General features: G+C 46.8%; 7 protein-coding genes, 1 long non-coding RNA gene and 1 other non-coding gene across 23 annotated transcripts in view; 6 read left to right on the top strand and 3 right to left on the bottom strand.

Moving 5' to 3' along the window:
- Positions 1-4732: 4732 nt before the first annotated feature.
- On the top strand, positions 4733-12250 carry PSMB5 (proteasome 20S subunit beta 5). The gene is made up of 3 exons (XM_059372901.1): positions 4733-4976; positions 5712-6018; positions 11743-12250. The coding sequence occupies exons 1-3, from the start codon at positions 4779-4781 to the stop codon at positions 12027-12029; spliced, it is 792 nt and encodes a 263-aa protein (XP_059228884.1). The 5' UTR covers positions 4733-4778; the 3' UTR covers positions 12030-12250.
- Positions 12251-24449: 12199 nt separating this feature from the next.
- C13H14orf93 (chromosome 13 C14orf93 homolog) lies at positions 24450-47826 on the top strand. 5 transcript variants are annotated; one of them, XM_059372896.1, is made up of 8 exons: positions 24450-24590; positions 25717-25801; positions 37329-38261; positions 40761-41081; positions 44914-44975; positions 45191-45294; positions 46406-46518; positions 46783-47826. In XM_059372896.1, the coding sequence occupies exons 3-8, from the start codon at positions 37662-37664 to the stop codon at positions 47200-47202; spliced, it is 1620 nt and encodes a 539-aa protein (XP_059228879.1). In that variant the 5' UTR covers positions 24450-24590; positions 25717-25801; positions 37329-37661; the 3' UTR covers positions 47203-47826. The 5 variants fall into 5 exon arrangements, with proteins under 5 accessions (XP_059228879.1, XP_059228878.1, XP_059228883.1 ...); XM_059372895.1 differs by lacking the exons at positions 24450-24590; positions 25717-25801 and adding an exon at positions 25256-25345 and having other exon boundaries at positions 37211-38261; XM_059372899.1 differs by lacking the exons at positions 24450-24590; positions 25717-25801 and adding an exon at positions 25281-25345.
- Positions 47827-51077: 3251 nt separating this feature from the next.
- Positions 51078-61618, top strand: AJUBA (ajuba LIM protein). Its single transcript, XM_059372894.1, has 8 exons — positions 51078-52455; positions 55816-55917; positions 57601-57668; positions 57800-57862; positions 58560-58690; positions 58774-58825; positions 59560-59628; positions 60074-61618. Exons 1-8 carry the CDS (start codon positions 51420-51422, stop codon positions 60197-60199), a joined length of 1647 nt encoding a protein of 548 aa, XP_059228877.1. The 5' UTR covers positions 51078-51419; the 3' UTR covers positions 60200-61618.
- An 11193-nt stretch (positions 61619-72811) lies between these two features.
- Positions 72812-82504, top strand: HAUS4 (HAUS augmin like complex subunit 4). Of its 3 annotated transcripts, none has more exons than XM_059372892.1 (10): positions 72812-73077; positions 74786-74871; positions 76603-76745; positions 76836-76967; positions 77440-77574; positions 79103-79199; positions 80177-80322; positions 80463-80593; positions 81812-81880; positions 82025-82504. In XM_059372892.1, exons 2-10 carry the CDS (start codon positions 74817-74819, stop codon positions 82206-82208), a joined length of 1092 nt encoding a protein of 363 aa, XP_059228875.1. In that variant the 5' UTR covers positions 72812-73077; positions 74786-74816; the 3' UTR covers positions 82209-82504. The 3 variants fall into 3 exon arrangements, with proteins under 3 accessions (XP_059228875.1, XP_059228876.1, XP_059228874.1); XM_059372891.1 differs by having other exon boundaries at positions 72813-73023; XM_059372893.1 differs by lacking the exon at positions 76836-76967 and having other exon boundaries at positions 72812-73023.
- Positions 82505-88236: 5732 nt separating this feature from the next.
- LOC131998751 (uncharacterized) lies at positions 88237-101038 on the bottom strand. Of its 4 annotated transcripts, none has more exons than XR_009398848.1 (6): positions 100891-101038; positions 98659-98692; positions 98429-98529; positions 97911-98152; positions 93121-93268; positions 88237-90128 (listed from the first exon to the last, which is right to left on the bottom strand). It is a non-coding gene; the product is annotated as an uncharacterized LOC131998751 (long non-coding RNA). The 4 variants fall into 4 exon arrangements; XR_009398849.1 differs by lacking the exon at positions 88237-90128 and adding an exon at positions 92522-92605 and having other exon boundaries at positions 98632-98692; XR_009398847.1 differs by lacking the exon at positions 88237-90128 and adding an exon at positions 92522-92605.
- Positions 100870-100942, bottom strand: TRNAR-ACG (transfer RNA arginine (anticodon ACG)). The gene has a single exon. It is a non-coding gene; the product is annotated as a tRNA-Arg (tRNA).
- Positions 101039-101269: 231 nt separating the features above from the next.
- Positions 101270-110015, top strand: PRMT5 (protein arginine methyltransferase 5). 4 transcript variants are annotated; one of them, XM_059372886.1, is made up of 17 exons: positions 101270-101415; positions 102097-102215; positions 102520-102605; positions 102780-102914; positions 103315-103427; positions 103574-103623; positions 104876-105039; positions 105516-105677; positions 105849-105926; positions 106019-106077; positions 106162-106284; positions 106366-106541; positions 107328-107437; positions 107692-107785; positions 107953-108069; positions 108280-108344; positions 109486-110015. In XM_059372886.1, exons 1-17 carry the CDS (start codon positions 101306-101308, stop codon positions 109636-109638), a joined length of 1914 nt encoding a protein of 637 aa, XP_059228869.1. In that variant the 5' UTR covers positions 101270-101305; the 3' UTR covers positions 109639-110015. The 4 variants fall into 4 exon arrangements, with proteins under 4 accessions (XP_059228869.1, XP_059228871.1, XP_059228872.1 ...); XM_059372888.1 differs by lacking the exon at positions 102097-102215 and having other exon boundaries at positions 101291-101327; XM_059372889.1 differs by lacking the exon at positions 102097-102215 and having other exon boundaries at positions 101325-101415.
- Positions 110016-111437: 1422 nt separating this feature from the next.
- Positions 111438-123889, top strand: RBM23 (RNA binding motif protein 23). 2 transcript variants are annotated; one of them, XM_059372885.1, is made up of 14 exons: positions 111438-111624; positions 117483-117558; positions 118148-118257; positions 118693-118740; positions 118871-119044; positions 119298-119351; positions 119508-119625; positions 119723-119875; positions 119961-120098; positions 120483-120548; positions 122036-122231; positions 122322-122444; positions 122536-122620; positions 122703-123889. In XM_059372885.1, exons 2-14 carry the CDS (start codon positions 117493-117495, stop codon positions 122704-122706), a joined length of 1335 nt encoding a protein of 444 aa, XP_059228868.1. In that variant the 5' UTR covers positions 111438-111624; positions 117483-117492; the 3' UTR covers positions 122707-123889. The 2 variants fall into 2 exon arrangements, with proteins under 2 accessions (XP_059228868.1, XP_059228867.1); XM_059372884.1 differs by lacking the exons at positions 111438-111624; positions 122703-123889 and having other exon boundaries at positions 122536-122624.
- Positions 123890-132848: 8959 nt separating this feature from the next.
- Positions 132849-138247, bottom strand: part of REM2 (RRAD and GEM like GTPase 2) — a 9093-nt gene continuing 3694 nt past the window's right edge. The window contains exons 1-5 of one of the 2 annotated variants that reach the window (XM_059372883.1): positions 137725-138247; positions 136090-136431; positions 135797-135870; positions 134682-134889; positions 132849-134291 (exon numbers count right to left, since the gene is read on the bottom strand). The exon at positions 137725-138247 is cut by the window's right edge and continues 3694 nt beyond it. In XM_059372883.1, coding sequence (XP_059228866.1) covers positions 133999-134291; positions 134682-134889; positions 135797-135870; positions 136090-136431; positions 137725-137827 — 1020 coding nt within the window. In that variant the 5' untranslated portion in view covers positions 137828-138247 and the 3' untranslated portion in view covers positions 132849-133998. Of the gene's footprint in view, positions 134295-134681; positions 134890-135796; positions 135871-136089; positions 136432-137724 lie in introns of both variants that reach the window. The other variant, XM_059372882.1, reaches the window with a different exon arrangement.

Raw genomic sequence — 138247 nt, 5'->3', positions numbered from 1 at the left:
GGCCTTTGACATCAGGTTCCCTCTTCAGGGGTTTGAGACCAGGGAACTCTAATGCTCAGCTCACACTTTGACTTTCTAGTCAGGAGAAAAGGAAATGGACGGAGAGCAGGGCAAAAGAGAAAAGTGCAAGAGAGTCTTTATGAGGGGGAGGGGTGCTCAAATACCTTCTAGAAAGGCAGGGTACAGAGGGACCTGGGTGAGAGGAAACTAGAACGTGGAGTTCCCTTTCTCCTTTGTTTCGAAGGTGCATATGAACTTCCATCTGCATGAAGACCGCATTCCTGACAGTTTCTAGCAGTATAGCTTCTCTGTTGTGGGATACTTCTGAGAATGTAGCTGAAAGTATCTAATGGCCTTCCCTCTCCCGGTCCCCCTTCGCCCAGTAGTTTACAATAGTGGGAGAGTTGTTTGTAGTTCCAAGGCAAAACAAACTGACCTTGTCCCCATTAGGCTGAGTCTAAGTCTTAGGGGTGGGCAAGGTATAGGACTGCTGGCCCTTCAGAAAGACGAAGTAGACTGGGGCAGAGTGACAAGCCTTAACTACTTCCAGCACCATCTGGAGTATATTTTACTAAAGCCTGCAGCTCAAAGGGGTGCTGTGAAAATGGGCTTAGTCAAAGAAACAGACCCACACACAAGGGAAAGAGCCTGGAGCCCCCCCAGATACCATGATGGTGGGGCTGTAGAGTCAGTACTAAAGGCAAGTGCAAACATGTCATGGGAGGACTGGAGAAACCAGGAGGTCACACTAAAGTCCAACCAGTCTTTCTCCTTTCTTTTGCACAAGACCACATGGGACTCTTACTGGAGAGGTAGGTATATGTCTCCTGTTTTTAAAGACTAAGCCTTAGATGTTGTATATATGGATGGATTGTCACCTCCTTAAGTCAAGCCATTCTCAAGTCAGATGTAGACAGTTGAATGGCCTTCTAATTTGCCACCCTCTAGTCTCCCCTCTAATCTTACCCTTCACACTGACATGTTTTCCTAACATGTCTTCTCTACTAAGAAATCTTGAAGGACTACAAGATCAAACCCAAACCACCTTCTCCTCATCAGGCTGGCATTTAAGGCCCACGATGGTCCCATCCTGATCTATCCACCACAACCTCTTTCATACCGTTCCTAACACATCTCACACCTCCCCTTCATCTACTTTTTTCATCTATTTTTTTCAAGATTTTTTTTTTAACATTATTTATTTATTTATTTGAGAGAGAGAGAGAGGGAGAGAGAGAGTAAGTGAGCATGAGTTGGGAGGGCAGAGAGAGATGGAGAAACAGACTCTCCCCTGTACAGGGAGCCCTATTTGGTTCTTCCTCCCAGGACCTAGGGTCATGACCCAAGCTGAAAGCAGCTATTCAACTGACTGAGCCACCCACGTGCCCAAGATTTTTTTTTTAAAGATTTTATTTATTTATTTGACAGACAGAGATCATAAGTAGGCAGAGAGGCTGGCAGAGAGAGAGGAGGAAGCAGGCTCCCCACTGAGCAGAGAGCCTGATGTGGGGCTCGATCCCAGAACCCTGGGATCATGACCCAAGCTGAAGGCAGAGGGCTTAACCCACCGAGCCACCCAGGCACTCCAAGATGTTTTTTAAAAAATACATATTTTTAAAATTTATTTGTTTATTTTGACAGAGAGAGACACAGTGACAGAGGGAACACAAGGAGGGGGAGTTGGAGAGGGAAAAGCAGGCTTCCTGCCCAGCAGGGAGACTGATACGGGGCTCGATCCCAGGACCCTGGGACCATATCCTGAGCCGAAGGCAGATGCTTAATGACTAAGCCTAAGGTTTTATTTTTAAGTAATCTCTACACCCACTGTGGGGTTCGGAATTAGCCCCAAGGACAAGAATCACATTCTGTTGACTGAACCAGACAGGTGACCCTCTCCTTCATCTATCTGAATCCTATCCTTCAAAGCCTGGCTTGAGTATCTTCTGTTTTGAAAATCCTTCTCAGGTGTGGTCTGAGAGAGGTGAGGCTGTTGGTTTGAGGAGCAATGGGATCCCCACAGTATTTAGGGAAATGAATCTACACTTCCTTAGCATGCCTTCCTGGTCTCCTCACATCACCCCAAGCTATATTGATCTCTCTCACCTCTGAACTACAACACTTATCATTTTTTTTCTCCCCCAAACCTTTTTTATTGAGATAACATTGACACATGACATTATGTAAGTTTAAGGTGTGCAGTGTGATGATTTGATACAGGCACATATTGCAAAATGTTTACCACAATAAGGTTAATGAACACATCCCTCACTTTATATAATTAACCATTTTTGTGGTGGTGGTGAGAACATTTAAAGTCTGCTTTCTTGGGGCACTTGGTTGGCTCAGTCATTAAGTGTCTGCCTTTGGCTCAGGTCCTGATCCCAGGGTCCTGAGATCAAGGCCCACATCGGGCTTCCTGCTCCTCAGGAAGCTTCTCCCTCTCCACTCCCCCTGCTGTGTTCCCTCTCTCACTGTGTCTCTCTCTGTTAAATAAATAAAATCTTTAAAAATAAAATCAAATCTATTCTCTTAGCAACTTTCAACTACGGAATACAATTTAGCATCATTAACTATAATCCTAATGCTGTACATTAGATTCCCAGAACTTCTTAAACTGGAAATGTATATTTACCCTTCGAACAATATCTCCCCGTTTCCCCTACTCCACAGCCCCTGGTAACTACCAACCCACTCTCTGTTCATATGGAGTTTGGCTTTGTTAGTTTCCACATATAAGTGAGAGCATACAGTATTTGTCTTTCTCTGCCTGACATGTATCTCTCTATATAGATACAGATAGAGATACTGACAGGTGATATACATATATCTCTATCTATCTATCTAAGAACTAATACAAAGTAAGTTGAGAATAGATTATGGAACGCCTTGAATGCCATACCGAGGAGCTGAATCTTAGAGAACATTTTTAAGCAGGCAAGAGATAAGATTAAGAGGGCGTTTTAGGAAAATTAATCTGGTACTGTGCAAAATGAATTAGAGAGTACAATTTGGGCCCAGAAAATCAGAAGAATATTTCAGTAATTCAGTAGTGAGGAAATAAGAAGCCAAAAGGTGGTATCAGTTGCAATGAAAAAACAACAACAACAACCAAAAAACACATGAGAAGCATTGTAGAGGAAGAATCAACAGGACTTGGCAACTTATGGAATGTGATGGAAAGGAAGGGGAGTTGTCAAAGATGGCCAGGGCTTCAGGCCTCTGCGACTGGAAGAACATTGTTACCATTCTCTCCTGTATTCACTTGGCAAGCATTTACTAAGCATAGAGTGGACGCAGAGATGAACAGTAGAGAAATACCTGTCTTTAGAAACTCGCAGTCAAGTACACTTACAACCAATCACTTTAAAATGTGAAAGTGTCTTAAGAGAGGTACAAATGCTATTAGTGACAGTGTGAACAAACCACAGGGGAGAGTCAGGAAGAGGACAAGCTGCATCGCAGGGGGGACGGCAAAATAATACCTGCTCTATAAACGGAGGCACTCCGAATTTTCCACACCATCCAAGTGTGAGACGCAGAAAAAGATCTTCTGCTTCATTACATTCTGATGGTTGGGCTTGGAAAGGGTTGCCAAATTTCAGCATTAAAAATACAACATATGCAGAGTCAGAGTCTGCTGGGGAAGAGGAGGGGCTGGGTTGGGCATCAGAAGAAAGGGGAATTTAGATATTGATGGATGTTGCTGCTGGAATCCAACAAGGAAGGCCAGACACTGACTTCATAGAACCATAAAGCAGGAGGCAGCATTTCATACATTTGCCCGCTTCCTTGTTTGTTATGGGTCCCCAAAGGGTTGAAAAATGAAGGTGGGTGGAGAGATGGAGAGACAATGATAAATACCACATTCCTGTATTAATAAAGAGCTTGTCTTAGCAAGCCTAAGTTGGAGAACCTCTTGGTACATTTTTACTGATTGTCAGCCTTCCTCCAGGCTCTGAGATGGTAAATGACTATTGACTCAGTTATTCGGAGCTGAATTGAGAATCTAGTTTGTGGATTAACTGGGTCCCATACGTTTCCTTCTTTATTCTTCTGCCTTTTAGGCAATACATTACTTAGAATTTCCACCACAGGGTGGGAGTAAAGAGAATATTAAATCTTAAAAACTGGTTATGTTACAGAAGTTGGGTAGTGTGGCGATTAATGCTATCAAACAACAAGAGGTATAGCACTTTTATTTTGTTGCAATTTTTACCACAAACTACTGGGGGTTAACTAACTTCACAGGAAAATGCCTCAGAATACATCATTATTTTACCCAGTGTTACCGGGTGCCCTTAAACAAAATGGCAACTTCAGTTGCGTTAACAGGATGCTAAAGCCGCCCAGATGTAAAGTATTGCTTAGACACCTGGCAGGACGGGGACGACTTAGTATTAAAGGTTCTGAAAGGATTTCAACTAGTCACGCCCTTCTCAAAGATGGCCGGCCTCACTTCTTCTACGCAACAAGGGCGTTTCTGATCGCTTCCTATGGATTGGAGGTGAATTTAATCCGGTATTGCTTGCCTGACAAAAGTAAAGATGACAACAACATCCTTTTAAAATTTAGAGGAATTTAAGGCATTTATTTTTATCCCCTCGGCGAAAACAGTCCCTGGCATCGGGTTCTTGTTTTTTGGAGGCGTGGTTGCCAGTAGTTAAAATGGCTTCTCCCTGGGATAGCTTTAATAGGAAGTGAAGCTGTGACGGCGAGGCGTTGCCCGGCTGCTCTTTAGTAGGCCTTCTGGCAGCGAGTTTCTTGTGCCCTTACTAGACATGGCGCTGGCCAGCGTGTTGGAGAGGCCGCTACCGGTGAACGGGCTCGGGTATTTTGGACTCGGGGGTCGTGCGGATCTGCTGGACCTGGGTCCAGGGAGTCCCAGCGATGGGCTGACCCTGGCCGCGCCCAACTGGGGTGTCGCGGAGGAGCCAAGAATCGAAATGCTTCATGGAACCACCACCCTGGCCTTCAAGGTGCGGACCCAACCGCCGCGCCGCGCTGAGACCCGCGCGCCCGCGCCCTTACCGACCTTCCCGGCCTTCCGGCCGGACCGGAGCCCGTGGGGGCCGCGGGGGCCGCGACCACCGAGCCTAGTGGGAGCCTCGGGCCTGTCCTCCCGACCCCGGTGGTTTCGCTGTTTCATTGACCTGAGAGGCTTCGGTTCTCGCTCTAGCCGTAGGACCGTGGGGCTGAGGTTAAGGGGGAGAAGAAACCCGAGGCCGCTTTGGTTGATTCCTAGGCAACCCTATGACTCCGGTTCAGGAAAGGGAAGGCCTCAAAGCAATGAATATTGGTAGAGGAAAGGATGTTTAACCATTAACTAAAGGTTTTTAAAAACTGGGTCCCCATTAGGCAGGGGTAACTGAAAAGCGATGAGGGAAAGAATTGTGGGAGGGAACACTGTAGCGGGAGCTAGACAACTGGAATTCTTGATCCAGCTTTACAATAACTAGGTGTACGATCTTGGGCAAGTCATTGGATCTCTTGAACTCGTTTCCTGATCTATAAAATGAAATTGAAGTTAATACCGGTTATACCATGTCGTGGGATCTTGTGAAGCTTAGTTGATACCAATATGTGGAAAGCATTTTGTGAAGTGTGAAAGGATAGAGAAAGATATTCTGGTTTTCTACTGATGCAAAAAGAAATGTGGAGATGTTTCTGTGGTCTGATGTGGTCTGCTTTGTGTTTTCCTCTGATCTTAACAGTTTCAACATGGAGTCATTGTTGCAGCGGACTCTCGGGCCACAGCTGGTGCCTATATAGCCTCCCAGACAGTAAAGAAGGTGATAGAGATCAATCCCTACCTGCTGGGCACCATGGCTGGGGGCGCAGCGGATTGCAGCTTCTGGGAGCGGCTGTTGGCTCGGCAATGTCGAATATATGAGCTTCGAAACAAGGAACGCATCTCGGTAGCAGCTGCCTCCAAGCTGCTTGCCAACATGGTGTATCAGTATAAAGGCATGGGGCTGTCCATGGGCACCATGATCTGTGGCTGGGATAAGAGAGGCCCTGGTGAGTTAAGCTGCAAGCACTTGGTTCTTGGGCTGGCACTACAGAGAGGAGGGGTTGGATGAACAGGTGAATGAAAGGGCTTTGAGTAGGCGCTGGGGATGTGTTGATTAGGTTCTCCACCCTTTCTTCTCTTTGTTCAAGGAAGGCACTACTGTGTAGGAGAGGGCATGGAGTTAGACTAGCTGTGTCATTGACCACCCCATGTGACCTTACTTTGGCTGCTCATTTTCCCAGTCAGTTTCATCATCTGTTTTGTTAGTTAAAGGAGGTAATACATGTAAAGCATGTCTGGCACATAATGTTTCTCCTTCTCTCTCCCATTAAATGGTAAGACCTACAAAGAGTGTATTTGAGAATTAAATTGGATAATAGACATAAAAACTCCAGTCAGTGCTTTCTAATAAAAATATGATGTGAACCACACATGTAATTTAAAATTGTCTTATGGAGGGGCACCTGGCTGGCTCCATCAGTGGAGTATGTAATTTATCTCAGGGTGGTGAGTTCAAGTTCCACGTTGGGTGTAGAGTTTACTTAATAATAATAATAATAATAATAATAACTTTTTAAAAGATTTTATTTATTTGAGAGAGCGAGTGAGCTTGAGCAGGGAAGGAGTAGGAGAGGGAGAAGCAGACTCCCCGCTGAGGAGTGAGCCAGGTGCAGGGCTCAGATCCCTGAACTCCAGGATCATGACCTGAGCCAGAGGCAGATGCTCGACTGAGCCACCCAGGTGCCCCAATAACAATTTTTTAGAATTGTCTAATGGATATATTTAAGAAGTAAAAAGATGGGGACATTGAAATGATTCGTTTAATCCAGAACATCTAAAGTAATATCATTTGGCATGTGCATTAGCCCCATTTCAAGTGCTCAATGCCACATGTTGCTAGTGGCCATTGTCCTGGACAGTGAAACTCTAATAGGAAGTTAGTCATTTCTCTTCTTTTTTCCTTTAGGGAGTCTTTGGCCTAGAAGGGGCCTTTAGGGCTGATCCTTTCCTTGCTTGATAAAATCATCCTAGGTCCTATTCTGTCATCTCTTAAAATAAATTCCTTAGCCTTTTTCTGTTTTTAGTATATAGAAACCTTGCCAGGAAGTTCAGCCTTGCATCTGATGTCAGTTCCTTTTAAACCAGTTTTTTTGTTTTTTTTTTTTTAAGTTTTCATTTAAGTATCCATTTAAATAATCTCTATACCCAGCGTGGGGCTCAAACTCACCACCCTGAGATCGAGAGTCGCACGCACACTCCACACAGACTGAGCCTGCCCGGCACCTCAGCTTTTTGACCAGTTTCGGATGTCTCTTTATCAAGCTGGAATACAGCTAGTTACTTTCTGTATAATTTTCCCCCTCCATGCTTGAGTAGTTTATTCTTCCCTTTTGTTTATGCTTCATTCATTCACCTGTTTACTGAGTGCCTAGTTTTTTTCTGTCGAACAACTGCAGGATACCCAGCACTTTTCCACTTGGTTTAGAAGCTCTCGGTTCACTGTTCAGTGGAGGGTGAATAAGAAGATTAAAAAAGGGGATGTAAGAGAGGAGCATGGCTTGTTACTTTGGAAATTGAGATGCTTTTTTGGGAAAAGTGTGAAAGAACAGCTCCATACATTTTTTGTGTGGCCCAGGGAAGCATTTTGGAACTGTTGCTTCGTACCCTTAGCTACTGGGTCTGTTCCAGGGGACGGAAGCCGTGTTTGAGAGTACAGATGCTGGCTAGCAATGAGAACCTGAGAAGCTAGAGCATAACCTAAATCATGCCTTCACAAGAACCCTTCCCTACAGCATGTCTCATCCTGCCTCAAAAAGCAGATGACTGAAAAATGATTACAGATTACTTAACACGAGGCTAAATTAGATGAATGCCATTGTAAGGAGAACCGGTATGGTGCTGAGGGAGTTTTGAGGAAAAGGATTATTTCTGATGGGAGGACACAGGATGACTTCATTGATAAGTGACAGTCGAATAGGATGTGCAAGTGAGAGAAGGGAAGCATGGTGGAAAAGGGGGGTGGATGAAGCATGCGGTTTGGGAGGAGTAACTGAAAGCCCAGTTTGTTTGTTTGTTTTAAATATTTATTTATTTGAGAGAGAGAGGGAATGTGCACACAAGCAGGGGGTGGCAGGCAGAGGGAGAGGGTAAAGCAGGCTCCCTGCTGAGCACAGAGCCTGATGCAGGGTTTGATCCAGAAACCCTGGGATCATGACCTGGACTGAAGGCGGACGTTTAACTGACTGAGCCACCCAGGCACCCCCAAAAGCCCAGTTTAATCAGAACTAAGGTTGTGTGAAGAGGAGTAGTGATCCATAGAGCTGGAGAGCTAAACAGGAATCATGTAGTGAGCCCACTAGGCAAGGTAGTGGCCCTGGGACTGAGGAGGGACTAGTTTGGGGTAGACATTGGAATCCTTGAACCTGAAGACTGGTGAGCATTTGGTTCTCAACTGGGTTGCATTAGAATCACCTAGAGAACTTAAAACACAAGTCCCATACTTGTTCTCCACCCCAGACCAACTGGAAAAGAATACCTGTTGTAAGTCCTGGGCATCTTTTTAAAAAGCTTCTTAGATGAATCTGATACACAGTGAGAGATTGGAACCACTGGAACAGAAAAATAACGATCCTATTGGCAGGCAGAACTTGAGAACATGGGAGGCAGTGTGGGCTGGTGGAGCAGTAGAGAGAGATGAGTTTGGTTGGTAATGGAGAACCACTGAAAATATTTGAGGATAGGAAGTCTGAATCTGAACTTGGTGACAAAGGCATCCTGTTGGAAGATCCAGCAGGTAGTTGGAATTGATAAACATTTTATTAAAATCTTTGTCTAAATTTTCATCTGTAGTAAATACTAGCTAACTTCTTCATAAAGTGCCAAATAGTAAATAATGTAGGACTGCAAGCCATATGGTCTTTGTTTCAACTACCTAACTCTCCTGCTTTAGCATAAAAGCAGTCATAGACAATATGTACACAAATGGGTATGGCCGTGTCCCCATAAAACTTTGTTTACAGAAACGGGCAGGTGGCCTGGCCAACCCCTGATCTATACCAGCATCGTCCAATGGAAATAAAGTGTGAGCCATATATGTAATTTTAAATTTTATAGTAGCCACATTTTCTAAATTAAAGATAAAGAGAAATTAACTTTAATGATATATTGTATTTTGGAGTGCCTAGGTGATGCAGTCAGTTAGGTGTCCCACTCTTGGTTTCAGCTGTGATCTCAGGGTCGCACTCAGCCTGGAGTTGGCTTCGGATTCTCTCTCCCTCTCCCTCTGACCCTCCACCTTGTGTGCATACACATTCTCTCTCAAACAAATCTTTTTTTTTTTTAAGATTTTATTTATTGGGGTGCCTGGGTGGCTCATGGGTTAAAGCCTCTGCCTTCGGCTCAGGTCATGGTCCTGGAGTCCTTGGATTGAGCCCTGCATCGGGCTTTCTATTCAGCGGGGAGCCTGCTTCCCCCTCTCTCTCTCTGCCTGCCTCTCTGCCTGCTTGTGATCTGTCAAATAAATAAAATCTTTTAAAAAAAAAAAAAGATTTTATCTATTTATTTGACGGAAAGAGGGACCAAGCAGGGGGAGTGGCAGAGGAAGAAGCAGGCTTCCCACAGAGCAGGTAGCCCTATGTGGGCCTTGATCCCAGGACCCTGGGATCATGACTGAGCCAAAGGCAGATGCTTAACGACTGAGTCACCCAGGTGCCCCTAAAATAAATAAATCTTAATAGTATATATTTTATTTTATAGATCCAAAATGTTAGCACTTCAGCATGTAGTGCCAGCTTCATTTCACATGCTCAGTGGTCACACACGGCTAGTGGCTCCCATATTGGACAGTGCAGGTCTTTGCGATATAATTTGGAACTCTAGGCTCTCTTCTACTGTGCGGTATATGTCTTGTTCCCCAGATAGTCTAAACTTTTGAGGACTAGGGTTGTTTTTTTTTCTTTGTAAGTGTTGTTTTGTTTTGTTTTGTTTTTTGTTTAAGTTTTTATTTGTTTATTTGACAGAGACACACAGCAAGAGGGGGAACACACAGGCAAGGGGAGAGGGAGAGGGAGAAGCAGGCTTCCCAGTGAGCAAGGAGCCAGATGTGGAGCTCAATCCCAGGACCTTGGGATCATGACCTGAGCTGAAGGCAGATGCTTAATGACTGAGCCACTCAGGCGCCCTGTTTTCTTTTTTAAAAGATTTTATTTATTTGAGAGAGAACACCCCTAGCACCCAAGGGCTAGAACTGTTTTAAACATTATCTCCACAGTGCTGACATTCTGTGCTTGAAACCTAAGTCATGGGGCTCCTGGGTGGCTCAGTCGGTTGCATTAGCCCTGTATCAGGCTCCTTGCTCCTCAAGAAGCCTGTTTCTCCCTCTGTGTCTCCTGCTCTCCCTGCTTGTGCTTGTGGGGTCTCTCTCTCTCTCTCAAATAAATAAAAGTAAAACCTTAAAAAAAAGAAAACCGGGGCACCTGGGTGGCTCAGTGGGTTAAAGCCTCTGCTTTCGGCTCAGGTCATGATCCCAGGGTCCGGGGATCAAGCCCCGCATCGGCGCTCTGCTCAGCGGGGAGCCTGCTTCCTCCTCTCTCTGCCTGCCTCTCTGCCTACTTGTGACCTCCGTCTCTCAAATAAATAAACAAAATCTTTAAAAAGGGTGGGGGGGCCTGGGTGGCTCAGTGGGTTAAGCCGCTGCCTTCAGCTCGGGTCATGATCACAGAGTCCTGGGATCGCATGGGCGCTCTGCTCAGCGGGGAGCCTGCTTCCTCCTCTCTCTGCCTGCCTCTCTGCCTACTTGTGACCTCCGTCTCTCAAATAAATAAACAAAATCTTTAAAAAGGGTGGGGGGGCCTGGGTGGCTCAGTGGGTTAAGCCGCTGCCTTCAGCTCGGGTCATGATCACAGAGTCCTGGGATCGAGCCCCGCGTCGGGCTCTCCGCTCAGCCGGGAGCCTGCTTCCTTCTCTCTATCTGCCTGCCTGTCTCCCTGCTTCTGATCTCTCTTCTGTCAAATAAATAAATAAAATCTTAAAAAAAAAAAGAAAGAAAGAAAAGGAAACCTAAGTCATTTGGATTATACTTGTTTTTTGGTTATGCAGTGAGGATAGTAAAGCAGTAATAATGTGAGGTAGAATCCAGGAATCTTAATATTTAATTTTATTCCTTCAGCTATTATTTTTAATAGATTTTTATTTATTTATTTGACAGAGCACAAGCAAGGGGAGTAGCAGGCAGAGGGAGAGGGAGAAGACAGCTCCCCATTGAGCAGGGATCCCAATGCAGGGCTCAGTCCCAGGACCCTGGAATCATGACCTGAGCTGAAGGCAGGTGCTTAACTGACTGAGCCACCCAGGCGCCCCCAGCTATTATTTTTTTTCAAGTAATTTTGTAGAAATATATTTGCTTTCTTTATTTTTTTTTTAAGATTTTATTTACTTACTTGACAGAGACACAGCGAGAGAGGGAACACAAGCAGAGGGAGTGGGAGAGGGAGGCTTCCTGCCGAGCAGGGAGCCTGATGCGGGGCTGGATCCCAGGGCCTTGGGATCATGACCTGAGCCAAAGGCAGACGCTTAAAGGCTGAGCCACGCAGGCACCCCCAAAGTATTATTTTCTTGTATATCTGTTGGTCTCCCCTGGGTTTCATGAGGGATAGAGAACTTTTCTTGGAGAATGAATTAGATGTCAAAAGAGATGGTCATTTTTTTCCTGCTAACCTCACCTCTCTTTCCAGGCCTCTACTATGTGGACAGTGAAGGAAACCGGATCTCGGGGGCCACCTTCTCTGTAGGTTCTGGCTCTGTGTATGCTTATGGGGTCATGGATCGGGGTTACTCCTATGACCTAGAGGTGGAACAGGCCTATGATCTGGCCCGTCGAGCCATCTACCAAGCCACCTACAGAGATGCCTACTCGGGAGGCGCAGTCAACCTCTACCATGTCCGGGAGGATGGCTGGATCCGAGTCTCCAGTGACAGTGTGGCTGATCTGCATGACAAATATAGTGGCTCTACCCCCTGAAGGAGGGTGGATGTGGCTGCTTGCATTTCTTGGGGGAAACTGTTGCTGGCAATGTGGGTACAGCTCCCCATCCTCTAGTGGAGGGGTCCTCAATTGTACTGATAATTTTTTTAAGCTCTGGTGGCATTGACCTCTATGTGTTACTAGTTGTTAATGACCTGCTGCAGAGGTGATTATTTGTTTTACTTTCTTGGATGTTAACATTACACTACTCGACCTCAGCCTGTGTTGTGTCTTTTGTCCATGCTGTCCCTCCTCCAAGCACTTTTCAGCCAAAATAGCCAGGACGGTGGGAGGGCACCGACTGTAATTACAGGAAACAGTGGTGTGAAGACATTGTCTAGTGAATACATTAGCATCCCTACTCATGAAGCTAATAACAAAGGAGATGGAGAGAGAGGCAGGGAGGAGGGAGAGACTTCCCGATTCTGTTTGCAAAGAGATGAAAAGTTGATGAGGTGGAAAGATGCACAGGGCTCTGTGAGGAAGAGCTGCACAGGGAAAGGCTCTCATCCTGCTGTGGGGGAGGGGAAGCCAGTGCTACCCGCAGAGCAGAAAGGTGAAGAGGGTGAATCTTGAATCTTAAACCAACTGGGAAGGGAAGGTTTGTTTGGACCTTGAGAAAAGAGGACAAAGAGGTGAGTGTGAAAGTGGTAGTGACCACAAGCTTGGTGATCCTTGTCCTTTTGGCCATCCCGTGTACACAGGTGGGGGACAGAGCGGTTGATGGTGGGCTTACAGTCTCCTGAACAGGAAGCGGCTCAAAACTGTCACTGGCACATGTGGGTGGGGAGGAGACCCTGCTGAGAGCAGAGCAATGGCTGATTTATCACACCCCGCACTGAGGGGGTTCCCAAGCTAATGGTGGCAGCAGATGGTAAGGCCTTCTGTTTAAGAGAAGCCATAAGCATAGGGGAGGTTGATGGGAGAAACCTTTGAAAAAACGGGAGAGGAGGGTATGAACAGTACCGCTTTGGTTTTGGTGAGTAAGAAGGGAGAAGGTGGCTGGTGAGGGTGACAGCCCAGCCTCATATCTTGAGAAATCGAGGGGTAAGGGCCCCTCTCGCCTGTGGTGCGGATACTTTCCCTTCCCCCTCAGCCTTGTGCAGTCGCGTATTGATTGATGAGGGCTGTCCGCCAGGAACTGATCGAGGCTTGTTAATTGCATTTGTCAAATGCAGGGAAATTGGGAATTAGTGAGATCCGAGCAGGGAGTTTGGAAAACAAATGACTCTGGTGCCTGAGGAGATTCATTTTGCTGAAAAGTGCCTCTGGAGCCCCCGGAGCCTGGGAGCCGCTAATGCTAGCCGGGAACTGGGCCCCCTCTACGTTAGAGGCAGCTGGGAGGTTAGCTGTGTGAGAGCCCCAAGTACAGACATCCTCTCCTTCAGGATGCTGGTTGGTAGACCTTTGTCACAAATCAGAGCCCTAGGGGCACCTGGCTGGCTCAGTGGGTGAAGCATGCGACTCTCCATCTTGGGATCATGTGTTTGAGCCCCACGTTGAGCATAAAGTTTACTTAAAAAAAGTCAGAACCTTGGGTTGCTGGGGGGAGGGGGTTGGGGAGAAGGGGGTGGGATTATGGACATTGGGGAGGGTATGTGCTTTGGTGAGTGCTGTGAAGTGTGTAAACCTGGTGATTCACAGACCTGTACCCCTGGGGATAAAAATAAATGTTTATAAAAAATAAAAAATTTAAAAAATCACTATATTGTATACCTGAAACTAATATAATACTGTCTGATAATTACACTGGAATTAAAATTAAAAAATAGAAGTGCAAAAAAGTCAGAACCTTAAAAAAAAAAAAAGAAAAGAACTCTTAGGAGAAATTCTAACACCTGAGAGAAATCAAATCAGGTTGAAATAAGAGTTGGGGGGGTCAAGAGCCTCTACCCCTGAGCCCCCTCCCCCTTGGGGCCCCAGCCCACAGTGCCACCTCCCTGCCTCCACACCTTTATATATATACATGCTCCCTGGTACTTCTTGGAACCCGAAGGAACACAATTTGACAGTTACTGCCCTGGGACATAACCTTGAGGGTGGAAAGAGAGTTGAAGAGTGGAATTCTTGTCCGTGAATGAGCCTAGGACTCCCTGGCCTGTGAAAGAAAATTAAGTCTGGAGATAAGAGATGGTCTTGAAGCAGTGCTCCCCTAGCCCAGTTTCTGTCTCAACGGCCTGCTTTGGCAGTGGTCTGGCTGTGTAATGTAAGCACCCATTCTGCACTGGCTGAGGCCTTATGTTCAGGCAAGAAAATGCACAGCCATCCGTCCCATGTTCTGTTCTGCACGTGCCCATTTCTCTCCCTCCTGGATCTTGGATAAAAGGAAGAATGAATGGAAGAGATGGAATTGTGGTAGGTGTTCTGGAGAGAAAGTAGAGCAGGGGTAGAAGAAACTACAAGCGTCTAGGCCCAGTCATGTCCAGCCTGGGCAGTCGTGGCTTCTTGCTGCTGCATGCTGGCAGGAAACTGGCTTGGCAGGGATGTTGTATGTCTCCACTGCGTGGGGATGATGGATGCCTCACAGCGCTGGAGAGATTCTGTCGAGTGGAGTGGACCAGTTCGGGGACTCCCATCAGATTCATTTCCCAGTGCAGTCCTCTTGACAAAGGATGATGGAAAAGAAATTGCCTTAAATAGCTGGAAGATTAATTTCTCTCGGCAGTTCCCAGGCGTCCATGGGACAGGGCTCTTTAAGTGATGTCTGACAATTTCTCCTCCTTCTACAGATAGCTCAGTGACACCAAAATCTGACTCCTCAGGGTAGGTAATGGGACTAATCTGATTAAATAGAGCAAACACTCCTCCAGGTCTGGGTCTCATGCTTTCTCTAGCTAGCAGGGAATGCATGGGCTTGAAGGCAGATGAGAGGGCTTTGTGGGGGTCGGTAGAATGTTCAGGAGGGAGAGGGAAAAGATAGGCGAGGACAAGGGGGAGGGGGAGGAAGGGCACAGTGAAAGGAAATCAGGGACCAGAGCATAATAGTTACTGAGTGTTCCCTCTTTAGGCAAAACCAGAAGGTCAATGTCTCTTGATATCCTCCTCAGCTCGCAAATGAGAAAACTGTCAAAGCCGTTTGGGAGTGGAAGGTTACATCCTTTGAGGGAAAATAAAACAACTGATTTATTCTGGTCCATGGATTCCATGTGGTCTGTTAGGGGAGAGGAGTAAGAAGTGGGATGAAAAGGGAGTAAGGTTAAGAAAAAAAAAAATGTGGAGGGGAAAGGTGGGGGGGAGCAGTTCCCTTGTGTCAGATGGTGTGGAGGATGATTGGGTGAGTGAAGGATTTACATGAGCGTATCTAATCTGGTGAGTACAGTTAGGGGTTTTGATATTGTTGCTTGTGTGTGTTTTGCTAGAAGAGCCCCTCCTTCCAGGGCCAGAGCAGGAGAGGAGGTCCTCTGAAACTGACCCTCAGCAGTGACCTCAGGATATGATTAAGTGCTTTATGATTAAAATATGCATATATTGCAAACAAGCAACTCTGCCATTTTTTTAATGTTTGTTTCTTGTTTGTTTTCAAAATCCTGGTTTCCCTTCAGGAAGCCAGAATCACATCAGGAAAGCTTTAATTAGAGCAGGCAAGGGGAGAGAGCACACACAGCAACAGAACTACCGCAATAAGCAGCTGCCTGTTGCCCCCTCCCTCCTGACCCTGGCAGGCCCTCCTTCCCCGCCCTCTCCCTCCAGTCCGCGCACAGTCCACATTCCTGCGGTGCTCCCCAGGCCTAGCCTCTGAGCCAAGTTCTGGCTTCCAGGGGCTATGCCGCACTGAAGCATTTCAATAAAAACCATTTCTATAATGTCCTGTTCGCAGTTGTTAGTGGGTCAGGCAGAAGAAATTCTACCCACGTCAGCTTCTTGGGTTTATTTAACCCAACTTTTTTCTCCCTGAAGCTTTTGCCTCTGAGTGAGGTGCCAAACCTAACTTGGGATTTAACCCTTGATAATCCAGACTCTGCGGTCCTCAGCCACGAATATCCTCCCTAGTTTATTTGAGGGGAAATAAGAGTATGGGTTCTGGGGTGCCTGGGTGGCTCAGTGGGTTAAAGCCTCTGCCTTCGGCTCAGGTCATGATCCCAGGGAGCCTGCTTCCTCCTCTCTCTCTCTCTGCCTGCCTCTCTGCCTACTTGTGATCTCTGTCTGTCAAATAATAAAATAAAATCTTTTGGAAAAAAAAAAAAGAGTATGGGTTCTACGTCTTCTGATGCCTCCCTTTCCAGCCCCCACCCCATCTGCTCAGGCTGCCTGCCCCTTTTCTCTATGCTCCCTCAGCTCAATTCTGTTTTCTCTCTGCTCTCTCACTTTGTAAAAAAAAATTCCCTTTTCTTGCCTCCCCAGAATTTAAATAAAAACCAATCAATCAATAAACCAAGTGCTGCGGTGGACTTTAATGTAAAGAGAAAAGGTTATCACTAGCTGCGGGGTACCCAAAGCGTTCATACTGCAGAGGGAAACCCAGATGGAACGAGAGAGAACGGGAGCTAGAGAGAAGCAGACACATGAGAGAAGCAGGAAGGCAAGTCCCCTGCAGCAAGTGTGAGAGTGAGCGCAGTGGCCAGCCTGGCAGGAAGGATGGCAGGAGACAGCGATGGGCAGAGCAGCACCGTGGGGAGCGGGGGAGGGAGGGAAAGGAGACTCCAAAGGACAGTGATGGAGAGAGAGTGGGCAGAGAAACAGGGAGGAAGGAAGCGGCTAGAAGCTAATGCACAATGAAACATGTCCCCCTGGAGACAGATAATTTCTCCAGCCATACATAATGACCACGTGCCCCTCTGTGTGTTGCTCTGTACTGTCACAGTCGCTTATGTTCCTCGAGAATCTCTCCATGTCTGCCCTGCTTCTGCGAGGTTGGGAAGAAGATTTGAGCCCTCAGAAGCACCTTCTCAACCCAGCCAGGCCAAAGACAGGAAAGAACTCTGTTTCACAAGAGGAACTGGGTCACAGATTCAGTCCCTTTTACCTTTTTTCTTTTAGGTTCCTGAAGAGAACCTCTCTTGCCCCTTTCCATAACCCCTGGCCACACCCATCACACATACATAACTCATCCCATTTGTTTTTCTCTAATGCCCACAGGTCAGAGCCAAGGCTGTTCAAATGGAGAGAGAAAGGACACAAACTCCCAGAAAGACCAGAATAGCGGGTGCTCCCAAGGAGGGGATGTGTGCAGACCAGAAGGGACCAAAGTCAAGGGGCTATTTTTGCAACTACTGCAGCTCTTTTCCCAGCTTAGCCTCACTGCCACCGTTGTCCCAAGGACATCATATGTCGGAAGCTTCCCCATGCATACAGAGTTTCACACCATACATAGGCTCTCCTGGCATGGTCGCTCATCTGCAGCGGGGATGTGGAGGGAAGCCAGTGAGTGCCAGGGTACTGTGGGGGGGCTCATAATCAGCCTGTGTCTCTTGAGTCCTGAGGCTGTACCCCCAGCTTAATCTCTGGAAAAGAGAGCAGTGGAGCATTTTAACCCAGAACAACAGATGAAGCATAGTCCCACAGGAGCCCCCGAAGAAGCAAAATGTACAGAAGGGTGGCTCAGCCTTGAGTCAATAGAGCCTCAGTGTGGTCCGTAGGTAGGGATAGCAGAGTTCCCCAAACTCATCTAAACAGTCTAAGGCACGTGGCATATTGGAGAGCGTCTCTGTTAGGGTCTCTGGTTACTTTGTGATCTATCTTCCTTTTCAGTCAAACATTTACTATACTGTACTTTTTGTTTGTTCCCCTATGTCTAGCACAGTGCAGGCTACTCAGTAGAGATAAGATAATACATGTATTTTAATGAGTAAATGAATGACTAGATTTCACTCTGTGTCCTTATGTCAATGATGCTTTCTTACCCTTCTCAGAACTGTGACTCCCTATAATTGTTGAATTTCAAGATGCTGTTTTCTGCTTTTGTTTGTTTTTAAAAGATTTTATTTATATGTTTGTCAGAGAGGGAGAGAGCACTTGCAGGGGGAGAGGCAGGCAGAGGGAGAAGCAGGCTCCCCACTAAGCAAGGAGCCTGATGCGGGACTCGATCCCATATGACTTGAGCCAAAAGCAGACGCACAGACACTTAACTGAAAGAACCGTCCAGGCATCCCTGCTCATTTGTTGTTGTTGTTGTTGTTGTTTGCTGTTTGCTGTTCTTAAACATACTTTGAAACATATACTAATTTTTTTTAAAGATTTTTAAATTTTATTTGACAGAGAAAGAGATCACAAGTAGGCAGAGAGGCAGGCAGAGAGAGAGGGGGAAGCAGGGTCCCTGCTGAGCAGACATCCCAATGTGGGGCTGGATCCCAGGACCCTGAGATCATGACCTGAGCCGAAGGCAGAGGCTTAACCCCCTGAGCCACCCAGATGCCCCCATATATTAATTTTTTTAAAAGATCTTATTTACTTGAGAGAGGGGGGGAGGGGCAGAAGATGAGGGAGAGAGAGAATCTCAAAGCAGACCCCAGGCTGAGCTCAGAACTGACTTGGAGCCCCATGGACTCCATCTCATGACTCATGAGATCATAACCTGAGCCAAAACCAAGAGTCCAATGCCTAACCGACTAAGCCACCCAGATACCCCTAATTTTTTTTTAATTAAGACAAAATTACTTGCATTGAGGAGTTTTTAAAAAATGTTATGCCACCCCCTCCTTATAAATGCAGACAACTAGGTGTCATAAAAAGCAGTTTTTATTCTATTTTTAAGTAATCCCTACACCCCACATGGGGCTTGAACTCACAACCCCTAGGTCAAGAGGCGCATGCTCTGCTGACCAAGTCAACCAGGAGCCCCAGAAAAAGCAGGTTTAAGGAGCAGTCATGCCATTCCCACTTTGCCCAGATTCTGCTCTGCGGTCCTGCTGTCTTTCCCTTCTAATGATAACATTAGTCTCATTGAGAATTGAGTTCCCAGAGGAGCTCTGTAGGGTATTTCTCTTAGCATCTCTCTTTTGTTTTGTTTTCTGTTAGATCAATGGGCAGAGGCTTAGTCAATACTCAAGTCTGGATATCAGGTGCGTGAGTGAGTTGGTCTTTACAAGGGAAGGACTAATCAATGGTTCATGTACCACCAGCCCTTGCACCTTAAAAACAAAAGCCACTTTTCTTTGGGTTTTGGTCTTTTTCACAATCTAGAATTGTTGCCACTTGTTCTTCTTCCACCTGTCTGTTTAAAAACATTCTTTGACTTTCTAGGTGGTCTTGATTTACATGCTCTTTTGATTTTCTGAAGCATTGTAACAAAGTCTAAAATAATTCAGGGAATGCCAGAGTCCATGAGACCATTTCCTTGTCTCAAGTAAGGGCTGAGTCTAAATATCTAAAGTGAAAACATGATCTATTTTTTTTTATTATTTTTTAAATTTTGAAATGTTTCAAAACCAGAAAAGTTTCAGCTTTTTGAGACTGGTACAACAAATACCCATATGCCCTTCATATAGGTTTGCTAATTGATATCATTTTGCCACATGTACATTATTTCTAATGTATATATCTATTTATTTGTTAATATATATCTTACCTAATTATTTGAAAGTTAAGAGATCATGACATTTTACCCCTAAATGTGTCTCCTAAGAACTAAGATATTCTTTTGTGAAACCACAATAGCACACCAAGAAGTTTAACAATGATATAGTCATATTATCTTGATATCTCGCCCATATTCAGATTCCTCATTTGTCCACATAGTGCCCAGAATAGTTTTCTTGTTTCCTGATTCAGAAGTCGATCAAGGCTCACACATCACATTTAATTGTCATATTTTTTTAGTTTAGTTTAGAACAGGCTCCCAGGTTTGCATGTGTATCTCTTATGACATTTAAACTTTGAAGAATCCAGGCCATCATCTGTCATGTGCAGCCCAGATTTGTCTGATTGTTTGCTCATGATTAGAATCAGGTTAAACATTCTTAGCAAGAATATTATCTAGGTGATATTGTATATTCCCCATTGTACTGTACCAGGAGGCACAGGTCAGTTTGTTATGTTACCGTTGATGTGAAGTTTTTCTGATAGACTTCTCTGCTGTAAAGGCATGTCTGTCCTTTGTAATTAATTAGTAAACTAATAATTAGTAGAGTGCTCATTTGAGATCATGTGAGTATCCTGTTCTCTGACAGTCTTGCACCCAGTGGATTTAGCAACCATTGATTATCCTTCCTGAAACCATTTTTGCACTGGTGGTTGCCAAAGGCTGGTTTTCCAATTCCTGTCATTTCTTCTACATACATTAGCTGGCATTTATCCTTCTTCTCCTCCTCCTCCTCCTCTTCTTTCTCATTCTCCTACATTTTCACACTTATCTATATTTAATTTTTGTTTGCATTTTAATTGTTTTGATAGTATTGCTTTTTGCTAGCCTTTAAGAAAGACTTGCCAGCTATTTTTTTTAAGATTTTATTTATTTATTTGACAGACAGAGAGATCACAAGTAGGCAGAGTGGCAGGCAGAGAGAGGCGGAAGCAGGCTCCCTGCAGAGCAGAGAACCCGACTTGTGGCTCGATCCCAGGACTGGTGGACCACGACCCAAGCCGAAGGCAGAGGTCCTGAGCCACCCAGGCACCCTGACTTCCCAACTATTTATACAATTTCCTTTGCATTTAATTATCAGTCCGATTCAGATATTTTTTTCCTTTATAATCTAATCTGCCTTGGAGTGCCTGTGTGGCTCGGTGGGTTGATCATCTGCCTTCAGCTCAGGTCATGATTCCAGAGTCCTGGGATAGAGCCCCCGGAGCCCCATGTTGGGGCTACCTGCTTGGCAGGGAGCCTGTTCTCCCTCTTCTCTCTGCTCCTCCCCCTGCTCTTGCTCTCTCCCTCCCTCCCTCTCTCACTCTCTCAAATAAAAAATAAAATCTTAAAAAAAAAAAAATCTAATCTGCCTTCATATCTGCTACAGCATAAACTCCTTTACTTGCTATTCCTTGAATACTGTTCGCTGCTTGCCTGTCATCCTTCTCTTTTCCTTTGCATTATCTTCCACCTTTCTATAACCTCTTTCATCTCTTCAAACCTCCACTCTTTCAGACAGTTCCCTCTCCAGTGCCTCTGAGGACATACTCCCAACTGACTCTGGGATTTCCTTCCACTACTGTTCCATAATGCTCTCGGGTGTGTTAATGAACGACGGTTGGAAGCAGCTCCCCGGCCTCACTCCAGGGAAAGTTAGATTTCACTATATGGGGAGCCTCCCATGGGATCTCACTGAACAGAAATAGCTTAAAATGAAGAGATCTTCTTGATTCGAAGCCAAATGAGCAGCTTTTCCTCAATCAACAAGTCATCTATAAAGTTTAACATTTGAAATCTCCAAAGTTTTGGAGTTCAAAATTTTAATTTTTTTAGGTTGAAAAAGGTGCATTTTTCTTTCTATTCTCATTATCTAATAGCACAAAAATGCTTTGCTCCAACTTTCTACCAAAGGTTCCTCTATGGCCATAGGGGGAGAAAAGAAAATTAAAATGAAATGGCTTTTTCAACTTAATTCTGGCCTTTGTATAAATGGACTCATAATTTAAAATGTGTCCCAGGAGGGGTGACGGGGTGACTCTTGGTTAAGCGGCCAAGTCTTGATTTCAGCTCAGGTCATGACCTCAGGGTCAAGAGATCTAGCCTTGGCTTGGGTTCCCCGCTGGGCATGGAGTCTGTTTAGGATTTTCTCTCTCCCTCTCCCTCGGCCCCTCCCTCCCCGCTCCATACTCTGCCTCTCTCTAAAATAAAACAATAAAGGGACGCCTGGGTGGCTCAGTTGGTTGGGCAGCTGCCTTTGGCTCAGGTCATGGTCCCAGCGTCCTGGGATCAAGTCCCACATCGGGCTCCTTGCTCCGCAGGGAGCCTGCTTCTCCCTCTGACTCTGCCTTCCACTCTGTCTGCCTGTGCTCGCTCTCACTCGTGCTCTCTCTCTGACAAATAAATAAATAAATAAAATCTTAAAAAAAAAATAAAATAAAACAATAAAATAAAATAAAATATACCCAGGAGACATTGGTGGAGTGGGGGGTGGTATGAACATTCTATTGATCCTCAGAGGGAAGACAGCTTATCTTTCATGGACTCAAAACAAGAGACCAAAAGAGAGTTAACACAGAAAGAGTGGACTTTAATTTTGGCGGAGACTAATGATTGCTCAAGAGCACAGGTGCTGAAGTCAGGAGGCCTGGATTCAAGATCTGACTCCACCATTTAGTGAGCTCCATGACCTTGAGGTAAATCACCTTCAGTCTCTAAGTCTGTTTTCTCATCAGTAAAAGTGACAGTATAATAGTATAATAGTACTTATCTCATAGAACTGATTAAATGAAGGGTGGCTTGGTGCCTCGGTCATTAAGCGTCTGCCTTCCACTCTGGTCATGATCCCAGGGTCCTAGGATCGAGCCCCAAATCAGGTTCCCTGCTTGGCAGGAAGACTGCTTCTCCCTCTCTCACTCCCCCTGCTTGTGTTCCCTCTCTTGCTGTCTCTCTCTCAGTCAAATAAATAAATAAAATCTTAAAAAAAAAAAAAAGAAGAAGAAGAAGAACTGATTAAATGAAAGAGAGCCTGGCACCACGTAAAACTTCAATAAATGTCAATTATAATAATTGTCATTAGTAATTCTATTTTTCCTTCATCTTAACATTTTGAAAATGGCCACCTGTATGTTTGCAGATATAAGATGTTATACCTTTTTTTTTAAGATTTTTTTTAAGATTTTATTTATTTGACAGAGATCACAAGTAGGCAGGGAGGCAGGCAGAGAGAGAGAGAGGAAGGGAAGCAGGCTCCCTGCTAAGCAGAGAGCCTGATGCGGGGCTCTATCCCAGGACCCTGAGATCATGACCTGAGCCAAAGGCAAAGCCAAAAACCCAAAATCTTTAAAAAACAAAAAAATAAAAGCTATGCAGTGGAGACAGAGAGGCATAATGATTAAGAACTCGGGCTATTGGGGCACCTGGGTGGCTCAGTCGGTTAAGCGGCTGCCTTCCGCTTGGGTCATGGTTTCAGGGTCCTGGGATCAAGCCCCTCATCAGGCTCTCTGCTCAGCGGGGAATCTGCTTCTCCCTCTCCTTCTGCCTGCTGCTCTGCCTACTTGTACTCTATCTGTCAAATAAATAAATAAAATCTTTAAAAAAAAATTAAAAAAAAAAAAAAAAAGAACCTGGGCTATGGAACTAGATTTACTGGGTTCGAATCTCAGGTCTACCTCTTATACCTGTATAACCTTAGTCACTTATTACAGATGGCCCCTGACTTAGTATTTTTTTTTAATTAATTTATTGGTCAGAGACAAAGAGAGAGGGAACACAAGCAGGGAGACTGACAGGTAGAGGGAGAAGCAGGATCCCTGCTGAGCAAGGAGAGATATATATACCAGTATACCCTGGGATCATGACATGATACAAAGACAGATGCTTAACTGACTGAGCCACCCAGGTGTCCTCCCTGACTTAGGACTTTTTTTACTTTACACTGGTGTTAAAGTGATACAAATTTTGTAGAAACCATACTTGGAGTTTTGAATTTGGCTCTTGTCTGGGGCTAGTGATAAGCAGTAGGATACTCTCTCATGATGCTGGGCAGAGGCAGTGAGCCACAGCTCCCAGGCAGCCACGCTATCGCAAAGATAAACAACCAATACACTTACAACCATTCTGTTTTTCACTTTTGGTACAGTGTTCAATAAATTCCATGAGATAGTCAACTCCTTATTATAAGATGGGCTTGTGTTAGATGATATTGCCCAACTATAGGCTAATGTAAGCGTTCCAGGCAATTTTAAGGTATAAAGCTCAGGTTAGGTGTATTAAAATCACTTCCAACTTAATGTTTTCAACTTAGGTTCATCGGGAAGTAACCCCACTGTAGGTTGAGAAAGATCTCTATACCTCTCTGTACTTGAGTCTCGAATATAAAATGGGGATAGGTGTGCCTGGCTGGCTCAGTGGGTACAGCATGCAACTTCTAATCTCAGCATCATGAGTTCAAGACCCCTGTTGGGAGTGGAGCTTACTCAAAATAAAACAAAATAAGAGAGAAAGATACATCATGAAGTGGGGGGAAACATAATATCCTCCCCATCACTGAGGAGATTAAATAAATTAATATTTGTGAAGTGTTCAGAACAACTCTTGCACAGTAAGTGCCCATGAACCATTACTGGAGAAGGCACATTCTTGTTGTGGGGTCTGAGTTTCAAAAATTGTGTCTTAGTCTAGAAAAAAATTCACTCATTTAATTATAAATGATTTTTTTCCCAGTGCTTACCAAATGTCTACAGTTATGCTAGCTGCTGAAGTAAGAATCAAACAACAACAAAAACAACCAGTTCCTGAATGGAAAAAGAAGTTTAAGATACCATCTCTAATCTCAGACAGCTTACTAGTGTGAAATCACTCAAGTATGTGAAACAATCAAGGTTAAGGGCTGCTAACCCGAGAAAGCCTGAGGTTGATGCCGACAGGAGAGAAGGAAGTGGCCTGCGCTGACTGAAATAGCTGAAGAATGGGTAAAAACTGACTAGTCAGAGAAGAGGAAACAGGCATTATTCCACGCAGACAGGAGCACTTGAGCAAAGGAATAATTCGGGGTTGAAAAGGTGAGGACAGTGGGAACCAAGAAGGAACAAGGGTGTGGGGCCAGAGTGCGGGCGGTTTAACGTTCAAGTACAGGCCACAAGGTCCTCATGCAAGAGGTAAAGGGGAGCCATTTTAGGTTCCTGGGAATGCTATTTTAGCCAGCTGAGAAAAACTGGAGACTCAGGCTGAGCAAAAGCAACGCCAAAGTCTATTTTGTCCTTCACCTTGCTTGAAATGTTCCTTCCCTTAAAGGTGGGAGTGTCAAGCGACAGACACGACCCAGGGACGTTCTACCTGGAAATCAGCCGACGCACCAAGTCCTTGATGCCTAATTCCAGTCTGGAATTTTACTGACTAGCTAGCTAACCAAGTTTAGCAAATTGTCAGAAGGAGCTTGCTCACTGAACTGTTATTCGTATTGATGCGGGGGGGGGGGGGGGGGGGGGGGTCTCGTTTCACTGAGAAAGGACGATGGGAAAGGGTGAGGAGGGAGAGAAAGTGAAAGGAAAGCGACAGAGGTGGGGAAGGGGATAGATGAGAACCCACGGCGAGGGTCCAGCCGGGTGGGCGTCGGGGTCGGGGGTCGCGGGGCCCTCAGGGGCCCCCTGGGAACCCGGCCTCGGGCGCGGCGCGTGTGCTCGCGGGCGGGGCGCCCCCGCGGCCGCCCGCGGCCAATCCGGGAGGGCGTCGGGGGAGGGGCGGGGCTTGCCGGCTCCGGCGCCGCGAGTCCTCCTTTTTGCACACACACGAATACAAAGAGCCATACGACCTTCGGGTATCCTTTTTCCATTTTTTTCCCCCTCCTTAATCTTGTGTGTGTTTTCAAAATTTTTAAAAATAGAGATCTGTGGCAGTGCTGGGGTGCGGAAACTGTTGCTAAGGGGAATTTGTGCTTTCCCCCGTTTCTTTTTCTGTCTCTCTTCCTCTTTCTTTTTTCCTGGTCAAGGTTTTAAATATACCAAGAAGTTGAGAAGCAGGATGACCGTGTACAACTATTTACAGCCAAATTTATAGTTTTTTTCTTTTTGTTTTCACAGTTTAAGAACTGGTAAATTTTTGTGGTTGAGGTATTTAAGAAATTTAGCTGCTTGGGGAGTATAGATTTTTTTTTCTTTTTTTCTTTTTCTTTTTTCTTTTTTTTTTTAGGCGGGGTGAAGGGATAATGTATATTTCTGCCACGGGCAACGTCGAAAGAAGCGGAGAATTGAGACTCCCTCACAAAGCTGTTTGCGTGCGTTTTACACACCCTCCTCCAGAACCAAAACCAAGTGGCTTGAATGTGGCAATTGTCCAAGGCCAATAGGTTAAAATGTTTGGATATTATAATTGAGACACTCACCTCCCCGGGGAGGTGGGCAAAGCCCTTCTTACAAATGTGTCTTACATTTTCATGAAGACATTGTGTGCGTGTGTGTGTTTGTGTGTGTTTTGAAGCAATTGATTTTATAAAGATTTATCTTGGGGTTTTGTGCTTTGTGTATATGTACAGTATGTGTATATGTGCCATATCAGATTTTGTTTTCGAAAGAGATTACCTTTGATTTTATGTGTGCAAAGTAGCCCTTATTAGGCTGTGATTTTTTTTTTCTGTTGTGTTCCCAAATGTGATCCAAATAGGATTTCGTGTGCAAATTAGAGCTTAGAAAATCCTATGCTCAGCATACTTAGGCACTTTCATTTTATGTGCATTTACTGTATTTTTCTCCTCCTCTTTTAAAGTACCAGATTAGTGAATAATTGAATAATTCCCAGGGAGTATATAGTCCATGTGGCAAATAAGGGTAGGCAATTTATTGAATCTGTGGTTCGAAGCCTTCTTTAGTGACTGTTTTGCCTTAAGTGGTTTTGCTTTTTATTGTCTCACGTTCTTAAATGTACAGCTGTGTATATTTTGGCCTTTATGTGTGGTTTGGTTGGTGTGTTCAGAAGGGACGTTCTCTCTTGGCTTTTTGACAAAATGGTCGTTTATAGGTTGGGATTTGTTCGAAAAGCTCCACAGCTGGCAAAGTGTCAGGAAAATAATCCAGTCAAGTCCAGATCTCAAAAACCATTCATGGTGGTTGTGATGGGAGAGGGGCAAAGAGGAGGCAAAGGCAAATAATATATAGGAGGGGGATAAGAAATGCATTGTGGTTATCGTGTTGCATTTTTGGATTGAGTAGCCTTCTCCCCAGGTCTAAGAGTCACAGAGAAAAGGGTAAGAAGAGGAGGACAGAACAAGCTCAGAGCAAAGCCTCCTGTTACATGAGCCTTCGTCTCAGGAGCCTTCATCTCACTTCATTCTGTTACTAAGCCACTGTCTCCTATGAGGAGTCATAGGGAAAATATATTCAAATCTGTATTCACAGATTGGAGCGAAAGCATAGGAAGTATATAGGATGATGAGGGAGAAACTGGAATGTCACCAGTGAAGCAGCAATCAGGATATTTAAAAGAATCTACCGTAGAGTTCAAATTTAATTACATCAAAGCTTCTGTAGGAGGATGGAAATACATTTCCATTCCTCAGCCAGAGCCCTACTCAGTTTCGGGTAGGATTTAGGGCGCCTAAACAACAGCTTTAGAATTACTTGTCCCAGGTCTTGAAATTCATTATAATGAAAGTGGCCCTCTGTGGGCTCTCTGGGCTTCTCCCTTGTACTGGGTGTTATTTTTATTTCCTAACAATGCAAGCCAGATCAGTACTTAATAAATACTGTCTCAAATGTGGATCATTCCACAAGTTTAGACCTGCATGCAAATCTCTGAAATCTAGTCAGATTCCAATGACTCTTTTGGTGGCAGCAGTGCTGGGAATTTTTAATGGAGTTTTGTTCTCATTCTTTTCCACATCACTGCAGGTCATCACTTTTTAGCTTCCCGGGAGAGAGAGCTTGTCCCAGAGAGGTACACAACCCAAGCTTCTGACTTGCTATTTGATTTTTACTAGGAACCTAGGCTCATGCCTGGTGTCCTTGCATTGAGTCCCACGAATGTATCGTTGGCTTGGCCTTCCTACCAAAGCACAGCTAAACTCGGTTGACTGGGAATCCCTGGGCTCCTAGTGATGAAAACTTTGAACTAAGGGGAACTTCCCACTTTTGCTAGTGGTATCTGAAAGATCCGTAACCAAGGCCGACAGGAATTAAAATCCTTCCATCACCAAATGTATGAAGCCTGTTAGTAGCACTGAATTTATAATCGTGTACACGCAGCTTTCTAAGCAGCGACGAACAAACCCAAGTAAACAAAACAAAACAAGCCAAAGATGGCGCCTCATGGCCTTGAGAAAGCTTCGCAGTCGTGTCCCTCCCTGAAGTGGCCCCTCCTTTCCCTGGCTCGTTGAGTGATTGTGGATTGCAGCCAATAACCTCCCCGGCCCTGCTTCCCCCGTCGTCCAGTCGCCAATCACCGGGAGCCAGAGGACAGGCTGGGCGGTGCCTCCCCGCGAGCGCGCGCTGGCGGGGTACACGGGCCGGCGCCGCAGTCTGCCTCAGCCGGGCCGCGCGTTCGTGTAGGCGCCGCTGAGTCAGCTGGAGCCGCGGCGCGGGGCACACGAGGTGGAACACCGGCAGTGACGGAACACCTGTAGGGCTGCCAGAGCCGGGCCGCAGCGGAAAGTTCCCGGTGGCTCTCCGCCCAAGTCCGCAGAGCTTTTGCGGCCACGAGTCTACCCACGGTGACCCGGCGAGATCCCCGATCGGGCCACGGGGCTGTTTGCTCCTACACCCCTTTCCCCGGAACCCCCAGGCCACTCTGCGGTGAGGCTCAAAGGCGAGTCGCCCTCACCCGTGCGGCCTGACCCGAGGGCAGTGCTCGAGCTCTGTTCTCCCAGTGTCGGAAATGGTTCTGCTGTCCCCGGTGCCCACCTGTCATCTCTGACTAATATTTAATCCACTAACATTTACCGAGGGCTCGCAGGGCGCATGATGTGGCTTTAGGAGCTAGCTTTTCATTTTTCAGTTGATCCAGAAATTCAGGACTTGTCCTTTGTGTCAGACACATTTCTACGGAAATCTTAAACCGAGAATTTTAATTTTAGCCAGTTGCATTTTTAACACATGTAAATAAAAAAGACTGTGGCGCTAGGCTAAAAACTCTTAAACCACTCTACAAGTATACTTGGAATCTTTGGATTAGGGGAAGCCTTTTCTTAGAATCTTATTCTCCCCTTAGGTCTACATCTCTCTGTCTTTTTTAACCTCTGAAAATTAGGTTCTAGACTTTCTCTGCAAAACAGTAGATGGGTCGATCTTTCAAAATGTAGTAAAGTAATATTTTATGGTATTTGCTTTCTTGCTCTGGTGTGATGAAAGGGCTCTTTTTTGATAGGAACAGGTGAGCCGTATTGCACCTCCAAGTGGAGGAGCTGGGCTGACCAGCACTTTGGAGCTTTGAGTGGCCATTTTCCTTTTATTTCTTAAAATGAAAATTACGGTATGAATTGCTGTGCTTTGGTAATCACATTTAAGGAAGTCCACCGCTAGCCTGACCCTGAATGAGTCAAGGGCCCATTACAAAGACATACATCATCAGAGTGATACCATATCATACACATCTATTAAAGAGTGAGGAAACTTTTATTTTTCATAGTTTGGAGGTGAACTCAGTCATGCAGAAAATTCAAACTCAGAATGGGTTGAAAGCAAGCAAGGGAGCTGCCACGAGGATGATATATTTAGTTCTACCACAAATACATGTGACTGGGGAGGAAAGAGGTAGTTAAGATTATGGACACTCTCACCCTGAACTGTCTAAAGAAGATGGGTTTTCTTTCTTTTTTATCTAAATATTTATGAAGAAAATACCAAAATTATTGGAAAGTACATTTTCTGGGCCCCTTTCACATGTGTTAAAATTAAACCAACACTGAATGAACCCCAAACATGTATTTTATGCAAACTTTAGTTTGCCAGCTGCCATCACTTTGTGTTGGCAACTCATCAAAAGAGTAAAGATCTTTTTCTTAAAACTCAATTCTAAAAGTTGATAGCATTTTGCAAAAGACTTGTATATTATTCTGTGGTGGTCAACCTTAGTTTATTCCTTTTCTTTTTTCCTTTCTGGAATGAAAATATGAATTCTTGGCTTGCAAATAAATTAGCAGTCTGAGTTGCAAAAGTTGACTGTATTAAAATGTTTGAGAATGATGGTTTAGACACTGCCCACATAATTTACTATAGTTAACCATTGGTTTGCCAAACAGTGCATGAATGGCTTCATGTGTTATTGAATTAAAGTTATACATTTTGAGAACTAAAATAAAGATATCAGAATAAAGTTTATGTACCTTAATAATATTGACAGTGTTAAATGGGCTCTAGAACCATAAGCCAGTGCTGGAAAAAAGCAAGAATAATTAATTATGTTAGTTTGGAAGCATTAGGAAAGGATTTAACAGGTTTGTAACAACAGATAATGCTGTACTGTTTATAGTAAAGTTCTATTATCAATTTGGATTATTCATACTGAGGAAAATCTGCCTCTAAGTAAAAAGAGAGTCTTAATACTGTATCTCTTTGTCTTCCTCTCTCCACCTCAATGAATCTTTGCTCTGTATTCATTTTTCTTCTCTGTAGTTTTAGGGAAAAGTTACTCTTCCTTCCTTCTCACATTGGGAGGATCCTTCCTAGAAGAAAACTAATTCTTTTCTAATATCTTCATCTTTTACTTTCTCACAGCCGCCTTCTTTTTAAGTCTTGTTGTCCTTCTTTTCGTTTCATTTTTTAAAGTTTTTATGTATTTGACAGACAGAGGTCACAAGGAGGCAGAGAGGCGGGCAGAGAGAGAAGATGGGAAGCAGGCTTCCTGCCGAGCAGAGAGCCCAGTGCGGGGCTCAATCCCAGGACCCTGAGATTATGACCTGAGCTGAAGGCAGAGGATTAACCACCTGAGCCACCCAAGCGCCCCCATTTTATTTTATTTTTAAAAGATTTTATTTATTTATAGAGAGGCGGGCAGAGAGAATGGGGGGGAAGCAGGCTCCTTGCTGAGCAGAGCCCAATGCTGGGCTCAATCCCAGGATTCTGAGATCTAAGCTGAAGGCAGAGAGGCTTAACCCACTGAGCCACCCAGGCGCCCCATTTTATTTATTTTTCTTTACTTTTCTTTCTTTCTTTCTTTCTTTTTTTTTTTAAGTAGGCTGCACACCCAACCTGGGGCTCGAATTCACAACCCTGAGATCAAGAGTCATATGCTGTACTGACAGGCAGCCAGGTACCGTTGGTAGTTCTATTCTTAATTTATTGAGGAACCTCCATACAGTTTTCCAGAGTGGCTGCACCAATTTGCATTCCTAACAACAGTGCACAGAGTTCCTTTTCCTCCACATCTTCACCAGCACTTGTTGTTTCTTGTGTTTTTTATAGTCATTCTGAGGGGTGTGAGATGATACCTCATTGTGGTTTTGATTTGCATTTCCCTGATGAGTGATGTTGAGCATCTTTCCATGTGTCTTTTGGCTATCCGTCTGACTGTCTTCTTTGGAGAAATGTCTCTTCACGTCTTCTGCCATATTTAAATTAGATTATTTGGTTTTTTTTGTGTTGAGTTATATAACTTCTTTAATTTTGGGTACCTTTATTGAATATGTCATGTGCAAATATCTTCTGTCATTCAGTAGGTTGTCTGAGTTTTGTTGACTGTTTCCTTTGCTGTGCAGAAGTTTTTTGTTTTGATGTAGTCCTGTTATTGTTTGTTTTTGGGGGGAGGGGAGGCAAGGGGAAAGAAAAAAAATTTTTTTAAAGATTTTATTTATTTATTTGACAGAGAGACAGCACGCATGAGAGGGGAGAAGGTCAGAGGGAGAAGCAGACTCCTCGCTGAGCAGGGAGCCCGATGCGGGACTCTATCCAGGGACTCTGGGATCATGACCTGAGCTGAACGCAGTTGCTTAACCAACTTAGCCAGCCAGGTGCTCCGAAAGAGAGAATTTTAAGCAGGGTCTACACCCAGTGCAAAGCCTGACCTGGGGTTCTGTCTCACCACCCTGAGATCAAGGCTTGAGCCAAGCCACTTAACGGACGGAGCCACTCAGGCACTCCCCAATAGTTTATTGTTGTTTTTGTTTCCCTTGCCTCAGGAGATATATCTAGAAAAACGTTGCTGTGGTTAATGGCACAGAAATCACTGACCTTTTTCTTTCTGCTTTGTAAATAGTGAAGTTCTAGAGCCTCTTCTGACTTCCTTTTTATTTCCTTCCTTCCTTTCATAACTAAACTCTAGAAAACTTAATTTCATGTCTTGTTTGCATTTTCTGTCCATCAATTTTTCTTTCACCTACTGCTTTGTATTACTTTCACTGAAAAATTACCGCTCTGGTCATGACCAATGACCATCACAGACAAATAAAATGTATCTCCTTAATTTTCATCCTCTTTAGTCATTCTGCTGCACCTGTCACAGTTGATTAGATCCACATTCTTGAAATTCTTTCTGCATTGGCTTTCATAACACTTTTTCTCTCACCTCACTGACCATTCTTCTCTTTTAATGAAGCCTCTTGCACAGGTTGGCTTTAAGCGCTGTCTTTGGCCTTTACATTTCACACTTTATCTTTACTCTGTGGAGAATGCATTCACTCTCAGGTTCAACTACCACCCTCCAGCTAAAGATTCTAAATCTGCATTCCAGCCGTGACCTTCCTTGTGGTTTTTCGTTTGTTTTGTTTTGTTTTCGGTCCTAGTCAGTTGCTGGTAGGACATCCATTTAAAGATGTTGCTATCAGTTTGAAATTTAACTTGTCAAGTAAATACACATCTGGGGTGCCTTGCTAGCTCAGTTGATAGAACATGTGACTCTTGATCTCGGGGTGGTGAGTTTGAGTACCAAGTTGGGCGTAGAGCTCACTAAAAAAATAATAAATACATACATACATATATACACACACATCTTTTCTAACATGATGGTGCCTCCTCTCAATGTCTTCATTTCTTTCTTTATTTTTTTTTAAGGTTTATGTAAGAGAGAGTATGTGCGCATGTACACACGTCAGCGGGTTGGCAGGGTGGGAGGCAGCGGGAGAGGAGAGACTCTCAGGCAAGATTCTTTGAGCACAGAACCTGATGTGGGGGTGATCCCACAACCCAAATCATGACCTGAGCCAAAACTAAGACTGGGATGCCCAACCAATTGAGCCACCTCAACATTTTCATTTCTGTCATTCTGTTATTGGTACCATCTGCTGACCCTCAGGTTGATCTTGAAGTTGTCTTTGCCAGTATTTCTGTGCCCCGCATTTATTAAGTAAAAAAATATTGGGTGCCTGGGTGGCTCAGTTGGTTGGGCAACTGCCTTCAGCTCAGGTCATGATCCTGGAGTCCTGGGATCCAGTCCCGCATCGGGCTCCCAGCTCCACAGGGAGTCTGCTTCTCCCTCTGACCTTCTTCCCTCTCCTGCTCTCTCTCACGGTCTCTCTCTCAAATAAATAAATGGAATCTTTAAAAAAAAATTATCAGGTTTTCTGTCAGAATGTTGAACCTTCATATCCACAACCCTCATTCTCAACTCACTTCCGGTTTGAAGAGTCTCCTAATACTATCTAACCCTTCCACTTTAGGTGTCTAAGACAAGGGTCAGCAAATTGCCATCCATAGGCTAAGTCTGGCCTGCCGTCTGTTTTTGTATGGCCCATGACCTAAGAATGGCTTTTATATTTTTTAATGTAAGTGTTAAATATAATATCTTATGACATTTCTGTGTTTATAAATAGATTTTATTAGAACACAGTCATTGTTTATGTCTTGTCATGTTTATGTATTATCCATGGCTGCATTGTGCCACAATGGCAGAGTTAAGTAGTTATGACAGCAACCACATGACTTGCAAAGCCAAAATCACTCTGTCTGGTCCTTTATAGGAAATAGTTTTCTCACCCCTACTCTTGGAGTTTCCTTAACATGGCTTTCAGAGTCCTGTGTCAGCTTTCCATACCTTTGCTCTGACCTCACACACATACAGCGTAAATTCCTATAATGTTTGTTTTTCCTCTCATCTCTCACGTCTTCCCACCCTACCAGTTCCTTTTATACATTGTCCAAGGCTTGGTTGGAGGTTCTTCTTCTGTAAGACCCCTTTCTCATATGATTCGTTTTGTTGATCTCTCCAGTATTTTGAACTGTCTCCTCAAGAATTTTTGTCTGCACCCATATTTTTAGGCACTTGTGTATATTCTGTTTTGTTTCTTAGACATTCCATTCTCACATATGCTGTAAGCTTTTTGCATTCTCACATATGCTGTAAGCTTTTTCATTTTGCATGTAGGGACTTTGTCTTCCCTTCATTTGAGTATTTGGTGGTGGCAATCCATTTTGGTGACTCATCCTTCAGCATGGCCTTGCATAGAGAATTTTTAGAAACTTTTTTTTTTTCAACTTGTTTTTCTGTAATAGGGATGTATGTAGTTAATGAAATGTGTGTGTTTTGTTTTTAATCCAACTTATCCAGCATTTAGATTGTTATCTGGTTAGGAAATATTATAATGTGAAATATTCCTTCATTACTTGCTGGCTTTCCTTTCTTTCCTTGTCCTTTCATTTCAGTGTCTTAGAGCTTAAGGAAATACAGGAGCCAGGAAAATTAAGTCATCAGGAATGTCCACAGAAACCGAGTAAGGGTTGTTTGAATACCCATTGTGCTATAGTGCACTGTACTGAGTTTATATAGACACCAATTATTGCTCTGAATGTGACATTCTAAAATAGACATAGTTAGGGGCACCTGAGTGGCTCAGTCAGTTAAGCGTCTGACTCTTGATTTTAGCTTAGGTCATGATCTCAGAGTTGCAAGATTGAGCCCCACGTCAGGCTCTGTGCTGGGCATGGAGCCTGCTTAAGATTCTCTCTCTCGTTCTGCCCCTTACCCCAAATAATAATAATGAAAAATAAATAAATAAAATGACCATAGGTGGTTTTTTTTTAGATTTTATTTATTTATTTGAGAGAGAGAGCACAAGTTGGGGAGAAGGGCAAAGAGAGAGAGAGAAGCAGACTCCTTGCTGAGCAGGGAACCTCACAGGGTTCGATTGCAAGACCCTGAGAGTGTGATCTGAGCCAAAAAGGCAGACGCTTAACTGACTGAGCCACCCAGATGACCCAGACGTAGTTAGGTTAATATACAAAATAGAAAAGCAGAAAGAAATTGAGGAAAAAAATTAGAGACAGTAGAATTATAATTTGGGATGGGGGAGGGGCAAAGGGAGAGGGAGGGAGTGATTCTTAAAAGCAGGCTCCATACCTAGCCCCTAGCCCAATGTGGGGCTCAATCTCTCAACCCTGAGATCATGACCTGAACTGAAATCAAGAGTCGGACGCTTAACCGACTGAGCCTTTCAGGCACCCCAAATCATGATTTTTTTTTATGTCAACACACATATGAAAATATATCTTTAAAAGCTAGCAAAGTTGTATATTATCCCCAGTCTAAAGCCGGTTCATGAGACTAAGCAAATTGCAAATACTTTGTTTTCTTAATTCCCTCTCTAATGTATACCATAGGAGTTTTTATATGCATACATGCATCTTTGTAGACTTGAATTTATTGTTGCTTAGAAATTTGTTATTAAATTTAGGGGGAAAATCCCTCAAGTTCCATTTCAAGGCACAGCATTTTTTTTTTTTTTCCAAGATTAGGAAATCAGGATGGAGCTCCAGGATGGAACACAAAATATTTTGGGAATAATCATCCTACCATCCAGCTGCTATTTACGGGGCACGGACTGCATGCCAGCACTCTGTAGGTGCCTTACCTACATTACATATGTGTAGTCGTCACCAAAACACTCCCAAGTTGGCAGAGGAGAGCGCTGGGGCTCAGAAGAGGGAATCATTTTTCCAAGTTCACACAGCTGTTAAGTAGTGGAGCAGGATGAGAAATACATATATTTTTTCCTTTTTTCTTTTCTTTCTTTCTTTCTTTTTTTTTTCTTTTTTTTTTTTTAATACTTCCAGTTCAGTGCTGTTTTGGATTGATGATCTGGGAATGACCATTCAAGGGGGAGGGGAAGGGCTTGAGGCAGGCACAGCACTGGCAGGGGTTAAGGCACTTGCAAGAAAGAGTAAGTGTTTGGGGCAAGAATGTAGCTTTTGTCATTTTGGTACCAGAAGGGGTACCCCACCCAGTGTGCCAACCTGATGCGTCTTAGTATCTGATTTTACAAATACTGAACCCAGCTGGCAACCATTTGTATCTTATCTTCTACATAACTGTCTTTTTCTCACAACAGCTGTGTTTCAGGTGACACTCCTTGCATGGTGTTGGTTAAAAACCCGGCAAGAACAGCGAAGGCCCTTATTTAGGAAGGGAAAGGATTTATAAATGCTTCATCCATAAACTGACACCGGACTCGTTTACTGCCTTCTTCTAACCTTTAGTTTCAGGTTAAGCTTGCCTTCCAGTGACTCTAATGACAGAGAAGCTGCAAATGGATATGAGTGAAGTTCTTACATGTCAAAACCTGGCACAGAAACATTTTTGTTTGTTTGTTTTTATGTATAAAAGGTGGAAAGAGCAAATCAAAGGCTATTCTTTAATAGCCAAATGTAATTAAAATGCATGGTCAGATTTACATTTTAGTACCGAAGAGGCACTAAATGAGATTGCTGATTCAAAAAAAAGAAACCCAAATCTCAATATATAGAAAATCTTCTTACCCGCCTCCTCTTTTTTTTAATTGTGATGTTATGATATCATTTATAGGGTAAGATGGAAATGTATCTCTTGTGGAAACTGTAAATATACCTAAGATTCTATCTTAGGGAGCTTCAGACAGAGGGATTTTTTTTTTCCCCTATAATCAAGTATTTAGCAAAGACAACATGAAGCTCCTTGGACTGTGCTCAGTCATACAGTCCAACCTTCCCATACCTTTTTTCTTTTTCTCCTAGAGTAGTTTAGTTGCTTACCTAGGGTGATTCAAAAGTGAGACACTTTGGTTTATCATCAATATTCTGGTTTTGTCTTTGATGGGGCTGGTCATGTGGGGACTGAGCTATTTCGACATGCCTTTTGAGCTTTGTCCCTCCGTCAAGGAGCTTGAGAAGTGGAGATGAGGGGCCTCAGAGGTGATTTCTCTGACCTACCAGCTGTAGGATTCAGAACAGCTGGATTTCTTTTCAGAGGCTGGAGGCCCAGATGCACAAATGTGAGAGCCAGGGGCTGGTTGGCCTGTGGTCACCACAGCTTGATTCTCTGATCCAGCTTTTCCCTTCCTTTCCCTGCCCCATCCCCAAAGCGCCAGTGATAGAATCGTGTGAGGTTGGTGACGTGTTGAGGGCTGTCGGCATATTCCTTACTTAGGAGTCTTACTCTGAATGCATGTGTAAGAAAATTATAGAGCGGGTAGAATCGTGATTCTCTATGTCAACAAAAAGTGGTTATCAGTTAAAAAAATAAGCACTAGATTGAAAGTGGCAATAACTGGATTCTGCTGTCTCCCTTGACCTTGAAAAAGATCTATAACTCGTCTGCATGTCTCTTCGGTGTACCTGGGGTAATGTGTATTTCCTAGAGCTTCGGTGTGGTTGAGATAACCTGCGGGAAGGGTTTTGAACTCCTTAAAGAATGATGTCAAGGAGACAAAAGGCAATGACTGTTACTACCACAAAGACAGGGAGGAGGTAAAGACAGATCTGCATTTTCTTCCTTAATCTTCTCATCTTTCCAGATGCTTGTGGGTCCTTTTGAGTCCCCCACCCCTCTGTTCCTCAGGTTGGAGTGGTGGTGGGGTTCCATGCTTGGGTGCAGGAAGAATACCTTCTACCCCTTGACACTGTATTCATCAGGAAGGCCTGTGTAGGCACCACCCTTTGGGTCAGCAGTGATTGGGACCCCCACCGCGCTGTGCTGGGAGAGTACAGGATCTGCAGATAGAAGAAGGCATCTCTCTGCAGGCTGAGGACAGGCAGCCATGGAAGGTGTACTCCTTCCTGGCTTGCCTACTCCTCCTTCACCCAGCCCGCCGCCTGGTACCCAGGCTCCTCTGGTCACCTGCCATGACACAGGAAAGTGAATCCAAAGAGGCTGGTGCTTCCCGCCTGCCTCGAGTGGGGCCGACTGGGAACACCTTTCTGAGCAACCCAGCAGTGTGAGCATACTTGTTCCCGCTGCCATCAGCCATGTCCTTCAGTGCCACCATCCTCTTCTCCCCTCCCGGTGGCAGCGAGGCCAGATGCTGCTGCTGTGCTTGCAAGAGCGAGACCAGCGCGAGCAGCGCAGGGTCCCAAGGCGGGAACCCTCCCGCCAGCACCCCCATCACGGTGACTGGACACGGCCTGGCCGTTCAGAGTTCCGAGCAGCTCCTGCACATTATCTACCAGCGGGTGGAGAAGGCTGTGGGCCTGGCCGAGGCCGCTCTGGGGCTCGCCAGGGCCAACAACGAATTGCTGAAACGTCTCCAGGAGGAGGTGGGTGAACTGAGGCAAGGGAAAGCCTCTGCCCCCAACGAGGATGCGGACAGCCGGGCGCACGACTCCCCGCCCGAGGAGCCGGGGCCTCTCAAGGAGAGCCCTGGGGAGACGTGCAAGGCAGCGGCCGCGGCGGAAGAGGAGTGTGACAGCGTGGGCAGCGGCATGCAGGTGGTGATCGAGGAGCTGTGGCAGGTGGGAGCCGCCTCGGCCGTGGGGCCCGGGCCCTTGGGCTTCCCGGCCGCGCAGAGAGACGCGCGGCTCCCGGGGTGCCCCCTGGCGGCCGGCGACGCGGCCCCGCTGCTCAATCCCGTGAGTAGGGCCGCAGAGCGGGACGCGCGTGTCCTGGGGTGGCTCCCGAGGGCTTCTCCGGTCCTGTCCCTCTTCCTTCTGCCTCCCTCTGGCTTCTGTCCGGCCTTCAGCCTCGCTTTTGGGGGTTACTTGTGCGCAAACAGGACAGGCCCGGCCGTCCCTTGCCGGCGGGCATAGGCAGCCCTCGTGTGCCTGGCTCCCCACCGCAGCCCGTATGGCAGGAGCTCGACTCCGGGGTGCGGGGCGCTGGCCGTGGCCTCCCCTGCCTCAGGAGCTCTGCGTGCCACCCTCTCCTCCACAGCTGGCTCCTCTGCTCCAGGGGCTCTGCCTCTCCTGGCGAGGAGGCCTGCCGCGCACAGACGGCTCATTCATATTTTATCACGAGCCCTCCGCCTGCCAAGAGGAATTCAGTACAGAGAGATGGGAATGGAGGGGGGGCAGGCAGAGGTGGAGAGAGAGGGAGGGGACGGGGGAGGGACGGAGAGGGAGGAGAGAGGGAGAGGACAAAGGGAATGGAAGGACAGGGGTAGGGAGGGAAGGAGGCAGGTGGAGAGGAAGGGTTGAGGAAGGAGGGAAAGTGAAAAGCACAGAGGAAAGGTGAATCTAAATGGGAAGAGAATTGAGGCGGGCAGGAGAACGTGGGGGAAGGTGGGAAAGAGGTGGAGGAAAAGGGAAAACGTGAGGATGAGAAGTGGACAGCTGGGAATTCCTGGGAAGAGAGAGATGTCATCGTCGGGAGAAGAAGGGGAGCAAGCGGGCATATTTTGTGAGCAGGAAAAGACACAGAAGTACACTGTGATATTTCAGTTTCTTTACTGCTCAGGGCCATCTGAGCAGGAAAACCCTGGCTGAGTGGAGTAAAAACTGCAGAGCGTGGCACTTGGAAGTATGAAAAGGAGATGGAGCAACTAGGGAGATCACAGAGATGGGAAAGTAACAGATGTGTCACCACTTGAGAGACAGTGGGAGGTCTGTCAGCTCTCCTCCCCCATGATCCCTCTCCCCACGTCCTCTCTTTCCTCCTCCCTCATGCACAACAAGGTCCAGACACCCAGGAAAGAGAGAAGGAGCAGAGCACACAGGGGAGATGGAAGGGAGGAAACTCCCAGCCCATCTGCTAGATCTGAGAAATGAATGTAGAAGCCCCTGTCCTCCTCCAGTGCCACCCTGTGGCTGGTCACTGCTCCCTGAAGGCCTAGACATGTGGTGGGTGACGACCACTGCCGCTTGCCCCATTCAGCCCAGCCAGGACTCTGGATGGGGGAGCTGCAGGGAGGTGGGAGGAGGCAGGGGGCACTAGGTACCAGGCTAGGCGATGCCCTGAGCTTTGGTTCTGTCAGGCAGAGAAGGCTTCCAAGCCGACAGGATGGAATTAGATTTCACAGCGCAGAAAGCAGCTCACAGGTCTATAAATCTCAGCTTCCTCCCCCGCTTCTTTCTGTTTTTTTTCCCCCCACTTTCACTGTTTTGTTTTCTTGGCTGCAGAAATCCCCCCTCCTTTCTTCCCTCTCTCTCCTTCCTCCCTCCTTCCTTTCCCTGCCCTGTATGTCCTTGAGTGAGGGCACAGGCAGCAAGTGGATGTCAGGACAACAATGACAGTCGGGTGAGGCCAGAGCAGGATCAAGATGGGGCACAGACAGATCCTGTGAAGGGAATGGGGGGGGGGCAGTTGGGGCCAGCCTCTCTAGAAATTTTTGACTTTTTTTTTTTTTTTAAGATTTTATTTATTTACCTGACAGAGATCTCAACTAGGCAGAGAGGCAGGCAGAGAAAGGAGAAAGCAGGCTCCCTGCTGGGCAGAGAGCCCAGTGCAAGGGGGGGCGGAGAGTAGGGTGGGGGGGCTCAATCCCAGGACCCTGAGATCATGACCTGAGCTGAAGGCAGAGGCTTAACCCACTGAGCTACCCAGGTGCCCCATTTTATTTATTTTTTCTTTTCTTTTCTTTTTTTTTTTTAAGTAGGCTGCACACCCAACCTGGGGCTTGAATTCACAACCCTGAAGGAAGAGGTTTAACCCACTGAGCCACCCCGGTGCCCTGAAATTTCTGACTTTATATCTCTCTTCTTTGCTCCCATTTTTCTCCTGTTTCTCCTGTTTGTGTTATCATTTTATTTTCTTGTTCTTTCTCTTGCTTGATGTTCCTTTCTTATCACTTCCTCCCCCAATCCTTTTAGACAAAATACTTGCCTGGCTATGATTCTTACACCCAAGAGCAAATCATAGATGATTCCTCACAAATAGAGCATCAGAAACAAGCTTTGTCCTTGTAATCAGTCCTGTGGGTAACGATTCAACTCGAGAGGCCATGTATTTCTAAGAAATATTTGCCAACACTCCCATAGGAGCCCCCGAGAAACAAGCTGTTGACCATTAAAGACTGTGCTGGATTTCCCCTGCTTTCTGCTCTCTCTATTCACTATCCTTGGCCAAAGAATGATGGTTGACCGAGTTCCCCTAAGCCTGGATGGCTAATGGGCTATTCTTTTTTATGTTCTTAGCTGGTGGATGATTATGTGGCCTCTGAGGGTGCAGTACAGCGGGTGCTGGTCCCTGCTTATGCCAAGCAGCTCTCACCAGCCACACAACTGGCTATCCAGCGGGCAACCTCAGAGACAGGGCCAGAAAATGGAAGCAAGCTGCCACCACCCCGCCCCGAGGACATGCTCAGTGCTGCTGCTGCGCTGGAAGGTGCCTTGGAAGAGCCAGGCCCTGGGGGAACAGGGGAGCTGAGACACTCTCTAGGGTTTACTGCTTCCCCATGCAGGACCAGAGGGAGTGGGCAGAAGAACTCCAGGCGCAAGCGGGATCTGGTACTCTCTGTGAGTGAGCTCAATTCTATACATTTTTCTTCAGTCTGGAGAGAGAAATGAAGAATGAAGTGTGGGTTGATTTTAAATGTCCCATATTGAATGAATGGTGTCCTGGATCCTACTGGAGGGGGAGGGAAAACAAGGAGACAGGCTGGTCCATGGCCCTAAGGATGGGCAGGCCCCCTGCTAATCAGGGAACTTTAAAAAAAAAAAGAATTATTTATTTGAAGGACAGAGATCACAAGTAGGCAGAGAGACAGGTGGGGTGGGGGTGGGGTGGGCAGGGGGAAGTAGCAGGGAGCCGTATGTGGGGCTCAATCCCAGGACCCTGGGATCATGACCTGAGCTGAAGGCAGAGGCTTTAACCCACTGAACCACCGAGGCGCCCCATTGGGGAACTTTTGAAAGGCTTTTCCAAATAGCTTGAAATATTCTGTTTATAAAGAAGGGTTTCCTATCACCTCTCCTCCCCATGAACTAATAGTCCTGATGGGAAGATCTTTAAAGGATTGAGCGGCCTGACCACTGAAGGGTAGCACGGGAAACAGCCTGCAGATAACTGGTGTTCAGGGTAAGCAGCAAGGGACCCCTTGGCAGAATGGCCAAGGAATGCTGAGGTGGCACAGCCCAAGGGCACAGAGGGCCCCTCATCTCTCAGCTCGGTTAAAAAGGTTTGGTGAGTCTAGGGATTCCAAGGGCTCTTGGCAGGGAAGGTACTGGGCTGAATCAGTTGGGCCTAAAACTTGGGAGTGGCTTGGAGCTTTGGGAGCACCCCTAAACATCCTTCAGTGCACAGGGCAGCCACCCACAATGATTCGACCTAAAACATCCATTGTGCCAGGGTCAAGACCATAGTCCCTTGGATCGCCTTTGCATCCCCAGACATCTTTCTGATAACGGGGGGGGGGGGGGGGGGGCGGTGTTCTTTAGCTAGATCCTGTTCATATGGACTATAAGGCATTTCCCTTCTCTGGCTCATGGCTGATAGAGTCATTGGAGAGTTCTGAATAGGAGGGGAGTTCACCATTCACACCCACCAGAAATCTCATCACAGTGTAGCCCTGTTCCTCTTGTCACAATATTAATAAATGTTGAAGCCCACCCAGTACTGTGCTTACCAACTTCATCTTAACTGAAGATTCTTCTTTCATTACTTCTTGTTTCTTTTTCCCTTGTCTACAGGCTCCTGACTCTTACCTTCCCTTTCCTCTGGTTTGTTTTTACATTAAAGGTTTCTTTCCTTCCCTGGGAAGGAAGACACCATTCATAATCAGAATCAGCTGGTTTCTAACCTTCATTTTAAATTTTGGTTATGTTCAGGTATAGCTCACTTATCAAAAACAGGGAATGGGTTTAGTTTTTCTGTCTGAAACTTCTGGCCCAAGAGGGCCACTCTTGCTGCCAGTGACAGAAATGGAGCATATACCTAGAAATGGATTGCAAGGGATTTCCCAAAACTTCATAGTGTTTAAATCATGAGTAAATGCATAATAATTACAATTTGCTTAAAAATGGGACTTTTGACCACTCCCAATTCTTCCTACCTCCTCCAGCGAGAGGTCTGGGGTTGAGGCCTAGCTGCTGCCTGCCTTTTGGAGAGCCGGGTGGAACTGAGGACCTTACAGGAGGACAATGTGCTCACCCCTCCTGCTCTGTTACAGATGCTTGAAAGGGCTCTGGAGGATCAGTCAGGGAATTCTCCTGCCCATCCCAGAGGAAGGTTTCAAATGTACTTGTGCCAGATTGGTTTCGAGGGAGAGGGTTAGCTGCAGGCCTTTAGTCTTCCAGCCTTTAGCTCTGGGAAGGAATCAGAGAGGCATCCCTCCAGTCTGCTTGGGTCACTGGGGATTGCTGCTAGGGATCCAAAAGGACCAAATGGGAACCACAGACTTCTTGGAATGCGGCAGATCCCAGCCACACCTTGGGGAAATGTATTTATTTTTAGCTCGCTCAGGAGGTAGGTGAGCCAGCAGCCTTCACAGTCTTAACACTTATTATTGTCTTAGAGTATTTTCCCTTTCCACTTCAAGCCTGGTTTGATTTTTGTCAGCTGATCTCTTCCAATCCACTTGAGTTGGAAGCTGTGCACCTCCTCTCCCTTTCTTCTTTTTCCTCCCTCCCTTCCTTCCTCCTCCTTCCTTTTCTTCTTCTCCTCCTCCTCCTTCTTCTCCTTTTTCTTCCTGCAACACTTTCAGATTCTTTCTGAAGCATTCACCTATCTTTTGTGATTCCTTAGGTTGGGACTCTGAAGAGGTAAAATAACCATATCAAATATGAAGCTAATTTAATAACGGTCCTTTTTATAGAGTGGAGGCCCTAACCATAAACACTTGATGGTACTTTCCTAAATGGATATGGTCAGTCCTAGAGGCAGAAGGGTAAACTGGGGACTCCACAGCTGCAGCTGACATCCTGACATGAGTCCATTGGTTTGGGACTGGCAATTTCCACTAACCTAGGGAGCTTGGGATGAAAATACCACCAGAAACACTGGAACTAAATTTAATTGGAAGAAATGTAAAGTCCTGCATCAAAGTTTAAAAAAAAAACAAAACAATTGCAGAATGGCATAGATAGTAATCCCTGTGAAAAAATGGACTCGAGTTGACTGTATGCTCACTAGGAATGAAAACTGTGACCTTAGGAATAGGGGTGGCATTGCTAAGAAAGGTAATGCCATCTTGGGTTTCATTCCTAGAAGTGTAGTGTGCCACTCAGCAAAGTAATGCTCCCTTTGGCCTGATCTCCACTGACGCATTAGATTCCATTCCCACTGCCACGTTGTCCATGGGACACTGGCAAGCCAGAGAGCCTGATGGTTTTGAGAGGCGTCTGTCTGGAAACTGTGTCATGAGGAATGGCTGAAGAGCTTGGGGACATTTAGCCCGGATAGAAAACCTGGGGAGTACATGAGAGTCTTCAAAGATTTTAGGTGCTATTAGGGGCAAAATTGGCCAGATTTCGGAGTCTAAGACAAAACTTTTTAACAACCAGGGAGGTTCAATAGTAAAATAAGCGGACTTGAAAGAATAGTGAGAACCCATTCTTAAAGGTATTCAAGCAAAGCTGAAAGTAAGCCTATAGAATGATGTGAAGTTGGGAGATTGGGTGATAGGGTCTCCAAGATCCTTTGCGTTTCACATTTCTGTTACTTTAGGTTTGTGTTTTTTAGACCATGGTGTGTGTACCCTTGAGATTTGTGGTAATGTGCAAAGGAGTATACTTAGGGCATTTTCCTGAGTCCTCAATTTTATGAGACATTAGAATTTCTTAGACATTCAGAAAACATTTAAAAAATTTTTATTTTATTTAAGTTCAATGAATTAACATATAGTGTAGTGTTGTTTTCAGAGGTAGAGTTCAGTGATTCATCAGTTGCATATAGCATCTGGTGCTCATTACAAGACATTTTTAGATTAAAATAAATACAGATACACTGTAAAGAAAACTTGAAAGTTTGCAAAAAGAGGGGCCCTCAAGGAATGTCCATGAGCAGTAATCCTGGTGTATATTTGCTCTCTCCTGGTTATCAGGAAGGATTATGTTTGTGAAAATGTCTGAGACCTTTTCCCCTAGTGGATTATATTCCCCAGAAAAAGAAGTGAAACCAGAGATGATCCTCGAGTCCTTGTACAAATTAAATGAAAAGGACCACAAAAGGGAGGACATTTGAAATACTGACTTGAATAGGCTCTCTGGCTAAGAAGGGGCACCAGCAATGGTGCCCAGCCTATGGGAAGGATTCAGGCAGAGAACCTCATAGGGATGATGCCTAGGGAACAGAGGAGGGTTTCATCATATCCACTCCCAGCTTGAATCTTTTTTTTTTTTTTTCCCCTAGAAATTGGTCCACAATGTGCATAACCACATCACCAATGACAAGAGATTCAATGGGTCTGAAAGGTATGATCCTCTTGAGAGAAAAGAATCACAGGGTATTCTGCCTCTTCCCCCCGAGGGCAGTAGAGGGTTACTCCAATGTAACAGTGAGGCTAAGGTTGCCCCCTGCATCCTGTCCTTGGTCATGGGGGAGTTTACCTCAAAGTTGATTCGTGCCAGGAATCTCTGTCTGGCTTTTAAAATGCTGACTGCCTTGTTCATGATCTTCTTTGTGGCAGCATCAAGTCCTCTTGGAATATTTCAGTAGTGAAGTTCCTTCTGGAAAAGCTCAAGCAGGAGCTGGTGACCAGTCCCCACAATTACACTGATAAGGAGCTGAAAGGTGAGAAAAATTGAATTAACCCCCATCCTTTTTCCACTCACTGTTCTTGGTCAGAGAAGAGTTGTAATGGAGGTGATTTAAGCAATTTTGAAAATAGTGGACTTAAAAACATTTTTTTTTGGCTATTCTCACACCTTTACAGGATTGTTTCTCTTTGTTTCTTTCTTTGAGAGAGAGGGAGAGATTGAGTGGGATGGGGGAGAGGGAGAGAATCCCAAACAGACTCATCGCTGAGCACAGAGCCCCAACACAGCTTGATCCAGACACTGAGAGCACAACCTGAGCCAAAACCAAGTTGGAAGGTCAGCCGACCTTCTGAGCTGCCCAAGTGCCCCTTTTTCTTTCTTTTAAAAAAAATTATTTTAATAATTAAATATTTAATTTAAATATTTATTTATCTATTTAAATATTTATTGGGGAAAGAGAGAGAGAGTGCAAGTAAGGGCAAGGGCAGAGAGAGTCCCCACTGAACATAGAGCTGACTCCGGGCTCCATCTCAAGACCCTGAGATCATGACCTAAGCCCAAATTACTCAACCGACTGAGCCACCTAGGCACCCCAGGATTGTTTCTAATTGCCTTTTTATTCCCCTATCCCACTTGAAATGAAAGTAAGAGAAGGAAAGGACTAACACCAGCAGGCATGATATTTCCACAGGGCCTGAATAGGGCATTACAAAAAGGAAGTCAGAATCCAGACCTGCCCTTTTGTCCCTAAATATTACATCCTGGGTTTTCTATTTTCCTTACTCTTCTCTTATTTGCCCGTAGCTAACCCTGCAGCATTAAGAAAGCTTCTGCTGAAAAACTGCTGGTAATCCACTACCGGGAGAGTAGAATAGGGATGGGTTTGATTGATCAAGCCCAGGTTGGGGGAGGAAGCTACAGAGCTCGGACTTGTTGAGTGCCAGTGGGAGATATGGGAGGAGTCAGTGCTGGGTGGGGAGGTGAGCAGAGACAGCCAAACCTAAGAGAAGTAAATAGATGCTGATGAGTCTGTGAGAAAACCCACCTTCCAGAGTGATTCTCACCTTCCCAGCCAGTAGTGTTAGGGCAGAAAAAAAAGGGCTGAGGACCTGCTCTCTGCCCCCTCCCATTTCCCTCCTTGCCAGGAGCCTGTGTAGCCTACTTCCTTACTAAGAGGCGTGAGTACCGCAACTCCCTGAACCCCTTTAAAGGCCTGAAGGAAAAAGAGGAGAAGAAGCTTCGAAGTCGCAGATACCGGGTAGGTTTCTAGGCCTTCCTTTCAAGACACTAAACACTAAACCCTACTAAGCTGCAGTGGGACAGGCCAAAGGACGTGGCATCTGAGGATAGGGTTGAGAGCCAGGAATGTTGGCAGATATGGGGGGGCAGTTCTAAGATGACTTGGGGGCTAGGTTCTCTCAGACACAGATTTTATACGGCCTTCTTCCTACGAGAACCCTCTTCCCAAATCTAATCCACAGTTTGTTTCTCTTCCTGTCTCTACCCTGGGCTCCTTCCTTAGCTTTTTGCCAACCGATCCAGCATCATGAGGCATTTTGGACCTGAGGACCAACGCCTGTGGAAGGATGTGACAGAGGAGCTGATGTCAGATGAAGAGGACAGTCTTAATGAGCCAGGTGTCTGGGTGGCCCGGCCTCCCCGGTTCCGGGCCCAGCGCCTCACAGAGCTCTGCTACCACCTGGATGCCAACTCTAAGCATGGCACTAAAGCCAACCGTGTGTATGGGCCTCCCTCAGACCGATTACCTTCTGCTGAGGCCCAGCTCCTTCCACCAGAACTTTATAATCCTCATTTCCAAGAAGAGGAAGACGAGGGAGGTGATGAGAATGGACCTGTCTCCCCATCTTTCGACCAACCCCACAAAACCTGCTGTCCTGACTTGAACTCATTCATTGAAATCAAGGTGGAAAAGGATGAATGAAATCTGTAACCAAGAATAACTCTGGATTCTGCCATTCCCCATGTCCCAGGAATGGGGCTTCCCAGAATAACAAGATGTCCTCTGCAGTCTCTCTCTTCTCACCACAGTCCCCAATGGAAGTGAAGCTGGGAGCTGTGGTGGGATAAAAAAAAAAAAAAACTTACCTAGAAGAGGGACCTCCCTGCTCCCTGGGAACGGCAAGCCAGAAAATGCTTATTTCTAAGCACACACAGTGCCTCGGGGTGCCTGGGCTGAGAAGAGGAGGAGGATGAGTCTAAGAAACATGAGGCCTTCTTGACATATGCCCCATCACGGAGTTTTTTTGGTTGTTGTTTTTGTTTTTGTTTTTTTTCTGGTTTCACTGAAATCTCGGGGAAGCTACCCTGGTTGCACATTCTGCTTCCCCCTGACTGCTTGTCTGGCTCTGCGGTGGCTGCAGCCTGGGACCAGGCCGGGGTCCTACTGCCCCCTGGTGGGCAGTTCTGTCATGGGCTGGAGTCTTCTGAGCACTGCTCCATATTTGGGAACTGGGAGACTAATATAATAGCTGTTGTTTATTGAATTATGTAAGGCAGATTTTATTATTCCCATCTTCCACATGAAGAAATTAAAGCCTAAAGAGTTCCCATGTCCCACTGGCAGCTGCTGTCCCCCTGTGTGACCCAGCGGTATAGGGGGCTTTGTAGCTATTTTCTTAGTCATGTCAGCCAAGCTATATTTCAAGGAAGGGGTGAGTGTGTGTGTGTGTGTGTGTGTGTGTGTGTGTGTGCGTGCACGTGTGAATGTGTGCACACGCGGATGCACACACACACACACACACACACACTTGCATACAAACTTTGTGCCTGATGAATGGAATGTGAAGTAAAAATGGCTTTCTGTTCAGTCGGTCATACAACAAATACTGATTACTTCCTAGGTGTCAGGTACTGTGTTAGGTGTTGTGGGTACCCTGTGGAGCAGGTCAGATGCTGATTAGAGGTTTCATTATCTAATCAGGGAGCCAGGCAGTTAAGTATACAGTGAAATGAACTGTGATAAGGGTGATGATGGGGGAGTGTAAGGGGCAGCGGCAGCAGACAACAGGGCTGGCTGACCTACTCTGGGGGTCTGGAAAATCTTCTCAGAGAGTGGTGCTTAGACTGGCACCTGAAAGATGGTGAGACGTGAACCAGAGGGGAAGGGTAGGCCGGGAGTCTTCCAAACAAGGGAATAGCAAGGACGAAAGTCCAGAGGCAAGAGAGAGCACAGAGGAGTTGCCATCGTCCTGCAGAACAGTTTGAGGAGGGACTGGTACATAGAGAAGCTGGAGAGACACACAGACCTCGTCTAGTTCGAAGGCAGTGAGAAATCATTCAAGGGTGTCTGGCAGGGAAATGAGATGATCAGTTTTGTGTTTGAGAAGAATCCCTTGTCCTCGGTAGGAGATGGATGGCAGGGAGAAACCCAGGTCTGGGTGTGGGGCTGTTGGGGGGTATTCTGCAGTGGCTCAGGAGAGGAAATGGCTGGTCAGAAAGTGATGGTAAGAGGAGGACAGATTTGGAAGTTATTTAAGAAGCTGAACTGAGAGGATTTGGTGACTGACAGGCTTGGGGATGAGAGTTGGTTGGACCTTAGATGGAGGGAGGAGGGCAGAAGGTTGGTGTTCCTGTTTCGGGCTTAAGCAGCTAAGTGCTTAATGGTGCCGTTTCCTCAGGGGATGCTGGAGGAGCCAGTTTCGGGAGGCAGGGAAGGTGAAGTCAGTTGAGAGTGTTGTATGCCTTTGAGACAGCCAAGTAGAGATGCTAGCGGTCGGCTGAGTTTTTAAATCTAAGAAAGTCTGGGCTAAGGGGTGCCTCGCTGGCCCAGTCAATGGAGCATGCAACTCTCGATCTCAGGGTCATGAGTTCAAGCCCCAGGCTGGGTGTAGAGCTTCCTTATAAAAGAAAAAATGTCTGGGAGCCATCCGTGTACACAGTTCATAATTCAAGTCTTGAGGAGGGAGAACAAGGCCTGTGGAGCTCCCAGCTCTAGTCAAGACTATGGAATGGTTACCCTGAGGTCCTAAGCACTCTGGAGCGTGCCTTCAGTGCCTCCTTCTGCCCCTTCACTTGTCTCTGGTTCTTGTTATCCCCTGAAAACACAGGTGGTTGGTCCCAGCTGGGCCCATTGCTGCCACCACCAACTCCCACAGGGGCTTCCTTTAAAGGCTTCTCAACTTTTCCTAAGGTTCACTCTCCCATCCCCACTCCAAAGTGGGAAAGTTTCCAAATATAAGAGGCTCTGTGGATATTTTGGTTGTAAGTAGTAGGAAGGAAGAATCCAAGTTCTCTTTCCCCATCTGGAGACAGGAAAGGAGGGAGATGTCACTCACAGCAGGTTCTGGATGCAACCTGATAGCTCCCCTCTGTTACTAATGCTTTCAGTGTTGCCAGCTTCTAGTCTGATACTAAACTCTCCTCTGGATCAGAGAAAAGCTGTAGGCCTGACAGGGAAAGAGAGAGGCTGGTTCTCCAGAGAGATGAGGTCAGGGAGACAATGCAGCTAGGACAAAGAAGCCAAATAGTTTGTGCCAAATTAATTTCCCCAAAGATATTAACTTCCTTTGCTTCCCCATTCCCTAAGGCTACACTAAGATTAGGAAAGGTGTTCAAAATGTTGAAATGAAAATAATATGCATGATTTGTTTGCATATAATTTTCATGCTCATTTACTATCTAAATACAAAGGAATCATTTCCTTCCCCATTCTACCTCCTCTGCCCCTTGCCCCTGATACGCTAGTCAGGGCAAAATCACTTGCACTGGTATTTAATTAGACACGTTTTGCTTCAGCCACCTTTTCTTCCTTTCCTTATTCTTCATTTTTCCAGTACGTCCAACACTAGAAGCCTTCTCTTTCCCTTTTCCACCCTGATCATTTTCACTTGCTAGATCGTCTAAATGACATTTCTTTTCTTCCCTTTTAATGCTTACCCTTTATCACAATCTCCTGTGGGCCCACCATCGGGGAGGGGTCCGTTAGCCCTAACACCAGGCCTCCCATCCCCCTTGTCGCCTGAGAAAGTTTCTAAAAATCTCTCTTCCCAACACCAGGGGGTGTCTTCTAGTCCTCTAACCGTTCTACCTGGACGGTAGAGATGAGTCCCAACCCTCTTCCTCACTATTTTTGCATAGACACCAAAGTTCCTTCCCTCCCTACCGTCGCAGAGTTTTGGGTTCAGAAAGTGGTGTTATTTTATTGCAGTTTATCTGTTGGGCTCTCATTCTGTCTGGACTTGGACAAATTTGCCTTTTTCTCAGTCTGCTCATCCTTCGGTCTGCGCACAACCCACGATTTCCTCCCTTTGCTCCATCTCCCCCTTTCTTTCGCTACCTGTCTTCCACCACCTCTCTACGTGGGCTTCCTCGCCCTTCTGGGCTCTTCCATACGCGTCTCTGACCTCTTTATGTATCTACCTTTCTCCCTGCCCCCCTCTTTATGGGTCTCATTACTTCTGTGCCGGTCTCTCTTCATCTCTCCCACAGTCCCCACAGTAAGAACAAAGTCACGATGTTTGCGCAGAACATGCCTCGCGTCGCCCCGTCCGGGCCCGCGACATTCCACCGTGCCCCTCCGCGCATTCCAACTGCAAACAAAGAGTTCCTTGCCCCCCTCCCCCACTTTTCCCGGTCCCACTTCCTGAGAGATGTAGTAGCAGCTGCCCAAACTGCCCCTCGGCCTCCCTTCGTCTCCGGTCGTTGGGTCTCCACCTCCAGGGACAGTTAGCACCAGCACCACCCTCCCCCTCCGGCGCCCTAGAGATCCCTGCGCAGGCACCCCCGTTCCTCTCGCACGCAGCGCTCCGCCCCTCCCGGAAAGTAGATCCGGCCAGGCAGACAAAAGTTTGGGAGAGAAGTTCGGTCTGTGCTGAGTGTGAGACTGAGGGGGGCGGGGGCCGGGGAGAGTGGGGCGGCTGGGCGAGTGGACGCGTGAACAGACTGACCTGCGGATGGGACAGCCGCGGCCGTAGGCCCTTCTAGCCCCGCTTAATCCCTGATGCGCGGGGGGAAGCAGCCCCTCTCGCTGGGGGATGCTGCGGGATTCCCGGTACCGGGCATCTGGGCCGCCCGCTGACCCCCTGTGCCTACCCCGTGCCCCCGGGGAACCGGAGTCCGGCCGCTGGAAAAGAGAAGCGGCCGCCGAGAAGCTGCAGGGTGCCCGGCGGGGAGGGGGCTGGAGGCCCCAGGCCCGAGGGCATGGAGCGGTTAGGGGAGAAAGCCAGTCGCCTGCTGGAGAAGTTAAGGCTCTCCGACTCCGGCAGCGCCAAGTTCGGCCGCAGAAAGGGTGAATCTAGCCGGTCTGGGTCTGATGGGACCCCCGGGCCGGGCAAGGGGCGTCTGAGTGGGTTGGGGGGGCCTAGGAAATCAGGGCCCCGTGGAGCTACTGGGGGACCTGGGGATGAGCCATTGGAGCCAGCCCGGGAGCAGGGCCCCCTGGACGCTGAGCGGAACCCGCGCGGCTCCTTTGAGGCGCAGCGCTACGAAGGCTCCTTCCCCGGGGGGCCGCCTCCCACCCGGGCCTTGCCTCTACCTCAGTCATTGCCCCCCGACTTTCGGCTGGAGACCACGGCCCCAGCTCTAAGCCCACGCTCCAGTTTCGCCAGTAGCTCAGCCAGCGACGCCAGCAAGCCGTCCAGCCCCCGGGGTAGCCTGCTGCTGGACGGGGCGGGGGCAGGCGGAGCCGGAGGTAGTCGACCCTGCAGCAATCGCACCAGCGGCATCAGCATGGGCTACGACCAGCGCCACGGCAGCCCCCTGCCCGCCGGGCCCTGTCTGTTTGGCCCACCCTTGGCTGGGGCTCCAGCGGGGTATTCCCCTGGAGGGGTGCCGTCCGCCTACCCGGAGCTCCACGCCGCCCTGGACCGATTGTGTGCTCACCGGCCCGCGGGGTTCGGCTGCCAGGAAAGCCGCCACTCCTATCCCCCGGCCCTGGGCAGCCCCGGAGCTCTAGCCGGGGCCGGAGTGGGAGCGGCAGGGCCCTTGGAGAGACGCGGGGCGCAACCCGGACGACACTCAGTGACCGGCTACGGGGACTGCGCCGCGGGCGCCCGATACCAGGATGAGCTAACAGCGTTGCTGCGCCTGACGGTGGGCACGGGTGGGCGAGAAGCCGGCGCCCGCGGGGAACCCTCGGGGATTGAGCCGTCGGGTCTCGAGGAACCGCCAGGTCCTTTCGTTCCAGAGGCCGCCCGGGCCCGGATGCGGGAGCCGGAGGCCAGAGAGGATTACTTCGGTGAGTGAAAGAAGTGGTCAGGGACGGGACAGGACGGGACCCATCACCGCCTTCCTTTCCTCACTGCCCCGACGGCCCAAATTGCCGGCGCCGGCAAGTCGGAGGCGGAGACGCGGAGCTAGAAGAGAGGCAAGAGGGATTTCCCCTTCCCACCAGGTCTCAAACGGACCGTGGGCCCCTTATTCCTGTTACACTCAACCCCCTGATTATCTCGTGAGTCCCAGTTGAAGCTTTGGAGCCTCCGTTTTTCGCGGTAGGAGGCCTCGTGGGGAGGGGACCAAGTGGGGAGTGAGAGCATCTCCCCATCCTACTCCCCCCTTGGCGGCGGTGCCCCGGCAGGCTTCTGCGCGCCGCGCCCCTACCCGGGCCCAAGCTCCGCCCGCAGGAATTCGGGGAATGCGCGGGTGGGGGGCGGGGCGGGCAGGCCGCGTGCGTGCCGGCTCCTGCCCGGGCGCTCCAGGTGCCCGCGGGCGGGGCTGGCCGCGCGGCGCGCGGGGCGGAGGGTGGGGTGAGGTGGGGCGGGGTGGGGGTGCTGCTTGCTAACACGCGCGGAGCTGTGGCGGGGGGCGGGGAAGTGGAGCCTGGGAGAGAGGGTGAAGCTCTCGGGGACGGAAAGCAGTGACCCTGCTGTTGGCTTGTCCGGGTCATGCTGGCTTGTTGGGTGCCTGAGCATTTAAGCAGAGACCTGGTGGGTCTATTTACCCCATCCTCCCCATCCTCCGGGGAAGTCAGGGCAGAAGCCATGACCACCTGGACACCAGCATCCCTAGCAGGTTAACGACCCTGTGTAACTGCCAGAAATAACCTGGCCTTCGGTTTGGTCCACAACCTGCTCAGAATTCAGGCTAGAAACAGCACGTTAGTTTCTGCCTCTGTTAAGAAAACCTGGTCGCTCTGTCTCCCACACGCAATTACCTTTAAGGAGTCTTTTTTAAAGATTTTATTTATTTATTTATTAAGATTTTATTTATTTATTTGACAGAGAGAAATTACAAGTACACTGAGAGGCAGGCAGAGAGAGAGAGAAGGAAGCAGGCTCCCTGCCGAGCAGAGAGCCTGACGCGGGACTCGATCCCAGGACCCTGAGATCATGACCTGAGCCGAAGGCAGCGGCTCAACCCACTGAGCCACCAAGGCGCCCCAAGATTTTATTTATTTTTTTGACACAGAGAGAGAACACAAGCAAGGGGAATGGGAGAGGGAGTGGGGAGTCTGAGCCCGATGTGGGGCTCCATCCCAGGTACTTGAGATCATGAGGGAGCCAAAGGCAGAGGCTTAACGACTGAGCCACCCAGGCACCCCACGTTTAAGGAGTTTTGATTGATTATATGTCTCAGCTACCAGGGGATATTAGGATTTTTTTTTTAATATTTTATTTATTTATTTGACAGAGAGAGACCACAAGTAGGCAGAGAGGGAGGCAGAGAGGGAGGGAAGCAGGCTCCCCGCTGAGCAGAGAGCCTGATGCGGGGCTTGATCCCAGGTCCCTGAGATCATGACCTGAGCCAAAGGCAGAGGCCTAACCCACTGAGCCACCCAGGCGCCCCAGATATTAGGATCTTGAAGGATCTTTTTAGCTAAGACCCACAGCCACCAATTTGTTATAGAAAGAAATGCTAATGCAGTGGGAGGAAAAACAATGGAAGGCCTTGGGCTTATCCTCTCCTTTCCCATCATCCGTGTTCCTGCCCTGGACCTCGTGCCCTAGACCACCTCTATGGCTAGAAATGTGGACAGGGAGAGGAACCTAGCCGGGGAGGGCAGATTGAGGCAGAAGTTGAGAGGTAGCAGGGCTGCAGGCTTAAAGGGCCCTTCCTTCCCCGGGTCAACCCCTATCCTCCCATCCTAAGAGAGGAAAGCCTAAAGTAGATGATGCTTTGGTTAAGGGACAGGATCCCTTTAGCAGTTTCTTTTGGAGCCCATAAGAAGTGGCGGTTGAGGGGAAGGAAGTCTCTTGGGCCAAGCCATCAGAGTGAGAAGGAAGAAAGGAGCTTGGACAGAGTGCAATAAAAGGGCAGGGAGAACCTAGGCGTGGATATGCTGGGTTAGAGGAGGCCAGGCAGGCATGCCTGAGCAGTTTGCGCCTGTCTTCCCATAATGTCCAAGGCTTCCTAAAGAAATGGTTCTGATGGGCCCCCCTGGCATGGTGATCTTGGTTCACTCTTTTGGGCATTTTGACCCCAGAAGTAGAGGCTGCTTCTCCCCGAGAGTTAGGTTGTCTCCTCTGACAGAATTCTCAGCCTGACTGTACCCTTCTACTCTGGCCCTTAGTTCGGGGCCCTCTTTCTTGGCTACAGCCTTGCCCAGCTGCCAGAGGGTGGGAACAGGACAGGCCTGGGCCCATCAGTCACTGCAGCTGCTGCACGGGCTCCGAAGCCCCTGGGCAAAGACTGGGATGGGCCCCAGCAGGCAAGGAGTATGGCAGTGTGCCGAGGGGGAGAGGTGGGGCGGGTGAGGCGGGCCCCGTTGGGATCTGCTCCCCAAAGACAGGCCCTAGCCCTCACTCATGGGCCTGGAATTGGGGAGTGGAGGGAGGAAAGAACACACCCAGGAAAGGAGGGTGCCAGAGCCAGGTGTATGTATTTGGCAGGGGTGGGGGGCTGTCAGGGAAGAGCAGTTCAGCTCTATCCATCCCATGATAGATTTCAGGGAGACCTTAGGGATTCTGTCACCCTTCCCCCACCTTCCTGTGCAACCTCCAGTCCCTGAAACACACCCTACATTCTTAGCAGCCACCTCCCCACAGGAGTCATGCTCACATGGTCCGCTCTGCCCAGGGCCCTCTGCTGAGCCATATCCTTCTTTCCATCCTTGGAAGCCTCGAGGTGTGGAGCAGTAAGAAGTCATTTTGTAGCTATATGGCAGCTCATTTTACGGATGGGGAAACCGAGGTCCCAGAGAGGCTGTCTAGACCTGGCCTGCTTTCTCTGGGAGTCTGCTCCTGGGCCATTATGGACTGGCACCTCTCTTTGTCCTAACACAGTGCAACAGGGGTCAAACCCTTGCCTGTTAGTCTTGTCTCCCTGACAGAATCTGCACATTTGAAAGTCAAGGATCATATCTTTGACTCTCTCCAATTTTGCACAGTATCAGGCACTGTATTTTTGCTAGGCACAAAATAGATGCTCAGAAAGTATCTGTTGATTAATCAGTAAACAATGATGGGTCTGCTCAGCCAAGACCTTGCCGCATCCCATTTCTTGTTCTCCTCTCTTCCCAGGAGAGAGCCCGTGAAAGGAAGGCTGGGACTGGTGGTCCTCTGGAACAATCGGGAAAGAGCAGTCAAGAAAGATCCCAAATCCCTGTTTTGAGCTGGGGGTGTGTGGGATATGATGCTGACAACGTCTTCTCTCCCCTCAGGTACCTGTATTAAATGCAACAAAGGCATCTATGGGCAGAGCAACGCCTGCAAGGCCCTGGACAGCCTCTACCACACCCAGTGCTTTGTCTGCTGCTCCTGTGGTGAGTGTATCCCCTAGGCCTTGTGCAGGGGGCGGGCTGAGGCCTCAAGCATGTCCCACAAGCATACACCCTCAGAAGTGCCTAGGGAAAGCAGAGCTTGTGCCTCTTCGGTCCGTCCCGCACCCATGTGTCTGGATGCCCACTGTTGCCCGCCTTCCCTCCTCTGCTATACCTGGCTCTCCGGCCCCCATGTTGCGTCTGCGTTCTGGAGTCAGCCCTCCCTTCCTCCATTGAGCCTCTTTTCCTCCTCTCTGTTCCTCCCTCTTTCTTCTGCTTCCTTGCTTGCCCAGCCTGGACTCCAGCCCAGCCTCGGCCTCTCCTTGGTGGGGTTTGGTCCTGGACAGTCTGAGTTGCCTGGGGCGACAGTGAAAGACTGGAATGTGGGAAGGGTGGGGGTGGGCTGGGGGAGTGGGGAGCCATGGGGGGCCGAGAGAGGGGTTTTCTCTTGGCTGGTCAGAGTTCAGCCACCTCACTGGAGTGCAGGCCACAGGGCCATGCCAAGCTGATGACATCACGCTCCAGGAATGCCCGCCACTGTTAGCTCAGGAGGCCCGCCTTGGGGGGGGGGTGTGTGCTCCCAGCAGCCTTAACTCCCCAGCCCTTCCCTCACCTCCCTCATTACCCCTCCCCACTGCTTGCCCACTCTTGATTCCTTTGCTAAACCTTTAATCTCTTATCTCTGCCTGTCTGACTCCAGCACTCAGCTTTTCTGTGCCCCTACTCCAGCCACCACCACCACTGCCAGCCCCCACCTCTGCCTGATTCTCTTGGGTTCATCCATCTGTCTGTCTTGTGTATAGGGCCTTTTCTGGGTGTGTCTCTTTCCCTCTCTGTACCCCCGCCGTGTCTCCTGAGTCTCTAAGTCAGCTTTTCCAAACTTCTGGTAGGAGGTAGAAGAGATTTTGATCAGAAGAGGGCAGAGGAGGTGGCCAGCTCGCCCCTTTCTCCACCTTGGGTCTCACTCCTCCCCTCTCCCTGACAATTTAGACACTTTGGAGCAGTTCCTAAGTGTTGGTCACATGCCTTGTCTGCTCACAGAAGATCCTGGATTCTCTGGGTTTCTCTGAGCTTGGGGGAGCTGCCTTGTGCAGCGGGAAAGGGAACTGACTTTGCTCCTGAGAAGAGCACTTTGTCTCCAACAGTAATGCCAATATTTCCGAACCTCTACTGAGCCTGTCCCTGGAAGAAGACAGACAGGGCTAGGATAGCAGGAAGGCTATACACAGGCAAAGAGGCCCCTAGGTTGAAAGGTCCCAGAGGGCAAGGTCTATAATAAAGCAAACACCTCCATGGGCATTGTACAGTACCTTATTCCCAGCTCCTTTACCTCGTACCCCAGCCTTGGGTTGGGTCCCCCAACCCCCACCCCTGGGTGACTCCCTGTGCCCTGGAGAGGAAGGCATTCATTGAGGGAGGGTAGAATCTTAGAAAACTGTTGAGGTGAGAACTGGAGAAACAGTGAGCAGAGGAGAGGGGAAGTTTGCAGGAATGAGACCAAAGTAAATTGGAATCACATCAGATGGGATTTTTGTGTAGAGAGGGAGGACACACAGCAGTGAGGAGCACTGGCACTAAGGTCCAGATTAAATACGTCATCCTACATTGGAGAGCAGTGTCCCCGAGGCGGGGACGCCCTGTATGTGGACACTGGGATGGCTCCAGTCTCTTGTCTGCTGCTCGTAGGGCGAACTTTGCGCTGCAAGGCTTTCTACAGCGTCAATGGCTCCGTGTACTGTGAGGAAGATTATCTGGTGAGTGAGGGGTCCCCTGGGCCTGGAATTGGCTCTCATACCGGGACCTTTCTTGGTGGCCCATTGGGGTTGCACCCGTCAGGTCCTTCTCTGCTTGTAATATCCTCCTTTGGTTCTTTCTTTCTCCCTAGTTTTCAGGGTTTCAGGAGGCAGCTGAGAAATGCTGTGTCTGTGGTCACTTGATCTTGGAGAAGGTAAGCAAAGTGTCTTCAACTGCGACTCTCTGTGAGGCTGAGTGACTGAGGGGTAGAACCAGGGGCTAAGTGGGTACTGAGAAAAGGGGGAGGGAGGAACTGCATCACTGTGAGTGGCTTTCTTCCCATTCTTCCCCAGAGCAGCTATTTGTAGTGCCTTCCCTCTGTTGGTTGGGTCAGCACCCCTAATCCTGCCATTCCCACAGCCTCTGTGATCTGGTCCCTGCCTATTCCTGCAGTCACAGCCAAGCTAGGAGTGTGGGGTCCCAGGTCTTAATCCCCTTCCTGCTACTGGCTGGGATCAGTTAGAACTCAGGGTTGTTGTTTTTCCGTAAGCAAGGGGAATAGGATTTGAGCAGTGGTCAAGCCTAGCAGATCACCTGGGAAGAAGTAAAGAAAATAACCAGTGCCTGGGTTGTCATCGGAGACTGTGATGAAAACCTCTGGGGTGAGGCCCAGGCACCGATGGGTTTTACAAGCTCCCTGGGTGAGAACCACTGGCCTGGATGTTCTCTAAGACTGTGTTCAATGTTTCTGCCTCTATTTTAAGCATCCTTTGGGCGCCTCAGATTACAGAGCATTGTTCTGGGAGGAGAGCGGGGAGTTGGAGGAGTTTGGGGGGCTTCCAAGGAGCACCATGGGTAGCTAGAGAATGAGACTGGAGGGAGACTGATCATCTTCCCACCCCGTGAGCCAGATCCTGCAGGCTGTGGGGAAGTCCTATCACCCGGGCTGCTTCCGGTGCATCGTTTGCAACAAGTGTCTGGACGGCATCCCCTTCACCGTGGACTTCTCCAACCAGGTGTATTGCGTCACTGACTACCACAAGTGAGTCTGCCCCCTGGGGGTGTGGTGTGGGACTGGCCTCTGGGTTCCCCAGCCTCAACTCATCTCTGCCCTCTCTTCTTCAGAAATTATGCTCCTAAATGTGCGGCCTGCGGCCAACCCATCCTCCCCTCAGAGGTCAGTATGCCGGGGTTCTCCTGTGGGGCAGCCAATGCTGCTGCCCCTGGGAAGGGGGTGGGGACATATGGGCCTGGCTTCCCGCGGGAGGCGGTGGTGCTGAGGAATGTGCTCTGCGAAGATTCCCGTGTGACTCTGCTCTCAGGGTCACCATCCTGACCCTGACATCCGGGCCTGGACATTTCTGACAGCCTCACTGGGCCCAGGCTTCATCCAGTCTGTCCCAGGCCATAGGAGGAAGCTTTTCTTCAAGGTCAGAGTCAGCAGATCCCAGATGTAGGGGCTAGAAAAAGGTGGGAAGAATCCTCAGGGCTGGTAGGAAGATGTCAGCAATGATTTATTCTGTGTGTGCTACGTGTTGGCCTGGGGAGAGAATCTGAAAGCCAACAAGGAACCAGACCCTACTGGAACTCCTTGTCCCCAGCTTAGCTTACTTTACTTAGACTGCCGGCCCCTTTTCCCTCCCTACAGCTCGGAGAGGTAGGTAAGGCCAGAGCTGCTGGACAGAGGGAAGACTGAGAGGACAGGCCTTCCTGGAGGCAGTATCAAGGAAGGGGAGGGGGGAAAGTTCTAGTAGGATTTCCAAAGGCCATCTGAAAGCTACAGGTAATTGCAGAGAGTTCTTCCTGGAGGCCTTTGAATGATCTTCACATTGGGCTGGGAAGGGGCCCAGGGGAGGGCCGAACTGGGGTTGTCATTCTACACTCATCCCATGGGGGCCTACATCATTTCAGGGCTGTGAAGACATTGTGAGGGTGATATCCATGGACCGAGATTATCACTTTGAGTGCTACCACTGTGAGGTGAGTGTGAGGAGCCAGGGCTCCTGGAGGAGAATCTGGAGAGGGAATGGGGCTGGGGAGGAGGCATGTCGCTGGACTGCTCAAGTCTGTGGGAGCGGTCTACAGCGTGGAAACCAGGACCCATCTCCAGTATCTCTGCCCTCCTTCATCCACTCTGTCTGGTCCTGGGTGTTTAGTCCTTTCTGCATCTGGCTTTCCCCAAGGTGAGCCTGAACTGGGGACTCCTGGTAACCACTGCAAATGGGAGTCCGCCTCATTATTTCCGCTGTAGCAGCGACACCTGCTGTCCAGCTGAGGTATTTTCTCGGGCTTCTACTCGGAGGCCATCACCTCCAACCAGCCCCACCATTCTTCCAGTCTACGAGGGGGCTGGTGTGGATCAGCACAGTCTCCCAACATGTCCCAGTGCCCGGGCGGAGGTGAACTAGGTGTCCTTCTTCCCTAGGACTGCCGGATGCAGCTGAGTGATGAAGAAGGCTGCTGTTGCTTCCCTCTGGATGGGCACTTGCTCTGCCACGGCTGTCACATGCAACGGCTCAGTACCCGACAGCCCCCTGCCAGTTATATCTGAACTGCGGTCTGTGCTGCTGCCTTTGCTGCCCCTGGCAAATCCCTCTGGCCAGAGGGCCCCTCTGAGGCCAGCCGAGGCAAGGAATGCACTCCCAGGCCAGGCAGAAGAGTCCTCTGGGGAGGGCCCCAGGGGCCAGAGACCCAAAGATACAACATTCCAGATGGACTGTGGAGAAGGAAACTTCCAATTGCCATGGGGGGGCGGGTGTGACTGGCTTTCTTTCCATGTGCGCAGCCTGTGCTGTAGCATATACTCAGGCATGCACAGGCAGGTTCCAGGACTTTCTAAAGGTCTGATTCTAGTCCGTTTCTCTAGTACCATTTATGCATAAGCCAAACAACGTTCTGGCTTTGGGTTACAGAAAGAGAGGACACCATGAACCCGCCTCACTCTGACACCCATCACGTGGGTCAGATACGGGGTCAGCAGGTTCTTACCACAATGTCTTATCTCTGTATCTAGATGAAGAGGTGGAAACTGGACTTTATTAACAACTCATTAGTTGTTTCTTGGCCACCTTCTCTCTAAGGACCAGGAGAGCTGCTCAGCCCCGTGAAGGAAGGGGGGTAGCTCGTGTGGACCTGCTGCCTGTGTTGCCTGTGTCTCAGGGACTCACGTGGGCCTGGGAAGGCTGGGTGGGTGGCTGTCCTGGGTTCCTCTTCTCCTCAGCTTGGGGACGTGACAAGAGAGTCTTTGGGGTAGAGGGCCAGGCGTGCCATGCAGGGAGCCTCAGGCCCAGCCACGCACCCAGGTGCAGGCGCATGGAGACTTCCAGCCCACTGTGTACACAGGCACACTCAGACACACACTTGCTCCCTCACTCCCTTCTTCTCAGGTCACTGTCACCCACATTCCCTCACAGTCGCTCACTGCTCCAGACCTGCCACCCCGCAGAGGGACCTAGTGTTCCAACCAGTGCAGCTCCCAAGCCCTGAGGCTCCAGGGAACCAGAGGGGCAACACATTTTGACATGGTTTTAGTCCACTTGGCTAAAATTGGTCCCTTCAAGCCAATCCAAGACTTACTTACTTTCAGTTTACTTCACCAGTTTTTTGTGTGTTTTTTTTTTTTTTTTAATGATTTATTGAAAATCCGGGGACAGGACCTATGGGCAGAAAGAGCTGCGAAAGTTTACGTCACTTAATGACAAGTTTGCCAAAACTGCGGTTCCCTTTGGCGTGTTTTTACAGCCATTTAGTGTTGTGGTTTTTTTTATATTTTGGGTGTTCTAAGAATTTTTATCTATTCATCCAACAGTAGTTCTGAATCATTGTCAACAAAATAAATTTATCAAATTTGCAGCACTTTGTAAATGATATTTTTTCCTAAGTTTATGGAAAACGTTACCTATGTTATCTACTTTTCAGACACCTTTCGAAAAAGTTTAAAGTAGCTAGCAATAAATATAATTGGCACAGACATTTTGTGTATCATTTTTTGTGTTTCTTAATATTCCTTTACAAATTAGATACCTTGGAAAAGTTAATGGAGCTCTTATGATTTTGGTGCTTTGGCCTAACTTCTACATTCCTACTATAAAAAATGCCCATAAATTCTAAACAATTGAACAAGCATGTAGCATAATCAGTTGACTAACACTTAAAAGATTACACAGACAAGAACAATAAAAAGTGAAAGCATGAGTCTACTAAATCCTTTTGAAATGCTGCAGATTTGATAAATATTTATTTGAGACTAATTGTCTCTGGGTGACTTGGTTTTAGGCAAATTAATCTGATAATCTTTGATCCTTAGTCTTCATTCTCTGTCACTTAGTTTCATCCTGGAAACGGTGACTCATGGGAACAACAATCCCACATTTAGGGGGTTTCTAAGGTGGCCTGTGTCAGCCAAGCTGGGGTCGCGGAAAAGAGGCCTGTGCATGAGAGTATGATCTAGAGAAAGAGCTCACATTCATACCACTGAGTACTGGAGGGATGCACTTTTGGGCGAGATAAATGTTCTGAAATTGGTCTACAGCTGGGATTTCTTCTGAATTATTATTATTAAATAAGTGAATACAAAGACCGTGACTGGGCAGTTTTCTCACCGGGCCACTCCAGGCCTGGGAAATCCAGGCAAGCACATAAAGCCTTATATCCACCCTTTCTTTGACTCTTGGGAGACTTGTCCACTCCAACCCTGCATTTCAATCTCTGACTTCAGCCTTGCATCTGTTGCTGACTGGCTGATTCCTTTCTGGGTCTATGCTCATCTATGCAAGCCCTGGAGCTTCCCAAGACTGTTCTTGCTCCCGGGGCTACTCTCTCCCTCCTTCCCACGGAAAAACAAGTGCTAACATCTGTTGGGGACAGGCCCAGGGAGGGCAGGCCATGGAGAAGAGCAGCCCCAGCCACCCCTCATCATCACAGGCAGGCTTCCAAGTGTACCCTGCACCGCAAGAGTTTGTCTTCTTGCTGTTCACTGGGACACTGCTCGTCCTTAGTCATGCTGTTTCATATCTACAGCTGATAGATTCCTGGGGTGCTGCAAAGGGTACAGTAATAAGTAGACCTTGTTTGGCCAACTAAGCACCCGATTTTCATCAACAGCCACTAGGCCTGAGATGGGGAAAGGGGGAAATGGAAGAATTACAGATCCATTTCGTGTTTCTAGATGAGAGTTGCAGTATGGGGTGTGGGGAGGGCAGGCTTTCACAGCCGACGTCAGCCATGGGCTCTGCTCAGCCTGTTCAGCACAGGCCTGAATGCGGTTTGTGAGGAACAAGGCTGGTGGTGGTTCTCTCTTTTTGCCTCACTCCTTAGACACCTGTTTCCCCCTTCACCACCTGGCGCTCCCTAGGCGGGGGAAACGATAAGATTCCATTTGTAATCAAGCTGGAGACTGTCCTCAGTCAAGAAAGGAGAGAAAGCTGTTTTCAGGCACGTAAAGCCAGCTGGAGGAGGTCCTTGAGACTGTACCTATAAAGAAGGGCTAACAAGAGGGAAAACAGAATGGTAGAACTGAGACAAAAGGATTGGGAAACCCGGTGAGCAAAAAACATTTTGTTGTTTAGAAGGATCCAGACCCCAGAGTGGGCCTGGGGTCATTTGGAGCCCTAATGTTAGGGGACTTTACAAGGACAACCCCTGTCCTCTGCCTCTGCCATGGCAGTCATTGGTGTCGAGCTGTTGGGATATCCATACTAGGCCCTGGTTGTGAAGGACTGAGGTTGGACCTTGAAAACAAGAGCAAACTGTCACTGGGACGGATGGATTAGAGCAGTCTAGCTGGTTTTTGGAGAGTCGTCCAAGGCAGATTCTGTCCACCTAGGCTTCGAAAGGACAGCACTGCCCCATGTCAAGGAAGCCAGGGAGGAATCCAAGCAGGGAGACATGGCTTAGAACATCTGAAAGGACAGAACAGACTTAGAGCCAAGCAGGGTGTGACTTTAGAGAGAACCCAGTGACCTCATTTTACCAAATGAAGAAATAGTAACAGTGATAATGGCATTTACCCAAGGTCATGCAGCTGGAAAATGACTTTCCCGCTTTTGAAGACTAACAGCTTATTTCCCCTCTTCCCTCCCACCTCAGCTCTCATCCTCATCACAGGGACTCCCACAGCACAAGCAAACTGTAAATTAGATCAGCCCTTCATTATGATAAATAATTAGGGAAAGTTTTAATGGGAAAGCCAGGGAATCCAAGAGACATTAATGAAAACTTTGGTTCTTTTTAGTGCTTCCCCCACCCCCGGCCCGCTAATTTGAATTAGCAATAGTCTAAAAGACCTTTAAAAGCACACTAGGAGGGCGCCTGGGTGGCTCAGTGGGTTAAGCTGCTGCCTTGGCTCAGGTCGTGATCTCAGGGTCCCGCATCGGGCTCTCTGCTCAGCAGGGAGCCTGCTTCCTCCTCTCTCTCTCTGCCTGCCTCTCTGCCTACTTGTAATCTCTCTCTGTCAAATAAATAAATAAAATCTTAAAAAAAAAAAAAAAGCACACTAGGAGAAGCAAAGGATGGAGCACCTAGGTGGCTCAGTTGGTTAAGCATCTGCCTTAGGCTCAGGTCATGATCCTAGTGTCCCGGGATCAAGTCCCACATGGGGCTCCCTGTCAGCAGGGAGCCTGCTTTTCCCTCTCTCTGCCTGCCACTCCCCCTGCTTGTGCGTGCTCTCTCTCTGTGTCAAATAAGTCAATCAAATCTTAAAAAAAAAAAAACAGGGGTGCCTGGGTGGCTCAGTGGATTGACCCTCTGTCTTCGGCTCGGGTCACAATCTCGGGGTCCTGGGATTGAGCCCCACATCGGGCTCTCTGCTTAGCGGGGAGCCTGCTTCCCCCCACCCCCCGCCCCTGCCTGCCTCTCTGCCTACTTGTGATCTCTCTCTGTCAAATAAATAAATAAAGGGGCGCCTGGGTGGCTCAGTGGGTTAAGCCGCTGCCTTCGGCTCAGGTCATGATCTCAGGGTCCTGGGATCGAGTCCCGCATCGGGCTCTCTGCTCGGCAGGGAGCCTGCTTCCTCCTCTCTCTCTCTCTCTGCCTGGCTCTCTGCCTACTTGTGATTTCTCTCTGTCAAATAAATAAATAAAATCTTTAAAAAATAAATAAATAAATAAATAAATAAATAAATAAAATCTTTAAATTTAAAAAAAAAAAGCAAAGGAAAGACTCTGCAGGAGAGTCTCTGCCCTTGAGGAGGTCACGCTCTAGCCAGGGAGACAAGTACACACATAAAATGCCTTGAGAAGATTACAAGCAACATGTCACCAAGTGCAAAGTAATTGATTGTTACAAAGGAAAGACCTAATGCTTCAGGGGACCAATGACAGGGGGAGACTTTATTGGGCTTTCAATGTAGATCAGAAGGTGGCTGCCCCGAATGCATTCTTTGGCCTACTGGGAGTTATTTTTGATAATATCAATTTGAAACCTCGTTGAGGAGGGGGAAAATGCCAACTAACAAATGTAGAAAGAATGACACAATTGGGAGAACAGCATTTTGAGAACTTGAATACATGACTGATCCTGGCAGAGATTAATAATTGGAGTTATGACAAGAGAAACTGTTGGTGGACAGCTGGACATTGCCAAGTAACCTCTCAGTGCATGGTCTTGGCATCACTCATTTCCTGGAACAGGTCTTGGTGTCATTAACCAGCCTACCAGTTCTGGTGTGAAGCAAACATATAACCCCACAGTGTTATATAGTCTAGCTGCTCTGCTCCCTGCAGAGAGGTGTTAGAGTTAAGAGTTTACAGGCAGTGCTGGGAACAAAGTAAAGGATGCCAAGAGGAAGCAGCTAGATGCACCTAGAAAGGGAGGCATTCTGCAGGGCCACTGGCTAACTCTCTTCAGCAAGTCAGTATGATTTTTTTTCTTTTTTTAAAATTTAAATTCAATAAGCGTGTACCTTCAGCACAGGGCTCGGGTCATGATCCCAGTGTCCTGGGATCTAGCCCCACATCGGGATCCACTCCCCCTGCTTGTGTTCCCTCTCTCGCTGTCTCTTTCTGTCAAATAGGTGGATAAAATCTTTAAAAAACAATTAATTCAATTAGCCAACATATAGTACATCATTATTTTCAGAGGTAAGTTCAATAATTCATCAGTTGCATAGAACACCCAGTGCTCATCACGTTGTGTGCCCTCTTAATGCCCATCACCCAGTTACCCCATACCCCTACCCACCTCCCCTCCAGCAACCCTCAGCTTGTTTTCAAATCCGTATGATTTTTTTTTCTTTTTAAAAGACTTTGTTTATTTATTTGACAGCAAGAGAGATCACAAGTAGGCAGAGATGCAGGCAGGGGATGGTGGGGGAAGCAGGCTCCCCACTGAGCAGAGAGCCCAATGCAGGGCTCAATCCCAGGACCTTGAGATCATGACCTGAGCTGAAGGCAGAGGCTTAACCTGCTGAGCCACTCAGGTGCCCCCCAAATCCGTATGATTTTCAAAAAATGCAAAACTGCTAGATTGGAGAGACTTAAGCTATCTAATAACGATACAATCCGGGGTCCTAGATTCCCTCTGGGTGACTCAGTCCATTAATCGTCTGCCTTCGGATCAAGTCTTGATCTCTGGGTCCTGGGATCGAGCACCGCACCTGGTTTCCTGCTCCTTGGGAAGCCTGTTTCTTTCTCTCCCACTCCCCCTGCTTGTGTTCCTTCTCTTGCTGTGTGTCTGTCAAAAAAATAAATAAAATAAAAAAGATATTTGGAGGGGCACTTGGGTGGCTCAGTTAAGCATCTGCCTTCGGCTCAGGTAATAATCCCTAGGTCCTGGAATTGAGCCCCGTTTTGGGCTTCCTGCTCTGCCTTCCGCTCCCCCTGCTTGTACTCTCTCTCTCTCTCTCTGTCAAATAAATAAATAAATTCTGAAAAAGGAAAAAAAAGATATTTGGAGTCAACTGGAAAATTTTTTATATGGACAGGGAATTAGATGAAGTGAGAATTTACTGAGATGGAAAGGTCAAAATCATTAACAAAATGCCAGTTCTGAAACCAGTACAGGGGACTTGTATTTTGTTTTCACAATGTCTATATATGTATAGAAAAAAAAAAGAACTGAAAGGATATGCATTAAGGTGTTAACAGTGGTGATCTCTGAGTGAGAGAGTCTGTTTTATTGTTGTTGGCCTACATTTTCTATTTTTATACAATGCACGTGTCCTGCCTCTGTAGTAATAATAAGCTGTTGCAAATAAAATAACTGGTTGCCAACATTTACAATTCAGGAGATTTCACATAAAAATCTGGATATTGTATACGAAGAATGGGGTTTCTAAGGTTTTTTGAATAATCAAAAGATTTATCACCCTCCCCCCCCACCCCACCCCCGGCCCAGTGTCCAAAGGCAGCAACTAGTTGGAACCAAGTGATGTCTGCTCCTTTATTGAATGTATTGTCTCCTTCCATTTGTCACAGTCCCTACCACTGTGTGTGCTTCCCAGCCTGCTTACCTGCCTGGCTGCTGTAGACTTTTGATGATTTCTATGATCCTGATAGGCTCTCCATCCACAGAGCCTCCCATTAATAATCATTTGAAGGTTATCAATAAATTAGTTTTGAAATGCTGCCCAAGAAAAACATCCATTCCAGAATGACCTATGGCTGGCTTTTTCATCGCTGTTGTTTTAAGATTTAATTTTTTGAGAGAGAGTGTGTGTGGAGGAAGGGGCACAGGGAGAGGGAGAATCTCAAGCAGACTCCCCACTGAGTGTGGAGCCCCATACAGGGCTCAATCTTGTGACCCTGAGATAATGGCCTGCACTGAAATCAAGAGTCAGATGCTTAATCGACTGAGCCACCTAAGCCCCCTATGCTTTTTTTTTTTTTAATAAGGCAACCCAGTCATGGGAAATCCAGCTGTAATACTTAATCTACTTAGCTACCATGGTTGCAAACTGTAAATTAGTTTAGCAAAATTTCTCTTTGCTAAATGGAATTTAGAAAGTGCGCTTAATTGCTAACTTCCTCAAGCTTTTGCCTTTTTTTTTTTTTTTTTTTTGCCATAACACCTTAATCTCAGGAGGCATTTCAAAATTCACAATGTATGTTCTTCCCAAGCATGAAACTCCAAATGCCCTTTGGTTGGTCTGTTTCTCCCCCTGGTTCTGTTACAGTTTTTAAAGGAGAAAATCTTTCATATGCAGCTCAGTATGAGACAGTGTCATCATCAGTTTAAAATCCAGAGAAATACTTTTATCAGCCTGGCCCATGTTTTCTCATTACAGCAGCACACTCAATCCTTATAACAAGAACTGCACACGTTGTGCCTCATGTCTAGCTTTTCAAAAATGACACTAGTCTTCTTCTGAATCAATTTCCTTTACTGTCTCATATTCCTTTGGTAAAAATTGTTTCAATCTGTCCCATTTTTTTGAGCCAAATTTCTTAGCTTCTCTTTGAGATCCAAAATGTCCTATCAGGCCTTATTTATATACTAGTTCACAATGGTGTCGTGTCTCAAAGTAAAACCAGGCTCATTTCAGTTTGTATAACAAATTTCCATGAAGAGACAGGCAACCCTTGGAGCTACGAGGGGGCTGGGTTTGAAATCCCCTTGGAATGGTTAAGCAATTGAAAAATGGCAAATTATGAACATTTGTTCTAAAATTTTCTTTTGATGTCATAGGTTGATTACATATTTTCTTTATCCACTTGTTTCCTCCTTAAATCATGTACTTACAATGGGCATGGAATTTCCTAGCTTAATCATCAATAGTTGTGTCTCTGAATACCTTCATTTTCCAGTGAACACCCTTGAAAATAATTCTAAAACCTCTTGACTGCCTGTAAATTTTATTCCTGAAACTGGTTTCTGGGTCCATAATATAAATATATTCTTGCTACTTGTCTTCGGTTACTTTCAAAGTGGTATGGCTCTTTTTCTTTTCCTTTCTTTTTTTAAAATTTTCTGAACAATTGCTCAGTTAAGTGTGGTTCCACAGTCCAACAGCTATTTTAACATCCTGGCTTTGAAACTGGTTATTTAAGCCTAAATTTTCCATGTGAGACCATATTCTACCTGAAAGTTTCCATTAGTTTGATAAATAGGATATGTACTAAATACTCACCTGAAATTTCTGTCTTTGTGGCACCATTTTGTTTCCCAGCTAGAGTGTGGGAGGCAGAGTCCTTGTAGGTGTTCTCAGCAAATCTCCGTTCTTCTCTGTAATTCTAAACAACGCAGCAAAGGAACATCCAAGTCTGAAAGGTTAAGCAAACTTTTTCTCAGGCTTCCATTTACATTTATCATCAAGTCAAAAACATACGCGTTCATATTTTTTGGATACTGGATCGAGAGCAATGTCTTCCAGAAAGTAGAACTAAATTGTGGGCAGGAGTTTGCCTAATTTATCTTTCTACGCCCTCCCCCCGCCCCCAATTCCCTGCAGGAATCTAGCTCAGGAATACTTCTGAGCATGTTCTTGGCTTTATCATTAAAGAACATTTAAGACGTGAGCGATTGTATTTTGCATATGGCATAGCAGAATGTGAGATGAACAACACTGATGAAGAGACAGGCCCATAAAGGTCAAGCATTCCACTGAACAAACAAAACTATATAAGGAATTAGCATTGTGGGGGTAGTCAAAATTCACTCCTGCTTGCTGCAGGATGCCAAGCACCGAGATAGGTAACTTAGGGTCATGGAGGAAACACCTCCTCAACTACAAACCCAAACAAGTGAAGGGTTTTTTTGGTTGTTTTTTTGTTTTGTTTTGTTTTTAAGATTTTATTTATTTGACAGAGAGAGATCACAAGTAGGCAGAGAGGCAGGCAGAGAGAGCAAGGAGGAAGCAGGCTCTCCACGGAGTAGAGAGGCCGATGTGGGGCTCAATCCCAGGACCCTGGGATCATGACCTGAGCTACCCAGGCACCCCCCAAACAAGTGAAGGTTTTTAAGAGGATTCTGTACTACGTCTCAGCAATAAAAAGATATGAACTAAAAAAATGGATTATTGATACTAGCAACAACATGTATGAATTGCAAAATTATGCTGAGTGAAAGAAGCCAGACAAAAAAGAGTACATCTTTATTTGATTCCGTTTATATAAAATTCTAGTGAGTGTGGGCTAATCTATAGTGAGAGCAGATCAGTGGTTTGGAGGGGCCTGAGAGAATTACAAAAGCACACAAGTAAACATTTAGGGGTGATGCCTATGTTTACTATCTTGATTGTGGTGATAGTAAGTATGTAAGGTTAAGGTTAAAACTTAATGAATTGTACATATTAAATATTGTGTGTCAAAATACCTAATTAAACTGTGTGTGTGTGTGTGTTCTTCGTTGTTTTTTTTTTTGTTTGTTTGTTTGTTTTTTTTTTTAGTAATTTCTACACCCAATGTGGGACTCAAACTCACAACCCTGAGATCAACAGTCCCATGCTCTTCCCACTGAGCCAGCCGTGTACCCCTGTGTGCATGCTTTTTTGTTTGTTTATTTGTTTGTTTTTTAATCTGGGAGGGAAAAAAGGGAGAGAAGACGGAAGAGGGAGAGAAAAAGAATTAATTCTAGGGCTTCTCTTGCAAATCTTACTTGCTCAAGGACACCAGATGGTGTGTGATTGTAAGATCTTTTTTCAGTACTTTGCTGCAGTTTTTATCACCAACATGGTCTATAGGCTCAGTGTTCTAGTCTTACGCAGAACTGGCCTGTACAGCCCCCTTCCCTTCAGCCAGTCCCATCTCCTTTTGAACCCAGAAGGCAACTTGGACTTCCTGTCTCTGCTTCTGCTTGCTGAGATGTTTCCTCCACCCTAAATGATCCAAATTTTCTCTCTTTTATGCCCAGTTAAGATAAGATTGATTTCACAGTCTTTCCTATCCATTCCTGCAGAAAGGGTTTTGTAACTTCTCTTAAGTTTCTCTAGTTTATTTTTTTCTCAATTTATTTTTTTGAAGATTTTATTTATTTGTCAAAGAGAGAGAGAGAGGTGGCACAAGCAGGGGGAGCGGCAGGCAGAGGGAGAAGCAGGCTCCCCGCTGAGCAAAGAGCCCAATGTGGGGCTCCATTCCAGGATGTTAGGACCTGGGCCAAAGGCAGATGCTTAACTGACCGAGCCACACAGGCAGGTGTCCCAAGTTTCTCAAGTATTTATAATCTAAACTGCTTTTTTGACACCTTTTTGCTGCCTTGTATTATTTGCTTTTCATGTGCATGTCTTAATCTTCTCAACTAGATTATGAACTTCCTCAGGGCAGGGACTGGGTCATATTTATCTCTGTGTCTCCCCAAGGCGTTTAATACGTGCTCAGTAAGTGTCAATTTTTAAATACCTCACTCCGATAGTCTTCCCACAGCACTTTCTCAGCCATTATCTCATTTGATCATTACATCAACACTCCGAGATTGGAGGAGCTAGAAATATGTTATTTCCTCCTTCTGACAAATAAGGAACCTTAAGCCCAAGGTTATTGAGAGAGGGAGAGAGCGAGAGAGAGAGAAATGGAATAGATAATTGCATAGGAAGGTTTGATCTGATTCAAGGCTTCCCATGGCTCTCCCCCTCCCCTCCTTTCTACCCTACCTGAAGACAGTCCCCTCTCTGCACACTTCTCCCATTCCCCAAGTCCTTTAGAGCTGCTTAGCCAAAGTATCCTATTATAAAAAAAAAAAGTACCCTATTATAAAACCGGACAACTATGAGACATGAAATTTCAGTTGATTTCTGATCATCTCTGAGTCACCAAAGCATGCTTGCTATTTTGTTCCAAGTATCGTTTGTTAGGAACATTATGCCTGATATTTAATGATGCCGCACCACAGAGCTGAGGAAGCATAAATGATTTTTAAAAGCCGTAGAAAATGACAACACTTTAATATTAAGCATGAAAGGTGGCAGCTGACAAGATGACCAGAGATATAAAATTTCTGCTCTGGATCACATTATCCCTCTAAGTATTGCTAGTAGAACTCTCTAGTTGGTACTAAAGGAAACGATGAAATTCTCTACCACTCTACATGCCTAACCGAGGCTCCTTCCCCACCACCCCAGACTATCAGCTTCTCTGATGCAAGAGATTTAAGAAACTTAGTGTAATTTACTTAGTATCAAATACTGTTTTTGAAATAATTCCCTTAATGACTACATTCCAGTCCACTTTGAAAATAAGGTGGGAGAGGTAATTGTTCCCCTCCTGCCTTGCGACCTCCTGCTCAGATCCCTCTTCGGCTGAAAGCAGTCAGAGAATATGGAACCCTGAAATACTGGTCTATATAGGGTGTCAAAAAGCAGAATGTGCATCTGGGGGGCAAATGGAAGACATTTAGCTCATTGGTCTAGAGATGGCCAGTGACCCAGTCTGGCCAATGAGACATAGGGGAAAGTCTGCTGGGTACTTTGGGAAAGGTTTTCTTCCTTGACTGAAGGCTCCTCTCCTTCCTTCTTGCTTGGGATGCTGTTGAGTTGGATGTGCTTCTTGGATTTCTGCAACTACCCTGTGACCATGAGGGAACTGCAGAGAACTACAAAGAACACTGCCCACAGAACAGTTAAAATGCTCTGGAACCTTCAGCTCCAGATTTATTCTTAAGCAAACAATAAATGCCCCTATAGTTTAAAAAGGAGGCAGGGAAGGTAGGAGGGAGGGAGGAAGAGCGAGAGAGAGCACAAGTGACAGAACTAGCGAGCTGAAGGATGAGAGATAATGGATAGGTTAGAGAGCCTGGGGCAGGAAATTAGAGAAAAAGCTGACCTTGGGGGCTGTGCCAGAGCTAAGAGGCTGGCAGGCTCAGTGTGGGCAGGAGGTCTGGGAAGGTTCAGAGGGCCACCGGGTCAAGTTTAGACGCTGTGAGCTGCGACCTCAAACAAGTTACTTAATTTCCTAGCGCCTTAGTTTTCCCCTCTGTAAAATGGGTATGATTGTGACTTCCTCATAGGCCACTGTAGAAACTTACAAGAGATCTAAGGGAGGAATGGCAAGTAAACCCTTGCTTGACACAGTTCCTGACTCACTGTAGGCCCTCAATAAATGTTAGCAATCATTACCATTTTTCTCAACATTTGCCCTCAGCAAGGGGGAGGTACTCAGAAAAAGGGGCCAAGAGTCCCTACTGGCTCTAATAGCCAGGTTCCCAGGCGGTTGAGGACCCAGGGCTAGCGCTCGGCGGGGGGCGGACCCGCCGTTCCCGCCTCGAGCGTGGCCCCGCCCCTCTTCCCCTCTCTGGAGGACTCGCGCGCACTTCGGGCCTTTCGCGTACCTCCCCCGACCTTCCCGCGCGGTCCTCCCGGGCCTATCTTCCCCCAGCCTCAGCGGCCGGCCCGAGTGAGAGGTTCCGGAGCCCGGGCGCGGGCGTGGTTTCGGGGTCGACGCTTCGGGCCAGCTCGCCCCAGCCGGCTCCGTACGGCCGCGGGAGCTTCAGGGGCCCTCGCGTGTGCAGGTTTGCCTCGGAGAGTCGGCGGGCCGCGCTGAGGGGAGGCGGAGAGCTGGGAGGGTTAGTGCCGGCCCCTGGCCGCCGCGGCCGCCCTCGCCCTTGGGAATCCTTGGCTGCCCAGACAGAAGGGAAGTAGGCGCCGGAGAGCCCGCTCTGCATTTTGATTCATCTCGGGCCCTGTGAGGGTCACATCTTGTGAAAATACCTGTAAAATCAATTTAACGTTCAGTGCAGCGTGTAAAGACAGCTCTAAGAATTTAAAAGACGCCTGAGTCAGAACATTTAAATGCTTGGGTCCCTGTAGCAGCGTTTTAACACGTCTGAGTGCAGAGGGTGGAGAATCAAGCCTGATCGCCGCCTTCGTTCACGCCCTGTAACATTTTAAAAGGGTAAAGAAAGGCACCCCAAGAAAACCCAAGTGGGCAGTTCCCCTAGGGAGGGAAGAACAGCTGACTTTTAAATTTTGTGTTGGTCCTCATTTCTGTGTGAAATTTGCCTGTAGAACTTAGGTCAACGATAAACAGAATTGTTAAAACACTGGGCTTAACTAACTAGTGGATTTTGTTGACAGGTCGATTGTGTTGTTAATTCTCGGTGTCTCAGCCAAGGCAGGATTCATTTATCTCCGTTCTGCAGGTGGAAAAAAGTTTGGCATGAAAAACAAAAAATGTTTCCCTTAAATTCACACAGAAGGAACTGCAGAGCTGCAAATTAAGTCTTAGCATTCCGACTCCTCATCTGTGTTCCCCTCTGGACGAAGTTGCAAAATAAATGAGTACTTACTTTGATGCTGCTCATAAAGCGAGGGAGTAAACCAAATGTTCTGTGAACTTAAAGTGTTAAATCATAATAACCTTCGATGTCTTGTGCTTTGGGAGACTCAGCTGCCCTTTAGAGTTGATATCTTACAGAGAGGAGTGGGTGGAGCAAAAAAAAAAAAAAAAGAAAGAAAAGAAAAAAAAAGAGGAACATCACCTCAAGGGAAAAATTTAGTCTCCAGAGCCCACAGAATGCCCACCTTTGCTTCCCCTTTGTGTTGATGTCATACTTTTCAGTGTACTCCGTGTTCTGGCAAAACACCTGACAGCTCCCATCCCAGCCTCAGCTGCATTAACCACACTCTTGCCTTGTTCTTTTGGTACTGACCTTCCTGTCAGTCTTCTTGTCAAGCTCTTTACTTAAGGTGCTCCTTACTAATGCTGTTATGTGAAAAGCAGTTGTTGTTTAAGTGCGGAATGATTTGTCACTCCTGAAGGATGATTCTAGAGTTAATGATCAAAAACTACCAACAGATTTTAGATGAAAGGACAAGTTAAAGAAGCTCAAGAAACTATTTTGTGGAATTTGATAGCGGAGTTATTTGACTGGGGGGAAAAAGCGGACATTGGATGCCCCCCCCCCTTTCCCCAGTTCACTCATAACTGGAAAGCAGCAGCTCAGGTTTAACTTAGACATAATGTTGAGGGGAGGGGAGCATCCTTCTGTTTAGTGAATTGGAAAATTTTCTTTCTGAAGGAGGCTCCTTTTTTGACAGCTTGGAACAAGTGGAAACGTTTATGTGCTTAGAATGCAAATGGTTTTGCCACTTATAAGTCTGCCCTTAAAACTTGTAGAGGAGCTTGGGACCCAGGGTGTGTGATATAGTCTCTCCCTGTAAGAGGCTTCCCTGTGGTTCTTCCCCAGGTTGCAGACAACAGAAATGTGAACCCAAGGTAGTTTTCTTGAAGAAGCCACCCAACTTACTCACTCCTTGTTCTCTTTCACTCAGTTCTACACATTAAGAACCTCGAGAAAATCAGATGGCATCCGGGGATTTCTGCTTACCCGGAGAAGGGATGGAAATACTCCAACAAGGTAAGGAGGCCATTTGAAGGACGTTTGATGACTTACCCAGGGAGGTCGGAGCCAGATTCTTGCTTTCTATAATAAAAAGGATTTATAAAGTTCACCAGTATGGTTTGTCACATAAAATCCAAAGTTTCTGGGGGAAACTAGAATACATGAAGACTCTTGGACACTCTCTTATTAGAAAACAGACAACACCGGCTCCTCTTAAGTACTCCTGTTAAGTACCCACCTGTGCAGTAGACTAAAAACTCAAGTTGCTTCAGTGCTGTGTCAGCAGGCATAACCTGAAGAGAAGAGTGGCCAGCAAACTCTGTGAAGAAGGCTTCCTTCCTACCTGGGTCTTGAATTTTCTCATATCTTGTACTCCAAAATCTCAGATCCTGACGTATCTTGAATTCTTCCCCTATCTCAAACCCTTTCTATATCTTGACTCCTTCTGTAACTTGAATTCTTTTCCTATCTCAAAGCCTTTCTATATCTTGAATCCTTCAAGAACTTGAATCTTCTATATTTTGAACATTGCCATGTTGATCTTTCAGTGCCTGAGGGGGAGAAAAAAGGGAGAGTTCTTATTTTCCAAAAGGACTTTCTCATGGTCCAAAGAATGAAAGTTTGTTTGGTAAGTAGGAATGAAACAGAAGACCACAGCAGAAAGCATGTAGGAATAAGAGATGGAAAGAGAGGCCCTTGGGCTGATGGAATAACTACAGGATCCCAGTTTCTTGCACTTTTTCTCATGTTTGTGCTGCTCTGAATCTACTTGGGTTACTCAGCTCTCTTTACAATAAAAATTTAGTTCAGTTTTTCAGTTAGTCCTGAGTATACCTTCTTGCAGTCTTGCTTATGCAACTAGAGAACACATCCAAAGTTGGAACTTTACCTTTGGAGTTTTTTTCCCCCCTTCCTCAAGAATTCTAGTTATTCTGTGTGAATGAGACATTTGGAGTACTATGGTGACCCCTACTAAAAGGTCCCTTTTTCCTGATTGTCTCTATTACTTTCTTTTTCTTTTCTTTTTTTTTTTTAAAGATTTTATTTATTTATTCGACAGAGAGAGATCACAAGTAGGCAGAGAGAGAGAGAGAGAGGAGGAAGCAGGCTCCCTGTTGAGCACAGAGCCCGACACGGGACTCAATCCCAGGACCCTGAGATCATGACCCGAGCCGAAGGCAGCGGCCCAACCCACTGAGCCACCCAGGGACCCCAAATATACTTCATTTTCTAAGCTCTTGGTTTCATTAGTGATTCATTACCTAATTCTTGATTAATATCTTTATGTGTATGTGTTAGTGTGTATATATAGGTGCTTGTTACCTTTGAATATTGCCTCGAGTTTATTTGTGGGTTTTTTTTTAATATTTTATTTATTTATTTGACAGACAGAGATCTCAAGGAGGCAGAGAGGCAGGCAGGGGCGGGGTGGGGTGGGGGGAAGAAAGCAGGTTCCCTGCTGAGCAGACAGGCCAATGCGGGGCTCGATCCCAGGATCCTGGGATCATGACCTGAGCCGAGAAGGCAGAGGCTTTAACCCACTGAGCCACCCAGGTGCCGCTATGGGGTTTTTTTTTTTTTTTGAACATTTCGTTATATTTCAAAAACTTCCCTACCAAAAAACTAGAGGTTTTTGGAAGTGAGTATTAAGCTAAGAGTAATACTCAATTAATATAATGATACCTTCTTTGCTTTTTTTTTTTTTTTTTTAATTTCTTTTGCCCCTGTGGGGGACATCCTATGAAGTGTGCAGCAAACAGCTTCCTCCTTGTAACCTGAGTGAAGAGGACCTGTTACGGAACCCACATTTCGGCAAACTGCTGCTGGGTCTGTCACAGCACATGGATGAGAGTGGCTTAAGCCTCACCCTGGCAAAGGAGCAGGCGCAGGTAAGAGCCCTGGGAAGAGGGATGGGAGGAGAAAGGAAAAATCTTTCAAGAGAGAAAGAGGTTCCTACCTGGGATTTTTTGGTTTCCTAGGCATGGAAGGAAGTTCGACTCCATAAGACAATATGGCTGAGGTCTGAGATTTTACAGAGAGTCATTCAAGAGCTGCTTGTGGACTACTATGTAAAGACACAAGACACAAATTTAACTTTGGACGACAAAAAGGTGAAGCAGGAGAGATGCAGTAGGGGGTGCTTACCAGCTGCAGGAGTGACCAAACCAACTATGGCTTTACCTCTTTATATGCTCTGGGGTAAATAGGAGCTTCGAGTAATAGTTATCAAAGAAGAAATGGACTTGAGGGTCCTGGCTGTCTCGGTGGGTGGAGCTTGTGACTCTTGATCTTAGGGTTGTGAGTTCAAGCCCCACAATGGGTGTAGAGATTACTTAAAACACAAAATCTTTTAAAAGAAGAAGAAATAGACTGTGTGTCTATTCTGCTATAGTTATAGCAGAAGAGGTGGGTGTGTTGTTAAGAGTTTTGAAAAGAAAGATTGATAGGAGAAGGCACTGGCAGCTGAAGGGGATAACATGTTTGAGGACTTTGAAAATGTGTGAAGAACTGGTTTATGAGGATGGAGGAGGTGGAGTGGGAGAAGTTTTATAGTAACTTCTTTTGTTTTTTATTCTCTTTCAGTTTCACGAGACCCTTGAACAGCGGCTACTCGTGACTGAACTGACACGACTATTGGGTCCCAGCCGGGAGAGGGAAATGCCTCCACTGCTGGGGCTGGAGAAGGCGGACCTTCTGGAGCTCATGCCCCGCTCAGAGGTGGGGGTTGAGCAGATACTGGGATCAAAAAAGTGAAATGGCTTAATTTCTCCCATATATTTAAACATTTTTTTGTTAGACTTTATTGTTTTTGTAAAAATGATACACATTCGTGAGGGCCAAACTCAAATAAATAAGAAAAATGTTACACAGAAGAAAGTAAAAGCTGAAATTCTACATTTAGAAATAAATACAGTATATCATATACAGCTCAGCATAAATGGTATTGTAGCCTTTATGCTTGTATAGTGAATGTAATCTGTTTTCACTTAATATATTTGGGACTTTTTTCAAGTCAATAAATAAATATAAATAAGATGATAACTTCTAACGCACACTTAACACAGTGCCAGCAGGCACATGGTCTGTGCTCAGTGTTCTTATTATATCATAAGTTTATTTTTTAAATTATTTATTTATTTATTTGAGAGAGAGAGTGCAGATGAGGGGAGAGGCAGAGGGAGAGGGAGAGAAAATTCCAAGCCGACTCCCTGCTGAGCATGGAGCTGACTCAGGGCTCAGTCTCACAACCCTGAGATTATGACCTGAGCTGAAATCACAAGCCAGATGCTTGGGCACCTGGCTGGCTCAGTTGGTTAAGCAACTGCCTTCGGCTCAGATCATGATCCCGGAGTCCTGGGATTGAGTCCCGAATCGGGCTCCCAGCTCCATGGGGAGGCTGCTTCTCCCTCTGACCTTCACCCCTCTCATGCTCACTCTCACTCTCTCTCTCTCTCAAATAAATAAATAAACTCTAAAAAAAAAAAAAAAAAGAAAAAGTCAGATGCTCAACCAACTGAGCCACCCAGGTGCCTCTATATCATCAGTTTAAATCACTGATAGGATCCCATTGTATGGGGGCACCTGGCTGGCTCAGTGAGTAGAGCTTGCAGCTCTTGATCTCAGGGTGATGAGCTTGTGCCCCACATCGGGGGACGGGGGACAGATTACATTAAAAAAAAAAGGATTCCATTGTATGGATGTAGCATAGTTTGCTTAACCTTAATGACAGATATAGTTGTTTCCACATTTTTGCCCTTAGAAACCACACTGATAGTAACAGACTCGTTCATAGGTGTATTTGCCTTTGTATGATTACATGTTGGTATGTATTGCCAGTTCCCCACCTTTTCATTTTTTTTCCCCAAAGATTTTATTTATTTATTTATTTGACACAGAGGCAGAGAGAGAGAGATCACAAGTAGGCAGAGAGGCAGGCAGAGAGGGGGGAAGCAGACTCCCTGCTGAGCAGAGAGCCTGATGGTGGGGGTCGATCCCAGGACCCTGAGATCATGACCTGAGCCAAAGGCAGAGGCTTAACCCACTGAGCCACCCAAGTGCCCCCAACATGGGGTCTTGACCATCATTTTATTCTTTGCAAATTTGATAGGCCAATGAAAATGAATCTTCCTGTTGTCTCTTGATGCATTTTTCTTGGTTATCATTGAGTGTTACCATCTTGTACTCACTGGTGGATCTTAGTTCTAATAATCTATTTGCATCTCTCTTTTTGCTTCTGTGGTTCTAGGATTTTGTGTGGATGAGAGCTCGGCTCCCACTGGAAGTGGAGGAGCAGCTCAAAAAGAAATGTTTCACCCTACTCTGCTACCATGACCCCAGTTCAGGTAAGGGCTGGCACTCTGCTCTGTTCACACCTGACCTTCAGTGTCCCTGGTCTGCTCTTCTGCGAATAATGCTTTGAATTTTAGATTTGGGACAGAAGCTAGGAAGCACTGGAGATGCTTATTTGTTTGCTTCCTTGCTGGTAGAATACAGGCAAGGAATTGTGTGAGAACTTTTATTCAGCAAGGTACCAAGTGTCCTCTTACTGCAGGGAAGGATGAGTTCATTCATCTCTAGAGAATTGGAGTGGAATAGGGAAGAACGTTTAGGCTAATAGGTATTCCCTTAATCTTCATTTCTATGCCTTAAGAATGAAGGGCCAAATCTGGACTTAAAGGTAAGAGTGAGGGGCATGAGGCTGGCTTGGTTGGAAAAGCATGTGACTCTTGATCTCGGGGTCATGAGTTTGAGCACCATGTTGGGTGTAGAGGTTATTTAAATTAAAAAAAAAAAAAATAAGGGTAAGAGCGAAGAGAACTAGGCCATTTTAACAGGACACCAGGAGAAAACCTAAAGAGAATTTGTAGGGCTAGATATGGGATAGTGCGCTGAAAAATAACCTCAGAAGGGCAGTAGCAATTAGGGTTTTCCTGTCTAGTCTTCTCTCTGTCTGTCTGTCTGTCTGTCTCTCTCTGCCCAGTGGGGAGCCTGCTTCCCCCTCTCTCTCTCTGCCTGCCTTTCTGCCTACTTCTGCTCTCTGTCAAATAAATAAATAAAATATTAAAAAAAAAGAAAAGAAACCTTTAAAAAAATTTTATTTATTTGAGGGAGAGAGAGAGTGAGCGAGGGAGCAAGAGAGAAAGCACAAGTGGTGGTTGGGGAGAAGCAGCAGAGGAAGAGGGAGAAGCAGGTGTCCCACTGAACAGGGATCCCGATGTGGGGCTTAACCCCAGGACCCTGAAATCATGACCTGAGCCAAAGGCAGACACTTAACTGACTGAGCCACCCAGGTGCCCCAGTCCTCTGTCTCTTTGCCCAGATTCAGACGGTGAAACCTTGAAGGCAGCAAAGGTGTGGAAACTGGCAGAGGTCCTAGTGGGTGAGAAGCAGCAATGCCAGGATGCCAAGAGCCAGCAGAAGGAGCAGATGGTGCTGCTTGAGAAAAAGAGTGCTACCTATTCCCAGGTTTGTCAGGGGACTGGGATATCCCCCTCTGTCTTTTATCCTGGCCCTAGAGACTCTTTTGGGGGAGCCAAGGAGTTTTGATTTGCCTTTTTTTCTACTGACTTGTGGTTTTGCCTTCTCCCTGCCTCCTGGGGGCTCAGGTGCTTCTGCGCTGCCTTGCCTTGCTGCAGAGGCTCCTTCAGGAGCACCGGCTGAAGACTCAGTCTGAGCTGGACCGCATCAATGCCCAGTACCTAGAGATCAAGTGCAGTGCCATGATCCTTAAGCTGAGGTGAGCCATATGACCCTTGTGGGTCTCAGGAACTCTGTCTCACATACCAACCCGTCCAACCCTCTCCCTCAACTCTCTTTTCCTCTCTGCCATGCCTAACATCCTATGGGTCTTGGGTTAATGCCACACAGCAGTGGTAGCCATTGGATTACCCAGAAGTGTCCAACATTTTTTTTTTTTTTAAATTTTGGGACTCCTGGGTAGCTTAATCAATTGAACATAAGCCATCAGCTCAGGTCATGATTCCAGTGCCCTGCAATTGAGTCCCACATCAGGCTCCTTGCTCAGGGGGGAGCCTGCTTCTCCCTCTGCCTGTGGCTCCCCCTGCTTGCGTGCTCTCTCTCTGGGAAATAAATGAATAAAATATTTTTTAAAAAGATTTATTTATTTTGAGGGGCACCTGGGTGGCTCAGTTGTGAGACGTCTGCCTTGGGCTTAGGTCACGATCCCAGGATCCTGGGATTGAGCCCTGCATCAGGCTCCCTGCTCAGTGGGAAGCCTGCTTCTCCCTCTCCCACTCCCCTGCTTGTGTTCCTTTTCTCAGTGTCTCTCTCTCTGTCAAATAAATAAATAAAATCTTTTTTTTAAATGAATAAATAAAAAGAGAGTCTCAGTTAAAAAAAAAAAAGATTTATTTTGAGAGAGCACACAAGCATGTGTGGTGGGAAGGAGCAGAGGGAGAGGGAGAGAGAGTCCCAAGTAGACTCAGCGCTGAACTTAGAGCCCAACTATGGGTTCTATCCCACAATGCTGAGATCATGACCTGAGCCAAAACCAAGAATCAGATACTTGACCGACTGTGCCACCCAGACACCCCCATTCAACATTCTTGAATCTTCTTTTATTTTTAAATATTATTTATGTATTTATTTTAGAGAGGGAGCATGCCAGCGGGTGGTTGGGGAGGGGGAGGAAGGAGCAGAGGGAGAAGGACAAACAGACCCTGCACTGAGTGCAACTTGGAGCTGGGTCTCACCACCCTAAGCCAGAATCAAGAGTCAGACGCTCAACCAACTGAGCTACCCAGGTGCCCCTTAAGTCTTATTTTAAAGCCTGAAATAGGTGCTTTCTTGTGAGATACGTTACTCAGGAATTCAGAGGGATCTTGCTTTTCCTGTCACTGCTTAGCACACGTCTTGACCACGGGCAGGTACTGTGTCCTGTTCCTAACTCTGCTGCCGTCAGGGACCCTCAGCATTTCTTTCTTCCCTCTGTCAGGATGGAGGAGCTAAAGATCTTGTCCGACACTTACACTGCTGAGAAAGTTGAAGTTCATCGTCTCATTAGGTGAGAACTCCCAAGGGCCTGGTCCTGCTGCTCAGGGCTGGTCCCACACTCTCCACACCCATTCATGTTAACGTATTCACATTCTTGTCTGCTTGCTGAGGAACCAGATCCTTACGTTGTATCTTTTGTTCCCCGGGCATATAGGGACCGTTTGGAGGGGGCCATTCGCCTACAAGAGCAGGACATGGAGAAGTCCCGACAGGTCCTGAGCACCTATGAGGTCCTTGGGGAGGAGTTTGACAGGCTGGTAAAAGAGTACACTTGCCTCAAGCAGGCAACTGAGAACAAGCGCTGGGCCCTCCGGGAGTTTAACAAGGCCTGCCGCTGACCGCTACCTCGCCGGGGTCCGGAGGTGGACTTCCACATGGGTGCGGCCTCCCCCTCCTCCTGCTTGAAAGGACCACCTCTACCTCAGGCCCACTTTTACTCCGGGAGTGTGGGGACACTTACTTGAAACACTGCAGTGGGCTAGACACCATCCTGGTTTTTCTTCCTTGTTTATAGTGACTGAGTTTCTTCTGGGAAATGGAGCAGATTTATATAATTCTGTGTGCAACTCTTTGTCAGTGTCGGCCCTGTGTTATATTTGATTATCTCCTGAATAAAGTGATGATGCTTCCTTCAGGCACAGATGAAAAAAGAACATCAAAGACTAGGTGGGTGAGGAGGGGAACTGAGTGGATCCAGACAAACAGATGTGTAATGCTTACGCTAAGAGTGGGAGGTGGGAGTACCGGCCTGCCTGCCCAGAGTTTTAGAGGCCTCATTCTTGGAGAGCAGACATGGATTAAATCTGGGCTTGCTTTCGAAGAACTGTAATATCCAGAGGATGGCTGGATGCCACAGTGGATAGGGGTAGGGGATGATTCTGTCACCAAGGCTCTCAGTGGGGTGGTTAGCATAAAGCAGCAGGGCACCTAGCCCTGTTACAGGGTAGGACACAAGCCTGGTTCCTGCTGGCGTGATTTGAGGGTCACTTTTTTCTCTGAAAGCAGACAGTGGGAAGAGATCACCCCAAGGAACCAAGTTTCCCAGTCCACTTAGCTTAGAGCAAGGCAGGGCCTGATGGCATCAAGGTCAGAAACTGAGAACTAAAGCAGAAGACCTCCACCCTTATTTAGAAGAGCTTCTCAAACTACCTTTTTTTTTAAGATTTTATTTATTTATCTGGTAGAGAGACAGTGAGAGAGGGAACACAAGCAGGGGCAGTGGGAGAGGGAGAAGCAGGTTTCCTGCAGAGCAGAGAGCCCGATGTGGGGCTTCGTCCCCAGGACCCTGGGATCATGACCTGAGCTGAAGGCAGATGCTTTACAGCTGAGCCTAAGATTTTATTTTTAAGTAATCTCTACACCCAGTGTGGGATTTGAACTGAGCCACCCAGGTGCCCCTCAAACTACTTTCAAGGGAGACTGTCTTGAGGTGTTCTGCTACAATAAATAATGATGGTCTTGGATTGGTTCATAGAAAAAACTAAGGTCTTTAATATAATTTAGATTTTTTTCTATAAATGGTACTTACTGCCATTTATCTACAAGGAAATGTTGGCCTATATGAAATTCACAAATCACAAACAGATTAATGGAGAAAGTCAGAAATAGTCAATTTTGCTTAGTTTTATACTTCTTCTTTCCCCCAGAAAAGTGGGGTAGTTTCAAACTTACAGAAAAATTAAAAGAAAACACCAGTATAGTCTTAGCAACTAAACACCAGCATAGTTTTAGCAACCCAGATTCAACAATTATTAACATTTTGATTTTTTTTTTCTCTCTCTCCCTCCTCCCATACAAACTGATATATAGTTATACAGACTTTTTTCTTTCAGAGCCATTGTGTATAGTAAGTTACAGATGTGATATATCATTCCTTAAATACTTAAGCAGGCAACTTTTTTTCTTTTCTTTTTTTTAACATGTAATGTATTATTTGCCACAGGGGTACAGGTCTGTGAATCGTCAGGCTTACACACTTCACAGCACTCACCATAGCACATACCCTCCCCAATGTCCATAACCCAACCACCCTCTCCCTCCAACCACCCATCCCCAGTAACCCTCAGTTTGTTTCCTGAGATTTAGAGTCTCTAATGGTTTGTCTCCCTCCCCATCCCATGTTGTTTTATTTTTTCCTTCCCTACCCCCCACAATTCCTCATATTAGAGAGCTCATATGATAATTGTCTTTCTCTGATTGACTTTTTCACTCAGCATAATACCCTCTAGTTCTATCCACGTCGTTGCAAATGGCAAGATTTCATTTCTTTTGATGGCTGCAAAGTATTCCATTGTATATATATACCACACCTTTATCCATTCATCTGTTGATGGACATCTTGGCTCTTTCCATAGTTTGGCTATTGTGGACATTGCTGCTATAAACATTCGGGTGCACATGCCCCTTTGGATCACTACATTTGTGTCTTTAGGGTAAATACCCAGTAGTGCGATTGCTAGTTCGTAGGGTAGCTCTATTTTCAACTTTTTGAGGAACCTCCATGCTGTTTTCCAGGATGGCTGCACCAGCTTGCAGTGTAGGAGGGTTCCCCTTCCTCTGCATCCTCGCCAGCATCTGTCATTTCCTGACTTGTTAATTTTAGCCATTCTGACTGGTGTGAGGTGGTATCTCACTGTGGTTTTGATTTGTATTTCCCTGATGCCGAGTGATGTGGAGCACTTTCTCGTGTGTCTGTTGGCCATCTGGATATCTTCTTTGCAGAAATGTCTGTTCATGTCTTCTTGATTGGATTATTTGTTCTTAGGTGTTGAGTTTGATAAGTTCTTTATAGATTTTGGATGCTAGCCCTTTATCTGATATGTCATTTGTGTATATCTTCGTCCATTCTGTCAGTTGTCTTTTGGTTTTGTTAACTGTTTCCTTTGCTGTGCAAAAGATTTTAATCTTGATGAAATCCCAACAGTTCATTTTTCACCAGGCAATTCTTCAAAATAAGGGCATTCCTCTGTATAACTAATAAAATTATTATACCTAAAATGAATAATTTCATAATATCTATTATCTAGGTCATATTAAAATTTTCCTAATTTGTTTTCTTGGTCTAGGATCCATTGAAGGTCTGGGTATTACATTTGGATGTTAGATTTGTATTATCTGTGTTTGTTTTTTTTTGTTTTTTTGTTTGTTTGTTTGTTTTTAAAGATTTATTTATTTATTTATTTGACAATGAGAGAGCACAAGCAGGGGGAGCAGAAGAGGTTCAAAGCACACTCCTCTCTGAGCAGGGAGCCTGACGTGGGGCTTGATCCCAGGACCCTGAGATCACTACCAAGCCAAAATCAAGATGCTTAACTGACAGACACTTAACCAACTGAACCGCCCAGGCACCCATGTTTTCTTTTGTTTTTAATACGCTCTGTGCCAAATGTGGAGCATGAACTCATGACCCCAAGATTGAGAATCACATGCTTTACCAACCTGAGGTGGCCAGGTGCCCCTGGATATTAGGTTTCTTTAATATCTTTTAAAATAGAACATTCGTCCTACCATCCATTTATTTATTTATTTGTTTGTTTGTTTGTTTATTTATGGGAGCAGAGAGGAGCAGAGAGACCAAGAGAGAGAATCCCAAGCAGGTTGCATGCCAAGCAGAGCTGATGTGGGGTTTGATCCCACAACCCTTTGATCATGACCTGACCTAAAATCAAGAGTTGGACACTCAACTGACTGAGCCACCCAGGCATCCCACCTAATCTTTTTTTTTTTTTTAAGATTTTATTTATTTATTTGACAGAATCACAAGTAGACAGAGAGGCAGGCAGAGAGAGAGAGGAGGAAGCAGGCTCCCCGCTGCACAGAAAGCCCGATGTGGGGCTTGATCCCAGGTCCTGGGATCATGACCCCAGCCAAAGGCAGAGGCTCAACCCACTGAGCCCTCCAGGCACCCTGTAAATTTTTTTCTTTTTAATTGAAAGTGGTTTTTTAAAAAATCCAGTCTGGTTACTTTGTAGAATGTTCCATTGTCCAATTGTTTCTGGTGGTGGTGAACTTGATCTCCTGTTCTGTCCAATATAGTAGCCACTAGCCACATGTAGCTATTTAAATTCAAATTTAAGTTAATTAAAATTAAAATTAAAATTCAGTAGGTTGGTGGTTACCATACTGGGTGGTGCAAATATAGAACATTTACATCATTATAGAAAATTCTAGAGCACCTGGGGGGTCAGTTGTTGGTCTTCTGCCTTCAGCTCTGGTCATGTCCCAAAGTCCTGGGATTGAACCCCATATGGGGCTCCCTGCTCTGTGGGAAGCCTGCTTCTCCCTTTCCCACTCTCCCTGCTTGTGTTCCCTCTCTTGCTGTCTCTGATAAATAAATAAATAAAATCTTTTAAAAAAAACGTTTTTTTTTAAAAAAAAAAGGTTTTTTTTAAAAGATTTAATTTATTTATTTATTTGACAGAGATCACAAGTAGGCAGAGAGGCAGGCAGAGAGAGGAGGAAACAGGCTCCCTGCTGAGCAGAGAGCCCGATATGGGGCTTGATCCCAGGACCCCCAGATCATGACCTGAGCTGAAGGCAGAGGTTTAACCCACTGAGCCACTCAGGCGCCCTAAAAATTTTTTTAAAAAGAAAAGTAAGTTCTAGGGGCTTCCATCTGGCTCAGTTGGTAGAGCACATGACTCTTGATCTTGGGGTCATGAGTTCAAGCTCCATGTTGGGTTAGAGATAACTTAATAAATAAACACTAAAAATAAACCAACTATTAAAAAAAAGTTCTATTGGACAGTGCTACAAGCCTCTATTTCCTATAAACTGGAAGTAGGTCTATAGGCTTTATTTGATTCAGGTTAAACGTTTTTGCAAAGAATACTTAATAGATGATATTATGTACTTCACATTATATCACCCTGGAGCCATATCAGGTTGGAATGTCTCACAATTAATTATGCTGACTTTGATTGCTTATTTAAGGTGGTAACTGCCAATCTCTCTTATATATAGAATACATTTTCCTTTGTAGTTAGTAGCATCTAGAGATGAACAACAAAAATCTCAAAATAGGGGCGCCTGGGTGGCTCAGTGGGTTAAGCCGCTGCCTTCGGCTCAGGTCATGATCTCAGGGTCCTGGGATTGAGTCCCGCATCGGGCTCTCTGCTCAGCAGGGAGCCTGCTTCCTCCTCTCTCTCTCTCTCTCTCTCTGCCTGCCTCTCTGCCTACTTGTGATCTCTCTCTGTCAAATAAATAAATAAAATCTTTAAAAAAAAAATCTCAAAATAGTTTTTCCTGATATTTATTATGGCATTCAGCATTTCCTCATTTAATGAGGTACTCATCTTAAACCAAAGTAGGTTTTAGTATTTGAAATAATAAGGATAATAATAAAAAAGAAATGGATCCTGTCCTCAAGGTCTAAAACTTAATAGTAGACACATAAAAACAGTCTAAGAATATAATGTAATAGCAAGTGCAAATGAATATGGTTGAAAACCAAGAGAAGTGAATCAGGAATTATAAGGTGGAGTCTTAGTAGGGAAGAGAGCTTTAGTTCAGGCTTTAGAAGTAAGTTTGGGATGGCATTTTGGAAAAAATGACAAAGATAAAGAAGGGAAGGGGTAGTGGGGGAAGGCACAGGGTTAGAAATGAGTAAATCATGCACCAAGGAAAGTCTTCATCTTAAATAACCAAAATTTGTGAAAAATATCCCATGGCTTCGATCAAATCTCTGGAAAGCTGGGGTCTGAGAAATGTTTAGATTTCCAACTACCTGTTGGAAAATGAGAAACCAAAATGGCTTCCAAAGCAATGGTTCCCAGTCCTCGCTCCCTAAATGACATGGAGCTGGACAGCTAGCTGTTCCTTGTGTTTCCCCAAACTCAAATAAGACCGATAATTTGCTTGCAACCGTGCTGCCCAACTCTATGAAAAAATATATTTATTGGCTTAACTACAACAAAAATGTGTCTTATAAAAAAGCTCAAACAAAACAAATACATAATAGTAAAAAATAAAAGATTTACCACACCCCCTGAGACACACGCACACAGCCCTTTACCCCAATCCACTACGCTACAGTAACCAGAGTGATTTGGTGAATATAATGCCAGAGCTTTTTCTAAACATTTGCAAACATATGTACAGCAATATTAGCTCATACTCATGCTGGAGTATGGCTACATCATAATTTAACCATTCCCTTCAGGAGAGATATTTAGATTGCTTCCAGTTTGTCCTACTACAAAATGCTTAACTGAGTATCATTGCATCTGTGTCTTGCTCAGGTATCTTTGCTTTTTTGGTATTACAGAAAGTATATTAATTCTAGTAATTTTATGAAAAAGTAGCTACTGAGCTTATGAATATCGCTTGGTAGAAAAATTTCTCAAAAGTGTGCCATGAAGGTGGGAGAAGGGACACAAGAGGTGTTCAGTGCTGCCCAAAATGGGCATTACAGTGGTTTGTCCTCGTCCTTTCATTCCTCACAGTGACAGGAGATGGCAGGAGGTGCACTACGTGTGAGGTATTGGCTATTGTGGAATAGGCAGGAAGGGGATTGGAGGGCCAGTGGAGAGGCTGGGTGACAGTGACAGCTGAATGATAGTGTACTGGACTTCAGTTGCCCTTGCTCCCCTCACACTTTTCAGAAAAGGCTTATATTTGCTGCCTGTCCTTTCTTTCATAGGCATCTTGTCTTTTGCCCCATCTGACCAAGAACCCAGTCTTGCTGATTCTTCCTCTATAATGAGAAACAAAATAAATCACCTCCAGAGCTTGAGATAGGATTGTTCTCCATAAGGAAACTCTGGGGCTCTTGGACAAACACAATCTGTCCCAAGGTTCTCAACAAAGGGTGACTATCCAGGTCTCTGGGGCCGTGACCCTGCCTTCTTCCTCATCCAGCACAGAGGAAATCTAGTGCCATCTAGAGGCCAGCCTGATGCTCCCGAAAAGAGAGGGAAATCCCTAAGGTACAGCCTCTCTGTGAGGTCCCTCACCCCTTAACAGTCTTTCCACCTTACCCATCTCGAAGGACCTGGGCTAGGTTTTGTTAAAGGAACTGGTAGATTTCCTTATATCTTGAGACTGAAAATTTAGGAGTCAACTGATAATGGACAAGATTAGCAATCTGTAGAAATAATTTACTGTGAAAAGTGGTTTGTATTTGAGTGGTTGAAGTCTAGCCTAAGTGGCTTTCCTGGTCTAGAAAAATACAACTGAAATTTAGCGAGACCTAAATGTGCCAAGCCTGGCTGAAGAAAGAATATATAATCAAAAGTAAACAATCAGTCTAGAATTTAGAAAAGAGTTATCTAAAGAGCAAGGTCAGTGTTCTCCAGAGAAAAAGAACTTATGTTTTATATTATATTGTATTATTACTTTTTCTATTTGTTGTATTATATAAAATGAGATTTATTTTAAGGAATTGGCTCATGTGATTTTGGGGCTGGCAATTCTGAAATTTGCAGGGCGGGCTATAGGCAGGCCACTCATGTCTTGCTGTCTTGAGATGGAACTTCCTCTTCAGTGGGAAACCTCAGTTTTTGCTCTAAAGGCCTTAAACTGGGGTGCCTGGCTGGCCAGATCAAGAGCATGCAACTCTTAATCTCAGGGTCTTTTTAGGGACCCCATGTTAGGAGCAGAATTTACTTTTAAAAAAAGAAAAGAAAAGAAAAAGAAAAAAGGCCTTAAACTGATCTGATGAGACATTTTTGCGTAACCAAGAGTACTCTACTTAAAGTCAGCTGATCATAGTTGTTAACCCCATCCACAGAATGTCTTCACTGCAGCACCTAGATTAGTGTTTGCTTAAATAACTGGGTACTTGGGGCGCCTGGGTTGAAGCCTCTGCTTTCGGCTCGGGTCATGATCTCAGAGTCCTGGGATCGAGCCCTGCGTCGGGCTCTCTACTTAGCAAGGAGTCTGCTTCCTCTTCTCTCTCTGCCTGCCTCTCTCCCTACTTGTGATCTCTGTCTGTCAAATAAATAAATAAAATATTAAAAAAATAAATAACTGGGTACTGGGGCACCTGGTTGGTTCAGTTGGTTAAGTGTCTGACTTTGGCTCAGGTCATGATCTTGGGGGTCCTGACATGGAGCCCCATGTCAAGCCTCCCTGCCCAGCCGGGAGTCTACTTGTCCCTCTCCTCTGCCCCTCCCCCCTCAAATAAATAAAATCTGGGCACCTGGGTGGCTTAAGTGTTGGGCTTCTGCCTTTGATCCAGGTTGGTCCCAGAGTCCTGGTCAGCGGGAGGCCTGCTTCTCCCTCTCCCATTCCTGCTTGTGTTCCCTTTCTCGCTGTCTCTGTCAAATAAATAAATAAAATAATTACTTAAAAAATAAATAACTGGGTACTATAGGCTAGCCAAGTTGAAACACATAAATTCACCATCACACAAGTATTCTGGTTTTCTTTCTAGCCCTAAACCTGTTTGAAAGAGACACTGAACTGGGGATATAAGTTAGGTTACTGGAGAGAGGGGCTACACTGGGGGCAGGAACAAGGCCTAATTGCAAGCTCTCTTCATAAAACAAGGTCCTCAAGGACCTGAATCCACAGCTAAGCTATGGGGACTCTCTTTGTAGAAATGACAAAATGAAGTGAAAATTACAAAATACTTAAGAAAAGCAAATTAGAATTGTCATAAAAATTGGCCCGGCAGAGGGATATGAGAGGAGGGACAGTTAGGACACTTGGTAAGGCCTCTAAAGGAGGACCTGCATAGGATGGGGCAGTGGCAGGAAAGGTGTCCATCAACCTCATGGGGTGGCAGGAGGACGCTGGCGAGGTCTTCAGGATCTGGCCCCAGCTTCGTAGACCCAGAACCTCTGTTTGCCAGTAGTCCTCTGTGTCTTCAACTCCCTGCACTCACTAGAGCCCAGTATCTGTACTGTTGTGTCAATATACTTGAGAGGATAGCACTTTCTAGTGGAAGGGATGTCCATCTGATGTGTGGGGCATCCTCTTCCCAGAGTCCAGGATAAGGAAATCAGTAAACATGATGTTGCTTGGAAAAGACATACCTGGACCTAAGGTACCAGGGGGTCTTAGGACAGCAGGTTCTGGAACCAGACTGTATGGGTTCATGCAAGCCAGGCCTCTTCAAGTTTTGTGACATTGCAACAGATACCCCCTCTCTCCACACCTTACTTAGTTTCCCAATTTGTAAGCTGGGGATGGTCACAGTACTCACCTCAGAAGTTTGCTGTGATAATTGAATGACTTACTACACACAAAGTACTTAGAAATCCTATCTGGCACCTAATAAAGTTTCAGAGCTCCCATGGAGTTTCTTGAATGTAACCCTTTGCCAAGGTGGAGTCATATAGTATCCACATTCCATTAAGTCACAACTGCTTTGATTTTTTTTTTTTTTAAGATTTTATTTATTTCACAGAGAGAATCACAGCAAGAGAGGGAAAACAAGCAGAGGGAATGGGAGAAGGAGAAGCAGGCAGGCAGCCCGATGTGGGGCTTGAACCCAGGACCCTGGGATCATGACCTGAGCCCAAGGCAGACACTTAACGACTGAGCCACTCAGGCGCCCCTGCTTTGATTTAAGTATGATCTTGGGGCACCTGGGTGGCTCAGTTGGTGGCTCAGTTAAGTGTCTGCCTTTGGCTCAGGTCCTGATCTCAGCATCCTAGAATCAAGCCCCACCTCGGCAGGGAGTCTGCTTCTGCCCCTCCTTCTCTTCTACTCCTGCTCCTCTCTCTCTTTCTCTCAAATAAATCTTCCTGAATATGATCTTTTTCAAAAAAATAATGATTTTTTTCCCTTAGCTCTTTTCAAAAAAGATTTTATTTATTCATTTGACAGAGAGAGAGACACAGCAAGAGAGGGAACACAAGCAGGGGGAGTGGGAGAGGGAAAAGCAGGCTTTCTACTGAACAGGGAGCCTATGTGGGGCTTGATTCTAGGACCCTGGGATCATGACCTGAGCCAAAGGCAGATGCTTAACAACTAAGCCACCCAGGTGCCTCTTGAATATGTTCTTGATCAGATCTCAAGTTTGTGAACGTAGTACATAGTCCCTGGTGGCAGACATAGAACCAAAAGCACTTTCTGCATCATGTCAGAGGGGAAAAAACAGTAAATAATGAGTAAGGGCTGAATAGTTTTCTAGTATTCATTGAAATTCGATCTCCTTCTTATTACAGATAAAATGCCATGTACTAATATCAAATATATGAATTTTAAGCCTATGTCTTAAGAACAGAAACTTTTTATTCAGAAAAAGTTGAAGATAGGGATACCTGGGTGGTTCAGTTATTAAGCATCTGCCTTCGGCTCAGGTCCTGATCCCAGAGTCCTGGGATGGAGCCCCACACTTCCCCCTCTCTCTCTCTGCCTGCCTCTCTGCCTACTTGTGATCTCTGTCAAATAAATCTTTTAAAAAAATAAAGAAACTAATAAAATATAGAAGGGTCTTAGTTGTCATTGTTAGAGAAAAGCAAAGAAAAATCCAGGTAATCTAAATTGGACTTTGAATTGTGATTGGATATTTATATATTGAAATGATGTATCTGATATTCCAGACATTCACAATAAACTGAATAAGCCGAATATTTTCCCAATAAAAAAAATTAAAACTGAGAAAATTTTAAAGAATTTATTAATTCATTAAAAAAAGCTCATTGCATGTTAGCATAAATAATACATTTTTAAAAGATTTTATTTAGGGGGGTGGGAGGTTGGGGGAGCCAGGTTGTGGGTATTAAGGAGGGCACGTATTACATGGAGCACTGGGTGTGGTGCAAAAACAATGAACACTGTTACGCTGAAAAGAAATAAAAATAAAATAAAGATTTTATTTATGTGAGAGGGACGCCTGGGTGGCTCAGTTGGTTAAACTGCTGCCTTCAGCTCAGGTCACAATCCCAGAGTCCTGGGATGTAGTCCCGCATCTCATCGGGCTCCTTGCTCAGCGGGGAGCCTGCTTCTGCCTTGCCCTTCTGTTCTCCCTCCTCTCTTGCTCTCTCTCTCTGACAAATAAATAAATAAAATCTTAAAAAAATATATTTTATTTATTTGAGAGAGAGAGAGAGAGAACGAGCAGAGGGGAGGGGCAGAGTGAGAGGGAGAAGCAGACTCCCTGGCGAGTAGGGAGCCTGATAGAGGACTCAGTCCCAGGACCCTGGGATCATGACCTGAGCTGAAGGCAGACACTTAACCAACTGAGCCACCCAGGCACTCCAAAAATACATTTTAGTAAAAGAAGTATATTTTCTGAAACAAACAAAATTTAACAATAAGAGTAACATTGTTTTTTATTTCTATAAATCTCCTTGATACCTGGTTTAAATAGAAGACAAGTGAATTCCTTTATCTTCTTTTTGTGGTGATACATGGCTTTGGTTGAATAAAGAAAACTTGGCCTCACACAGACATGTAGGAGATCCTCAAGCACCTCCTGAAAAGGGTCTCAGGGAGCCCCAAGGTTCTTGGACCACATTTTGGGAAAGGTAAAAGAAGAAGAAAAAGCATTGAGTTGGGAATTAGAAGAATTGGATTCTCATTCTGGCTCCACCATTTAACCAAAGCATAACTTCATTCAAGATACTTAATCTCAGTTTTCTCATCTACAGAATGGGTATATCAGTAATTCTTCCCCCAGAAGATTATGTCCTGAGGATTAAGTGAGATAATATATTTAAAATGCCTGGCATAGGGGCACCTGGGTGGCTCAGTGGGTTAAAGCCTCTGCCTTCAGCTCAGGTCATGATCCTTGGCTCCTGGGATCGAGCCGCATTAGGCTCCCTGCTTCCCCCTCCCCGCCTTTGCCTGCCTCTCTGCCTACTTGTGATCTCTGTCTGTCAAATAAATAAGTAAAATCTTAAAAATAAATAAATAAATAAAAGTGCCTGGCATAGAGATAGGACTGAACAAATACTAGTCTGTGTAGGAGGGCTATTTTAGTGCTTTGAGGTGAGAGTAACTGCTGAAGACGGGGCATCAGGGGCCTGGAGACAGGGCAGGGGTGGGGTCTTCAACAGAAAGAAGGATCTAAACAATCAGAAAGCCCAGGGAGGGCACAGGTCTTATACTCATCTTTTTTTTTTTTTTTTTTTTTTTTAAGATTTTATTTATTTGACAGAGTGAGAGAACACAAGCAGCAGGGAACAGCAGACGGAGAGGGGAAGCAGTCTCTCTGCTGAGTGGAGAGCTAGATGTGGGGCTTGATCCCAGGACCCTGGGATCATGATCTGGGCCAAAGGCAGATGCTTAACTGACTGAGCCACCCAGGCACCTTGGTTTTATACTCATTTTTAAAAATGTCTTCCCTATAATATAAACATGTTTATTACAGAAAATTTGGAAAATACCATTTTTCCCCACATATCAAAGTCATTCTGTATGTACAGTTTGTAATTTGTGTCAGAAGAGCATATCATTGAGCGCCCCTCCATGTTATTAAATTTTCTCTGGCTACATTGATTTTAATGGCTGCTTAAGATTTCATTGCATGGATGATTTATTTAACCATACCTCTATAGGATATCCAACTTGTTATTTTACATTCTTTGTAATCATTTAAAAAATGCTACACTAAGCATTTCTCTTAATTAATCTTTGTCCCAGTTCGTGAAGATTGTCTAGAATAGCTTTCTGGAAGGAAAATTATAGATAATATGCCTTAAGGTTAAGATCAAAGGCTCCAGAGTCAGTTGACCTAAGTTTGCATCCCATCTAAACCCCTTCTTAGGGGGCAACTCACTTTATCTTTTTAAGACCAAGAGAATAATACCTCCTATCTCACAGAGTTCTTGCAAATGTAGAGTGCTTTTCTTTCTTTCTTTTTTTTTAAAGATTTTTATTTATTTATTTGACAGAGAGAAAGATCACAAGTAGGCAGAGAGGCAGGCAGAGAGAGAGGAGGAAGCAGGCTCCCTGCTGAGCAGAGAGCCTGATTCAGGGCTCGATCCCAGGACCCTGGGATCATGACCTGAGCTGCAGGCACAGGCTTTAACCCACGAGCCACCCAGGCATCCCAGTAGAGTGCTTTTCATAGAACCTGTCACAAAATAAGGGCTCAGTATGTTAGCTGGTTTTATTATTACAATTCAAATCATATATCTCATTACAAACATGTATACACATATAACTGGTCTGTTTCTGGGCTACTGGTTTAGCTCTTTTAGTCTCCCTATTCTTAAACCAACTGCACATTGTAGCCCTTTATTTATCTACTGCTTATTTCATAAAGGGTTTTAAGTAAAGGGCTTAAAGTATAGAGTCAGTTCCTTCTCCTTTCTCCTCCTTTTTTGAATTTTCTTTGCTTTTCTTGTCTGATTTTTATTACAAATGAACAGTAGAATCATTTTATCAAGTAACAAAAGATTCCATTAGAGTTGTGATTGGATGTTGTAAAAGTGAGAAATTAATTTGGTAAGAACTGACATCTTTATAAGATTTTTTTTTAAAGAACATGGCTTGTCTCTCCATTTTATTTCTGTCTTTCAGTTTTTCTCTCAGCAAAAGTTTGTAATTTTCTTTACATAGGTTCTTCACATTTTTCAGGAAGGTTCTAGCTAAGTATTTTATAGCAGTGTTCTTGTTATTGTAGTGAATGAGGAAAAAACTAATCATAGTATTGAAGGCTTATTATGTGCAGGGTAGGTTCTCAATGCTTTAGTATTTGTAACTAATTTAAACTTAACTAATCCTGGAGTGCCTGGATGGCTCATTTGTTGAGCACCTGCTTTTGGGTCAGGTCATGATCCCAAGAGTCCTGGGATCCAGCCCCTCATCAGGCTCCCTGCTCGGCTTGCTTCTCCCTCTCCCACTCCCCCACTTGTGTTCCCTCTCTCACTGTCTCTCTCTCTGGCAAATAAAGAAATAAAATCTTTTTTTAAAAAAACAACCCTTGGGGCGCCTGGGTGGCTCAGTGGGTTAAGCCACTGCCTTCGGCTCAGGTCATGATCTCAGGGTCCTGGGATCGAGTCCCACGTCGGGCTCTCTGCTCAGCGGGGAGCCTGCTTCCCTCTCTCTCTCTCTCTCTCTCTCTGCCTGCCTCTCTGTCTACTTGTGATTTCTCTCTGTCAAATAAATAAATAAAATCTTAAAAAAATAAAAATAAAAATAAATTAAAAAACAACCCTAGGGGCGCCTGGGTGGCTCAGTGGGTTAAAGCCTCTGCCTTCGGCTCAGGTGATAATCTCAGGGTCCTGGAATGGAGCCCCACATCAGGCTCTCTGCTTAGCAGGGAGCCTGCTTCTTCCTCTCTCTCTGCCTGCCTCTCTGCCTACTTGTGATCTCTGTCTGTCAAATAAATAAATAAAAATCTTAAAAAAAAACAACAATGAAACTGTATGACTTATAATAAAAAAGAAAAAACAAACCCAAAACTTAACTAATCCTCTTAACAGCTTTATGAGATAAGTACTATTATTTACATTCCCATTTTATGGACGAGGAAACCGAGGCCAGAGAGGTTATGGTCATGTAGTTAGTAAGTGGATGAACAGAGCTTTAACCATCTGGCTCCATAGTCCATTACCTTGACTATCATGTTATTGGGATATTTTTATTAATTATGTCTTCTGACTGGTGATTCTCAGCATTTGAAAGGCTACAGATTTGTATTTGTCTTGTATCAAGTGACTTTTCTGAATTCTGTTATTAATTCTCATTTTAAAATTGATTCTCATGGATTCTCTATGTATACAATCATATCATCTGCAAAGTGATAAATTTGTATCTCTTTCCAAAAGTTATAACCCTTTCTTAAAATTTCCAGGTTCTTCACAATAATACTAAATGACATAGTGATGAGACTAGACATTCTTGTTTTTACATACATTGTTGACTTCATATATATATATATATATATATATATACACACACATATGCATTTATATATGAAGAATATTAAGACTATTAGGAGTATTTACAGCAAATGGAATTGATTTGCCATGTTCTGTTTGGTGACTCTTAAAAATGATCAGATGTTTTTCTTTTTCTTTTCTTTTTTTTTTTTAAATGACTTCCTCTTCTTAGTTTTCTGGGTTTTTGTTTTGTTTTGTTTTTTAAGATTTTATTTATTTGACAGACAGAGATCACAAATAGGCAGAGAGGCAGGCAGAGAGAGAGAGGAGGAAGCAGGCTCTCTGCTGAGCAGAGAACCTGATGTGGGGCTCCATCCCAGGACTCTGGGATCATGATCTGAGCCGAAGGCAGAGGCTTTAACCCACTGAGCCACCCAGGGTCCCTTGTTTGGTTTATTTTTGATCTTTTATTTAAATAAATTTCTTCAGACCTAATCTTAAGTTCCAACATTAAACCCTAATTGGTTGTGGTATGTAATTATTATATTAATATACTGCTGTCTTTTATGTGTTAAACTTAAATATTTTAGGATTTTTACATATATATTCATAAGTGAGATTGGTCTATCGCTTCTCGACCTTTTGGCTAAGATCAAGTATAAGTGAGATTGGTCTATAGGGTTTTTTTGGGGCAGGGGGCTTCTTCTGACAGGTTTTGCTATTCGGTATGTTCTGGCTTTGTAAACAAATCGGGTAATTTTCCATCTTTTCCGGTGTTCCAGAACAGTTTCTACTTTCTATTCATTTTGACAGATAAACACTGTATAATAGAGCTGACAAGGAAGAGAATGCAAATCGGCACAGATTATTTTGCCTCAGTAACTCTGCCACTTTGGTAGCTGCAGGCCAGCCTTGATTGTACAGAAGCAATTTGGAGCAGTAGGAGGGTCAAACGGGCCATTATTTTGGTGTTGAAGAGTTTAGCTGGCTGGGCAGGCACAGAGGTGAGTGAAGGGGTGCTGGGGAGGGAGGTAAGTGTTGAGGGAGGAGCTGAGCATGAAAGGAGTGTTTACAATGGGCTGGAGGTGTTTAAACAAGGTCACAAAAACAGGATCAGGTAAAAGAACTGGGCCTGGAGGTGAGGAATGTGAGGGGAAGGGGCTGGAGGGGCATGGGGAGAATTCTCAGCGAGAGGATACTCTTTCCATTCCAGAAAAGTTTCCAAGGTTCTGCCTGTTGGTCACTGGCTCCTGTTGAAGAAAGTAACATTATTTCTCAAATACCCAGGGTATTCCCTCTGACCTACCATCTCCCTACCTTTTCATCTCAGTAAAGGCTTGCATCCAGTAGGCGTTCCAGTCAGTGACTTACATGCTTCTGAGCACAAGAGTTCAGCATGGAGGGCAGGGCAGAGGGAGGCTGAACAGAAAACAGACTTCTTCACCAACTCTGACTTTCCCAGGTGCTCTATTTCTTTTTCACTCCTTCGCTTCTGCTTCTCTCTGGCTCATATAGGCAGACTCATAGTACCTGCTGTTTCTAGAAGTCACAGGAAAGTGCTGTCGGAAAGGCGGGGAGCAATGCAATATGGAATTACTGGGAACTGTTGAGCATCATGCTTGCCCTAGACCTGGGGCCATTTTGAATGAAAAAAAAAAAAAAAAAAGAAAGAAAAAAAAAGACATCACAGACAAATGAAATTTAGCCCATTGTGAAGTTATTTTAAGGCCAGCCAGACATTCCAGGCTCTTTTTGCACAAGTTCTTTCGAAAATTATTTTAACCAATGGCAAAACTTACATTACTGTTTCATAGATATTCCTCCCTCACTCTTACCCATGGATGGGTTAGTTAACAGCCAACAGAGCAGCCACCAGCTTGACATCAGGAGGAAGATGCCAGGAGCACAGATGGTCCACAGCCCAGATAATTAGCTTCTGAAGAAGAAACAACATCTAATAAGTCTTCTCTGAATGTAGAGTTTGGTTGGGCACAGCTGGGGCACAGAACAAGCAGGCCTCCTCCAAACTCTCTTTTACCTCTTACAGTGTTGGTAAAGCACTCACCCACTTCCTTTGGACAGCCACCTACTCATAAGACCTGCAGGGAAGAATTCCAAATAAATATTGTTGACACTCCGCCCTAAAGGAGGGCCAGCATAACTCCCTACCCCTTAAGTATGGGATGCACATGGTGACTTCCTTCCAATGAGCATAGGATGAAAGGGGCTGGGGAGAGTGTAATTTTACAGTAGAGGAACCTGATAAACACTACTTTTGCCAGGTGATAAAGGTCAACATCAATAGTCATAAATGATGTTGATAGTACCTACTATTGACATGACAGTATGAAAATGACACTTTATCTCTGTGATCTTCCTCCCCAAACCCATAATCCCAGTGTCATCCTGAGAAAACAATCAGACAGATTCCAATAGAGGGGTATTCCATACTATGCCTGACCAGTATTTCTCAAAACTATCAAGGCCATCAAAAACGAGGAACAACTGAGAAACTTGACACAGCCCAGAGGAGCCGAGGAGACATTAGGTAAACACTAAGGAAATCTGTATAAACTATGGACTTTAGCTATTAAAAATGTATCAGCATTGGTCCATGAGTTGTAATAAATGTACCATATATGTTAAGATGTTAGTAATAGAGAAACCTGTGGGGAGGCATATGGGAACTCCCTGCACTGTCTGGGCAACTTTTGGGTAAATCTAAAACTGTTTTCAGAAATAAAGCCTGGGTGGCTCAGTGAATTAAGCCTCTGCCTTCAGGCCAGGTCATGATCTCAGAGTCCTGGGATTGACCCCCATATCTAGCTCTCTGTTCCGCAGGGAGCCTGCTTCCCCCTCTCTCTCTGCTTGCTGCTCTGCCTACTTGTGATCTCTCACTTCTGTCAAGTAAATAAATAAAAATCTTAAAAAAAAAAAAAGAAAGAAAGAAACCCTGGGTGGCTCAGTCAGTTGGATGTCTGCCTTTGGATCAGGTCATGATCCCAGGGGATCAGGTCATGATCCCAAGGTCCTGGGATCCAGTCCTGCATCTACATGGGCAATGGGCTCCTTGCTCAGTGGGGAGCCTTCCTCTCCTCCTGCCTGACACTCCTCCTGCTTGTGCTCTCTCTTTGACAAAGGAATAAATAACATCATTTTAAAAATAAAGCCTAGTAGTAGTTGTTGTTGTAGCAGCTTTAGTAGTAGTATCTGCAAGAACCAAATGAGGACTAAGATGAGACAAAAGCACTTCCAACCCCTCTAGGCTTCATAGATATTTTCTTAACTTGTTTGGCTTTTAGAATTTCATCCTTCTGGAGCACTTACATTGCACCCATGGCTCTTCAGAGCTTATCCTATCCACACCCTTACCATGTGTCCAAGGACTTTGTCCCAGACGAGCCAGGATGATCTCATTCAGTCTGGTGGCTTCTGTCACTACCTCTCTTCTGGCCATTTCCAAATCTTGTCTGGTTCACCTCACTGTTCATCCAACTCTCTATTACACAGCGCCCCCTAGGCGTCCAATTAATTCAGCTTTCCAAACCCGACTCTGACTGTCCCTAAACCCACTTCTTTCTTGTTTCACTCAGAGAGAGGCCAGAACCCAGATTCCTCTTTCTTAAGGCTCCTAGCCAGGGAGTTCCGAAGTTCTGTCAACGCCTCCTTCTTCGGGCCTTTTGTACTGTGCTCTCCTTTCCATCTCCGCTGCCAGGCCCTCAACACCTCTGGGCTCCCTGCCTTAGGGTATCCCCTTTCTCTTCCCTGTGTCTTTCCTTGCTTCATTCCTCTCCTTCCATTCTGTCCCTCTAACAAGAATGAAGATATTTTCCCAGGCCTCCGCTAGGCAGTTCATGACTCCTCTCCGTTGTAATGCTTCACTGTGAAGGAGTGGACTCCTCTCCGTTGTGATGCTTCACTGTGAAGGAGTGCGTGCGTGCGTGTGCGTGTGTGCTTACCTTTTGTGTTTTGAGATTTAGAATCATGGAGAATTAGTGGCTGAATTGCCACAATCTATTTGTAACTATACTAAGGCCCTACAATGCCATTTTAAGAGCACCCGCCATTACCCCAATTTTCTCAAGGTTAGATGGACCCAAGCAGTGGCACAAGACCAACTCTGAATTAACGGAAAAAAGCTGATATAGATGGCTGCAGAACTCAATCAAATTAAGACCTGAAAAACGAAAGCATGAAGAACAAGAAAACTTCAGAGAGCGTTAAGGAAAGGAAGACTTAAAAAAGATGCTGCTCAATAAAGGAACTTTTGTCCCACCGAGCCAGCCAGGAGTCGAACCTGGAATCTTCTGATCCGTAGTCAGACGCGTTATCCATTGCGCCACTGGCCCTGAGACAATTACGGCTTTCTCCGTGATGTTACTTCAATCCGTGATGTTACTTCAAGCTTTTACTGCAGGGTTTCATGGGACGTGTAGTCCCTCAACAGAGGTCCATGAATTCACGAAGCATTATGGGAGATTGAAGTTCGTCGAGAATCAGACCCTAAGATTGGTGGATCTTCCGGAGCCACGTCGTACGTCACTGTGCAGCCCGCGGATTGGCGGGAAGAACCCCTACGCCTCCTGCTCCGAAGCCCTAGAAGACGCTCTGGTTGTTAGGGCGACTTATCCCGCCTTCCGGGGGCTTTTTTCTGGCTTTGTGATTGGCTGCTAATAGCAAGGAATCCCGGCGTGGACAGCGCGAGGGAAAAGATGGCGGCGATGGCGGTCGGAGGTGCTGGTGGGAGCCGCGTGTCCAGCGGGCGGGACCTGAACTGCGTCCCCGAAATAGCTGACACTTTGGGGGCTGTGGCCAAGCAGGGGTGAGGGCCCAGACCTCCGCAAGCGGAATGCGGGCTCCGAACTCGGGGTCGAAGAGGGTCAGACTAGTCATCCTCAAGAGGCAGGGGTTAGGGGGTCGGAGTGGGTAAGATTAGGGCGGGAGAAACCATTACTCCTTGGGGGAGGATCGAGAAGCCTTAGAGCCTGGAGTGTGGGAAAAAAAGAAAAACAAAAACCAACCAAACAAAAACTTGCTGGGGCATATGGTCACTGAGCCCCAAAGTCAGGGGAGTTGTCAGGTAAACTCAAAAAGGGGACTACAGACCGCCAGGGCCCCGGAGAGCGGGATTATAGTCTCCGAGTCGGGGGAGTGTTAGAGGGTTAGGAAGAGAAGAGATAAACCTTGAGGGGGAAGGCATGGGCGGTACTGGGGCAAATCTGGATGTGACAGTCTTGGAAAACCCAAGACAGCAGAGTAGAAAATCCACTTGGCGTGGCTTTTATCTTTTCTCCTTTTCCATGCCTATGTTGTGGGAAGAAAGTGAGGCACAGTGCAGCGGAAGTGATAGGCACCAAGGTGGGCTGAATTTAGTAGTCCAGTCGGGTGACTGATGGTGGCTAAAAGGGTTGTGCAGAATTGAGATAGCCTAATCCAGTTGCTTGGATTTTTTGGGCACTGCTACTCTCTTTACATGACGATTCTGGGTCTGTCGCGGTTGTAGGTTTGATTTCCTCTGCATGCCTGTCTTCCACCCGCGTTTCAAGAGGGAGTTCACTCAGGAACCTGCTAAGAATCGGCCGGGCCCCCAGACACGATCAGACCTACTGCTGTCAGGAAGGGGTAGGGACCATCCCATATGCCCCTTAATTATTAGAGGCAGTAACAACTGCTCTAACAGTGCCCTTATTCTCCTCCTTTCCTGACTTGGACATATTGATTAGTTCTGGGACATAGATAACTTGTTTTCTTCTTGCTTACCTGCTTAAAAAGCCTTAGTTTATTCTGCATCAGGCTATCCCACATCTCTGATAGAAAAAGTCTTTGTCTTTCAACTCTACTCTCTCTATTTCCTGTTAAGAAATAGAAATTGAGCAAGTGCTGAACCTCATTTAGTCTTTGTCTTTCTTGGATGGGGGGAGTGCAGACTGGAATACGCTAATTGTGGGAAAGCTTTCCCCATGGATTCGGCCAGACTCAAAAGTGGAGAAGATTCGCAGGAACTCTGAGGCGGTAAGACTGTTTGACCTCTCCACTGGATCTTTTCTAGATATCAAGTTCTTAACCCGGCTGGGTGCAGAGAGCCTTTTTTTTCCTCCCACAACTTAGTAATACTATCTAATATAATGCAGTCAAAGTTATTTGGGTTGCTAGCTCTTAACCTTTTCCTCTTGTTCTCCATTCCAGGCCATGTTACAGGAGCTGAATTTTGGGGCATATTTGGGCCTTCCAGCTTTCCTGCTGCCCCTAAATCAGGAAGATAACACAAACTTGGCCAGGGTTTTGACCAACCACATCCATACTGGCCATCACTCATCCATGGTATGGCTGAGAACCTCATTTCCTGCTGCATATTATGGTAGTCAGGCTGTGCTACGTACCTTCTTGTTCCTAGCCATTCAGTAAAGGGTACATTTGGCAGAACTGAAATGTCAGTACTGCCTACCACCATCTAAAAGTAGTAAGCAGAGGGATAGAAAACATACAGAATGTGCAATTATTTCTAGAAACTTATAGTTGCAATTAAGAACAGGACAGATATTTACATAAGGATATATACAAGGTATGAGTATGGGTACATATAATCACAAGTTGGGAAAAACATATAAAAGGATTAACTTGAGATCTGGATCAAGATAATTGAAGGAAGCATTCTGGACCCCATGAATTCAAAATGGAGATCTAAGGGTACTTAGAACTAAGGGTATTTGTTCATGTGCAGTTCTGGATGCGGGTACCCTTGGTGGCTCCAGAGGACCTGAGAGATGATATCATTGAGAATGTACCGAGTACACATACAGAGGAATATAGTGGAGAGGAGAAGACATGGATGTGGTATGTCTCCTTTTGCTGCTGTACCAGGGCAGAGGGGAGGGGGAGGGGAAGTACAGGGTAGAGCCTATAGGGTAGTCTCCTCCAGCTATGGTGATTAGTGGGCCATATATATTTGACTGTATTTTTGTGTACTTGACCCTGGACAGGTGGCACAACTTCCGGACCTTGTGTGACTATAGCAAAAGGATTGCGGTGGGTAAGTCTACCAGGGTCTTGGGTAGGTTTCCCTTCTCTGACCTCCTGTGAATAAGAATCAGGAGTTTCAGAGGTGCCAAGTGGAGTGTGTGCATTTTTGATAGCTGTGTACTTCTGGTGACTTTACAGTTTGAAATACTGCTTTTTATCAATTTTTATAAAAAATGCAGAATTTTGTTTTACTCTTTTTTAAAGTTATATTGTTAGCACACAGAACACTTCATTGTTGTTTTGGAGGAAGGGCATATGTCACTAATAGAATATCTCCAAAGCTAGATTAATACTGGGGGAGTGGCATGGGGAGGGGGAACACCTTCCCTTCTAGTTTTGAGAAGCTTTCTCTTGGTTCCCAGAAGAAGGGATTCCTTTTTTTTTTTTTAGGATTTTATTTATTTTTTGACAGAGACATAGTGAGAGAGGGAACACAAGCTGGGGAGTGGGAGAGGGAGAACAGGCTTCCCATGAAGCACGGAGCCCAAGGCAGGACTCGATCCCAGGACCCTGGGATCATGAGCCGAAGGCAGACGCTTAACACGCCACCAGGTGCCCCAGAGGAGGGATTACTTGATGTTGATACACATTAGCCACCTTGGCACAGATGCCTTGTGGTGGGGAAAAACTAAAGTTTATTTTTTACATCCTCTTTTCCCCTCTATGCCTTCAATATAGACTTGACTCCCTTAACCCAGGGACCTGTTGGAACCTGACCCCAAAACATTATTCCTAGTATGTCAAACAATATGGACATTGGATTGTCACCACGGAGGTGGCATCCCTCAAAAGAGTTCCTCTTAGCTTGTGGATCTTCAGATTGAAAATTCTGCCATTTTCATTTAATTTCTTGAAAGTCAGGGTCCGCTTTGAAAAGTTGTGAAACAACATGCTAAATGTGAACCGTCAACCCACACTCTAAACTTTCCCTGTTCAGAGCATCACATCTTTGGGTTTTACTGTAGCTCTCTGATTTTGGTAGCACTGAGGAAGAGAGTTTGAAAGTAGTTGTATACTGTTGAGGATTGTCTGCCCATGTCCTGCCTGAAATAACCATGATTGTTCATGAAAAGTATCTTTAGTGAAGCTGGATACAGTTAAAAAAAAAAATCAGGAGTTTCATGTATACTTGGCTGCTGGGCAGTTTTGCTACTCTGCCTCAGTCTGCCTTGCTCTTAGGTAGTCAACAGATCTTGCAGAAAAAAGCACAAAGGAAAGCTGTCTTGCCTAGCAGTTGGTAAGTGGTCTTTATCTTTTCATAGCTCTTGAAATTGGGGCTGACCTCCCATCTAATCATGTCATTGATCGTTGGCTTGGGGAGCCCATCAAAGCAGCTATTCTCCCCACCAGCATTTTCCTGACCAATAAGAAGGGATTTCCTGTTCTTTCTAAGATGCACCAGAGGCTGATCTTCCGGCTCCTCAAGGTGGGTGGTAAAAGGGTTTCAGAGGTACTCTAGCTAATCCTCTTGCCTTACTCATATGTATGTGATGTTTTTTTCCCGGTGGGACTGATTGTCTTCCTCTCTGGTTTCTGGAGAGCAATTTCAGCAAAGTTGGAGGTCTTGAGAACAAAGAGGCAAATGGCAGTAGGAGTCCCAGAAACATTTCAAAAGGAACTAGATCTCATGAGAACTTTATAGAGGGTTTCATTTAAGATGTTACAGCGAGGATTCACAGGGCTATTTGAGCCATGATGATGCTTACATGACATAGGAGGGACATAGAAGGGCTTTATGAGTTTACTGAAGCCTCATGCTGTTTTGTTGATACCTGGAGGGATTTGTTGAACTGGAAGACTGCCGGTCCAGGCCTTATACTAGGGTTCTCTGGCCATAACCCATAACAGTATCCCAGAAGGTTGGTTCGAGGACTGTGTCTGATTGTCTGCCCTCTCTCACAGCTGGAAGTGCAGTTCATCATCACAGGCACCAATCACCACTCAGAGAAGGAGTTCTGCTCTTACCTCCAGTACCTGGAATACTTGAGTCAGAACCGCCCTCCACCCAATGCCTATGAACTCTTTGCCAAGGGCTATGAAGACTATCTGCAGTCCCCACTCCAGGTGAGTCTGGAGTGCGCTGAGAGGAAAGAGCCATGGGGAAAATGTATCTGGCAGTAGGTGCCCTAAAATCCTACCAAAGCTTAGGAGGCAGTGAAAGTTTTTGGTGTTCTGGCACAGTGTCCCTGCCAGAAGCGGGCTGCCTCACTTTGCCTTTTTCCTCTCATTCATCAGCCACTGATGGACAATCTGGAATCTCAGACATATGAAGTGTTTGAAAAGGACCCCATCAAATACTCTCAGTATCAACAGGTATAGTTTGGGTCCGGGTCAAGTATAGGGCTGGGTTGACCTGGGTGAAGATGGGATTATAGTCATGAATTCTTCTCTCCCTCCTTGCCCAGGCCATCTATAAATGTCTGTTAGATCGAGTGCCAGATGAAGAGAAGGATACCAATGTCCAGTGAGTGCTTCTCCCCATAATCCCAAAGATTTGCATACCTACTTCTTCATCTGCCAAGTCAGTTTGACCCTTCCCCTTTCTTAGGGTGCTAATGGTGCTGGGAGCAGGCCGGGGTCCGCTGGTGAACGCTTCCCTGCGGGCAGCCAAGCAGGCTGACCGGCGGATAAAGCTGTACGCTGTGGAGAAGAACCCAAATGCCGTGGTGACGTAAGTAGCGACCTCCTTGCTGGGAAGTTTGTGTGCCAGTTTTTCTTTTCAGAGTCCTCACTCGCATTATCTTTATCTTAGGCTAGAGAACTGGCAGTTTGAAGAATGGGGAAGCCAGGTGACAGTAGTTTCATCAGACATGCGGGAATGGGTGGCTCCAGAGAAAGCAGACATCATCGTCAGTGAGCTTCTAGGCTCCTTCGCTGACAATGAACTGTCACCTGAGTGCCTAGATGGAGCCCAACACTTCCTAAAAGGTGCCTCCAGGCTGAGATGTACTGAGTAGGGAGAATGGATTATCAGCTAGGAAGGCTGTGGCAGGTTGTGGAGGGGGAGTGTGTGTGGGGGGGGTGGTATAGGGCAGCAGCCACAGAGGAGGTTACAAGGTTTAGGGGAGGGGCGCCTGGGTGGCTCAGTGGGTTAAAGCCTCTGCCTTCGGCTCATGTCATGATCTCAGGGTCCTGGGATTGAGCCCTGCATCGGGCTCTCTGCTCAGTGGGGAACCTGCTTCCTCCTCTCTCTCTGCCTGCCTCTCCGCCTATTTGTAATCTCTGTCTATCAAATATATAAACAAAATCTTTAAATAAATAGATAAATTTAAAAAAAAGGTTTAAGGGAAGGTGGGTTGGATGTGGGTCAGTGCCCTTAGCAAATAGAGCAATCTTTCTGAACCTCAGCAATACCTCCCAGTACTGACATGAAATGTACCTTGGGCTTAGCTTTCATACAGATCTCAAGGACTTTTATTGACTCACAGAAGAACCACTAGATTAGAATATCTTGAGTTCTTACCTAGAAGTAGCATCTCTTAAGACAGGAGTTGGGGAGTAGGTTGGCCTGGGAATGTGATGACATGGAGCCGCCTGGGTCTGTTTTGTTTTTTGTTTTGTTTTTTTAAATTTTAAGTAGGCCCCAGTGCGGGGCTTGAACTCAGGACCCTGAGATCAAGGTGCTTTTGGCCAGCTTTGATGTGGGAGGTTTGAACTTTCAGTCGGACACCATTTTCATCCCTTGGGAACTTATATGACCCTCCTGCTCTGCAGATGATGGTGTGAGCATCCCTGGGGAGTACACCTCCTTTCTGGCTCCCATCTCCTCCTCCAAGCTGTACAATGAGGTCCGAGCCTGTCGGGAAAAGGACCGAGACCCTGAGGTAAAAAGCCACTCTCTTCTGGAGAGCTCTATTTTCTTTAGTCCTCTTTTTTTTTTTTTTCTTCCCTATATTAACATCAACTATTTTCTTCCACTGGAGAAGGTGAAGAGGTGAAGGAGATGGGGATGTGGGAGAGTGGTTGAAGTGAAAATGTTTTTATCTTTTTCTGTGTCTGGGAGGCTCAGGCTTCTTTACCTGGGAGAGTGGTGTGTTTTGCCTATCTGCTCTAACTCTTGCTTGGTCTCTTGGGATAGGCCCAATTTGAGATGCCTTACGTGGTGCGGCTACACAACTTCCACCAGCTGTCTGCGCCCCAGCCCTGTTTCACCTTCAGCCATCCCAACAGAGGTGGGTTCCTTTGTGACTGTCCTCTGACTGAATGGGTAAGAGCTTACCTTCTGGTTTCTTGCTATCCCAGATCTGCTCTCTCTAAGCTTCCCTTGTTCTTGATATTAGTTTACCAAGTTATCTAGAACTTCTGGTTCCTTGTCATCCACACAACTCTTCCCTAACAGATCCCATGATTGACAACAACCGCTACTGCACCTTGGAGTTTCCCGTGGAGGTGAACACAGTACTTCATGGTTTTGCAGGCTACTTTGAGACTGTGCTTTATCAGGACATCACCCTGAGTGAGTGTCTGGGGTAGTGGGTGTCAGGGTAGAAGTATGTTACCTGGGCAGCTTATGTACATGCTTCACTTAGAGTCACAGGGAGCCCAGGACATCTGTGCATGTGGGTCTTTGATTACTTATTTTTCTGTTCACAAAAGACATTCCCCTCAATCCAGGCAAAAAGGAGACTCACAGAGACCACAATTTTTTCATTTCTTTTTCACATAGGTATCCGTCCAGAGACTCACTCTCCTGGGATGTTCTCATGGTTTCCCATCCTTTTCCCCATTAAGGTAGGAATCACCTTCTACACTCAGTGGGTTAAGGAAGTAACTTTTGCCATTGGTATTCTGCCCCTTCCCTACTCTCAGAATGATGCTTGACTGTGACCCATGTTCTGCTGCTCCCACATGCTCCTGGAGCCCTGTTGTAGGTCTTGAGATATCTTCAGTGCCTTCTGCTTGGCTTCCCCACATCTCCTCTGTCTACTCTTCTGTCTAGTCTCTACCTTAAGCAAGAATCATCTTTTTAAAAACCCAAATCTGATCATGTCTCTGTCCTGCTTAAAACCCTTCAACAACTTCAGGCTGCCTGGGTGGTGCAGTTAAGTGTCTGACTCTTGCTTTCGGCTCAGGTTGTGATTTTGGGGTCCTGAGGTTGAGCCCATCATGGGTGTTGGGCTCCACGCTAAGCATGGATTCTACTTGGGATTCTTTCTCCCTCTTCCTACCCCTCTGCTTGTGCACACAAGCTCTCTTTCTCTCAAATAAATACATCTTAAAAAAACAAAAACAAAAACAAAACCCAACCCTTCAATGACTTCCTACTGCCCTCAGGATAAAGATTTAACATTGTAAGACTTGGTGTGATCTAGTTTTAGGTGGTTTTTTCAGCTGCCGTCCCCTTGATTATATTGCCGTCAGCCCTATGGATCTTTTTTTTAAACTGAAATATAATTAACAGGATTACATTAGTTTCAGATGTACAACATAATGATTCAACAAATCTGTACATTACTCAGTGCTCGTCATGATTCTAGTACCCTTTTTTCCTGCTTCAGGCATTCACACCTTTCTTCTTTCTGGAAAGTTCTTTGTTCACCTTTTCACCCAGCATACTTATCTTCCAGGTCTCCTTAAACATTCCTCTTGTCCAATAACTTTTCGGGACCACTGGGACTAGGTGCGCGCTCCCTCTCCTAGGTGCTCTTATAGTGCATGTTCTCTGCCTGTTCACGGCACTCATCACACTTTCGATGATCTGTTCAGTGTCTGATGGTTCAGTTCTGATTATTCATTCTGAAAGACTTCAAATAAACTAATGAGGGTTGGAATGTCACACTTTATCCTTTTCTTTCCATGCTCAGCTCAGCAGTACATTGCCACATAGAGTTCATCAGCTCTACTCTGAACCTCCCTGTCTTTCTTCTTGCAGCAGCCCATTACGGTACGTGAAGGCCAGACCATCTGTGTGCGTTTTTGGCGATGCAGCAATTCCAAGAAGGTGTGGTATGAGTGGGCTGTGACAGCACCAGTCTGTTCTGCTATTCACAATCCCACAGGCCGCTCATACACCATTGGCCTCTAGCCCTGCTGCAAGTGTTCCAGAGCCTTGGAAGCAGCTTCAAGTTCTGCTCCTGTGGCACAGAAAGTACAGTACATCTGTCCATCAGAGTGGAGCATTTCAGTCGGCTTTCCTGCCTTCCATCAAGGCGGGCAAAGGATGAGAATTAATTGCAGGGCTCAAGCCACCAAGCTGAAGACTTCAAGCGAGGGTGGGAGGAATTAGTGCTGGATCTGAAGCTGTTCCAACAGGTGCTGCGCCTCAAGTGCTCCCTGTAATAGCCCTGAGAATATGCAGATTGAACACATTTTCAGCCCTTTCCCTGCCCATCTCTGTTCCTATTATGATGGTTTTGTGGGAGGAAATACAAATAAAGTGAAGTTACAGCTTTTCCCGCTCCAGCCCTGCTGCCCCGTGCCTCTGCTTTCCCATACCCTACTTAAACCTATGTGTTTTCAAATCTATGCCTTTATCCAAGACCCAAAGGGCCCTCACTTTGTTTCCTATTTAGGAAGTTTAATGATCACTCTTGGGACTCCTGGGTGTAGGTTTTTCTGACCAGCTGCAAAGAGGCCTTGTCCATTAAGATTGGTGATTAGGCTTTTCTCTGGGGAGAAGAGATTGCCCCAGTGGAGAAAGATGGGAGTAGTGAGTGAAGCCCACACCCCTTCCACTTTGCTGAGCCACTGCACTGATAGCTAGCTCTTGAGAGGGAAGCTGGAAGCCATGCAGGTATCACCAGCAAGAAGCCACCTGTTTTGTTTGAATAAAGTCACATGGTTAGGGGCATCTGGGTGGCTCAGTGGGTTAAAGCCTCTGCCTTTGGCTCAGATCATGATCTCAGGGTCCTGGGATTGAACCCCACATCAGGCTCTCTGCTCAGCAGGGAGCCTGCTTCCCTCTTCTCTGCCTGCCTTTCTGCCTACTTGCCTCTCTTGGTCAAATTTTAAAAAAGTCACATGGTTAGAGTTTGAAGTCATGAGTCCTATTTCTCCATTTTAACAGAGAAGGAATTTGAAACTGACACAAAGATGTCATGTTAGTATTCAGATGGAGACTGGAACACAGATTCCTGGCTCTTGATGTTCTAACCAGCTACGTTTCTGGCAGCTAATAGATGGGAAAACTAAAGTATGGGAATTCTGGAAGCTGTTGGAACTTGAGAGTGGACATCAGTTTCTTCTCTTTCTGGGTAGTGGGCTGAGTATTGCTGCATCCAAAGAGTCACCGAAGAAACGTCCAACTTTACTTTTGCAATGGAGGTGTGTGGAACCAGGCAATAACCATTAGAGTGCAAAATATGTGGCAAGACTTGTGTTTCCTGGAGCCCAAGCACAGAGGGCAGGAGGAGACAGGAAGGTTGTGTCGACAGCCCGCTCAGAATGGGGATGTCTGGTCCAGCCTCCTTCCTGACATGAGAAAGGCAGCTGCTTATTCCGAAGCTGTCGCCGCTAAGCAGGGCCCGTGACTCTTAGGAAATCAGGAGTAGAGTGTAGCAAAGAAGTCAACTACCTCCTCGCTGGCTCCGCCCACGGCGGTGGCCTAGACACCTGGAGCCGGGAGTCGGGCGGGAGAGTCCTCGTTTGTTCTTTGCCCGCGTTCTCCGCCTTCCGCGTGTCATCTAACCAATGAGAGAGCGATGGGCGGCTGCCCTAGGACGTTTCCACTCCCGGAAAGGTTAGCCAATCCGTGGGAACTTGGTGGTTGCTAAGAAACATTTGAGTTTGGCTCCACCCATGCTAGGGTTTCGGCCAATGAAAATCTGTACTTTGGACTGTTGCCGCGAAACCAGTGAGATTAGTTCCACCACCTGAATGTTTCGGCGCCTGCGCAGATTGGGGAAAGTTCTGGAAGACGGCAGAGCTGCCGCCATTTTGCGGGAAGACGAGTGGCTCTGACGGTAGTGCTTGTTTTACTGCTGAGACTCTGGAAAACAGCCGTGCTTCGAGCCCCCAACACACCCAAAGGAACGGCGGAATCCGGGACCCCCCCTGTGGGGACCCGGAACTGGTGAGAAACCCCGAAACCCGGTCGTCCCGCGACGTCACCTATGCGTGACGTTGCCGCACGGCGCCTCCCCCTGACGTCACAGGCAGAAAATGGCGTCAAGAGCAGAACCGGGCAAACTTTTGAGACAATATTGTTGTTTACTTTGGTCTGAAAGTGTACTCTTCCTTAATGTAGACCGCTGGCATGACTTTAGGGATCGGCACTCTCTTTGCTCTGTCTCTTAAAGGTGAAGATGCTGTCTCAAGGATCCTAGTGACTGATCTCTTTCCAGGTCCCCGCAGCCCTGACGTTTAGGGTCGCCCGTACTGGGGCGGGGATAGGGGGGAGCATTGACTCAGCCCGTTAGGAGAGGGCTCGCAGAGTGGGATTTTAGCACTTAGTGCCAGCGCTCCGAGAGGGGTTAGGGAACTGAGACTTATTTCTCAGTCATTAGGCTCTGGAAGACTCGTGTTCATTGTGTTGGCCTCTGGGGTTTTCCCTGGTTCCTTTTTTTTTTTTTTTTTTAACCACCCGTTCCATGGCGATACAGAAGTACAGTGAGGCCATATATGAGGTTTTAGCATTGGGACACTGGCCCTCGCAGGGACGATGCGAATCGGTTACTTACAGGACCATTTTTTTAAAAGTGTAGCCTTGGCTTATTGCACAGCGTGGGAATGTATTTTATCTTTCTCATTGTTCTTGTTCTTGATTAAATTGCCTTCAGTTTGAAGGTGTTTTTGCCCAGTTCTGTGACTGGTCCCATCACCACATGGGTCTCTGCATGTGGTGAATTTTGCCTGAACTGAGCTGACCTCGGTTCTTGACTCTCCTTTGTCCCTTCAGCAGTGAGGCCTAAGCGGTTGTTGGGGTTCTTGACTGTGCTGTGACAAAGTCCAGACACTTGCATGCACCCCTCATGCAGTTTTTGGAGCAGGGATGGAAGAAGGCACTGTGGTTTTTTAGTGGATGGGGTTGATGGAATTTGACCCTTAATTTAGTACATGGGAAGAGTGAAAACTACCAATCTGAAAATGCAGTGGGTGAGACTTTACTGCTTCTAGGACACTTGAAGAGATAACACCAAACCGAGTGAGGTTTCAAGTTTTAAAATATGCTTATGTTCTGTATGTCTGTGCTTAAATAGATTTCATTCATTTCTGAGTACCTGCATGAAAACTTTACTTTGTAAGTGGTGGCTCATTTGTCAACTTGAATGAAAGTTTTTGTGCATGTGTTGAATTACTGCTACTCTGTACTAGCAGTCAACAAAGAGCAGCTGTTGAAATCAGAAGCATTTCATTGGGGAGGAAAAAGCAGATTTAAAAAAATAAAGAGGAGCTGTATGACATTTAGAAAACTTGTATAGACTTGGCAGGGAAAAATGACTGGTAAGAACAGAAATGATAGATTGGAACGTTTTATTTTTAAGAAGCAGTTTTCCACAGTCGGTTAAATAGTATGTGTTACAATGAGCTCGGTTCCTGATATTTTGAAGTTTGAAGTCCAAAAGATATTTTTCCTATCTGGAAGCCACACAGTAAGGTGTGACTAATGGGACTAATGCTTTTGATAAACGTTTCAGAATAGTAATTCCTTAGATGAGCACGTATTTTAAAGGAGACATCTTGGGGGGCACCTGAGTCAGCTTAAGCCCCAGTCAGTTAAGCAGCTGCCTTCAGCTCATGTCATGGTCCTGGGGTTTTGGGATCGAGTTCTGCAAGTGGGGAGCCTGCTTCGCCCTTTCCCTCTGTCTCCCAGCTTGTGCTCTCACTCTTTCTCTCTCTGTCAAATAAATAAAAATCTTTGAAAAATAAAAATGAAAAATAAAACATCTTGGGGTGCGTAGCTGACTCAGTGGGTAGAGCATGAGACGCTTGATCTCAGGGGTTGTTAAATTCGAGTACTACAGTGGAGGTAGAGATTACTTAAAAACAAAATCTTAAAAAAAAAACAAAAACTAGATCATGCTGTGTGCTCTTCTTTTTAAAATTTCTTTTAAGGCTGAGGTATAAAGTACGAGAGACTTATGAAGTACAGAAGAAGATAGAATGGATAAGACATTAGACTTTGGGTCAGGAGACCTTAATCAAGAGTCAGCTACTCCATTTAAAAGTTTTGTGATTCTGGGCTGTTGACAAAACCTTAGTTTTTTCACTGTGCATTGGACCTGATAGCTGCTTATAGGATGTATTACCTTCGATTGTTAAATGAATGTACTGTGTCAGTGGGGCTCCTGGGTAGCTCAGTTGTTGAGCATCTGCCTTTGTTTGGCTCAGGTTGTGATCCCAGGGTTCTGGGATCAAGCCTCACATCAGGCTCCTTGCTCAATGGGAGGCCTATTAATCCCCATTCCCCTGCTTGTGTTCCCTCTTTCGCTGTTTGTCAAATAAATAAACTTTATTTTTAAAAAATTTTTTTGGGGGCGCCTGGGTGGCTCAGTGGTTTGGGCTGCTGCCTTCGGCTCGGGTCACGATCTCAGGGTCCTGGGATCGAGCCCCGCGTCGGGCTCCCTGCTCCGCAGGAAGCCTGCTTCCCTCTCTCTCTCTCTCTCTGCCTGCCTCTCTGCCTACTTGTGATCTCTGTCTGTCAAATAAATAAATAAAATCTTAAAAAAAATTTTTTTTTAAATATATTTTTATTTTTTTAAGATTTTTTTCATTTATTTGACAGAGAGACACAGCAAGAGAGGGAACACAAGCAGGGGAAGTGGGAGAGGGAGAAGCACGCTTCCCTCCAGGCAGGGAGCTGGATGCCGGGCTCGATCCCAGGACTCCAGAATCAGGGCTCGATCCCAGGACTCCAGAATCAGGACCTGAGCTGAAGGTAGACACCTAACGACTAAGCCACGCAGGCGCCCCTAAAAAAATATTTGTTAAAAGTGTACAATGTTGGGACGCCTGGGTGGCTCAGTTGGTTGAGCAGCTGCCTTCGGCTCAGGTCATGATCCCAGCGTCCTGGGATCCAGTCCCACATCGGGCTCCTTGCTCCGCAGGGAGCCTGCTTCTCCCTCTGACTCTGCCTTCCACTCTGTCTGCCTGTACTCGCTCTCTCTCTCTCTCTTACAAATAAATAAATAAAATCTTAAAAAAAAAGTGTACAATGTTATTATAATAAGAGATTGAGTTTACTTTTTTTATTTTAAGATTTTATTTTTAAGTAATTTTGTACACTCAACATGGGGTCGATCTCAGGCACAATCCTGAGATCAAGAGTTGCAAGCTCTACCAACAGAGGCAGCCAGGCGTCCCAAGTTCACTGGTTCTTAGACAAACCTATTTGATTTTGATTTGACTTCCATTTTAAGGCTTAAATTTGATTCCAGGTAATTTTTGTTTGGCTCTTTCCAAGAACCTTGTCTCTGTAACAGGCTTACTACAGTGCCTAGGAATATTAGGTATTGTAGGAGTGATTAGTTGTATTTTTATATTACTTATTTTATATTAGTTATTACTTTTATGCTCCTGCTTTACTCTTTTTTTTTTTTTTTTTTTTTTTTAAAGATTTTATTTATTTATTTGACAGAGAGAAATCACAAGTAGTCGGAGAGGCAGGCAGAGAGAGAGAGACACGGAAGCAGGCTCCCTGCTGAGCAGAGAGCCCGATGCGGGACTCGATCCCAGGACCCTGAGATCATGACCTGAGCCGAAGGCAGCGGCTTAACCCACTGAGCCACCCAGGCGCCCATTCTCCTGCTTTACTCTTAAATCACCAAATCTGAGGACAGCAAGGACAGCATCATTGGATGATGCATTAGCTGCTTTGAAGAGGAAAAAGCTGTTGCCTGGGTGGCTCAGTCATTGAGCGCATGGCTTCCACTCATTTATTTGACACAGCAAGTCAGGGAACAGCAAGCAGGGGGAGTGGGATAGGGAGAAGCAGGCTTCCTGGAGAGCAGGGAGCCTGACTGACCTGGGGATCCCAGGTCTCTGGGATCATGACCTGAGCCAAAGACAGACGTTCAATGACTGAGCCACCCAGGTGCCCCAATAAATAAAATCTTAAGAAAAAAAGAAAAAAAAATGGATGGGGCACTTGAGTGGCTCATTGGGTTAAAGCCTCTGCCTTCGGCTCAGGTCATGATCTCAGGGTCCTGGGATCGAGCCCCTGGTCCATGGGCTCACTGCTTGGCGGGAAGTCTGCTTCCCCCCATCTCTCTTTGCCTCCCTCTCTGCCTACTTGTGATCTCTGTCAAATAAAATCTTTAAAAAATTTTTTAAAAAAATTTAAAAAAAAAGGACAAAGCTCTTGTGGATATGGTAAGTCTGATTATGATTAAGCTCCTTCCACAGAAGTTTTTCAGATTAGTTGGAGTTTTTTTGGTTTTTGGTTTTTAGTCAGCTTTATTGAGGTATAGTTGATATAAAGTAAAGCTGTACACATTAAGGTACAAAGTTTGATGGGTTTTGATGTTTAAACACCCATGAAACCATCACTGTCAAAAGTTTCTTCTGCTCTTTTGTAATCCTTTCTTCCTAGGCCCTCTCCACCTCCTGTTATCCCTAGGCAACCACTGATCTGCTTTCTGCCAGTACAGGTTAGTTTACATTTCCTAGAATTTTTTCCTTTAAATGGAAGCACACAGTATGTGTATACTTTTGTCTTTTTTCTTTCACTCAGCATAATTATTTTGAGATTCGTGCATGTTTTGTATGTTGATAATTCCAGACCAATATTTTTTAAATTATTTATTCTGTTGATCTTGTTTGATATTTGGGGGTTTTTTTCTAAATTTTTTTTTTTAAGATCGTACTTATGTATTTGACAGAGAACTTGAGTGCATGCACAAGCAGGGGGAGCAGCAGGCAGAGGGGAAGGAGAAGCAGGCTTCCTGCTGAACAATGAGACAAGCAGGGGCTCAATCCGACGACCCTGGGATCATAACGTGAGCTGAAGACAGATGCTTAACCGACTGAGCCATCCAGGCATCCCTGATATCATCTTTTTGGTTTTATTTTGGACTGGCCTTTGGTGGACAGATTTGGGAAAGATGATTGCTAGGTGTGAAAGCTTGGAGGAGATAGGAAGTATTACCCTTCCTCTCTAGACAGGCTTCAGGGTGAAATTGGTGAAGGTGGTCTTAATCATTATCTTTCTGAGTTACCCGAATTCTAGTTGGTATTATATGGGAAATGCTTAGTGCTGAGTCTTATAATTTTGATGTTTAGGTGGGGGATGTGGAGAAGAGCTTAGGCCTGATTTGCTTTCTGGTGTTATTTTGTCTCGTTCCTGATTTTTAGTCTTACATCTTTTTTTTTTTATTGGAAATACATGCTTATTTCTATGATTTAAGTTTAAACCAGTTATTAACACAGAATTTTGAACTATAGAATGGAGGCCTAGTCCATTGTCAAGTGAATAATAATTTTGAATGCCAATATTTTCTCTTCACAGGACAGGGTGTGTATTATATTTTGTTTCTTTTTTTTTTTTTTTAAGTTTTTAAAAAGATTTTATTTATTTGGCAGAGAGATCACAAGTAGGCAGGGAGGCAGGCAGAGAGAGAGGGGGAAGCAGGCTCCCTGCTGAGCAGAGAGCCCGATGTGGGGCTCGATCCCAGGACCCTGAGATCATGACCTGAGCTGAAGGCAGAGGCTTAACCCACTGAGCCACCCAGGTGCCCCTATATTTTGTTTCTGTCTAGATATTTATTTTCCTTCTAGATACTTGACTTTTTAAAAGCTACAGAGTGAAACTAGTTCAGATTTAAAATGTACAAAAATAAACCTAGAGTAAGCCACAGCCAGGAAGATCCCTTTGGAATTCAAGAAACAGAAGTGTGTATTCTAAAGTCTGTGTCTTGGAGGAGGAAGGGAATGTGGGGTGCCAGCAGGGGTAGAAAAATATGAGATTCTTACGTATCCATGTCCTCTTCTCAGATCTGCTACTATGGCATCCGATGACTTTGATATAGTGATTGAGGCCATGCTGGAGGCGCCCTATAAAAAAGAGGAGGTAATATTCCCCATCTCACTCCTGGAATTGGGTTGGTAAGAAGAAGCAGTTATAGATCATAAGTTTCAACACTTTGTAAATCCTCTTTCCCGGCATGTTTCCTATGCATCGTGGCTAGTCATAGAAGTCATAGTTTTTTAGTAAGCGCCACTCTCCAGCTTCTGTACTCAAAGGCATGCTGGCAGAGAGGGTCCCAAAGCTGGGGCGAGGAGTGGGAGGAGGTTGGGGTAGAACGTACTGGGAATAAGTGCTTTGTTCTTAGCTCTCAGTGACAGAGTAGAAATTCAGTGTATCTCAGACGTAAATAATTTCTCACTCTTTTGGGAAATAGATTGTCAGTACAACAAATGTCAAGTAGCTAAAGTTTTGACATCATAATCTGTCACTCTGATCTTTTTGGGTGGTTTCCTTCCTTCCTTCTCTTATTCCCTTTGTCAGGAGATCCAGGTGCTCACAAACTGGCCAGATAATTGTGAGCTTTGATTTCATAAGCTTTCTTCTCTGTCCACTTTTGTTCTTCTCTTGCTCAATGGAATGTGTGTGTCTACCACCTTGTATCTGGTGACATTCTTCCTGGCAAACCCCTCAGGAAGAACAGCAAAGGAAAGATGTTAAAAAAGATGGCCCTAGCACCACCAGCGTGAGCAGTACCAGCACCAGTGGCACCAGTGGGAGCAGCGCCGGTGGGGAGGCGAGCAAGTAAGTGTGGCGTGAGGAAGCAGTTGCGTCTGTCATCAGAGAAACAGCCAGAATGGGGATGTGGATTTTTAGTGATGGCTCTGCTGGGTCCTGGGAATCACAGTGATTTGGTTTAATGATCTTCTCCTCTTCACATTCCAACATAGGCTTGTGGCTCTGTTCTAGCATCTTTCTGTTTCAGTTGAAGAAAACAGCCAGGGGACCCCTGATTTGGAAACAGCAGCTTTTGCTGTGCTTTGGGGGGAAATGGCCACTTCGGATGCCTGACAGCATTCAGGGCTGTGTGCAAGTTGGTGTTGCTGTGAACGCCTGCCAGGTCACCTGGGGCTCTTTGGTCTTTTATTGCCGTTCTACCCTGATCTTTCTGTCACTCCTTTTCCCTGGGGAAAAGGAGAAAACCTTCTTGATAATGAGAATTTATTCCCTCCTTTACAGGAAGAAGAGGAGTCGGAGCCATAGTAAAAGCAGGGATAGAAAGCGCAGGTCAGTTGTTTTGGGGGCTTTTGCATTTTGAGAAGTCTTCGAATGGGAAGATAGCAGGGAGAGCTATCCTCAGAGGCCAGAAGAGGCCAGGGTGCCCTTTAGCAAACTCAGTAGTGCCTTCCCCCTGTAGTCGCAGTCGGGACCGGGACCGGCACAGGCGGAGGAGCAGTCGGAGCCGAAGTCGAGACCGGCAGCGGCGCCACCGCAGCCGGAGCTGGGACCGGCGGCACAGTAGTGAGTCCCGCAGTCGTGACCGGCGGCGTGAGGACCGCGTGCGCTACAGGAGCCCGCCTCTTACCACTGGGTATCGCCTCTTGCTCATATGATGGCGTTTGTGTTGGAGTCTGGGTAGGCCTTGTGTGCTGTAGTTCCTCCCAGCGGGTGCTCGCAACCCACTGTGGCAGGCAGGAGGCCCCAGGACCAGAAGGGTGGTATTGACAATTCCTGTGTGATGAGGTGCTGGAATCTGGCTTTCTCGTGCTGGAAGTCCAGGCATTGGACTGATGTGGGTGAAATTGGATGACACGATTTTCCATTTGTCATTGTCTTTTCCACAGGCGCAGGTACGCACACAGTAAGAGCCCTCATTTCAGAGAAAAGAGCCCAGTCAGGTGAGTTGATAGTGAACAGTCTTCCAGGGACTGTGAGTTCTGACTAGAAAGCCGCTTGAGCCAGAGTCCAGGAATGCATGGTACTTGAGGAGAGCTGGAGAGCAGTAACCGTGTATCAAGAGCGGGGTGTCTCACCAAATTGCACTCGCTCTTCAGGGAGCCCATTGATAATCTGAGTCCCGAGGAGCGTGATGCCCGCACGGTATTCTGTATGCAGTTAGCTGCCCGCATTCGGCCTCGGGACCTGGAGGACTTTTTCTCTGCTGTTGGCAAGGTAACCCTCCCCCACCCTTACCTGTCTTCCCTGTATAGCTATCTTCTGTTCATCCTCTTTTATGCCCAACTCAGGATTTTCTCCTTGCTCTGGATAGGTTCGTGACGTCCGAATCATCTCTGATCGGAACTCCCGTCGTTCTAAGGGCATCGCCTATGTGGAGTTTTGTGAAATCCAGTCCGTGCCGCTGGCCATTGGGCTGACCGGGCAGCGGCTGCTTGGAGTGCCCATCATTGTCCAGGCTTCACAGGTGAGCAAGCTGTGAAGCTGACAGGAGAAAATGGGTTTGGAGGGAGGAGGTTTGGGATGCGAGCTATCAGTTCCTTCTCGCCTAGGCTGAGAAAAACCGACTGGCAGCCATGGCTAACAACCTGCAGAAGGGCAGCAGCGGGCCAATGCGCCTCTATGTGGGCTCCCTGCACTTCAACATCACAGAGGACATGCTTCGGGGCATCTTTGAGCCGTTCGGCAAAGTGAGTAGAAAGTGATAGAAAGCTCTGAAGGGAATTGGGAAAAGCAGGGAGGGTAAGCCTGCCTCTTTGTTCTGTCTGTCCAGCATTGGCCCACCGCACCTGCCAGAACGTGCAGATTGTCCGTGCCATCGAAGTGAGGCTCCATCTGTGCAGTCAGAGTACTCAGTGCGCACATGAGTCTGGCATCGGGAGCTCAGATAACGGGGTCCAGATTTAGTAAGATGAGCAGGGTGTTATGGAAAGAGGGGGCCTTTGTCTCTTTTTAAAGTGATTTGGAGAGTTAGAACTAGTTGGCTCCAAAGTTAGAGGTAGTTAGAACTGGTAGGAAAGATCACAGGTGAGGGTACCCCCAAAAACTGCTAATAATTTTTCCTCCTCTTACAGATTGATAATATTGTCTTGATGAAGGATTCAGATACAGGCCGTTCTAAAGGTTATGGTTTCATTACGGTGAGTCTCTGGTCTTTAACTTTGGAATTTCATTGTGGTTTGTCCACTTGTCTGATTTGCAGCTTAGCTTCATCCTCCTCCTTTAGGAACTGTCTAAATGACCCATAAGCCCTGGTGCCTGAAGCCTGGACTAGCCTTCTGCCCCTTGAGATGAGTGCATTGCTTGAGATCTTGGCTTTGCTCCTGCACACTGTCAGTGGCCCTGGTGTGGGTGTGTCCAGGCGTTCAACCAGCCTCCCTCGTGCCTCGTCTTGCTCTTTGGGTAATAGAAGTGACTTCAGGCTGCAGCTGCAGGGCTGGGGGCCTGAGGGAGGTTAGGTGTGGGCTTCTGTAGATATGCTTTATGAAATTGGTATGTTTTCATGATAGGAGCAGGAATAGGGATTTTTTTTTTTTTCGCCCTGGCCCTACCCCCATTAAAATCAGTTTTTCCATTTAGAAATATCTTTATATTCAGGGACCACTGTAGGGAGAAGAGCGAGGCCATATTTTACCTTTTCCTGACACTCCCAACACAATTGCTTCCAGTTCCCATAACTGGTTCTTACAGCCCTGTGTGACTCCAGGTTGAGGACTGGCTGCCAGCCCCTGAGTCTCATGGAAGCCGATATTTTCTAGGTTCAGTCCAGGCAGCACACACACCCCCCACAGTTGCCTGCAGGGCTGAGGAGAGGTAGGTTGTGTTCCACCAGGGGCATTGCTCACCTCAGAGAAGTATCCGGTGAAGGCAAGCCACCTACACCGCCTGCCTAGGAACTGTCAGTACTGCGTGCCAGGCCCTAGGGCAGGTGCTACCAGAGGAAACAAAGCCAGCTCCGGTGCTCACAGTGGCAAGTACCTCTTCTAACTCCTGGGTGACTCAGATGCAGAAAAGCTTTTGAGGCCTTTTTGCCCTTGTGCTGCCACCTTTTTGGTCAATATCCTTGACACATTAGCAGCAGACTGGGATCTTCCCCATAGCAGGCTGCTCTGGTGCCACTGGGCAGTAGAGCCCTATGATCAGCAGCACTGGCGGAGGTGTAGGGCTGGGGTGCCATCTTGCTCTCCATGCCAAGGTGCACTCCCTCTTATGGTGGGGCTTTGGAGTTCCAGATTCCTACTTCTTGATTGAGAATTGCAACTGACGAGCCCTAAAGGCTGAAATAAAGGAAGCTGGGCTCTCAGACTGTCTTACTTCCGTTACTGTGCTCATTTGTGCCGCAGCCTGTAAGGGTAGGCCACCCTATAGATAATAGAGTTCTTGCATTATTGGGTTCTTAGTGGAGTTGGAAGAGTGAAGTGATTGCCATTGAGTCAGTTGGAAAAGGTCCTTTTCACATGATCATTTTGGGGGCTGGGTATCTTTGGTCACATTCCCTGGGACAGAAGAATTTGTGCCACAATGAGCATGCAGTTTTCCTGGGATAGCTTGACTAGGCGGTGGTAGTGGGGCTTGGAGAGCATGTCCGCGCCCAGGAGGTGACTGATACGGCCTGGGTTTCTTGTAGTTCTCAGACTCTGAGTGTGCCCGGCGGGCCCTGGAACAGCTGAATGGCTTTGAGCTTGCTGGTCGACCTATGAGAGTTGGCCATGTGACTGAGCGTCTGGATGGTGGCACAGACATCACTTTTCCAGATGGGGACCAGGAGCTGGATCTGGGATCAGCAGGTGGACGTTTGCAGCTCATGGCCAAATTGGCAGAAGGTGGAGAGTGTTTCTCTGCAGAGTGAAGAAGGGGGGTGGGATTTTAGATCAGGGGTTGGGACTTAATGCCAACTTCGCTTTCCCTTTTAGGCTCTGGAATCCAGCTGCCTACCCCAGCTGCAGCTGCCGCCGCCGCCGCCGCCCAGGCTGCTGCTGCCTTGCAGCTGAATGGGACGGTGCCCTTGGGGGCCCTGAACCCTGCGGCTCTGACTGGTAGACTTGGACTTGGGAAAGGGAGGAGGGGTTAGGGCCTGGAAAGAAGAAATGCTCTGTGCTCACTAACTTGCACCTCTTTCTGTTGTAGCTCTGAGTCCAGCCTTGAACCTCGCCTCCCAGGCAATTGCCTCCCAGTGCTTCCAGCTTTCCAGCCTCTTTACCCCTCAGACCATGTGAGTCTCAGGGTATGGCTCAGTTTAGTCTTTGGTTTTTTTCTTTCCTTTAGCATTCCCTGACCTCTTCTCCTTGCCATAGGTAAATCAGTGGTGCAGTACACTGCCTCCCTGTGCCTCTGGGTCCTGCCACTCCCTTCTCCACATCTACCCTTCCACGGCCCCTTCTCCATTTTGTGGACCAAGCCATCCTGAGCGTGTGGATATTGACTGTGTGGGAACTGGGGCCACCCTTGAACTCAAGAAGAGCTCCTGCTCAGAGCCATTGGAAATGGACTCTGATGAGCAAAGCCACTAGTCAAAGAGGACAGAATCTGCACCTGCGTTGAACACCTGTTTCTCCATGTATGTCGTCTTCTAGGATGACCTTCATTGCTCTTTCCAACCACCTCTTAGTGATTCCTGGTTCCTCCCCTGTTGGGAAGGCCATAGGGCATTAACTGAAGGAACTAACCTCTCTTCTCTTCCTGTACCTTTACCCTACAGTCTGTTGAGGAAAACCCTTAAGACCTCTGGTCCAAGAGGACTTTGGAGTCTAGGGGGGGAATGGTGAACGTTGAAGGTGCTGGCTTTCTGCTGCACAGGTCCCAGAAGAGGGCAAGGACATGCATGTTGTGAAGCCTGCCTTAGGCCTCACTTGGGGCCAGAACTGCTCCTGTGGGCTCAGCATCTTGCTGGGAGGTGTGGAAATGATCTGTCCTGCCAGGCATTTTGGATGTCTTAGGGGCGGGGCTTTCAGGAGTTTAGCAAAAGGTGGGATACCTTTCCATTATCTTTTATCTTCCTTTGTATAGTTGTCCTTCCTCCCAGGTCCTGCCCAGGATGGGGGGATGGAGAGGAGGCTGCTACTCTCTACCATTTCCCATGTGCCTCTACTGTGGGCTCAACCCCAGCTGTTAAAGCTGCTCCTGTCCCCTACCTGGGCACACATGAGCCCTTTTCACTGGATTTTATACCCTTGTGTCTGTGTACATAAAAATATATGTATATGCATGTGTACATACATGTGCATACGTACACATACATGTGCATATATGCATATAAACTTTGTATAAAAGGCAGGCTCCACTGTTGTGGCCGCTGCCCATATGTGTGTGGTCTCAGTCAGTTGGTGTGTTTGATGCTAATAACTTCTTATGAGCCAAAACCATGAATGGTTCTAGGGTTAGAAAACATTTGTAAAGCTTTTGTGTTTTTTTTCCTTTATTTTAATTTTGTTTTATCTAACCTTGCTTAGAAATTAAAGTGGATGGAAGGCACACACCTGGATGGAAGTTCCCCCATCTATCTGCATTATACTCTCCACCCCGTGGGTCTTCTCCATATGTCTTCATCTTAACTATTTCCTTTTTTTTTTCCTCCCCACCCACCCATCCTAAATATTTCCAAACCTACCTTGTCATTGGACTCATGAATTGGCTGTCTCTGAGCCCGAGGACAGATCTTATCTTTCCACCAGATGGCAGTATGATGGTAGCACATTTTGCACCTTTGGTTAGAGGTATTTTGTGATCTTGTGTTTAAGTACCAGAGAAGCCTCCTAGGTTCACCAATTTTACCATTAGCCTCTGTGCCCACCTGTGGCTCTCTTTGTGGCAGAACTCCCAGTCCAGTATCCAGAGCAGTTGGGGTATCATACATTGGGACTCCCCAGGCTTGAAGTCGGCTATTCCTCAGTCAGTCCCCTCAACTGTTGTTTTCCATATAGGACTCTGGCACAACACAGGCTTGGGACCAGTGAATTCCAGAATGCCAAGTATTCCAGGAATTGCCCTGAGGAAGGGGAGGCACACATCATCTTCCACCTGCTTTGTAGGGCTTATGACAAGGGGCCTGCCATAACTCGGCAGCTCAGCTCGCTCTGTAGGGACCAGCCTAGAGAAGAAGGTCTGAGGTTCAGGGCCAGAGCTCTGTGGGACTCCTCCATTCTCTACCAGTCTCTATGGCAACAGAATGTTAAGACTTTATTGTAATGCTAAAAATATGGATAATTGCTGTTCCGTTTTAATTTGTCAGCTCTCAGACTTCTAAGCAGAGCAAAGGTTTATTGGTGATACTAGCTTTTGGGGTTGCTTTTCACACTGAAATATTAGGTTCTTGGTGCCTGCTTGTGGCAGAAAAGGCCACTGGGACCCAGAACTAGCTCTTCATCTCCCCACCATAATCCCCCCCCCCTTACCCCCCCCCCCCCCCCCCCCCGGGCTGCTGCAGCCTCAGCCTCGCTGCTCCTGTTGCCTTTGCCGCCACCCCCACCTTTTCCCTGTCCTGGTTTGCTCTCTGGGCCTGGGGGAAGGGAAGGAGGCTGCACTGATTTTAGGTAGTAGCTGGCTAGGGCCCAGTTCCCCTATAGTTATTGATTTGGCTGCTAATGCATCCTGAAAAACAGCGTGGACCATTTTTGTTAGTTATCCTGAGGCTCAGGACCAGGCTTCCTCATGGCGGTCTTGAACTCCTCCAAACTATAAATAACAACAGGCCTTGCCTGCCTCCCTGCCTTCATCAGATGGATGCCCGCGTCTGCTTGGTTTCCTTTCGTTCCCATGCTTGCCTACTTTGGCCTGCCTTCACTTTGCTTTCTTTCAGCTTAGTTTTCCCACCAGTCCTTTGTTCCTCATACAGCCTCTTGCTGGGGGAGAGAGAATGGTGGAAGTGAGGAAACATCTAGGACAACTACTCTAGCCTTAACCTATATAAGGTGACAGCATCTAGTGGGTGACAGCCAGAGTCACTACATGTGACTCAGTGCCTTCTAGTTACTCATTTCTGCATTGGGGGTGAGAGGAGGGGGCAGCAAACAGCCTCCTAAGGTAAAAGAAACCTTCCTGAGGCTCCATTGCCTGGGCGTAGTGGCTCAGGTGTGGGTAGAGAGACTGGCCCAGATCCTTTTCTAGCATAGAATTGCCCTGCTGTCCTCTGTTCTAAAATGACGTTCACCTGACTTCTGACTTCTAGCCTATACTTCTGTCTTCTTTAAGGCAGTGGTATTTCCTCCTTGTTCTTTAAACTTACATGTTCTTGGAATTGGGTTTCTGCCTACTTCCTTCTTAGGCTCCCAACAGCCCCCAGATGTGAGTGACCAGAGGAAGCAGGTGTTTGCCATTTGAATCTTTAGTCCTGGTGCTTAGGAGGAAGGGAACTGAGTTCGCAACTTGAAGGGAGATGGTCATCACAGCCTCTCCTTTCTCTTTACAGAAGGAGTGTGGTGAGAGTCAGGAAGTAATGGTTGGACAGCGGGGAGGGGCTGTGCTGGCTCCGGAAGTGGGAGGTGGTACGACGATACTTGTTGACGCTGGCACAGCGCTGTCTTGGGTTAGGCATTGCCCTAGTCACTTGGTGTGTACTGAGTTCTTAATCCTCACAACAACCCTCTCACCATCTTTGCTTTGTGAACAAGGAAACGGATACCCAAAGAGGGTAAGTAACCTGTAATCGTGGGCGATTACACAGCAAGTTTGGGATTCCAATCCAGGCAGTCCAGCTTCGCATTCTTAGATCCTAATCTCAGCCTGCCCCTCTGGGAGCCAAGGCCTGGGAGTTGCTTTTTCTACCTCTATATCCTGAGTTCTCAGTACGTCCTGCACTTTTCCACTTCCATGTTTGCTCATCTTGTTCTCTGACCGTCTTCTGCTGGTCAAAATCCTGTCCTGTAAGACTCTGAAGCTTTGCTAGCTGATTTCCCTTTTCAGGATTGGTTGTCCTGTTACAAGTCTCATTCTGCCTTCATGAACAGTTCTGTGTAAACTCTTACTAAAAGATGATTATAGCCCGATGAGGCCAGCCACAGACATGTCTTCTTCATTATTGCTTTGCTTTGCATATGTTAGGTGTCTGTTAATTCCCTCTCTGTTCAAGTCAGAGCTAAGCTTTCCGACACCCTTCCTTCCTGGCCTGTGTTCCCTAGCATCCTCCGTTCCTTCCTCATCCCTCCAGGAGAGAAGGCAGCTTTACTCTTTTTGGTGTTACCATGGTATCCTCTGATGCTTCCTGTCAAAAAAGTGCTGCTTGCCATCCAACAGAGACTGATGTTTCCATGGCAACCAGGTGATGTGATAGTCGTGAGCTGGCTGCAGGAAAGAAATTCTGGTCTCAGAACTGGGTCTGAACCTTCAGGCTTCAAACATCCCTTCTCTTCCCTCCCAACTTCTGCACTTTGTATCCAGGACGTATTTGCTCTCCATGTGCTCTTGGTGGAGAGAGTTCTGTGAGCAGTGAAGCAGACCAACCAATTTAGAACATCTAGGAACATGGAGGCAAGGAAAGAGCTGATCAAAGCTCACTTTTAAAAGTTGGATGAGTTCTGTTAGCTTTCCCACATGATCTCCTCTCAAGAGCCCTTAAGGATTTGGCTGCAGTTACTGGAGGGCCATTAAGCAGTTATTTTTGAGGGCAATGGTAGATGGATGAGGGGCCTGAAGACTGGCAAGGAGCCAGTCAGTGCTGGCTTGCAGGGAGGGGAAGCAGTGACCTTGGAAATCAGAGACTTGTCAAACTCTAGCCAATGTTCCAGAAAGGAAGGCAGCTTTCATTAGCTTTTAAGCATCGTGAAACCTCCTTGTTTAGAAAGGGAGTGCCAAAAATTAGCCTTTTCTGAACTCCTGGGCTCGTCCAAGCCAGAGGGCCTTCACCCTGCAGCAGAACAGTCACACTCTGGAGCAACACCATGGGCTGCAGATGGCTCTGCTGTCCGAGAGCAGTTGAGTACTCAACTGGGGGTTCGTCCCTCTGTGACTTGGACTCCTCATCTGTGGAAAGGGAGAGCTGATAGCAGCACCTGTCTCTGGGACGGTGTGAGGCTGAGATAAAAGCCAGTGGAGAGGGCTCGGAACTTGAGAGCTTGTTACTACTACTGGCCATCATTATTCCCACTTCTTCCTGACCTCAGAATGCTCCCCATGTGCAGGGAGAAAAGTGAGGGTGAGGCAGTGGTGAAAGCAATTCTTCCTGGACTGAAGTCCCCTGCTCACAAGGTCCTGGGTCACAAGCACCCTGGATTTCAGAAGAGTAAGTCTCACTGGCTCAGTCCCTTTTTTGTGCCTGAAACTATACATCAGAGGGGCCACTTGGGGGCCCAGCCAGTTCAGTGTCTGCCTTCGGCTCAGGTCATGATGCCAGAGTCCTGGAATGGAGTCCCACATTGGGCTCCCTGCTCAGCGGGGAGTCTGCTTCTCCTTCTGCAACCCCCCAACTCATGCTCACTCACTCTAAAAGAAAAAAGAAAAAAATATTTAAAATCAGATAGCAATCAGATGGCTTCAAAAAGTCAAAGTGATTCTCTCCTCAGCCACCCCATCAGGTACCTTCAGCAGGACTCCTGCTGTTTGCTTTGGCCAGGGAAACCTTGAAGTGTTCCCTGCTACCACCCTTTGCTTAGTGCCCCTCCTCGCCTGCCGCAGGAGTCTGCTAGCACCTGCCATCACTGGTCTCCAGGGCTCTGACGACTTCTTTTCAGTGAAAGATTTTAAATCAGCTCAGGTCCTCTAAAGACAAATCATAACTAGAACAAAAAAATGGAAAACTGCAGTATAATGCCATCACTTAGGCTTCAGTTGCCAGTCTTTCCTCCTGTCCCCCAATATTCCTCAAAACAACAAATCTAATAATGGGGGTCCTTTGGAGGCAAGTTGAACCTTTGACAGAGACACAGCAAGAGAGAACACAAGCGGGGAAGAGGGAGAAGCAGGCCCCCCGGTCGAGCAGGGAGCATGATATGGGGCTCGATCCCAGGACCCTGGCATCGTGACCTGAGCTGAAGGCAGATGCTTAAAGACTGAGCCATCCAGGCACCCCATCTATTATTTATTTATTTCTTAAAGATTTTATTTATCTGTTTGAGAGAGAGCACGAGCAGGGGAGGGGCAGAGGGAGAAGCAAAAAGTAGGCTCCCTACTAAGCAGGGAACCCAATGCGGGACTCCATCCCAGGACCCTGGGATCATGACCTGAGCTGAAGGTAGACACTTAACCGACTGAAGCACCCAGGTGCCCCTCTTTATTTTTTAAAGTAATCTCTGCACCCATTGTGAGGCTCAAACTCACAACCCCAAGATGAAGAGTTACATGCCCCAACAACTGGGCCAGCCAGGTGCCCCCTTAGACTTGCATCTCCGGGGTGCTGATGTGCCTTGAGAAGTTAGTAAGCTGTCGGGGTCCCTGAATAAGGGATCAGGACACAGATCTTGGGGGGAAAAAAAATTCCAAGGCTCATTTCTGTAATGTTTGACAAATTACAAAGATGTTTCCATTGCATTAGTTATCATGACCATCCTACAAGGTAGGTATTGTTACCTTTATTTTATAATTGGGAAAGCTGAGGTCCAGAAAAGAAGGGAGATTGAGAGTGACTTTCTGCATCCAGAAAATAGTGGGACTAAGTACTAATTAAAGTGCTGGCAGGGCTCCCATGGAATCTGTATGGGCACATAGAGTCTACCAGGCCACCAAGCCATGGAGTATGTCTTTTAAAGTCAAAGGGATAAAGGGGCACTTGGCTGGCTCAGTTGGCACAGGGTGCAACTCTTGATCTCCGGGTTGTGAGTTTGTGCCCCACACTGGGGGGTGAAGATTACCTTAAAAAAAAAAAAAAATGACAAGGCACCTTGAGCATATCCACCAGAGAGCCACCAAGATGATAAAGGACTAAGAAGCAGGATGCTCTTACCTGGCTTTGGAGTCCCTTGACAACTGGGCTGTACCATCCCCTCAAGTTTTGCTGCCTTCTTACAGGGAGAGTGTCTATCTCACACGCGGGGCTGCCTATCCTGTCCCATGTCTCCTGTGCACTTGTTCACATAGTTTCTCCACAAGGAGTTTCTTCTTCCCCCAATCTAGCCTGCATATATCCTTTAAGACCCAGTTCCTAAAATTTGTCTCCAAATTCTGTTTCTTCATTCAGAATTCTTAGAGGACATGACATAGCCCCCAGATAGATAGTCAAACTGTGGTCCAGTTTGTCTCACATTTCCAGCTCAATTGTAAACTCCCGGAGGGCAGCAGCCGTGTCTTAACCTGTATTTGTTTTTCCCATAGCGCCCAGTGTGGTGACCGGCATTTGGCAGTACTTGAGGGGAACAACAAGGATTTGTGAATGGATGTCCAGGAAAAATGGACTTAGAGTGATGTGGCTAGACCTATGTTAGATTAATAAGATGTATGGATGGGTGGGCTTTCTGGGAATGAGGGTTTAACGCAGAAGACTTGTGAAATCCCCTTCCATGACTGGCAGGCTTTTAGAATAGGAAAGACCCTGCCCCAGTCTCTCTAGAGAGGATTAGATGCAGCAGGGCATAACGGCCCACCTTGGAGCAGAGCCCCCGAGTAGAAGGATGCCCTCTAAGATGCAGGACTGGCCTCACCTCCGGCCCTTCCCTGCAGAGCGTACACACTCCTCGTTGTGGGCCCCTGAGGATGTCCTGTGGGACTGCGGGGCTGGGAGCGGGAAGGGGCAAGGGCTGGCTCCTAAAGTGGCGCAGACACAATTGCATGCTTAAGAGGAGCACAAGGGTGGAGAAGCCGCCGCTCCGGCCCCAGGACCCTTTGCTGATCTCTCACACCAGTGGATCAGCCCCCGTGGGCGACTCTGCCTTACCCAGAGAGAGGGAGAATGGCTCTCAGAGAAGACCCCACCTTCCAAGTCTGGCGGGAGCCTGGCTTCAGCTTCCGTCTGTTCTGAGCTCAACCATGTAGGCGTCTGGAGGGAACGCACAGATGGGTTGGGCTGATGGGGCTGGCTGAGCGAGGGGGAAGGATGCTTATGGTGTGTGTGGCACCCCTCACGGGTGCTATCACCATCTTCAGGATGCATATTTGAAGCTTCAGATACATGAAAGGCACTGGGCCTTTTTCTTCATCTTCCCCTTTGGCCACATTTAACCATTGGTGGTAGTCTTTCCTTGGAAAAGCCCTCTTCCTGGGGCGCCTGGCGGGGCTCAGTCAGTAGAGCATGCTACTTTTGATTTCAGAGTGGAGAGAGTGAGGCCCACTGTGGGCATAGAGTTTACTTAAAAACACAAGAGCCCTCCTCTCTTGGCAGAACCACCGCAAGTTCAAGTCCAGTTCTTCCGCTGCCTTGGTGATGGCTGGGTCTCCACCTTCCTCATCTCCTTATCCCCAGGACCCTGTCTCTGGGCTCTCTTTCTCTGCAACATCAAGACTTTGTTTTAAGTTATTTTGTTTTTGAACAGTAATATGTGCCATTGTTAAACATTCAAACAGAAGAAGGCTATACAATGGAAAGTAAACCTCTCACACCCATTCTCCATGCACCCAGTTCCCCATCCTGGCAGCAATCAGGACCATCAGTGGTTTGTAATTTGTTGGGACACAGACCCCTTTGGCAACCTGAGGAAATCTGTGAACTCTGTTCTCAAATGTGCCACTGCACAAACACATCAAACTGTCCCACTTCACAAACATCACAGACTCCTAAAGCCCATGTGTGGTTTGAGGTTAAGGATCCCAGCCTGTATTTTATCCCCTTCCTTAGTGCCTCAGCATAATTTGTGGGTCCTGATACAAAATAAAAATGCAGGGCTTGGGGCACCTGGGTGGCTCAGTTGGTTACGTGTCTGCCTTCAGCTCAGGTCATGATCCCAGGGTCCTGGGATGGAGCCCCATATGGGCTCCCTGCTCTGTGGAGAGCCTGCTTCTCCCTCTCCCTCTGCTGCTCCCCCTGCTTGTGCTCTCTCTGCCAAATAAGTAGATAAAATACTTTAAAAATAATAATGCAGGGTTCCTTGATCAAAGACATTCAAGTCTGCAACAGCAGTGCCTCAGACCCAGCACGCGGTGCTGTGTGACTGCACTTCTTCCTTCTAGCTCCTCTATTACCATCTTTACGGGCATTATTCTCACAGCTGTGTCTCTCACCCTAACTTGTTCTGAGTTTCAGGGAGCAGCTGTTCAGGGAGCTGCTGAAACTCTGTATGGATGTTTTTCTACCATCTCAAATTCAAGGGTCTCCAAAATGGAGCCATTTACCCACATCCTCCTTTGCCCCTTAACTCCCAGTTCCTCACCATCCTCCCACTACCTGTGACTCCTGCCTGTACCTAGCTGCTCAGTTGCCAAGTTCCACCAATTCTGACTCACACTGCTGGTGCCTCTGCTTGCCCCCACCTTCTCCCTTGGGATGGCCCTTCATTACTGTCCATATGTATGACTGTTAATTGTCCCCTGGGCTTAACTCTTCAGGATTTGCCCCTGCTACTCTAGTCCATTCACACCTCTCCCAGCCTCCTCCTTCCCAAGGATGGTCCCGATTGTGTCACTTTCATACTCAAAGACCTTTGGTGACTCACTGTCTGCAGGCTTGGGCACAAACTCCTTTTCTTGCCATTTAAGGTACTTAAAAGTAAGGTTCCAAACCTTCTTCTTCATGCTCATCTCCTATCCCTCCTCTTAATATCCCTGAGGTTTCAATCCAACCATCTGTCCCCTCAAGGGGCCAAGTGTGCTTTTCTGCATTTTACATTATGAAGTATCTCTGTTCATGGTCCCCAGAGTTTAGACCTGGCTATTCCCCCATAATCACTTAAGTTCTCTGGCCCATTCACCTCAGCACCTGCCCATGGCCCTGCCCATTGTTTCCCTTACACTTCTTCTAATGACCTTCTTCCTCTTCCTCTCCTTACTAGAAGGGGAACCTCAGATGCAAACTTGGATAAAATCATTAAGTATCAAGCAGATATGAGTGGGAGCCCCGCTCTGTTGCTTACTGACCCCAGGCAAGTTACTTAAACTTTCTTCCATAATAAAAGGTGCAATAACACCTTATATAGTCATTAGAGAATGAACAGAGAAAGGGAATAAATTTCAAAGGGTAATGTCATTCATATTATCATCTCATAAACTCTCATGCTGAGCTGGTCCCCCTTGGCTCTTTCCCTGCTGCAGGGATCAGGAGACATCTCATCCTTCTTTCCATTAAGTTCTGGAAACCTGGGTGGGGCAGAGTGGTCTGGCCCTCAGGTGCTCAAGTAGCTGTGCTGTAGTCTGGGGTGAGGGGAGCTGCTGCCTCTGCTCTCTTTGTTCAGACTCTTGGCTCAGGCAGCAGTAGGCGTAGGCGTCCCCAGGGGAGGCACTGACAGCTTCAGTTCCCACAGGGCTTTGCAGGTGACAGTTGGGGTGGTGGGGGCCTGTCAAGGGAAGTGCGGGCCATCTTCATCATGCCCCAGCTGATGGGCCTCCTTCGTGGATGTGGGCCCCATCTGAAACCAGCCCGGGGCATAGCTCGGGGTAGCTCTGGGTGCTAAATGTGGCCTCCACCTCACTCTGCAGAATAAGGGGAGGTAAGGTGATGAGGTGCAGGGTGTGGATTTGGTCCCATTGTGTCAGGAAGTTACTAAACCTTCTAGCAATTCTTTGCTCCTCTCCAGGATTGTTTGCTCATCTGCAAAGGGACAAGTTAGACCCAGATATTTCCAAGGCCTGTGGCTCCTTTCTTAGACTACACCAGGACTAAAGTTCTGGAGCCTCCGTGGAGATTTAGGTTCCTTGCTCCTCTGGGCCTAAGCTTTGTCTGTTAACAGTTTCCATCTACAACTACCCCTTCTGCGGGGCTTTTGAGAACAGAGTCAAAATGAGTAAATGTAGAAAAGTTCTTTATTGAAAAGGGAAGGATGGCTCCCTCGCTGGGGGCTCCTGGGCCCTGGCCAAAAGGGGCGGTGCCACCTGCTCAGCTCTTTGCTGTGGCATCTGAAGGCAAAAGTCTGTCCCAACCTTACCTTTAATAACCTTAAAAGGGAAGTGCCCTGGTGTGGTGGTGAATCACAGAATCAACTCTGATGAATAGCGCTTCCAGGCCTTTGCCTTTAAGAAGTTCTTAAGGCAAAGGCCTTTAAGAAGTTCTTAAAGGCAAAGTGGACAAGTGCTGCAACTAAGAACCAGCACGTTTTAGGAAAAGTCTCAAAGAAGCGTCTCCGTGTCTTTACCTTTAAGGATCTCTTAAAGGTGAGGCGTGCTCGCGCGGAGTATAAAGGTGGAGAACTGGAAAGGGGTCTACGAAGCACTTTCCCTGTTCTCGCTTTTAGAATCTCTTTCCGGGAGAGGTGGTCAAGCCGTGACTTAATAATTAAGTCAAAACAGCTGGCGGAAGTATAGCCCCTCGGGCCCTCCAGAAGCCACCTTGCCCCTGGCCGCAGCGCGCCCGCCCGCAGGTCTGCGTCCTCGCCTTCTAGGCGCTCTGGGGCGGAGAGGTAGCCGGGCGCGCGCGGTGGTGGCGGGGACTGGAGGCGACGCAGGCGGGTGGCCGTGCGCCCTGGGCGTTTTTGGTTTCCTAGACGGTCTTCGAGAGGAAGCCGGACGGGGGCGGGGCAGGGCGAGGTGGGGGGCAGCAGAGGGCGCGGTGACCATGGCGACCGCGGCGACCATGGCGACCGTGGCTCAGAGCACGGAGAGGTCGTGACACGACCTGGAGCGCTGCTTGAAGAACTTGGCGTTGCGCGGCACCAGGTTGGCCAGGAAGCGCTTGGCCTTCTTGGTGAGGCTCTCGCGGCGCGCGGGCGGCGGGGGGCCGTCTGGGCAGCCCCATTCGGGCCTCGGGGCCCCGGCGCGGCTCCGTCCCTGGCGCAGCCGGATCTGGCGCACCGCGCCCTCGAAGAGCTCCCGCGTGTTGTGGTGCAGCGCGGCCGACGTCTCGATGTGTTTGCAGCTCAGGGTCCCTGCCAGGTGGCGGCCTTCTGCGGGAATGGAGGGGTTGAGGCGCCCGCGGGCTGCACGGGCCCGGGGCGGGGTGGGAGGTGGGGTCTGGGGGGAGGAGGAGGTGCCGGGTGCGGTAGAGAGGGGTCGTGGCCTGTGAATCTCTAGAAACAGAACAAGGCAGGGATCACGCAGAGGACCGTGGTGGTGCGGAGGGCAGGAGAGACAGGGGCCTTGGATTGGAGAAGAGGGGAGGAGTGAAGGGAAGGCGTTCTCCGGCCCTAGGCGCGGGCACTAAGAGTCTGCCCTTGGCCTGCTAAAGGGTAAAGGCAATTGTTTGCACACCTGAAACGGTAAAAGGGCCCTGCGGAGAAGAGGCGACCTGGAAGGGAGAGATCTCCGGTCTGGATGAGGTACAGGATACTCACCCTCCAGTGAGACCTCCCGGGAGCGGGCCAGGTCGCTCTTGTTTCCCACGAGGATGACAGGGAGGTCGTGGTGGGGCCTCCCAGCTCGCAGCCGAAGTAGGGTCTCTGGAACTTTGGAGAAACTTCGCCGGTCGGTGACTGAGAAGACGATGAGAAAGGCATCCCCGGTCTGAAGGCAGTGGTCCCGCAGCCACCCCCCTGCGTCCCCCTGCATATGGGCAGAGAGTAGTGGAATGTCAGGGTTGGAGGCAAGGGAGCACCCATCGAGCACCTGCATCTCAAGGATGAGGAATCTGGGTGTGAGGGAGAAGCCACCTGCTTAGGACCATAGAGCTAGTTAATGGCAGAATCTTCATGACCTGAAGGGTGCTTGTGGAGGAGAGGGTGGTTTATAATGTGAGCTCCAAATGGGAGAATTGGGGACACAGGGTCCTAGACCGGGATAGCCCATCCTACTTTCTTATGCTTAATCTCTTAGTTTAAAAATCAATACTCTTGGGCGCCTGGGTGGCTCAGTGGGTTAAGCCGCTGCCTTCGGCTCAGGTCATGATCTCAGGGTCCTGGGATCGAGGCCCGCATTGGGCTCTCTGCTCAGCGGGGAGCCTGCTTCCCTCTCTCTCTCTCTGTCTGCCTCTCTGCCTACTTGTGATCTCTCTCTGTCAAATAAATAAATAAAATCTTTAAAAAAAAAAAATCAATACTCTTCAGCTGTATGTAATCTGGCCTCTCATTTCTATGTAGTAATCATTTATGTTCAAATATTCACAAATCCTCACTTTCCCCCCTTCTCTGGTATTCCAGAGCCCTGAGCTCTCCTCCTGTCAGATCAGAGTCTTCCAGGCTGGAAAAATCTATGGATGGGGTTAGTTTCAGGGTGTTCAGCCTCACTCACAGCTGCAGGGTTTGTCAGATTCAGATCCTAACTTCCCTCCGGGTCGGAAGATCCCAGAAAGACAGAGGCACTCAGTGCCACGGCATGCACATTGATGTGGGCCTCTGCTCTCTGAGATGATCCGTGTGAAAGGCCAGGTTCTAGAACATACTGGAACCAGGGCCTGCAGTGCCACCAGCCTTCGGCCAGACTCTGCCCCTCCCCAGCTCTCCTAGGTTCTTACCTGTTCCCAGATGTCATAAACAACTAGAGTCACTTCCTCCTTATCCACCGTGATGCGTCTTTCATAAGTGTCCTCTGTTGGGAAATAAAGACAGAATAGAGCCCATTAGGAGGCTCCCCAACACTTGTGAGACCTGGTAACCAGGGACCCCCTCCAGGGAGGTTGCCACAGAAGAGCACTGGAACAGCTTCTCTTAGGTTCTGGCCTCCAGGGGCTGCCCATGCCTTGAGCTCTTCCATCCCTGACTAGGGCTCCACAGGTGCCCTTGACCCTTACAGGGCTCCCCCAAATACCTGGGTTCTCCGGCTCATGAGCACTGTCTCCCTGGAGACCACCGAAAGTGCCTGCTAGGGTGCTCTTGCCCACGCCGCTCTCCCCTACCAGCATGACCTTGAAGATGCCATCCTTTTGGGTGGGGCCTGCCTCCCCTGAGCCCAAGGAGTCAGAGGAACCAGAGGATGAGGCTTGAGGTGGCCAGTCAAGTTCATCTATGGCCTGGGTGCGCCGCAGCTGGTGCTTGTAGGGGACAGGCATACTGCCTCTTCGTCTGGGGGCCCCTGGGGCAGGGGGTGGCCCACCCCGGTCCAACCCTGCCAGCAGCTTCTCTGGCTTCTTCAGCAGTGAGGCATCTGTTTCTGGGGGGGCAAAGAGAAGGAAGCTATGAGTGGGGGTATGCCTAACCATCTGTAGAGGGCTCAACCCTGCCTGCTGTGGCCTCAGAGCCCCAGTGGATGACAACCCAGAAGGAGCTGAGAATGTTTGACCTGGCCTCTGACACTGAACTCCCCCAGAAGCCTGAACTGGTAGGGCTCAAAGGAGCTGAACTAGAGGCCTACCCAATGTGGGTCCAGCCACAACATGTTCAAAACGTGCCCCATGCAGGGGAGGCAACTGTGTGTAGGCTTGCACGCCCACAGACCTCACGCTGACACACAGGCACACCCCCAGAGTAGGCCTCTGGCCCCAGGAGGCTGCCCCTCCTCCTACTGAGAGGCCCTGCCTTCTACTGGAGACACCCTGACTTCTACTGCCTCCCAATCCAGGTAATCCCTCCAACTGGGGAGGGGTGAAGGGGATGAGAAGCTGATGCTGCTGCCCAGGATCTGTGGGGGCGGGGGTGGGGGGCAAAAACTTTGTGGGGAGCCTGTTCCCAGGGAAGGGACTTTGCTAGTTATGATGTGTGCAGTGCCCCCGCCCCTGTGCGTGAGAAGAGCAGCCTCTTCTCATGGCCCCACAGGTGAGAATCTCCCCAGTGCATGGTTGTGTGTGAGAATCTTTCTGCATCTCTGGCAGTCCCTATGAGTCCCAGAGATCTTCTGTTCCTGGTGAGGTAGAGAGAGGGAGGGAGTGGGGGGGAGAGTGAGAGTGAGAGTGCGGGAGCTTGAGACCAGAGCGAGAGGGAGAGTGACAATGCATGGGTCAGGGTAACTGGAGAAAGAACGACAGACACAACAAAGGGGGATGGCGAGAGGCTGGAAATAGCCCAGGATCAATAGTTGGCTGGCAGCCAGGGCCTCCAAGAGCCAGTGAAACCCTTCCAACAGGTCCCCAGGGCAGCCCCCAGCCAGTGATTCCCAGGCTGGTGGGCTACCCCTTCCCTTTCCCCCCATCCCTCCTGCCCATCCCAGCCTCCGAGGAGTGAGGCTGACCTAGGGTCTGAGCACCAGTTTCCCCAGCGAAGCCCTGGGAGTGATGGGGGCGGGGGCGGGAGTGATGGGGGCGGGGGCGTTTAGGCAGCACCCTGGGGGCCCCCAGCCCAGCCCAGCCTCAGTCCTGGTGTGAGCGGGAGGCTTGCCCACTTCCTAAGTTGCTCTTCCCCTTTGCTGTTTGGGTTCAGGCTCCGTCAACCCCCAGTTTTGACCTCCCCACCAGAGCTTCAGCTCCCACCCCCATGGTTTTAGCTGGAACCTACCCAGCTCAGTCCTCACCTGGTGTGGGCGTCCCTAGAGGGGAGGCCTGGTGGCTGCCGGAGGGGCATAGTGCTGTGGTTTCTGTGTCCGTGTCCATGTCGGTGTCGAGGTCCGTGTGCATCCGTGTGCGTGTGCAGCCCCGCAGCTTGCAGTACCCACTCCCTCACTCAGCAGCACTGTCAGCTTTTCCCTTAAATACTACCCCCCTTGTCCTCCTCCCCCCGACACCTGGGGAAATTGTCCCGCCCCCTGATGAGGTCACACATGCTAATGAGCAGTGATGTCAGCGGGATTCCCTCCTTTCTGCCCCCCCCTTCCTTTGTGTCGCTTCCCTCTCAGAGCACACACACTGTGGAGTCTGGTTAAGACCGGACCATAACGAAGTCAGAGGGGCAAAAGAGACGGGTTCAGAGAAGCCGGGTGAGGGTCTGGTGGGTAAGGGAGCTGAGGATGGCAGGAGGCAAGGACCCAGGAACTGGGAGGTCTTTCTCCAGGTGCTGGGACTGTGAGTCATTTGTCTGTGGACTCCCCGCCCCCAAGC

The sequence above is a fragment of the Mustela nigripes genome, chromosome 13, assembly GCF_022355385.1.
Source record: "Mustela nigripes isolate SB6536 chromosome 13, MUSNIG.SB6536, whole genome shotgun sequence".
Classification (NCBI taxonomy): Eukaryota; Metazoa; Chordata; class Mammalia; order Carnivora; family Mustelidae; genus Mustela; species Mustela nigripes.
Note: the sequence above shows the minus strand (reverse complement) of the source record. Positions and strands in the feature narration are given on the sequence as shown.

Excerpts from the sequence above, each read along its gene's own strand:
- PSMB5 (XM_059372901.1), top strand. The coding sequence starts at position 4,779 with ATGGCGCTGGCCAGCGTGTTGGAGAGGCCGCTACCGGTGAACGGGCTC. Across the intron at positions 4,977-5,711 it reads CCACCACCCTGGCCTTCAAG|TTTCAACATGGAGTCATTGT; the intron begins GTGCGGACCCAA and ends TGATCTTAACAG. Across the intron at positions 6,019-11,742 it reads CTGGGATAAGAGAGGCCCTG|GCCTCTACTATGTGGACAGT; the intron begins GTGAGTTAAGCT and ends CTCTCTTTCCAG.
- C13H14orf93 (XM_059372896.1), top strand. The coding sequence starts at position 37,662 with ATGTCCTTCAGTGCCACCATCCTCTTCTCCCCTCCCGGTGGCAGCGAG. Across the intron at positions 41,082-44,913 it reads AGCGGGATCTGGTACTCTCT|AAATTGGTCCACAATGTGCA; the intron begins GTGAGTGAGCTC and ends TTTTTCCCCTAG. Across the intron at positions 45,295-46,405 it reads CACTGATAAGGAGCTGAAAG|GAGCCTGTGTAGCCTACTTC; the intron begins GTGAGAAAAATT and ends CCTCCTTGCCAG.
- AJUBA (XM_059372894.1), top strand. The coding sequence starts at position 51,420 with ATGGAGCGGTTAGGGGAGAAAGCCAGTCGCCTGCTGGAGAAGTTAAGG. Across the intron at positions 52,456-55,815 it reads GGCCAGAGAGGATTACTTCG|GTACCTGTATTAAATGCAAC; the intron begins GTGAGTGAAAGA and ends CTCTCCCCTCAG. Across the intron at positions 57,669-57,799 it reads ACTGTGAGGAAGATTATCTG|TTTTCAGGGTTTCAGGAGGC; the intron begins GTGAGTGAGGGG and ends CTTTCTCCCTAG.
- HAUS4 (XM_059372892.1), top strand. The coding sequence starts at position 74,817 with ATGGCATCCGGGGATTTCTGCTTACCCGGAGAAGGGATGGAAATACTC. Across the intron at positions 77,575-79,102 it reads AGCTCATGCCCCGCTCAGAG|GATTTTGTGTGGATGAGAGC; the intron begins GTGGGGGTTGAG and ends CTGTGGTTCTAG. Across the intron at positions 80,323-80,462 it reads AGAGTGCTACCTATTCCCAG|GTGCTTCTGCGCTGCCTTGC; the intron begins GTTTGTCAGGGG and ends CTGGGGGCTCAG.
- PRMT5 (XM_059372886.1), top strand. The coding sequence starts at position 101,306 with ATGGCGGCGATGGCGGTCGGAGGTGCTGGTGGGAGCCGCGTGTCCAGC. Across the intron at positions 102,216-102,519 it reads CCTACTGCTGTCAGGAAGGG|ACTGGAATACGCTAATTGTG; the intron begins GTAGGGACCATC and ends GGGGGAGTGCAG. Across the intron at positions 102,606-102,779 it reads TTCGCAGGAACTCTGAGGCG|GCCATGTTACAGGAGCTGAA; the intron begins GTAAGACTGTTT and ends TCTCCATTCCAG.
- RBM23 (XM_059372885.1), top strand. The coding sequence starts at position 117,493 with ATGGCATCCGATGACTTTGATATAGTGATTGAGGCCATGCTGGAGGCG. Across the intron at positions 118,741-118,870 it reads AGCAGGGATAGAAAGCGCAG|TCGCAGTCGGGACCGGGACC; the intron begins GTCAGTTGTTTT and ends TTCCCCCTGTAG. Across the intron at positions 122,232-122,321 it reads CATGGCCAAATTGGCAGAAG|GCTCTGGAATCCAGCTGCCT; the intron begins GTGGAGAGTGTT and ends TTTCCCTTTTAG.